This window comes from Pleuronectes platessa, chromosome 15 (genome assembly GCF_947347685.1).
Source record: "Pleuronectes platessa chromosome 15, fPlePla1.1, whole genome shotgun sequence".
NCBI classification, from domain to species: Eukaryota; Metazoa; Chordata; class Actinopteri; order Pleuronectiformes; family Pleuronectidae; genus Pleuronectes; species Pleuronectes platessa.
The window spans coordinates 17,109,141-17,253,319 of NC_070640.1; the positions used below are offsets into that span (position 1 = coordinate 17,109,141).

The 144,179-nt window shown below is 41.3% G+C and overlaps 4 protein-coding genes across 5 annotated transcripts in view; 3 read left to right on the top strand and 1 right to left on the bottom strand.

The window, feature by feature from the left end:
- Window positions 1–23,159: 23,159 nt before the first annotated feature.
- Window positions 23,160–77,816, top strand: gabra3 (gamma-aminobutyric acid type A receptor subunit alpha3). The gene is made up of 10 exons (XM_053441457.1): window positions 23,160–23,245; window positions 41,634–41,755; window positions 45,351–45,418; window positions 58,841–59,061; window positions 62,636–62,718; window positions 63,938–64,090; window positions 68,038–68,190; window positions 70,246–70,451; window positions 77,215–77,253; window positions 77,396–77,816. Exons 1-10 carry the CDS (start codon window positions 23,160–23,162, stop codon window positions 77,714–77,716), a joined length of 1,452 nt encoding a protein of 483 aa, XP_053297432.1. The 3' UTR covers window positions 77,717–77,816.
- Window positions 77,817–98,474: 20,658 nt separating this feature from the next.
- Window positions 98,475–114,230, top strand: LOC128456984 (transmembrane protein 164). Its single transcript, XM_053441443.1, has 6 exons — window positions 98,475–99,323; window positions 103,936–103,985; window positions 106,063–106,129; window positions 107,788–107,866; window positions 111,134–111,234; window positions 112,672–114,230. Exons 1-6 carry the CDS (start codon window positions 98,886–98,888, stop codon window positions 112,876–112,878), a joined length of 942 nt encoding a protein of 313 aa, XP_053297418.1. The 5' UTR covers window positions 98,475–98,885; the 3' UTR covers window positions 112,879–114,230.
- An 8,099-nt stretch (window positions 114,231–122,329) lies between these two features.
- On the bottom strand, window positions 122,330–131,458 carry ammecr1 (AMMECR nuclear protein 1). The gene is made up of 6 exons (XM_053441015.1): window positions 130,533–131,458; window positions 128,416–128,526; window positions 127,133–127,247; window positions 125,223–125,313; window positions 125,015–125,111; window positions 122,330–124,266 (listed from the first exon to the last, which is right to left on the bottom strand). The coding sequence occupies exons 1-6, from the start codon at window positions 131,006–131,008 to the stop codon at window positions 124,152–124,154; spliced, it is 1,005 nt and encodes a 334-aa protein (XP_053296990.1). The 5' UTR covers window positions 131,009–131,458; the 3' UTR covers window positions 122,330–124,151.
- A 6,174-nt stretch (window positions 131,459–137,632) lies between these two features.
- The window catches only part of kif4 (kinesin family member 4), a 14,382-nt gene continuing 7,835 nt past the window's right edge, over window positions 137,633–144,179 (top strand). For both annotated transcript variants that reach the window (XM_053442288.1, XM_053442289.1), the window contains exons 1-13: window positions 137,633–137,858; window positions 139,753–139,898; window positions 139,983–140,097; window positions 140,322–140,512; window positions 140,646–140,735; window positions 140,874–141,040; window positions 142,112–142,206; window positions 142,382–142,501; window positions 142,723–142,898; window positions 143,089–143,150; window positions 143,256–143,388; window positions 143,583–143,641; window positions 143,979–144,084. In XM_053442288.1, coding sequence (XP_053298263.1) covers window positions 139,776–139,898; window positions 139,983–140,097; window positions 140,322–140,512; window positions 140,646–140,735; window positions 140,874–141,040; window positions 142,112–142,206; window positions 142,382–142,501; window positions 142,723–142,898; window positions 143,089–143,150; window positions 143,256–143,388; window positions 143,583–143,641; window positions 143,979–144,084 — 1,437 coding nt within the window. In that variant the 5' untranslated portion in view covers window positions 137,633–137,858; window positions 139,753–139,775. The remainder of the gene's footprint in view (window positions 137,859–139,752; window positions 139,899–139,982; window positions 140,098–140,321; window positions 140,513–140,645; window positions 140,736–140,873; window positions 141,041–142,111; window positions 142,207–142,381; window positions 142,502–142,722; window positions 142,899–143,088; window positions 143,151–143,255; window positions 143,389–143,582; window positions 143,642–143,978; window positions 144,085–144,179) is intronic.

Sequence of the window (144,179 nt, forward strand, 5' to 3'; positions counted from 1 at the left end):
GTGAGAAGCTTGTTTTCGAGATGTCAGTGTGCGCTGGGATCAGCCACACAGCTCAAGTGGAGACGGGACCACGGCATAGAGCGACTGGCTGATGCTGATAATGATAACAGCTGACGGGTGGTAAAGTCACGAGAGCCCTCTGAGTATGTTGGACGACTGCGATCATGTCAGTCATGACCAAGAAGCTCTGAGGGGAAATTGAACAGCTCGGCTCCACACGGGCAAAGATGATGAGAAGCAGGAACAAAGCAGGACAATGAGGAGGCTGCGTTAACACAGTCAGGGGGGAGATGCAGACACACAAACACCTCACTGCTCCCGCACAACCCAACATAATTTGCAGTGAAGCAGTTGAATATTTAAAGGTTCGCGGAGGACTTCTGCATTACTCCGAATCTCTCAACTTATACTCACTGCCTGCAAGAATTTCACTTACCTACTTCATTACCTCATTACTTCCCCATTTATGTGCAGGAGAGGAGTAAGATGTATCACTGGAGCTCCATTCACACAGGAATAATGTTACCTCTAAACACCCACTGATTTATGATCCTTTATGTCACTGGTTTTGAGCCTTTACACATTTTCTGCCAAATCTGTGATTTTAATGAAAAAATCCTCAAGCCGACGACTTGCATTGCTGATGCTGGCAGAGACAGAGGAGTCGTGACTACAATGTTCTCGTGCAAATGTACATCCCCGTCATTTAGGGACTAGAATCTGCTTGCCAAGACTGCATGACACGTTTTCAACGAGAACATTAGGGGCACAGAAAATCATCGACTATTGTTTGATGAACGACCGCCAGAGACTGTGCAACAGTTGCGTGGTAACCAAGTTCGCATTGTTCACGGCAGATAATCGGTCAGATACAATTTGTCGTTTTAAAATATAGTTTAGTATTATGCTTCAGTAGCTGTAGTATGCTTGACAAACAAACACATTTTCAGGGCGAGAATTTATTCGTTCGTGGAACATTGTTGTTGTTTAGTCAGCCTTCGTCCAAATGAATCCATGAACTGTTCCATTATCACGAGAGATTTTCACCTTTGTATCTCACTCTCTGTTTGTGCAATGTAGATATGAAGATAGCAGGAAATCGCCGTTACAGAATCTCATCCTAAAAACGAAAACAAATATCAGATATTTGAATGAAGCTTTTCATATTGCAGCAACTGGAACCCTGGATTTGTGTTGGAATTAATGTCTCTGTATTGTATGGTATATATAAGACAAGTGCAGTGCCCATTTTAAACCTGCCTGTTTTGAATGGGCTGTTTGCTTGGTCTCTGCTGATGGTGGTTGCAGTTTTCTTTCTGAAACTGTTAAAGTGACCTGCAGTAATTCAGTCAAGGCAAGTTAAGACCTGCTTCAGGACTCGGTCCATAGACAGTCAGAGAGGCATTCACACATAGGTGACTAAAGGTCGAACACTGCCAGCTTGATCTCTCTTATTTTCACCCACTCTCCTAAACCACAGGTCTGTCTGTGCTGTGAACTTTAAAGGTGACAGGTTAGTTAAACCTGATAGTAAAAATCTAAAAAGTGCCAGAAGGGTCCAGGAGCCTGGAGCCTCTGGACCGACAATAATGGAGAGGTGGAACGACTGCAGGTCCTCAGAAACCCCCGATGCACATTCAAGACCTGCAATGGTTTTGACGACGGAAGATAAACGCTGTATTTAAAACTGTAAAAACCTTCTTAAATCAGTCCAATCACGCATTAATGTGATGGACTGGCACTGAAAGGGAATTAAAGCATTAAATATTGCACGTTTGATCGAAGCTGGCAGAAGACTAAAAGGTATTTTAAAGTCAGAGACAGCGAGCGGTCAGATTTTTGTGCCTGGTCCAGATTAGTTGAGAAATGTTGCTGGCAAAGACAGTGGGTAATCATTTTGTGAAGAGAGGTTGTGTGGCACAAATTGTAGTTATGTGTGCTAATGTGACGTGTTTCTGGTGTTTGTGATCGCAGAGGCACAGACAGTCAGAGGATTACACCTTCACATGGCTGCTAACCTCCTCTACATGATGCCTGGTGTTGATATGGAGAGAGCTGCGTTCTGGAATTAAAAAAATGAGAGAAAAGCTTTAATTGTCTTAGAAATATTTTTCTAATGGACCTGTGTCACCATTGTCCCGAGGGTGTCACAATCTCCGACACCAATTATTTTTTACTGCCTCGACAAGGAAACTTGTCTCGTGGACTGTATGATATCACCAATCAGTATGAGGGCGCTCAGGAGCACGTATGTTTTTCTGGTTCTGTTGCAGCAGCCTGGTGTTCACGACACAATATTTAATCAAGAAAAACAATGCACATGTGATTCTGCGTTTGCAGCCCGCAATTAATCTTTTCAAAATTCATTTGCAGTCCTGACATATTCCCTACCGAGTGGCCATCTGCTCCCATCACAGTGCGGAATCATAAAAACTAAATAATAAACACCAGCATGGAGAGAGCATTGACCAAATCTGACAATGCACAAACACGTAGGTGGCGCCCCTTGGGTTTTTGCTTTGGCCTGATATGGCTTCCTTTCATCCATTAAAGGGATAGTTCACCGAAAAATGAAAATTCACTCATCATCTACTCACCACTATCCCGATGGAGGGGTGGGTGAAGTGTTTGAGTGCACAAAACACTTCTGGAGTCTCAGAATTAAACTTTGAAGCAGCCCAATCCGATACAACTGAAGTAAAGGGTGGCCGAGAATTCAGAGGTCATAAAACACAGAAACAACATAACATGCCTCCATACTGCTCATGTACTACATGTTGTGCTTTTTCTGTTGTTTAATTACGTCTGAAGTGAAGGTCACCATTGACTAAAATTGGATCAGCTGCAGCCTCTACAAAGTTTACTTCTTAGACTCCAAAAGTGTTTTGTGGACTCTTAAGACTGCACCCACCCCTTCATCGGTATAGTGTTGAGTAGAATGAGAGTGCATCTACATTTTTCGGTGAACTATTCCTTTAAGACATTTGATCTCACTGGGAAAGCAGTGGCCTCAAGATAACACAGCTTTGATCATTTTAACATTCCAGTGTGAAGGGTTTTTCATGGCACCTTGCAGTGACATGGCAGCTGCAGCCATAGACTGTATACAAAGATGGACAACATGTCCCCACTTCCCTCTATGCAGAGATAAAGCCATATCCCGGATATGAACGCTGTCTTCTTGCACCGAAGACGCCATTTGGAGTCAGATACTGCACAGAAACATTCAGGGGATGCAGGGTTGCGAAGCCGTCAAGTCGTCCATCTTTATACACAGTGTCTGGCTGCAACTAACTGAATATCCCTCCACTCATCCTTCTCCTTCCAAGTCGAGTAAAGAATGAAAAATGGCAGTGGTGCAACATGGCAGATTTCCAGTGAAGAGGGCTCACGATTTAGCTGTAAAAAGCTCATTAAAAACAAATGAAAGCACAACAATTCTTAGTGTCAGGTGATTATACACTAATGAAAACATAACTGTGAATATTATATATCTCATTTCAGCAAATACATCTCCCTCAACTCTGCACATCGGATCTTTTAAGCGGACTTTCTCCAGAATAAATTAGCAAACACTCATGAGTCCCAGGTTCTCAGTTGTGAGGATTTACCGCTTTTATTTCTCCTGTATGATAATAAATGGAAAATGATCCGGTCCGTGACTTTTAGCCAGAAAAACAAGCAATTTGAGGATGTCACCTTGGGATTTAGGAAATTATGACGCACATTCTTCAGTATTTTTCTGAAGTATTTAGAACCAACAATTAATCAAGAGAATACCCAGCAGATAAAAACCTTATAAAGGTAATAAAGTAAGAAGGTTATAAAAGTTTGCAGCAGCTCCAGTTGACAATAAAGTCAGATCCTACCTTTTACAGTGGGTTCAGGTTTGAGCCACGTAAAAAGAGACTTCATCACATAGTCTATGCAAAGGACTGTAATATTTATTTTTTAATTCAAAGTATTAATGTACGGAACACAGCAGAGACCATGAGTCTCAGCCTCATCAGCATGCCACACTCTAATATGGTGTAGGTTTGATGACATCTGTGGAATTATTAGTTTTAAATTCATGATGGGATATCACAGTTTAAATGAAAAAGTAAATAGATCATCTAATTATTTAAACGATCAGTTCGTCGGCATTTAGCACAGTAAATCTGTGAGTCAAGTTTATGATGACTGACTAACCTAAATGCCTCAATAAACAGATGAATCCACGGGAATAAAAAATCCAATACCCTGAGATCAGAAATGGCAGCAGGGATGGAAAAATATACAGAGATGATAAAAAAAAAAAAAATAGGTCTTAATTCCGTCGTCAGTGTGCTGGAGGCTCACTCATAAGCTCAGCACAGGAACGGCACGGGCACCGTTCAGCTTTAACCTTGACATGGAAACTGTCTGGAGGCTCCTGTCCTGTATGAGGATTTGGGGCCGGTCGGGCAGGAATCTCCACTTCACAGACAAGCCGTGGCCGGGTCAGTCTATGAGAACATAAACATTAGCAGCTCTTGAAATCGATGATGAAACAGTGAGAGGTGAGAAGATGCCAAAGGAGAGAAGGCGTGATCCACACTCACTGTTTTAAAAGCCTCACTGCAGCATTTTTTCCGGCGGTGCTGTGCTCACACTGTAGCAGTGTAGGCTGTCGTCATTGTAAACTGTTCAAATAAAAATGTCGGGGCTTCTGAAGATAATGTTTTGATGTGAGGCTTATAATAGGGATAATATTTTCAGGGATAGGTTAAAACACAGCACTCCGGTTAGGTGCTATGGGGGTTAAGGAAATGCCTATATAAATTTAAATGATTATTTAAAAGGCAAAATCTGGTCAGAAGTTGGGAAATTTGAGCAATGTGAAATGTCGAAAAGTGTTGAAGTACCCACAACTCAGGTTGGGCAGAGGAGCATTGATTTTTACTTCCACCAAGGAGGTAATCCATGTTTTAGTTTGTCTGTCTGCTAGATGGCAGAATTACTCAAAAACTACTCGATGGATTACCAGGAAACTTGGTGGAAGGATGCGTTATGAGTCGGGAGAGAGGAACCCGTGCATCGCTCTCACTAAAGAGTAAAAGACAAGTTCTCGTGTGAGAGAGAGGAAATTGCATTGCATATCACTTGTGGTGACGCGCACAACTGCAGCTGAAACCGTCTCAAGATCGTAAGTTTCACCTGGCTGGCACCAGGCGGATGTTTATTGATACGTTGTTTCCTGCATCAAAAATACAAACGACACACATGAGCATCAGTTTTTTAAATGCACTAAAAACAACCTGAATAAGACCTTTAGCGCAGCCAAAGGGGCCAACTTCTGAACTCTAATCCAAAGTAATCCTTAATGGGGCTACACTTAAACTCGCTTACAGGCCCAGATGTCTTCTGCACACAAATAGCATTCCCGTCAGAGCAGTATCACTCTGATCTTGTACCTGCTCAAGAGTGCATGTTCAGGATGGTCTTTAAAAGCAAAAACAAAATTGATCTTTGAGTCTGTAACTGAGTATTTTTGAGGTGCACAAATGCACAAAAGTCTATTGAAGTCACAAATAGCAGTCGGACAAGAGGCAGGACGAAAGTACACGTTTGGCAATCAGCAGGGATGGCACCCTGATATCTCTGAGCGGGACAGCCAGACCTTGGTTTTGCCTTGATGCATATCCATGAACATCACAGACACACGAGCGGACGAGTCTGCCGCGCGCTGACACCCACCTTGAACAAGTTTGACTGCATGCCAAGAATGTGAACACACTTATCTGGGAGGACAGGATGACGTGCAGCAGTGGCTGTCCCCCCCTCTCACAGGTTAACATGGCCTTTCCCAGTTCTCCTTCAGACGGACAGAAACTCGATAATGTGATGCGTTTCTGTGACACATAATTCTGTTGTGTAAAGTCTCAACAAATAATTATTACGAGGAGAGTTTTCAACCATATTTCAGGCTAGGATTCGCCCATTGCTTCCTGCGTCGAGTTGGACACTTACCAGCCACTTTCCAAAAAGTGGCAATAACCGCTGTCTATTTCAGGCCAACCTTGGAGCCCATTGGCTACTGTCTAATGACTTATTAGCCTTTTGGGTAAGGCCGGGCAATTAACCCAACATTTTATCAAAACCGACATTTATAGCCTCTAACCGACCCAATTTTGCTCCTGTCGGTTAATTTGGTTAATATCTTCCCAAAAGGGTGAATTCACAAACTGTGTGGTTTCCGCTGTATCACCCTGCTGCATGTCCTCCCTCCTCACTCCCCCGCTGACCTGTACTCACATTACACATTCATAATAAACACCAACACTAATCAGAGTTTATTAGGACACGGAGGCTTCAGGACTTGAAGTTTATTTTGTGTTTGACGAATCACGTGATCAAACACAGGAGAGGAGTTCCTCCTGCAGATTAGGACACAGCGAGTTGTTTTAAATTCATTGTTGGAGAAAAAGAGACCAGTCCCCCCAGTAATGTCTTTACTTTTCTAGTAACCGTGTACTGGCCTCATTAAAATTCACTGGAATACAAAGCTTAATCATGATAAAAGCAAATTCAAATGTGGAGTTATTTTTTCTTCCTCGGTTTTATATATTACTCCTAGTTTCAGTGTAACAAACTTGATTTTACTTGATTTTTATTTTACCAATAAGGCACGCACACACGTACAAACACACACACACACGTACAAACACACACGTACACACACACACACATTAAAGTGAAACGAGTAGGCCCTGATTAGTCTTGTGTATGAGTAACGCTCAGGGTGTTTGAGAAGGAAGTTTGCCAGTTCTCAATAATGGATGAGGAAAGAAAGGCATACAAATTTGTTTAGAAGCTGTTGTTGGAGTTTTGAAGAAAGTGCATGAAAATAAATAGTTTGTACTGTTGGCAATACTGGCCACTATTTTACAGAATGACAGAAAAACTTTTCTTTTACAATCTCACCTGTATTGACTGTATCCACTGAAGCAGGAGTGAGAGTGTGAGTCTTTCCATTGTATTAAAACAGTGCCAACAGTTATTGGACAGGACAAGGGCACTCTCTTTATAATCATCAATACCTTTCAAAGGGCGTTTGCATTTATCAAGTGCCACACAGCTCACAAAGATATGTTTTAAATACTGTACAAAGATGCTATGAGCAGATTAATCCACAATGTGTAAGAATCAATCATTAATAAGTACAAATAGCTGAAATCGCAATTTTTTTTTATAATTTCCATGTAAACACCTATGTCAATTTGGATTATCCAGCTCGTCGAATCTTTTCAGACCAGCAGTGTCTGGCATCTGTTTAGTCTGACAGTGATGGTGTTTTTTCGAGTCGATAAGCATCTTGTCTGAAGACACGGGTGACAGAAATAGATCCACAGTTCCCCGAGCTTGTTTAAAAACTAGTTTGTCACTTATCTTACACATCTATTGTTAAGATTGAAGACAGGCTTGAATGATGTAACACAGCAGTGTCAGTGGTGTGATGATGAGTGTGGTGAGACTGATCTGTGCTCTGCTCACTGTGATGGAACACTGAGTCCTCGGCAGATGCCGGCAGGTGTGGGAGTCAGCGGCTGAATTCAGTTATCACTTCCAGTTATAAACGCCCTTTAGAAAGCCCAGGATTCTACATATTGTAGGCCTGCACGTTATGTTCTTATACCTGTGTTTCTCATTAAATATCTTGCCTGCCATATTCACAGTTTCATAATGAACCAAAAACACTTTAACGCCTTCTTATGATTATAAGGAGCTAAAAGAGATCTTTAAATAGGTGTGAGCAGTGCTATATGCCGTGTGGTTCATAATCCATGCTAAAGCAGATAATCAGACTTCATAGTTTCAATTTAAGCTGTGCAGTGCATCACCCTTCTTTCCCTCACGCTAGAACTCACTCTTTGGTCTGTGTACCTGTCACTTGGACTCGGTTTCAAGTGGGATTGACCTGTGTGCGTTTGTAACTAAATTAGATTAAATTGATTATGTATACATTATCCATATTATATGAAAACCAAGTAGTTAATATCACTGATGAAGTCTAGTTTGTCATAGTCATACCAAAGAATTTAAATTGTGTGAGGCTGCCCAGATTAGAAACCAGAGAAACCCTCATCAGTGTGTGGTTGTGCAGATTGCAGAAGCACTGGAGCTTATTGGCCCCACACTCCAGTCGGGGCTTGAAACAGAGTGGCATGAACGCAGCTTAACTGAATCCTGCTCAGCCCAGCTGCAGTCAGTCACACTTGTTGTAGTTGTGTTCATCACAGTCTCTGCCCAACCAGCAAACTCCACCAGAGTGATACGTTTCTGCACCAGCAGTCAAAGCTGCTTTGATCACCAGAATCACTCTCACCAGTGTGCCAGCCTGTGCAGCAGCAGCAGCAGCAGCAGCAGCAGCCCACACAGAGCACACACAATCACGCTCGTCACAGATACTCTGTCACACTCGCATGACGCAGCCGCGGTCCACGCAGCCGGCTGCACTCTCTGTCCGTCGCGATTGGCCAGAGCTGCAGCCAGGGTCGCGCTCGCCCTTGCTGCGTTCAGCATCGCTGTCGCCAGAGACGTGCTTACCTCAGCCACAATCCGTCATGCTCACTGGAGGGCCGCACAGCCTGAGCAGCTGGCGCGGTACGCTGCATGAGACCAAGCAGCCATAGTTGGAGTCACACTTGCCAGAGGCGCCCTCACAGCTGCCATCATTCACACTAAGTGGGATCTTACTGGCCCCACAAAGAGCCCCAGTAAACATCTCATCCACAAAGACTCACAGCAGGACCCAAAGCTGATCACAGGCGTGTTCAAAGTCACACTCACCTCATCCCAGTGGAAGGAAAGTGATTATTATCGAGGCCCGAGGAAAAGATATCTGAGGACAGTGGGGGATAATGGAAAAGCTATGAATTTATTTACGTGCATGTACTGACATTCCCAGATAAAAATTTGAATATATCTTCTGTCATCTGCGTGGTGTAATGAGAGGGTAATGAAATTTGATGTGCGTCTCTGGATTTGTGGGATCCACATTTGCAGTGTAAGGTCTTCTGCTCAGTACCTGCTCTTGAGATAAGATTAGATTTTTCCTGCAAGCTTAATGTATTTCAGGCAAGACCACCACCATCGCCTGTGGCCAGCACACTGACATATCTGGCTGAGTGTTGATAAGTTAAAATGTGAATTACCTGTTTGAAATTCAGTCGAATGATTTGTTTGATATACAGACATCTATAATAACATCTATGACACTGAAATACCCGCATCTTACGCTGATTCCCTATATTTCAATGAATTTCAATCAATTTTATTCCAACTTCCAAATAGATCACATTTTTGGCATGTATTAACACACTGAAAACATGCTGTGTTTTTCACCCTTACACTGTTTACATATTTACAGTGTTTCAGTCGAGTGTTTTTCACTTTCCATGGCATCTGTGACACATTCAGATTTTTGTTTTGCCAACATCTGTCTGGATCATGCTTGGAGCTAGCGCTTCACCACAGCCTGCAGATTCAAGATTTATACCCAGAAATAAAAAAAAGGCTGTTGCTGCCGTCATCATAAAAATTGACATCACATCCATTTGGTTGTAATACACATCCTTCAATCTTTACAGTATTGGCCTGAATGAAAAAAAACAAACAAGAAAACATATTCAACCCAATTTCTGGCTAAGTGCTAAAGACAATCCTATAGAGCTTCAAGGTGAACCGCAGCGTAGATGTTTGATTTATGGTTTAAATTATTCTGCAGGGCCAGTCTAGTGCATGTGCTGAACTCTGCTGCTCTATGTATGGTTATTACCAGAGAGTGGAACCTTGCATTCCAATTACACTTGGGCTATATAGCTGTCATTTATGTTAGTAATGACCAAAGCTTCTCCTGCCACTGAATTACCAGGCTGCCTGTGAATACTTTGAATGTTAGTGTGATCGATAGCTTCTGATCAAGCCACTTCAGGTTCTAAAGTTGGATGGATTCAGTGACGTTGTGTAAAGGTATAAGAATACATAAAGCCGGGTGTAACGTGTAAACAAACTGCGCTGTGCTTTTTCTAAATTGATTTTCTCATGTACGTACCAATCTTTATCAACATTTACCTTGAGCTACACACCAATATGTGAATGACCAATGACCCACAGCAATTTCCATCTGATTGTGTAGATTGTACTGTACAGTAGCTTAACTCTACAGATAGCCTTGGTTCTGCTGGAGTAGCCAGCAAGAGATAACGCTACACTTAGAAAAAAATGCAACCGATGCATTCCACCTTCACCCATTGGCCCTCTTGTCAAAGAATGAAATTGGTCGTGTTTATCACAGTCCTGCGAGGCCCACAGACAACAGCTTTTTTTCCAAACAGCTTTATTATAGATGGTAATTGGGCTGTGAAGAGGATTTCAACAAACCCTGAAACAACTTGCTAACCCAACCTTTTAGTTAAGAATTGATACCTTAACAATATCAATAAAATCCATGTAACTAGATACCTTGTGTACTGCACTGGTTGGCTGTCCACAATATGTTGAACTTGCTGAAAATTCTCAATGGAGTTTGGTTTGAGTGGAAAAAGTTAAGGGATGACTTCATGACAATTCACCCCGAAGGGATTTGAATGTCTGTACTAAATGTCATGGGAATCCATCTCATAGCTGCTCACTCAAAATTGCAAATGTCAACCCCATGGTGGCACTGTGGGAAATGTTAGGAGATCACTGAAATCATTGGGGTTTATCATCTGGGGCACATGAATGTCTATTTGGAGATATCACACTGGATAAGTAAAAACTATGACTTGCTCGGGCTCTGGAGCCAACCGTCACAGGCTTCATCTTTTGTCTGAGCTAAATTTAAAGGCAAACCGGGCCAATTTTTTATGGGACATTTCAGCCTGGACCAAAGTGGCAGAGTGACTCGACATTGCTCTCCATTAGTTCACGCTGCGAGCACGGATAAATTGCCGCACAATCAGGAGCGACAGCGAATGAATGCCGGCAGAGCAGCTGACATGTTCATGCACAGATCATCTTTGTTCCAATAGTGATACGAGGTGATGTGGGAAGAGTTTGATTGATGGCAATGACATGGAAGTCCCATCGGAGGATAAACAGCCCATCTCATGTTCTGGCAGCGGTGCGTCTTTACTCGGAAGAGACACCACAGGACCCGGCAGACATGATGAAGTCAGACGGCTGTTTGCACTGTGCGCCCTCTTTATGTTGCTTTCGCCGTTTCTCTGGTGACTTTGGAGGATTAGCAGCCAGTCTTGTGAATGGACTGCGGAATTGAAATATTTATGCTGTTACATTTTTCAGACTCACTCTATGACCTAGATATGGCTTTGATTTGAGACAGGGTGGACTAGGTTAAAGGATCCCCAATTAAATGGTGTTGGAGATATATTCAATTTTTGTCATTTGTGGCACAAATATTTTCTTTACAATTTCCATTTCTAAACGCTACTTTTTACCATTTTGGATCAACCAGGCAGTTTGATACCCTTCAGACTTAAAGCCGCTACTGAAGCACAACTATGGAGACCTCTTGTGCTTGAGATGTCTGAGTTTATCAGTATATCAAATAAACATTATAATAAACCATTACAAGATGGAGATCGCAGAGAAGATTGGGGATTCAGTCGGAAAAAGGTATTTAGTCATAATGAATGTATTTTCCTTCAATAGATGACTTTAATGGTTGATACTTAGTCTGAGTACATTATTTGTTGATAGCATTTTACTTCTTATTTTAGGATCTGGGTATTACGTTTCCAATCAGTAAGCTTATCTCATGACATTAATTTGTTTTCTGCTCTGACCCATCTGGTGAACACAGGAGGACACACAGAGCAGTGGGCAGCCATACACGGCGCCCCGGGGAGCAGGTGTTAGGGGAGTAAGGTGCCTTGCTCAGGGGCACTTAGACAGTGGGGTGGGGTAGGCACTTTGACAGTGGGGAACAGATCCAGGTGTTGTCCTTCCAGGTATGTTTTTTGTTGTCACTCCGTGGAGTCGAGCCAGAGACCACCGTCGGATTTTCTGCCACTAGTCCACCACCTCTCCAGACCTATACAGCTTTTTGTTTTTGTTTTTTACGAATAAGACTTTAGTCTGAATTTCCTATCAATCACAGTGGCTCTAACATCCACACTCAAACTCAAAAATGAGATATTTTACTTGGCCAGCAGACCCCCACTGGTCTAAAGCAGCCCACCAAGCAAAAACTGAACAATCGCACACTGGTGAGACCAAACGATTCTGAAAATGAATTAGGTGACCAGTCAGCAGGTTAATGAAGAAACAATTATTGCCACCGCAAACAAGTGGAACCTGCTGTTAGCCATGAATAATACAGGAACCCTCAGGGTCAATTAGCGCAGGGCCTCATCAATTCCAACGTGATTTCACAGGTTTCCAGCAGCCTGATTTTGACAAAGGCTGGCGGAACAATGTCATTTTGAACAGGGGGTCCACTGTGGCCCAGCTCCAGGAGGCTTTCAACCTCATTGTTCATTTTCACCTGCGAGTTCAATCTGCCTGTGGGTACTGTGTCATCTCGTGCAGTGCACCCGCTCTCCCTTCCAAATGCATATCTCAGTACTCCATCTCAATTCCTTCCCACTGCCATTTATCCACTGCTTTGTTATTGCTTGCCGTATCTATTAGATGCATTTTCGTGACACCCTCATTTGTATTCCCATCGCATCCTTGCAGCAGTAGGTTACCACGTTGCCCCGCGATATAATTCCCTGCGCCGAAACCAGGATGAGTCAACGTCACTGCGAACTAATTGGCTAAATATGTGACTAGGCAGAGGAAAGGAGAGGAGAGTCATTTTTAAGAGTGTGACAATGTTCTGCTCGGGTTATTTTGCCTTAAAGCTTCTGTATAATGCAGGAGTCACTGTCTTATTAAGTGTAATCCGACTCCAATATCCCTATTCGTACTTTTATCTAAGATACTAGTCTTGTTTCCTTTGCTTAAATCCTGCCTGATAATTAACTGTAAATGGGAAACTCAAATGCTTGCAGGCAGCTGCAGGAGCGTTAGCAGCCGCCACAGATGTTGCCACGCAGCCAACTCCTGCTGAAATATAACAGTTTTTTTTCCGCAAGTGGATCAGTTCAACATTTTGCATGGATGAGAGGAAGAAAAGACAAATGTGGCAGATGTGAACTTTTTACTCTTACAGCTGCAGGTAACATTTACTCACTGCAGAGTGTGCAAACCTAACATCCCAAGCAAGACATGCATTCCCCCCTTTTTTTCTCTGTTACGTGGAAACATGCCTGTGCTGCAGTTTGTGTGTTTTCACAGCACAGGTCTCCACCTTAAAGGAATTGCACCATGAACACTGGGCAAGTGTATCTTTCTTCTCTCCTTTCCTTCTCTCTGTAAGCCAGCTTGGTTACCCCCGCTAATGGGCAAAGACTTTGTTCCAGCTGTAATCATAATCCATTGAGGAGATGCAGAACTTGTCACAGTCTGAACGGAGATATTAATTTCCACTCCATGTGGGACCCAGCTCTGCCGGCCATGTAATGCTATCAGCTTTGAAGGAATCTTGTCTGGTTAAGCCTCATTCAAATGTGTGTCTGACATTCAGTTTCTTGCTAAGAAGTGCTGCCTGGGAGGAAATGTCTTTTCAGAATAAAATCCTGGCAGTATCTTTGGGTTACTTTTGATGCAAATTACTAATCAACAAAATTAAATATACTAATAATTGCAAAAATGTCCATATGTGGCTTTTATATCTTGATAGCCATTCCTCTCGTCGGCTTCGCACTTGGCATGTGTATTGCTAAGGGTCCAAGGACGTGCAATATTGAATTGTGTGTAATTTTGACATACAATACTTTGGATATCGATAAACTATGAATAAACAGGTGAACAGCTCTTTGTGCTGCAGTGGTGGTGCAGCTTCAGGATTCTGTGGACTGAGTTCTACAGTCGGTCTGTACTCTACTGTGGTTCAGTCACTTTTACAGTTTCAGAAAGAAAGCTGCAACCAGCTACACCACAGACCAATCAAACAGTCTATGCAGGCATATTTAGAATGGGTACTGCATTAGAGGCCTCTAAAGAAAAGTTTACCCATTATTCTAACTAAATAAAAAATCTGAAAATCAAAATTTAAACTCCAAGGAATGAAATGCTCCATTTACATTATCAGTCCCAGTGCATGTACAATGCCAAAAGATTGATGATTTTACGCCGATTCACATGTGAGGCACTTGCACCTTTAACTTTACAATAGGCTCTTAAACTGTTAACAGGATTTGTTTTTCTTACAGTTATTGCTCACATGTGGCAGATTTACTTTGCTGCCATTAAGTGGAATGCTGCTACATGAGAGAAGAACATAAAGATGTACCAACTTGGCCATTGAGAGAATGCTAAAGGATAAACAGTGCAAGGTCCGCAGTCAGCAGTGTTGGTTGGGTTTCAAACGGTGGAACAGGACCTGAGGTGATACGCGTGCACAGGTGGTGAGTGCTAGAGAAGGTATTGCTCTTCACCAAGAATCCCTGATGAACTCTGACGGATTTTGCCCACGAGGCAGGAGCCCTGTCCCAGGTTTTAGCCGCTTTCCAGTGTTTTTTTTTATTTCGGAGCTGTTGTGTGCACATGAGCAGCTGTTTGGTCTTCTCTGTGTCTGCTTGTAGAAGTCACACTGATTTACATTATCACTCTGATAAGATCTCTTCCTCCCAGTAGCGAAATGGGTTTTATTGCTGGCAAAATCTCCCCATTAAGTTCATAATTATGTCGGATTCTAGTCTGGAAATGAAGCTTAGGTATTTTCTCAGCTCCACCCTTCAAATTAGAATTATTTTAAGAAAAAGAACTGATTAGAACCTGTGAATTATTTATGTGAAATATTGCGTGACTAATGGTTTGCGCTCTATAGAATATGGACTGTCTTTAATCATCAGGATTATTGTGTGAACACTGTTCATCTGGCTCTGCTGGTATCAGTGACTGAGAACGCACTCCAGTCGTTTCTGTATTGTATACTTTGCAGATTTGATAAATGGTTATCAAATATTGTAGATTCAGCAGTATCTATAGAGAATAACCCAGCTGTGTGCAAACATGCTCAACTGGGTAAACGTACAGATCTTATTCATTTGGAGCTTGACAAGCGTGTGGTGTTGACGGCTTGTAGCGATATTGAATCGAGGTGTTTAACAAATCTTTTTCAGTCAGACACAAAAGGAACTGGGTTATGCTCCCCCAGTTTTACATGGGAAAAATGAATGAACCAGAATGTCCCTCAGTGGAGCACATGCCTTCGCCATGGTCCGACAGTCCTCTGATTTCAATCAAGCTGCACCTCATAGAAATCAGTTCCTAAAATAACATCCATGAATTGTCCTATAGGAAAAATCTGAAAATGGTCTTGCAGTGTTAAAGAAAGGGGTACAATAAAAACTGCTTCTGTTCCCTAAATGTTTCAGTTTTTTCAATTGGTATTCATTCATATTTCCCTATCTTGCAATATTATAGTAAGGGGAAAATAATTCCTGGATCTGCCTCCTCATCAGGACCCTAAACGACATCCCTCTACCAGGTTCTGTGCCAATCCGCTCTGTTGGTTCCGTGCCTCAAATCAAATCAAACCAACCAACCAACGAGGAAACGGACAGGGGTGAAAACATAACCTCATTACTGGAGGTAAAAATAGGTGAAATAGATCACTGGGGACTTTGCGCTTCGGCAGTGACATATCACGATGATAGTGGAACCAAGTTGACATGTGGATGTGTTTGAACATCCCAGGACCTGCAGGAGTTTGCTCTTCTCTGCCGTCTCTGTCACTGTTCCATCCCTCGTCTCCATTCTGCTGCTGCCCAGCCATGATGAGAGGTTAAGCCCCCGCACGTCTCGTCTTGTCAAGTATCAAGTCGTCGTCGCCGTCACCCACAAGTACACTTGGAGCACATTTTTGTGTTTGAGTTTCATTTTACTTTTTGAAATGAAAAGGGTTTGAGCTCCTTGCTCACATCAAAATATAACAGTTTGCAGCGCTGTGACAGCGTTTTGCTTTCAACCACTTTGGCCTCCTTTCGGAAACCACATTTCTGTTGTTGCCGCTCTACTGTTATGTAAATTTACACACGCACACAAACACACACACACACACACACACACACAGTAAGAAAAGTCCAAATCTGTCACTGTATAAAACTCCATCTGGTCTGTTTTTTTATTAATTTCGTTATGCTAAACAGCTCCTGTGCGTCGACAAGTTTAGCACAGCTTTTCACCCCCGAATGTGCAGCCAGTGGAGACTGAGCCTCAAAGTAGCCCAGATCTCGGCCAAAACAGCCAGTGGGGTTCGACTGCCAAGTTTAGGTCTTATAAAAACATTTATCAAGTCACTTCACCTTAAATTCAGAGGAGATCAAATATGTTTAGCTTTGATTAAACTGGACCATCAGGGCCACTTGGGCCTTTTCAGTCTAGTTTTATAGTTATTTCCAGTTCTTTGTTTGTATATACTCACTCAGAACATTAATTAGCTAAGCCTTGGCACAGCAAGAGGAAATTTACAGCGTGAGATTTATCTCTCCTCTGCCCTAAAAACAGCAACAGCTTATTGTCATGTAGTGCCGAGTTCATAATGGATCCTCGGTACTTTCATTACATGTCTGAGAGGAACAAACCGAAATCTTGACAAATTATCCATGCACTAATACAACCGTGATGGGCCCCAGTGGAAACAGTTTTGCCCGGCAGCCCGGTCGGATTGATTATCTGGTAGTGATACAGCGCATAATGATCATAACAGCGCACATGCCCATAGTCACAGAACAGAGGGAAAGTGTGTCCTCCCTCATTACTGGTCCACCTGTGGTCCCTGTGCAGAGCGTCATGGATGACTGCGCTTCCCAACCTGTTTGGACAGACACACATATCAGCTCACGTTGATTACCTCGGCCAAAGAGGTTATGTTTTCACCCCTGTCCGTTTGCTTGCCGGAAGCCAGGACTGCAGAAACTTCTGGACGGATTAACACGAAACTTGGTGGAAGAATTCAGGATCGAAATCAGGGGGCAGATCCATTTTTTAATGATGAGAAAGGCTCATTTATCAAACTGATTTCTATGAGTGTGTGAAACTTGGTGCAGCTTGATGGAATTTAAGGGGATTACTGAGCCGCGGCGGAGATGTGTGCTCTACTTTGTGCCGCTCAGATGTTACACTACTAATTATGTCAAACTGGATCAGTCAAAGTGATTGATACACTTGGCCAATCATGGCTAAGTTTGGATACTATTTTTTAGGAGTTTGAGAAGCTTGAGATTGTAAGTACCTGCAGCCATGTATCCATACAGTAAGTTCAATATTAAAGCTGTTTATTTTAGGAAGGCTAAGCTTTTATTCTTTTATCCAACTTTTTCAAACTTATTTTTTTAGTTCGTCTGTTTCAAATCTTTACTTTTAGCTACATTATTTCAATTGTTAAATCATTTGCTTTATTTTGAGCAATTCAATCATGTATCCATTACTTTTAACTATCTCATCATCTAGTTCATAGCTTATAGTCTATATCATTAATACTAAAGCCAACCAAAATGTATTTTATTCATTACCCATTGTTAACTCTTTCAGCTGTTTATCTATAACTGATTTGAATCCCCAGGTTGGGAGCGACTGATCTCCAGTCACTTTTCAACTGAACTCCACTCTATTTGTGATGCATATTTAAGACTCAGTGTCAGTAAGGCAACATAAAACTTGTTTGAATAGAAATTACTGAACAAATATATACTGGATACAATAATGTGTTTTACACCAATATTTCAAATGAAACGTGAGATAATTTTGAAATCCTGTTTATGCATTTAGTTGAACAATGAACTGCAAAGATCACTGGTCGACGCACAGAGCATGACCGTCACATCAAACAATAGTGACAGGATTTAGGTCTATTTTTAGTTAACAGCCACTTGGATTACATGGCTATAGAGCTGTGTCCTAAATTCAGCAATTACTCCAGTCGACAGTGTTTATTGGCTGATGAGGTCCCTTGCTTGACATTCTGGGGTGCACATTAAACGCAGGAGTGGGATTCGTGTTTGTTCCACCAAGCTGTATGATATTACAGTTTGAGATTGTATCTGCTGTCTCCAGGAGGGAACTGCCAACGTCTTGTTTAAACACATTGTTCAGGAGCATAGTTGTCCCGTCAGATTACTCAGCTAATTTGAATCAAAGGTATTTGAAGCCTTTTAATTCTGTCAAGCGATAGCATTACTCATCGCATATGCGGTTTTTTCCCCCACAGACAAAAAAACAACTGACAGTAGAGCGGAAAACAAATGTTGGAAGAGCAAGAAACGGAGAGCTCTTTAGGTCTACTGTCACCTTAGGCAAGCTATTTTTAATTTGCCAACAAAAGCGCATCTATTTCTATTTGTCATTCATTCTAGTTCCGTGTTTGAAGCACAATGAGCCCCGGGGACTGCTGAGCCCCTGGTTTGTATGACAGGTACTGGTGAGTCGGGCCCAGAATTGTAGACAGCGGCCGGCAGCCAGTAATTGAATGCCTGTTTGTCTTATTTTTAGGCAAAGAATTTGTCGGCAATTTTAAATGTGCTTTCCTGATAATTCTTCACTCTGGCCCTAATTGGTGCTTGTGTTGAAGAAACAAGAACGGAACAGAACAGAGATGATGTAGATGAAGTTTATAGACTGAGTAATGAGAATAATTAGATCTTTACTTTCTTCTCTTTAGTCCTTTGAAACTAAACTGTTTGTGTTTACTGAGCACATCATTACACCAGTTTGTGCTGTGTCTCTTTAATGAGAACTCATCCTCCCTTTCAACTACAACAAAGTTCTATAACTAGCAGTGGTGAAACAACTCGGTTTTAACCTGAGCGCAAAAAATAATCAAAGTATTTTGAAAGATCTGCTAATACTGGACATTCAGCGTCTTAAAACTGACACAATAATGATCCCCATCTAAGTGGAAATTGCTAATATCAGAGACAATCTATTCGGAAATTAGTAAGGCAATTTGCAGACAGACACTATAATAAGAGGAAATGATACCTCCATCTCCCGAGGGCATCCTGCAGTTTGTAATAGGGAACATAAAGTCTTCAGATAATGAATAACAATTCAGAATTAATGCCAGCCAGTTTACAAAATGCAGAGAAAGAATTATAGTTGCCAACACTGATGCCTAATATGACACAGGGTTCCCACTACACTCATTTTGCAATAGCACGCCTGCCGACTGCTAAATTATTGCCACAGTTGCTTCAGGATTAGGGCAGACACACATTATAGGCCCGGTATCTTCGTTCTGCGTCGTATTACCCTGCGGCCTGTTCTCCCTCCACACTCCCCCGCTGACCTGCTCTCACTTAACACATTAACAATAAACACCAACACTAATCAGAAGTTATTAGGACCCGTATATTACTTGTACTGTTTACTTTTGGTTCGGTTTAATTTGATTCGCTCCACAGTTTATGAGACACTTATTTACACACGAGTCAAGGACTCAGGACGTCAGGGTTAAAGTGACCATTGCAATCTGGATTCATGATGAGACCCCATCGATTACTAAGTAAATAAATGTGATTGTCACAGCGTTTGTGAAGCGAGGATCAGCTCTATGTATGAATGATTAGAAAAGAGCAGAGGAGCAGAATCTCTTGTTGACCAGCACAGAGTAATGCGCCTCAAGGCAGTGGCGCAGCCAATGGGGGCCAGGTGGAGCCCCCCTGATAGAGTGAAGGCTATAATCAGAGTTATTGCCTTTAAGGCTGGCCCTGAAATCCTGGAAGAAACACTGAAATGTGCAAAAACAAAAACAAGCTGTTAGAACTGCTCTTTGTTTCTGTTTCCCAGCTTTTATTGAGCCTTGCAAGATTGGTTCAATTTAACACAGTCTGGAACTTGGCCTGCCCTTGAGCATGAGACATCTGGTCGTAGGGAGATTTTGCTCTAAATGTGGCCACTTTTTGAGAGGGAGTTGGGTGAATGCATGTAGAGCAACTTGGGTATTCTCGATTGCTGGTTGACATATCCAGGTCAGGTTACCTAGCTGGAAAATGTTTGCTTGTGGGACCATCAATAGTTCTGTTCTATGTTACAAAACCAACCCACAGTAGTTATTGTCAGTCAAAGACAGTAGACGGATGGATGGATCTTTTATTTATGGCGAGAAGGACTCAAGTCAAAGGTCAACAGAGATAACTGTAAACATACGTGCGTCAATAACATCTTGGGGCTCTTGGGTTTGCGATGCTAAATGACAATACATATTGACTCATGTCATGTACCCTGTTAGTGTTAGTGTACATATTAAGTGAAGTCATTGCCTCTTGATCTCAACATGGAGGCTAGCTGCAGAATAGATCATAAACTGTAAACTTTTGGCACATTTCATTTCACTGGGAGGAAGTGGTCAACATAGTTAAGCCATTTTGGCATTGCAGCTTTTTTTGGTTACATCTGATGCCTACGCAGAAAGCAAGGCTTTTACCGATGATCACGTTATTCATTGAAACTAAGTTTTTACCTTTTGTTGCTCCCCACAAGAATCTAAAATGCAAATCGCAAGAAACTCTGCAGCCCTGGGTATTCACACGTAACAAATAATGGTCTGCTAAGTCAGAAGTCTTTGGCTCGCACTACCCGCTGCCGGGATCAAGACTTATGTTCTTCATTTAACTCGGTGTTGAGCTACAATCAATATTAAGAGGGCTTTTGCACAGTGTTTTCATATCGGAGCCTTCACTCCTGTGCCGTACGTGAATGGTCACAGGCTGGGGCGCTATTACTGCAGCTTTTATATTCCAACATTAGGCTGAAGTGCATCTTTATGTCCGTTCATTTGTTTACTCCTCGTGCGATGATCTGCGTTCTGCAGGAACACTGGGAGCACACTGTTTCGCCCAAGGAGAGTGTTTGATCTCGTCTGTGTATGGCGCAGCAAACCAGGGTGAGACTCACAAAAGCACAATGAAAGCCTTTCAAGTGCGACACAGCTGCTACACACGTGTGTATGCTTGAGTGGCCACGTAAGTGCCGTCCCTCAGTCCTTTGCAGATATTTGGCTTCCTCTCCCTCATCTTGCTGTGTTTTCTTTATTTTCTTTACTCTTCTTTTTTTCAGGCAGCATTCAATAGCAAACGTGCCAATTTCTGCGTGCATGTATTTTTGATGAGAGGTCATTTATGCTTTCTGTAAACTGCCAGACTGCAACCTCCTCATAATAATTATCAATAATTACAGTGTCAGAAATATGCAACATCCAGAGAGTGACAATATAGAGGAGGGGATCTACATGTGAACAGCTGCATAATGTTTGTTTCAGAGCGTTATTTTTATTCACTTGGTTTTGGTTTGGGGATATTTAGATGGGTTGTTTAATATTTAATGTATTCAGTTTGTGTAGCACTACGGACATTGCTTATCCTCATGCCTGTTAGGGTAATAGTTGTAGGTATAGATAAGTTTACGGGCTGATATGAAAAAAACATGATTATGAGGCTGGCTGGGCTTCACAGTATTTAAAAAAACAACAACAACGAACCCGTCTAGAACTGCCTTGAAACAAACTACTGAAAACAGGAAATCAGTGAAGGGTTTCTGATGTAACCACAAATCTTAATAAAAAACATTGATTTCATCACCAAATAACACATCGGAGATAAAATAAGGAACTGCATTGCATTTACCAAATATTCCACCCACTCATATTTCTGACAAAAACGAAAACAGGCCTGATTTCAAAAATTTTGATTTGACAAAAGCAGATATAGAAGAATCATTAAAGAATCCTCATTAATCAGTATATTAGAAGTCAGAAGTGAGACAGCAGCACTGTGGGGACTCACTAAGGCTTAATTCCCGTCCAACACATTCTTAATGAAACTGATTATGAATCCGGTCAGATGTCTTGCTTAATGTCGGAATAGTTGTTTGACTCTCGCAAAATAAAACAATATATATGAGTTTTGAAACCAGACCTTTTAACCAGACTGGTTTAGGATCAGCAGCTGGAGACTCAGAGAAACACAGAGCACCGGGAAAAACATTATAAGCAAAGCTAATTACTGTCAGAAAATGATGCAGGTCGACTGCTCAGTGAGACAACAGCTGTGTTTGGGGCTGCTCTATCCATGAGCTCTGGTTTTCCATATGAGGTGATATGGGTTTATGCGCAAATGGATACATATGAATGAAGCTCTGAGTGCCTCTAGTTACTGTGGAGGTGCTGATGATGGAGTATATGTTCCAGCATCGTGACTGAATTAACTATATGTAAGTCATAATATTTAGAGATACCTGCATCAGAAATGCCCATGCTAACAGATGTAAAGGAAGGGTCAGGCATCAGCAATCTCATAAAACACTATTTATTGTTTTATACTGTTACAGTATGGTTTAACACTGTAAAGATATTTTATCTTTATAAACTGTGGCAGCACTTTAACAGCTTCTTAAAGAAACCTATAGTTGTGTATTGGTAGATTCATATATTTTTGTTGTTTTTCAGTTATAACCGTGAGACTATTTAATAAAAGTTATATTATATTTGTTTTTCAAAGGGTTTAACCTGAACCAGAACAATAAATGATAGCAGTCATGACTGCATACAGGGTTAGCTGCATAAAGATATTAAATTACATTATATAATTGTCTTGGTATTGCATCAGTACTCTGATACGCAAAGTCCAGGGATCTGAATCGATATCTAACGTCTCTAATAAAAACAGAAGCAATCAACATGTAACTAACAATAGTCATGTATAAGATAAGTAATCAATAATTATTATGCTTCTAACTACTTGTGTGATTGTGATGAGAACGATAAAACCTCTATGCACATCCAAGTCTTGCCTGTGGCAAAAAACGAATAGGACCTTCATAAAACAACTCTTCTCTTTTTATGAGAACCACATTTAATTTGACAGATAGATCTAAACCAAAGAAACAATCAAAGACACGAACCAGACAAAGCAGGGTTGAATTTGAAATGAACAATTAGAAATAAAGTATCTTCAATGTGTCGGTCATTTGACGTCCATCACCTCGTTGATTATCTGTCACTATAAACATATCGAGATCAATGGAGTTAAGCCACTGACTAGCTATTGCTCTTATTTCCACAGGAGTCTTCTGTTTATACGGATATGGCTGCTGCACTTTGGAAGATCAAATCTCTGGACCTGGGCTTGTGGATCTGTCTCCTGCTCCTCAACCTCCTTCCTCACGCCAGGTACCGCCACACACTGCGTCTCTCCACCTCTGCTGGAGGTTTACCACCTTCCCTCCCATTTCATTCCCTCATCCCCGCCTCTGCTGTTGATGTTCTCTTGATGTGTTTTGTATTATACACCTTCATTAATCAGGCTCACTGCTGCGGCAGACACAGCGATCAAACCATTAGAAGCGAAAGTTCATCTATATTGCAAGGAGAGGAAAAGCACGACTTGTTTTTGTTATTGCACAGTGAGAAGGTCCCAGCTGTGACTGTCAGTCTGTCGAAAGGAATAACCACACCTCGAAAATATGGTTTTGGTTAATACAATAAAATAAAATGAACTGCAGGATTGCAAGGAAAATCTTTATCATTGACCTGAGAAGTAAAGAACATTCTTTGTGTTTTCTCCTACGATCTCAAGGACTTCCTGGACAGCACTGTGGCTTTCACATTTTTCAGATATTTTGGACAGGGATTAAAATAGAGCCCATGTCACCTTGTCCTACATAAGGTCTGGAAAAAAACAGCATCACGGCAAAATAAAGTGAACATATCCACCCATCTTATCTGCACCAGTTTCAATTTCACTGACTGGTGAATTCATTTGCATTGTGCAGCACACCACAGCTGCGATTCTCCATTCACAGCAGTTTTAACTCCTGGGTCCTGTGCACATTCTTTTCAGTCGATGTGTTAAAATCAGCAAAAAGAAGAAGCTCCAGCTCGTACAAGTCGTTCGAACCACACCGCTCGTGAGTTCAGATGAAGAGATCGCGCAGGTTGCCGTGTTAGCATTGTTGATAAGGTAAGGTGTTGTGGCAGGGAGATGCAGCGGCGTGAAAAATCACTTTAGGATTTTTGCACGCAATAGGAAAGGCTCCCTGCACCAGGTAGAAAGCAGACCAGGGAAGGAAATCGGAACGGTATGACAGGGATTAGCCCAGTTTGCTTTGTCATGGTGCCACTTGGCTCTCTGTGCTTATTAGGAGCACACCGCGCTTGTAATTACATATATTAAATAGGAATGTGGAGCCAGGGGAAGGTGCAGGCCAAACCTGGCAAGAGCTTATGAAAATATTTTTTTGTGATGTTAAGTTTGTGCCTTACTCTTTGTTCTTTTTCACTAATGACCATAGAAGTTCAACTGAACCATTGAGCTGCTGTTTGACAGCTTCATCCACATAAATATATCTAGAATATCATCGGTGTGGGGTTGGTTTTTGTTGTTTGGGATCAAATTAGTTCCATGGAAAGGAAATCGTAATGCTACAGTGGCCCATGCAAAAAGTCAGTACAGACATCATGTCCCAGTTTGGTGACTTGACTGAGCATTGACCTTAAACTCTTGCAGCCACATCCCCCAAAGTTTTGTGGGAAATGTTCCCAGAAGAGTAGAGCCTATTTACGTAGTTTTTGGAATGAGTTTCAAAGGCTTACGTGTCCACATTAAGTGACAGGAGAGTAGAAGAGGTTCAAAAGGGAAATATTGTGATCAGGCATCAACATTTGTATCATATCTTAACACACAAACACACACAATTCATGGTTTATTGATCGAATGCAACTTATATTCTCCAAGCAGAGAAAACAAATTCCCTTTGTGCATTCTTGAGGCATCAGATTCACAAGGCAAGACATGTGCTTGGGGAGAGGAGGGCGCAGTGACCTTGACGTTTGACCACCACATTCTCATCAGTTCATCCTTGAGTCCAAGGGAAAATTTGTACAACATTTGAAGTATTCTTGATATGTCATGTTAACAAGAATGGGATTGACTGACCACGCCAAAATAAAAGGTGCCAGTTTGCCATAATAGCAACAAAGATATGATAAAATTCTGTCGTCAAGCTGACTCACTGTAGACTCTGATTTAGATAAAGTCAGCGTAGAGGCCATACTTCTATAATCTACAGATAATATGTAACCACAGGAAATATAAAACATGCCTATTCAACATGGACGACATCATGAGTGGCAAACCCCACTGCCCAAACTCTTACTGCTACCTTGTCAAATAAAACAAAGTTATTTAATATATTCAGTGTTGTAACGTGACCTTGGTTTGATTATTCAACATGACGCCATAAAGAAGATTAACGATTGAATTATTGGCATCAGCGCTCTGGCTGTTAATGAAAGAAAAAATGGAAAATCAATAGATGTGATGAGAGCAGCAGTTAATAATAGAAATGTATGAAGTCTTGACACATCCAGGAACGAGAAACTGTCACCGCGCTCTTTTCAGCGGCGCTCGATTCATTATGCATGGGCCTAACACATCAAGTGACAAGGATTTTCGCAAACGTTAATCTTTCTGCTTAAACATGATGTTGTGCACATATGCAATTCTTGCACAGCAGGCTTTACTTAGCACTTTGTACTCAGTTGAACTTGTGCTCCTGTAAATCAGGCTTGACTTGGGTTTGTTTGAGGAAAACATTTGTGTTTGCTGCGCCAGAATAAATTCAAAAAACAAAGATGAAATTTGCATCCGAAGGTGACAGGCCATCACAAAATGAAGGTTGCTGAAGTTTAGAAATAAGAACGTTAGCATGCACAAGCTCCCAGAACATCGAAATATCAGCGGTGCCGCTTCTCTCTGAGACCTGCTCCCTCCCTGATGCCGGCGGATGCTATCAGCAACCTCTAAATCGGCTTTACTCCAGCTGAGGAAGGAGACTTTCCTAATGGATTCAGGTGTAACAGACAAATCCTCTATATAAGGGTCTGTCATTCTGCACGTCACCAAATTTTCTCATTCCCCGCACACTGGGAGACGAGGCACGATTAAGCTATTATTCGCAAGAATCCATGTATTACATGTAAATGAGGAGAAAGTATTTATCTTCACCTAGTGAACGTCTTTCATTCCGTCAGCTCGCCTTCCTCCCAGCCCCCACTACTCCGATCGCCACTTAGCTAGCTCGGACAGTCAGGCCATCTTGTTGTCTATTGTGTTTGTAATCTTTTGCCAGGCTGCCGGCTGACGTGGCACATAATCAATAGCTATAAGCATGAGAGTGCTATATGTTCACTTTGCCAATGGATTGGCTCTGAAGTTGCCCAGCCTCTACTCGCCTTCTCGCCCCGTCTCGCATGAATTATTCACAGCGTGGCAGAGAGGGGCATCACTTTGAGATGTGACCCGGTCAACAGATAACATTCCGTTTCTGTTGCGTTGTCAAGGTTAATGTGTCACAGGTCCTGACAAGGGTAATGTATTCATGGCTGAACCACTTTGCTGATTGAATGAGCAAGCAAATTGTTTCCTCTTGGAATGGAGAGAAAGGAAAGTCAAAGGTCCACTGGGCGTGACGAATGTTTAATTATCAGTCAATATATGCCTTCTGCTTTTAATTACTGACAACGAAACAGCAGTTGTCTGATATGCTTTAAATGAAAATTGTTTGAAATGAAGTGGCCAGTCAGGTGTCTTACTCACCAGGTTAACTGTTGAGAGTTACAGTGCAGCAAAACCATCATCTATCTACCAATTCCCGAAATCTATCTGTTTGTGGTTCACATATCCAAAGAACCACTCATCAGCTTCACACTTGACAAGGGTATGGTCAAGTGTCAAGGCCCAAGGCAGTGCACTATCAAATCCAATTGGTAGAATTAGAATGAAAAGCTCTTCTTTGCAGCTTCAGGGTTCTGTGGGCTGAGTCCTGTCTTTACTTACCGCGGCTCAATTACTGCAGGTCACATTTAGTTTGAGAAAGAGAGCTGTAATCAGCATCAGGCAAACAGCCCCTTCCAAACAGGCAGGTATAGAACAGGCGCTGAACCAGTATCTGCAATTGGGCAAATAATCTGTTGAACCTGTCTGGTTCCCTGTATCTCTATTATAACTCATGGCTGACTTCTTAATCCTTTTCATTGATCTGTTTTCCAATTATAGTATAACAAAAGTTTTTGTCAAATTCTGTATATATTGACTAGTATGTCTGATAAGAACCCAGCCCACAGCGGGATTCCATAAAGAAAGTGCAGACTATATGTCAACAACTGGGGAGATCCAGCGTCCATCCACCAACTGAGATTCTTTAAACATTTCATCGATCTGTGCTCTAATTAGTTTTGAATTTCAGTCAATTTCCTATTGATATAGAAAGGCTGTGGCCAATGATCTTCAAAGTTACCATTAGTGGACATCCCCAGCAGGCGTGAATCAGACTGAAACTGGAATGGATTTCCCAGGAGGTGTCCACACAGCTGCAAACTGAACGCAGACCACTCAGCTCTGGAAATTCTCCAATACTAAGTTGATGTCTCCTAGAACGAACCCTCACTCCATGAAACGATTAAATCAAAGTGTGTTTTCTGTTGTTTTAAGATAGCTCAAGTTGTATCTCCGTGTTTTTTTTGTTGGTTATTTCTTGTTTTTCCTCCGGGAAACGGCTCTGATTCACTTCGCATTGAGCATTGTCTCTGAAACACAATCGTTTCAGTACATCCCATATTCTTTGCCACCAGCAACATCCACCCCCGACTCCCTCTCTGGAGAAGAATCCGAGTCTGAAGCAAAGCTGTGGATAAACACGCCGCTCAATACAGATTAAAATCCCTAAACCTACAGTAGCTGCGCCTTTGAATGTGTTGCACAAACTGACTCAGAGTCTTGTAAACAGGGTTTTTCCAGAGAAAATTTGAAAGTACAATGACACAAGAGAAATGAATGTACTTTTCTTTCTGATTTACAGCAACATTTGGCCTCTAAATTGTTATTTCATTAAGTGACACGGATAAAACTATCAGGGAAGTATAAAACAACAGTTGCAGAGAAGATAAAGTCACTAAAGATGTCCAGTAATAAGGTATTCAATATCACACAAACCAGCTGTATTGCATATTTTAACAAAAAAAAAAATGTGTCAGACTTCTTTGGCAGTTTATCAAACAGCATTTTGGGGGCAACAGACAATTTAATCATTCCTACAGGGAAGCTGGTTACGATTCTCCAGCCTGTGCTTTCAGATACCAAGTGTTTGGCAGAGTCGAGATAGTCGCTTCTTTTTGAGGAAACTAAATCACAGCTCAGCAGCTGTTGATCTACTGACTGAATATCCACTTATTATATCGATGCTGCTAGAATGGTAATGACGGTAAGTGATGAGTAATTACCCTTTGATGACTCCATTAGTTCTTGTTGTTGTGCTGCTCGTCCTCCCCACTTACAACTCACCAATGTTTGGTTTGGGGCTCAAGTATTAATGCAGCTTGTGCTCACAGCAGTTCAAGAGGGAAACATGGGAACTCAGTGTGGAATGAGATGAAAGCACACTGAACAGGAGGCTAAAGTAGGCCTGATGAAGTAGTATTGAGACCCAGACAGAATTCACCAGTTTGCTCGAAGTACGAGCGAACACAAGTCTAAAGCGACACGTCAGTAGTTGTTAGGAGTTTCAAGCCATTGGTAAAAGTCCAGATTGTTTGCTCTGGAATAATCTAAATGAGTCTCAACAGTCAGATGGTGTCACAGACTGACATTGCACCCAGCATTCTGTCTTTGGTCTAGACAAAGGTGTTTTTGACAGCTGGTCGGATTTAAAAAATAAAATCCAACCATCTGCCAAAAAAACATTTGTGCTTTTTGTTATAAAACATTAAAAAAAAAACTAGAATAGCACTTAGTAGAGCGTGTACCTCTGCCAAGGCCCAACAGTCCCTTTACAATTCAATCAAGCTGCAGCAAATTTCACACACTAATAGATACAAGTTCCCTAAATGTTCCTGACTTTCTGTTTTTTTATGAACCATGACTTTCCCCCTAGGAAAACTCAGAAAATGGTCTCGCAATGTTAAAGAAACTAATGCTTTCTTCCCTGACCCATTACGCATCCTTCCACCAAGTGTAATGGAAAACCAATCTGTTGTTTTTGTGTTATCTACAACGAACCAATCAATAAGCAAACGGACAGGAGTGAAAACATATCCTCCTTCATGGAGATAACCAGAGAACAAGAAGGGTTGTTTAACTTCAAAATCACTTTGTCAGTTGTTGAAGAAAATTACTTGTGTGTTAAACATGAGCAAACAGTATTAATTAAAACATACACCGCGATATATTTGAAATCTAATTAAATGTTCTTAAAAAATAATATTTCCATTCTTCAGGGCATAAGAAGAGTCTAGACCCTCAAGGTATTTATTTGTTGTCCCGGTAACATGAAAAATGACTGCACTATATCCCACAAAATAAAAAACAATTAACGCGTCCGAATTGGTAGTATAAACCTTATCTTCATCCAACTAGCTTTTCTTTCAAGGGACGCGTGGGGACATGAAAGAAAGTCAATTATGCTTTAACTTTCCAAACATAAACTCTAGACAGTTTTGTTGCCTTGTCAGGTTAACCAGTGGCAGTAACCTTTATTGACGTCGTATTACCATAATGGTGCTAACAGGAGCAGGGAAACGTTTATTATGAGCGTTTGTGAAGGTTGGTAGTTTCAACTCGTCGACCAAGGACAAAAGATTGTGCAACAGACATGAATTATGGGAGCTTGAGTCCTTCTTGTCCCGGCTCTGGCCGTCGTCCAATAATTAGCTATGTGCGATGACTTCTAGTCTAGTATTGATTACTTTTAAAATGACTTACACATTTATAAGTTGTCAAGCTATAGAGTTTTATCTGCATACAGGTGCAGGGTATGTACTTAGGTCATTTGTGTTGATATACACTTAACTCTAAAGTATTGATTGTGATATTGAAGCTGTCCGATAGGAAGTCATTTATCTTTCTAATAAAGAAGAATGCAAATGAGTGGCTAATAGATGCCAACAGTGCTGCTGGTAGACGACACTGTGATAGCAGCCGATTCCTTCACAGTTTATGTTCGCTCTGTTGCTGTACCACCTCCTCACAAGGGGAGGTGTGATGTTCGCCACCACGTTGTCATATAGAGATTACATTCTAGCCCTTAAGCTTCTGACGGCATCACAGGTGTGTGGGATCGCTAATATGCCAATTTATCCTGGTTTACAGTCCACTGGGCCCATTAACGAATCCCCTTGCCTCATTAATCCAGCTCTGCTACCTGCAACTTTGACATGAAGAATGTTTCCTTCCATTAATGCCTGTAAAGAGAGCAGAAACTCTGGAAGTATTTATACATGGCCGAGATAGAAAAGTTAATGTGTAGTGATAAAAGCAAAATAGAACAAGTGCAGAAGAAACAGACTTAATCATGTCCTTTCGAACTTCTGCGACAAAACATTATGGCCAATAACAACATCGAATGTGTGTGGAGGTGGCAGGTTTCCACTCTGATGTATCCAACCCCCAATATTTGTGTAACTCAGATTGATCGGAAAATAGATCTGGCTGCATTTTCTTTTCTTTCCCACATTTCTGGAAAAGAGGATTGTAAACTGATGATGTTGTCATTGTTTCTCTCGCGTCCGAAACATCTTCAAAGTCATAGTTTTTCTGTCAAAAGGACTGGAGTTCACCATCATGCAAACATGAATGTTTATACCATGATGTCTGCAGGTTTCAGCTTTAACAATCCAATTATTTGGAAAATAGTTTAACCACTAATTTCATTAAATTCAAAAGATAATTTCTCGACACATTTGCCAAAATGTCAGCTCCTTTTGAGAGGATTCACTGCTGTTCTTTGTGCCATGTGAAAGTAAACTCCAAGGCAAATTTAGATGTTTCGGGATTACGAGCTTTCAGTATTTGTAGATATTTTACAGACCAGATAATTAATTGGTTATTTGATATATCTTTATTGACATCCATATTTCACCCCACATTTGTGTGGTGTTTTGTTACATGTTGTAATGCTCATACTTTCAGTTTCTTCGGTGGTGAGGCTGCAGCTGTGTGGCTCTGCGACTCGAAGGTCATCTGAATGTCCTGAATGTCGCAGTGTGGTTGTGCCGCACAGCCCACTGTGACTGACATAGGTTGCTGCACACGTGCGGCCACTGCAGTTGTAACGACACCTTACAATGAATGATGAAACATTACAAGGACATCAGTAAATGTCCCAGTGAAACACTGAACATTTCTGTTTTGTTACACTGAGGACAGCCCCTTTATTCTAAATCATGACAGCATACCTGTAATATGTACGAGTAGAATTAGTACCATACACCAACAAAACAAAGGAAAGAGAAATGAAAGTGAAAGGAGCAGATCAGTCACAGACGAGGAGAGAGCACATGTGCTAGCGGGATGGAAACTGATGAACGGGATAACACCGCTTGTCAAGGATGCGATTAATGAGAAACAGGAGCTTGAGTATTTTTAGCTTTTGTGCCACCGAGGACCAAACACTGACATACGCTGCCCGGACAGATGGGGATACATATGTTAGCTGTAGGACCTGCAATGCACTGCTGTATGTGCCCTTTACCTGTGGCTTCCGCATCACTAAATCAGGAATATATAGGCTCTATAAAGAAGATACACACCAGCGCTCACTGGTCTGCAATTACATGGAGTGTTGAGCGGCCTGTAACGACTGGAGTTATGTGTCAACATGTTACAATAAACTGATTCATTGGATTCTGTTTGTCCCTCCTCCTCCAGATGAAATAACTCTGTATTCCTGGAACTTTTTATCTGATATTGCATTATTTTTTTTAAGGGGGGGGGGGGGGGTTGCCTCAAGATCATCAGCTCTTGATTTGTTTTTAAACTGCTTTTCCTGAGGCTTTATAGGAAATGATTTGCCATTTGAACTCGTCTGTTAGTCCTGCCATCTGCTGGAAAAAATAACCACATTTTGAAAGAGTCAGCTTTTAAAGTTATAAACAATCTATTCACTGCTGCTGATGCTGGAGATTGTGTTTCTGTAATTCCTCCCAGTGCTGTATGCGACGCTGTGGCTTTATTCTCGAAAGTAGGTGGGTGTCACAACCGTTCAAATATTGATCTTTATTTAAGATGATTTCCTGTTGCTGTAACGAGGGCGTTGTTCAATCGAGCATATTTCATTTGTGGCATTCAAAGCAACACACCTACTTTATGACTTGTAGATGTCTTTATTACACCTTTATTTTTTTTCACTGTTACATTTGTATTAAACAGATGTGTAAAATATAAAATTTACAATTTAAGAGCCAATTTAAATGCTGACCCTGAAATTATTTGTTTTAATGTAATGCCAGGGAAACTGGACATAGCAAACGTAGCTGTCACTATGTTCTGTGATAGAAATTTTACTCATTAGGGCAATGATTGATATTGATGTTTTCGAAAGATAACAAATGTTGCCTGAGAAGTCAGGGTTGCACTCATGACTGTTATGTGACATCCTCACTGACGAGGTCACCAAACAAAGACTTAACAGAACAGAGGATTTGTGTTTGTAAACTACTCAAGGGATCTTGAGAAACAGATGCTACATTCCAAAGGTCTGGGAAAGATTAGGTGACAGGATATTGGTCACCTATTGTTTAACATGAAAGAGGTTGATCGATAACATTTATCTCCTCTCTAGGAGGGGCTTGGAGATGTATAAAGTGTTGCTTTTCCTGTATGTCATTGCTCATTGTATGAAATCCATTCCATGGTCTTGTACATTGATGCCCATCTGCAGATGTAGAATAAACTTCCAGAAAGACATTGTAATGACTTGTGCTTGACTATTGAGAAATTCCCATGACAGTTCTGAAGCAGTTTTTCATTTTGTGTGAACCTAAACCTATCGGAGGACAGATAAGGATCCTGTGTGCGGCCTGAATAGACACTGGAGAGACAGTTCTCTGCCCTCCCTGGGACCTTGGTTGTCATGGCAGTGGATTAAAGCTAGTTAAAGATCAAGGACAACAAGGCGGAGGAAAATTCTTAAAAATCCAAGATCAAGTCAGGCAGAGGCTTTTGCAGCGATGGATTGGGGAGTTTAGACTGTGTGGGAGCAGTAGACAGGACGTGTGTGCGCTGAATGCAAAGAGGAGACGAGGAGACGATGGACCAGACCTGTTCGACTAAAGACAGGAACAAATGATTCCGTACAGTTAAAAACGATTCTGCATTTGAGTAGATTTATCTCACTAATCTCATCGTACAGACACACACTGTAAACACACTTTTCTGTAACCAATATAAACTTCTGAGCAGAGATGACACTGCTGCAAACAATTATTGAGTCATCTTCCACAAAGACAGCCTCCTTTTTCTGAACACCATCAACTGCTGGGTATAGAACAGAAGTATTGGGCTGTTTGTTGGTGTTACCAGCTGGAAATTAACATGTTTTCCAATTGACTTTTACTGTCCTCCCTTTGTTTCACTGTCTGAACAGACTGTGCTTGTTAAACACATGTTTCCAACGCTTTGCTTTCCAATGGTGATCAATGGGCCAAGGAGTCCCTCAAATTGGCTTCCACCCCTTGCTTTAAATGGAAGTGTTAAACAGATGCTGGGGAGAAAGTGCTGGCCGTCTTTGTCATTACCGTTGAACTTCTGTTGAAAAACCTTTTCCTTGAGTTGAAACAGTTTTACTGTCCTCTGCACTGAGCAAGACTCTTTGGAAATCTCTCGGCAATATATGAGATTTATTTCAAGTCAACACAGAGGGTAAAAGTCAGCGCTCTGAAGAGAGCTTCCCTCTGGACACGGGGGCTAACTTGGCATACAGTGCAAACACACATTACAAAGTGTGTCCAGAGGACGTGTTACAGGCATTTTCTGAAAATGTCCCCAAGGTTCCTGCCTAACAAATTGTTCCACGCACAGCCAACTGGGAAAAAGGCCTCCGGGGGCGACCCAAAACAAGCAACCCAGCTGGTATGAGGACCTGGGGGCCCCACATGAGAAGCTGGGGGAAGTTTTTAGGAGAAATGCATTGATCATTGAGTGGGCAGTGTAGGTCAACAGCTCTACAGTGGATGTGGAGTGAAAATGGTATCGATGGGAGATTTAATAAAACCAGGAGTCTAAAAGCAACGTATAAATGCACGGCCGGACCTGATTGTAGATATACAAAAACAATGGCTAGAAAATATAACTCTGGACCAAAACTCCTGTAACTAAGCACATGATCCCAAAACGGAGACAGGGGAGCAGAGGAGACTAAGTACATAAGGGAGGTAGGGATACTCCATATGGCAGGGCAGACAATAACAACAACAACAGGAACATATAAACTAGACAAACTAATAACTAAAAAACAGGTCTATGGACTGCATGTGTCCAAAAATAAATCAAAAGTCCACAAAGTCCTTATAAATCCTTAAAAAAAGAACAGAATGTGATACAAAAGTCATTGTGCATGAGTTCCTAGGTTCCGAAGTATTTTGAGATATTGTAGCCGTGGTCAAATACTCACAGGAAAATGTATGGAAACACCAGAAACATTAGGATCCAACTCTGGGACCATGAATATCTGCATGCTAATCCATTCAGTAGTTGCAGAGAAATTCCATTCCGGAGAAAATTATGGATCGACCAATCCCTACAGCTTCACTGCTAGCATGGCTGAGAAATACATTTTTGCATTATGACAGTTTGCTGCAGTAAAGATACGTTCAAAACCTATTCATGAAAAAAAAATGTAAGTTCCCCTTCTACAAATTCTTTCAAAATTTAAATATATACCATTCTAGGGCTGCCCTTTAAATGCTGAAACCAAAGTGGATAAAAGAAGTAACATGACAAATGTTGTCCTCGATGAACGACCGCAGATACAGCAGTTCTCCCTGGAGTCAGCCTCAGCCACTGTATGTCAGCTGATAATACATTCCACCCTTCAGCTTCTCTTGTACATATTATCTGCTCAAAACAGGCAAGTGAAAGAAAGGCAGCAACCCGAGACAAACCCTATATTTCAAGCAAACAAGGCCTCCATTGGTAACAGACAATATGCTGCATAATGTGCTGCTGCATAACATTATTAGTTTATTGTTGGTAGACATGAGGCAATGTGAGTGGGAGGATCTGGCAGGGAAGATTAGTTATGTTGTGAAGGTTAACTCATGCATGAATTCAAGTTTGGAATTTACTATTTATTACATTATCAAGAATGTGCTAATTAGACGTCCTCCTCCCCCGTGCCTTTTCCGCACATTGAAGGATTTAGTTGACAGGAGGATGGAATTAAATATTGGTTGCCACATACCATACACAATAAATAAAACAGTGCCTCCATAACTGCAGCGAGGAAATAAATTCACCCGCTTCCAATATATCCTTTCCACAAGGCTCACTAATCCCCTCCATTCGATTTCGGTCGCCTCCAGCACTCAGCAACAAGATAATTCAGTGAGTGCGTCGGGGCACTTTAAGCAGTGGAAGGATATCAGGATTGGTATCAGTCTTCCGTGGCACGCCCGTCACTCCATAGGGGGCGACGCACTCTCGGAGAGAGGGATGGTGTCGTTGGATGAAGATGTTGAGGCATATTTCCTGAGGTGCTCACTCTGAATGCAGGATGCATGAGCAGCAACAACAGCTGCTGCCAATTTTTTATAGATGAAAACCGGTTGGTATGACAGTGACAGAGGCAGAGACAAAGAGGCTGTTAGTTTTAATCCTCTTCCACAATATCCACCTTTCTCTGTCATTGACATCGAAGGACTTCACCCATGTAGCGCAGCACTCCTATAACGTTATCATACTAAAGATGGACGGAGTGGAAGTAGAGATGTTGTTTGTTTTTATCTTGAGCGTTCATGTTACAAAGTAGTCCACCAGGACTGGGTGCTTGCATGTATTCTACTGTTCAAAGCAGCACTTTGCCAGATGTCTTGTGGGTCCAACCCTGCGTTTTCGTGCCAGAGCGCTCCAAACTGCCACATCTGCAGGGACGCTGGACTGCCCTCATTCAAATTCATGAGCTGGCTGATGATTTCCCATCATCATCAGTTTCGACTTCATGATGTACTAGTCGATGCGACTTAAAAGTCCAGCCAAGAAACTCTTCGCAAACATTTTTACAATCTGACCTTTCTGACTCCTCCATCTATCAAAGGAAACTGCCTGAGGCCATTAGCATGCACTCACAAAGCCAGATCCCTCGCTGTCCTTTGTCTCGTTCCAACATTCTCCTTTTAATGGGAAGACATCAGATTAAGGAAGTAAAAACGCCTCATGGGACCTTTTCATTGGAGAACACTGGCCAAGCATTCAGGTATTACGCGTTCAGGTTTTCTTCTGGCCTCTCCTGCACCTCCTCTGAGCTCCAGTCTTTGGTAGATAATGAAATACACGCCATGCCACGTGCGCAAAGCCTACTTACAAAAATAGTTTCACATTCTTTCAAATATTCAACATCCAGCAGCTGTAGGATGAAATAACTAACTCAAATCAGTCACCGAGCGAAACGTCGGCAAACAACCCACACGCTTGAACTGCGACTTGGACAATTACTCCTCCGTCACTCCGTCAGCATCTTCTGCTCGTACTGCCACACCAGCAGCTCTCATTACTGCTCACTTCCCTCCAGGGTTCACCCCCACTCGCTCCACGACTCCTGTCTGGCAGCGGGCACCCGTGTGCCCTGAGAGACCACTGCTACATCTCTTCCCTGGCCAAAGGCTGTAATCCCTCACCTGTCAGGCTGGTTCAGCGCACTAACCTTGGATCAGCGCCAGACCACTCGCTCGGCTTTCGCCCGTTCCACTAACTCAGCGAGTTCGGCCCACACGCGCTTTCTCCCACCACAGGATACAGGGCCACCTGTGACCGTGAATAAACACCATCACAGTCTAAATCGTTTCATGTAAACCCGAGTTAAACAGTTCAACGATAAACGGGCACTTTGTTACTGTCAACGTGCAGGACGTTATGTTCGGAGCTTTTTATAAAGAGTCTGTGTTGCAGGTTGAAGTTAGAAAAAATAGGGTTCATCCTACCAGGTTTATCTGTGATGCCGATGAGATGAACAACTCAATATGTGTTCCACATACAGACAGACAGACATTTGTGGAATCAGTTGGTCGATGTAAACTACGGTGCATTAGCAAATGGTACACATTTGCATATCGGAACATTATATTTTTTGTTTCTTCTCCCCATTTGAGCTTCGAGGGAGGAAAAAGAAAAAGCATCTATGCTTAATTTCAGCCAAGGGACCACTGCAAATTCTATGCCTATACGAAATGGGACTAAGCAATAATTATGGACATGATTTCTACGGAGCATTGCCAATTAAGAAACTTTTTTTTTACGGGGTTACATTTTAATGCAGTCTGTCTCTTCTGAGAGAGACTGCACTACAATGAAAGTTCAAAGCCTGTTTGCAGACACAGTATAAAGTTGTTTAATTGTCTGTGTGCTCCAAGATATATAATCCCTGACTCAATATGTCTCTATGTTCTATCTAATTAAATCTCAGCACTGTTGGAGCGCTTAATGTGCCCCTGCTTTATACTGCGATGGATAACCCTACTAACATAGTACATTTCAAATGTAATGATAATGGCTCAATATGAACTCATCAACATACATGCTGCATGGAAATAAATCATACAACCGTATTTTTATCTAAAGACTTTCAGTGTGTTCAGCTGAATGATGAATAACTGATTTAATAGCATTTAACATGCCAACAAAAAATCATTGTAGCTTTTCGTTCCAGTCCAACCAGCCTCAGGTGAACATTGTGCAGCGCTCACTGCTCCATTAAGTCTCTGTTGGATGCAGCAGTGGTTTTCTTGTCACAAATAGTGAAGCATGACTTCTGAATCTTGCTACTTTTGGAAAATGTCACACTTGTCAGTTTCCGTTACCGCGCGCTCTTGCTGCAAATGGGGTTGTGTTGTCGCAAATCGAACACGGCCGCTGTGCAGCCACCGTAAATGACGATCGCAACGTTTGACTGCAAATGTCGGCCGATGCAACATAACTGCCGGCTACTCACTTGAAAATGATATCTTAATTTCTTGTATATGCCGACTGTTTTTCACGACATGGAAATTACGACACCATCTTCTCCAACGACGTGTCCTTCTCCCCCTGCCGCCATTTTCACATGCTTGGAAACGTGTCAGTGGTCCCTCCCCTTCCCCCACAAATCCAGAATGGTGACGTTTTGACAGTATAGAGTGCACCATCCAAGTGCATGTCATCATACTTGTCAGTGTCAACACACTTGTGCACTCAAAAGGGCAATTGTGGTAATGGAGGTACAACAATTTAGAAACAGCACCTAAGGAGCTTTTTTTCCAGCTGACATTTTGTCTCGTCATATCAGCAAAAATAGCAGCCGTAATTAATGACATTGTTGATTAACCTTCATTTACAGTAATTGTCTTGGTGAAGTCACAGTGATCCGCCATGCACCATAACACGACCTCGGCTGGAAATTAGTTACACCACCGCCTAAATGTCAGCTGTAAAAATAGTCGGTGGTTGTCAGTTGTCTCGTCTGAACAGGTGCACCAAAACTATTACGTCACTTATCAGTTTGTTTCAAGTGAACAAAAAAGAATAACTTCCGATGAATTTTGGGGCCTTCACACATTCTCATGGTCGAACATTAGTATTAAAATAAGTCACAGTGACTATGATTTAATCAGAAACTATGGCATTCATTAGAAATTAACATTGTTTATATGCTAAATCTATGACCAGTATAAATAGTCTATACAGGCAGGTTGCCAAAATTAGCATCTATCCATCTATCAATCCATCCATCTTCCTACTTATTCCAGAAATGTCTCACCAAGAGCTGTTCACCTTATTGGCTTCACACTCTGCATGTGTATTATAAAGGGCTGAATGAAGTATACTGCTTTGTAGCAGCAGCTGCTGAGACTCATCAATGAAAGTGATGCAGTTGATTACGACAACAGAGCATTAATGACAACAGCAACAATAAGGGATTCTTCAGTTCTGGGTTCTGCTTATTGGGTCACGCTGCACCGAGCTTTGGATAAACAGTTGAGCAGCTCTTTGTGCAGAAGGGATGGTCGAGCTTCAGGGTCCTACAGCAGATCTTTACTGGCTCTTACTTGCTGCAGGTCACATCTACAGTTTCAGAAAGAAAACCGCAACCAGCATGACCAAAGTGCAAACCAAACTGTATGCTTATGTTTAATAATATATTCAGTGTCTCAATATCCCTGTATTGAGACACTGAATATATTATTAAACAAGACTAATCAAATAAAATAAAGCGGCTGGAATGATTATGTAACCTGTATCTTTCTAAAAATCATATACCAAAGGAAATCTCCCATCGCTTAGTCCTCATCGGTGAATCTAAACAGCTGGCTGATCTTGGAAGCGGATTGTGTGTGTGTGTGTGTGTGTGTGTGTGTGTGTGTGTGTGTGTGTGTGTGTGTGTGTGTGTGTGTGTGTGTGTGTGTGTGTGTGTGTGTGTGTGTGTCTGCATGACAGATTACGAGTGCTTTGGTGAAACACGCAGATGGGACACACCACACGAGTACTTTGTTTTGGATATTTTAGTGAGGAGAACGGTTTCTTAGGGACCAAAGGTTTCTCATTAAATTTGGAATATCCACTGGGGCAAGCAGAGAAGCCTTTTTGTTTGATATATGATTCATGGTAAGCGAGATATTACCTTTCGCAGTCAAACTAGTCCCAGCCATCTCCCAAAGCTTTTTGTATTCCGTGTTTTTGTGTGTCTGAGCCGCCTCGGACATGCACGCCTGTCGCTTTTTGATAAGGGGCCTGATTGATGAGCCAGGAATGTGTATTGCATTCAAATATTCAGCATATTCTCACCCATTTTTTGGTTCACCCTAATTATACAGTGAGGTGCCCAGTTGACAACCAGAATATATCAAACTGTGACCCATTCAATAAGGTTAAAAGGCTCAGGCTCAGTGGACTGCACAGTGGAGATAGTGAGCTTTCAGTGTCGGGCATCATCTGGCTAATAATTAGAATGTTCCTCTTAGCATTGTTATCCACAAGGTTTCATCCTGGTTTGTTTTTCATCACTCGTCACCTTAGTAACAGGCAAGAGCAATTTAACAGGACAGCAAACATTCGCCTGAACTGATCTGCATTTTTAATGATTGTGATTTTCCTGTGGCTTCTTCACAATAAATGTTTTTCACCTGATGGATGCGTCATACTTTATATTTTATAATGTAGATTATAGATGTGTAGTTTATTGTCTTCATTTTCCAAGAAATCCTGTTTTTTTTCTCTCTTTCCTTTGGGTAGGCGGGGTTCAGAAATCATTATGCATTTTACCGTAAACAAAGTGAGCCATTTAGGAGGTGATCTGTGGAACATGAGGGAGCCCTGATCCCTAATTGTTATTTATTTATAGCTCACACATAATAGCCACTTAGCGAGAATGGAATCATTTGCCCAAACGTCTCAAAATTAGGATGTGCATATTTTGCATGCATTGAAAGTGACCTTTACCTAATGAATGTTTTAATGAAAGGGGTCGTGGCTCCGATGGAGTCTTTATGTTGAGTTGAAATTAAAGGAGCGATTAAGCCACAGAAAGCCATTCTAGCAAAGCAATATATTATAGTTTAAAGAAAATGTAAGTTTCCCTTTAAGCCCTCAATTTCTTTAAGCCCTGTCCCCCTACCAGTGTAATGCCGTGCATATGAGAGTGCATGCACATGGAGTGGTTGTTGATGGGGGTTACTCGGATATTGCAGGTCACTCCTCATGGGGATTCTAGTTTAATCAAAGACGGTGCTGATTAACTCATCAGTGCTCCTCCTACAGTGTAGTGGCCTTTTCATCCCCCCTACAATATTGTTCTGCAGGGAATTGTGGGCCAAGTAAATTAATAACCAGTGGCGGATAGCATGTGATTTATCCTCTCGCAAAATGCTGCCGAGTGTTTAATATTTTGGTATAATTCATAAGCAGTTTTCTTTCTTTCTTTCTTTGTTGTTTTTTGGGGTTAAAATATTCTGATTCCAGCCTGTTAAGACAAATATAACAACGCAAACACAACCAGACAGTTATTATACAAATATTGACTAAACCCCAAAGGTGATCAGTGATATCAGATTTTCCCTGTGAGAGCAATATTAAACAGGCAGGAGAAATCCGACCGAATTTCTCCTGCGTCAAAACATCAAAAAAGAATCATATTAAATATGATATGTACTTTACTTAGATTATATTCAAAAGAACTTGTCATTTAGTTATTTAAATAGAAGTCCTGCCTTGGATCACGTTTAATATTTAGAACAAAGGGTTCTCACAACATGTATTTTTACTGAAAGCTGGTATACAGTGTGCAATGTTTTAATTCATGAATTATTGATGTATCCATCTGTGCGATGGAGTGTCACAACACATAAAGCCCATAAAACTGTGTATTAACTGTGAGAATATAGATTGCGTTAAGCACCAAACACCAGGCTTTCACACCACTGTACACTGAAGGCATGTTGATCTCAGTGCTTCACTAATGGAGCAATGTATCAAGGCTTTTATTACACAGAGTGTGTTTTCATGCTTTTGAATCCATCTTCCTCTCTGCATTTCTTCCTCCAGGGCAGTAGTTGGACACAGAGAGCCGCTGCCTGATGATAGCAAAGACAATATCACCATATTCACCCGGATCCTAGACAGGCTACTGGATGGATACGACAACAGGCTACGTCCTGGGCTGGGAGGTAAGCAACCGTATACGTTCGATAAATCAGAGAGTTCTGCAGAGAGGAAGGTTTCAGGCTGCTTCACTGAGCCTCTGTTTTACGACGCAGATAACAGGGGTAAAAATGCACATCCTCCTTTCTCTTTTTAGAGAAATTGTTGTGATTATGTTTGAAGTCAGTTTACATATTTTATTTTTTAGTGGTGACATAAGCAAAAGCAAATATTTCGTTCAGATGCAAGTTTGTTTAATATTGATTTTCTTCAGGTTTTTATTCACCACGCTGATCATTACACATATAAATTAGTGATAATTTATTCAAAAAGCTGCTTTGGTAAAACAGACTTGTTTATGTAAAAGATGATTCATTAGATCAGTGTGTGACTTACACTTCCTAAAGATGCCATAATGCCCAATGTCCATTGCAAATAAACATCCACAGATCCACTTGGAAGCCACTGAAAATGTGTGCCTAGTCATCGCTCTACTTGGCTAAAAGAGGGGGGCTGGAATCCCAATTCATGCTTCTGTATTAACGCTACACCGTAGTCTACGTCGAGGCAACACAGACCGCAAGAGCTGTGATTGGTCCGCTCAGTAGTATCGCATGTCTGGCAGACTGACCGCCATTTTTTAATTGAGTTCTTTTGAAAAAAATTGCTCTTAACATCTATCAGCTCCAACTCCAACAATAATCCGCTTGGTTACACTCGCCATTGTTCTGAAGTAAACAAGAGACACCAGAGAATTTGTAAATCAACGGACCAGAAACTGGAAGACATGCAACGCTAGCAAAGGAACTCTACTGCCACTAGCGTTTCGGCGGTGTAACTGCAGCGCGGCTCACAGACATTGGCGCACAACTATGCATGCCCTGTGAGTCCCGGCGTAGCTTCAACACAGAAGCATGAATTGGGCTTTAGTTGTATTAAAACATTGCTACATATACTTCCAGTTTATGTCTGTCCCCCCCCCCCCCCCCCCCCCCCCACAGCATTACGGGAACTGCTATATGAAAACATTTTGATTATCTTAATATACAAACAGGGACAAGTAAACAAGACTATGAATACAATTTACAGTGTTAATCTGTGAATATTATATATAATGCAAAACTTGGTGATTTTTTTATTTGCCAAAGAATAATATAAAAACCCAGATCGACTGAAAGGTTTGAGAAGAAGTTTTACAGCACACCCATTGACATTCATTTTTTTGCACATTGCTGTAATGTAGTGTTAGTCTAGCTGTTAAATTTGTTTCTTTCTACTATTAGATTATTGAACATCATGGATCCAAAACACCACCCACTCATTTTCCCATTGCAGATGTATCTACGTTGAGAGTCATGGTAACAATCTAGCACTGACGTCAGGTTTTCATTTTGTGCATCACTGTAATAGAAATCTGCCTTCCCCTGGGTGAAGCCTTTGTTCAATCATGCCCAAATGGCAAATAAGCACATATGTCAGTGCAAATCCCTCTAATTGGTGCTTTTTCTATCTAAATATTTGCCCTCGGAGGACGAGGAACCTAACAGCAATCCCACATGCTCCAGCAGGCGTTGCCATTTCTAAGCCAGCCAGCTGGAATGGTCACTTCTGCTCTAATGCTCGCTGCTGAAGACAAGAGCGTGGCTACCGGGGCTTCGGCGCCACCAGGCTGTATGACCTGGACTCTGTGGCAGTGCCCAGCGAGAAGAACCAGGCACAAGATGTTAATGTCATATTGTGCCTCTGCTCACGTCTCAAGGGCAATGGGATGGCGAGGCTCGCACCAGTCATGGCTCACAGTCATGGAGATCAGTGAAAGCAAACAGGCTATTCCTGGAATAACAGCACTGAGGATCATATTGTGTTGCAGATAAATTAATCAAATTTATCGGCATTACACGACGTTGGAGTGACTTTGCAGATTATATTTCCGCCTAGCCGATTCAAAGACCTTGATTTAGAGTTTAAACCAATTGGGGCCCTTCTCAGTGTAGCCAGCATGCTCATTCAAAGTCAAGGTCATCTGTCTGCAGACGGAAAAGAGAACCAGTCCTGTCCTGTTGGCCGCCCCCACGCCCCACCAGTGGCTCCATCTCAGACCAGACAGAGGCTGGAGAGCACCATTTAATTTCATTTTCCGAGGCATCTATTAGCTCTGCCCTGTGCTCTGGTGCCTTGTTGTAAACAGCAACAGGGCAACTCATTCAGTTCCCCCCCCCGCAAAGGCCTGCCACACAAACTGCTGACTCGGTTTTGTGATAATCACGTATTTGCGAGCGCTATCTGTGTCGCAGGGATGATTAATGTGGAAGCGGATCTCCTCTCTCAGGGGGGCCCTTAGCCAGAGGATTGGAGACTTCACCTGTGGGTGGTCGTCGAGATCGGGGACACTGTTAGAGCCATGGATCCATTCACTTTTGGAGAAAGGCCTCATCACTCTCTAGTTGTTACACCACTGGGAGCAGCGATTTGTCTCGCCGATAGCTCAAAAGGCTGCTTTACACATTTGCCCCAGAGGAGCTGATTCAGCCCACGCTGAGGAGGGCAAAATTTGATCTGTCACGACTTTCATATCATGCCCTGCTTAATGTTTTATTAAAGTCATTTCAGTCATTCCACATCTCTGAATTAATGTCTCATTTAAAAAGTCTTGAGCAGCCTCCTGCATAATATTTATTATATTTGATCATTGTTGGCGCATCAAGAATCATCTTTAAGCCATTGTGACACAACAGAAGCACTTAATGGGCTTATAAATGTTAAGTGCAATGACATATGTAATTATAATTACAAGAAATATACAGAAAAGCCTCATAACAGTCATGCCAGATTCATACTACAATAGACTGCATCATGTTTAATGTGATTATAATGTGTGCATAGAATGGTCCATTATTTAAAAGAGAAAAGAAACAGACACAGACACAGATACACACACACACACACACAAACCAACTATAAAGGCTGAGCTGCTTCATTTTATTCCCGAGCCAGTCGTCCCTTAGGGACTGTTAAATGTTTTTGGGGCAGGCTAACTAAAATTATTTTGGGTCAAAAGGGACGTCTCCTCCACAGATACAGACTCAGGCTTGGCTCAAAGCCGATTTTATGTAGGCATGTAGTGGACGAAAATAGCTCCAGCCAAACAAATGGTAGTTTCATTGAACAAAAGACTTCATACAGAATCTAAAGGCAATATTTATGCCTCTGAAATGAGGTTGAAAACAGCGCTCTGGGGGTCAGACAGTTGGGAATGCTGTCCAACAATGCTCAAGTCTACATTGCAGGGAAATCCCAATGCTGTTAGTCTGCTGTTACTCCCTTAAACCCTCAATCTGTGGGAAAACAACGCGATAGTTTAGAAAAAATGATGCACAAAGACCTTAAGATTTCAGGTGCTGATCCGTCCTGAGGGAAACAAATCACTTTAATCCTCACTTTTCCCCCAGTTTGAAGAGATCCTCTCACCCTTGATTACGACTGAAGCAGCTTAGTTTAATGCCAGCCGGCAAACGTCTCCTTCATGTACCCAAACGATCAGCTTTACAAAGACTGCAGCAAAGCTTTTCGTGTGCAGGCGACACTGTGATGGGTTCTGTTCCTTGTTGTCTCTTTCCTCAGAGAGTGTGACTGAAGTGAGGACAAATATCTACGTGACGAGTTTCGGGCCGGTGTCAGACACAGACATGGTGAGTTATTTTTCTCCTCTCAGCGCCTCTGCTGTAATCAGCACCGTGAGTCATCAAATCTAAGCAGGTTATTAGGCTTTATTCTGCTCTACTTAAGTTCGACAAAAGCACTTTTGTCGTTTTGGATTCGGCAACCTCGAGAGATTTCCCCGGCAGAATAATAGAATTTCATTTCAGTCAGGATTTCACACACTGGGAGTTAACAACCATCGCTTCTGAGTTGGAGGATTTATTTAGATATTCAGGCATCAACAGATACATTTGTATGAGATGACTCTAAGAGGAGAACATATAAAGTTACAGCATATATCAGGAATAGATATTTATGTGTAGATGGTTATGAAAACACAAAATATGTATATCTCAGGTGAAATAAAAACTTGTTTTCAAAACAAACACTTCCATCAGGCAGGAAAAGGCTGAATTGTGTAGCAGACAACCAACCTCATGTTTTTCCATGTTTTCTCTGTGGCCACAGTGTGACAGACGACAGCTATTTCAGACCAACGTTCCCACTGTACACTGCTCTCTGCATGTGGTGTTCTAACTGTCCGGTCGATGTTTCTCCTACACATTTCCTGCATGACAAATTTGTGGGTTTTGTATTTTATTTTTTACACAGTTTTCTGGCTACTGGCCCATTTTTCTTTACCACATGCCCTTCAGCTGGAAAACCAAGTCGACTATTGATGGAGAACTAAAGATGAGAAGGTGTGAAAATGTCATCACAAATAACGATACATCCTGAGGATCTACCTGAAGTACTATATATATTAGAATATTATTAACTTGTGATATGATTCTATTGCAGCTGATGGGCATGACCATTTCATTTGTTAAGTCACTACTCAGCTGGTGTCAAAAAATCTACGGTTTGAAGACCTTTAAAAGCAGAAAAGACAGTATTTAAAACACTAGTCTCTTACAAAAGCCAAAAACCATTTAAGGAAATTACATTTCAAATCAAGGAGACATATTGTAAATGGCTTTATTGGAGAAATCCTATCACAGGCGCTGGATGACTCCTTTTAACAGCAGATGCTGGGGATGGTTTGCAGTTAGTCTTGGGACCTTATGCAGCATTTGACAGACTTGATCGTGCAGCTCTAATTGACCGCCGTGAGCACTGGGTGGTTTTCTGCGGCTCGGTTCGGAGCTCGCTCGTCAGCCTGTATGACATAGGAAGATTAGTGCTTGTTGAAGAGCTGAGTTGAGTTTTTGTGGTCTCACCAGGGGGGTTTTCACATCAACGTCTCTGGAGCAGCTTACTCTAAGACTGCCAGACTCAAACTTTGCATAAGTTGGCAAGTGAGGATCTCTAGAGATCGGATGGACATCTGTAAAGACCAAAACAGTAGATCATAAAAGAACTCCCTTTTTCCGGTGATGCCGTATTGTAACAGCGATATGAAGCCGATTGCTGGAGCCATTTGTTCTAGAGATGTTCCAATGCAGATATCGGAAATGACCCCAGTATAGTTTTTTTTTAAATGCTGGGGTGATCGTTTGCAAGTGACCAAATAAATGTACCAATCCTGTACCTAATCTTAAAAGCATATTAGTTTCACCCGGATAAAACTGTTATTTCCTTTTCCCGGAAATCCCTTCTTCTTCGCTGCTCCGAAATAGCAGTTGCGTTGTTTTTAGAGCAATATGATATGGTTTTTCAGCCATTGGCTGAATAACTTACCATTGCACATTAAATACACTGAACTGAGAGATTCAGGTCTTTTCACATATTTTTACCAATACCTATAAAAAACATATTTTCTTAAATTGTCTCATCTTGAAAGAGATCCCCCTTTTTCATCTTTCCGTGCTGCATAACAGACGTTGCCCCACACTCAAAAAGAAAAATCCTGGGTTTGGACTCGACTACTGCCTTGTTGAGACCACCCCTGCCGTTGCAAAGATACACTGTGCTGACCACAGTATGCTGAGCTGGCTTTGTGGGAGACTGTTCACGCTTTTACTTTACCACAATAGACAGTGCTTTATCTTTTTCGGCAGATATCACCTTTGGGGTCTCTCAGGGCTCAATTCGAGCCCCAATCTTTTATGCTCTTCACATGCTCCACTTGGCAACATCATGAATCAGTGGCCAACAGCACAGAGGACAGTCCGTAGCGAATGTGACGGCTGCACGGGCCACAGAAACCCACTTGTGGTATTGTTTTGTAAACAGGGCCACAGCTAGTGTGGACACAGCGTTAGTGTTTTCTGTGTTCTGTCAAAGGCAAAATAGTGGTTACACACTCGAGCTAAGACCTTCATCTCGTAATCAATGTATGAATTGTGGGTGCCAAGGTTTTATCAGTTCCCAGATGTGAACACATAGCATCAACATATTGATTTCTTTTTCATTTTTTCATTGCAGTTTTAGATTTGATATCAGGATTATGCTGATCATTACCCAGGCGAGGCTCCTTCTGGCCTGGGGCTACGCTGCATTTCTTTTTCTATCTGCAGTGTACGTGTGCTTCTGTAAATTTAAGGCTTCTGTAAGTCTTCTGTTAGTACATGCAAAGATTACCCATTGGTTTTTAATTCGTAGGACACTAGAGCAGTGACCGTTCTAGCCTTGCTTGTTTGCTTGGCTTGCTTTAATGCTCCGGAGCCTACTTAAAAATGAGTCATTGTCAAGATGATGTGACGCCAATTTTGACCCGCGGTTTGACCCAGATGCCGACCACTGCTGTAAAGTTTATCTGAGGACGTAGAAGAAGACATGGTCAACTCGATCCGAAGACTGACTGCTAGCACACAGCCCCGCCCCCACAGGGAACAAATACAGATGTGCCCAGTGCGAAGTCGATAGGATGGACGGTTGGTCAGATATGTGTTCAGGACAGAGACATTTGAGGCGTTAGTAGATACATGCGAATATATGTAGTGTGAATAACAAACCGTTTTACTTTGTCTTACTTGTCAATTCCTTTTGTCAGTATCTGTTTACAACTCTATCTACATGGTTGTTGGCACAGCACAGAGTTCTCACCAGATGTCCACAAATGTGCGCACTTTGTGTACTATAAAATTGGGGAAGATGTATTCATGTAATTCGGATGAACAATTATGGAGATGCACGACTCATTTCCCGTACACCGCAGTGAGTTGCTCAGTTGCAGAGCTGTTTTTTGGGACTGCAGGTCGACGCTAGGAGCTTTGGGGCCCTTCAAGCGGAGGAGGAAATGAGGGGACAAGACCAACAGTGATACAGTATAATGACAGAATGTTGATATTACGCCACATCGGGGGCTTGACCCCTGGACTTGAACAATGAACGGTCTGAATTCCACAAATTTGTGCCCATTTCCAAAAGGGAGGTCAGGGAGTAGCTGGGAGGGTGGCTCAGTTTTATTTTTGAGTTGAGTAAATAAAAAAGGCTGTTGCACTCGGCAGGCAGAGAGCTGGACCAGGTTTTATAGAATGGATAGTTGTGTGATGTACTGAGGGGCGAGGGGTTTCCATGACTTTTTAAAAGCGTATTTGTGCTTTGAAGACAGTCTACAGGGCTGGTGCTCAGAGCCGATGAAGGCAAATCTGCAGTAGGTCAGGGTCGTGCGATCGTGTTTTGTGGTTCACGGGTTTCCAGGCTAGTGGGTTCAGAATGAGTCTGGAGTGTTATTCGAATGTCTAGCAGGACAGCCGCGGTGTATAGAGCATTGCAGTAAACAGATCTGGGAAACATAGGAATGGACTAGTTTTCTAGGTCAGTTAAAAGAAAAGGAAATAACTAATCCTGGAGGTGTTTCAGAGGTGGAGGGAAGCTTTTCATGATATTTCCTTGATGTGTTCACCAAAGAAAAGTCCTGTTTTGGAGACAATTCACCAGAGTTTAGCAGATTAATTTGGGGCATTTATGGAATCATTAAAATAAAGAGAGGTAAATCAGCTGTATCCTGCCAAGGACATAACAAAAACTATGTTAACTTTGTCTAAACCTTGTTATCATGTTGTTACTGTGTCATTATTTTTGTCACAGCTAGTTGTTTTCGTCTAGATTCCTTTAATGACCTCATTAACGCTTTAATAAGCTTTAACTTGATGGTGCTCCATCTCAAACTAAAATACCACCTATAAATACCCCTGCTTTGGATGCAATGCAGAAAACTGAGCCCTAGATCCCCCCTGCTGGTTCAATATCTGTGGGCTCACTCGCTCACGCAGGCAGAAACAGAAAACCTATCAAATGAGAAAATGAAAGTATGTGAAGTCAGAAACATATTTTCCTTGTAGATTCTTGAAATTAATTACCTTGAAGCTGCAAAAAGACATTGAGAAATGTATTTAAGGCTTATGTTTTACATATTTAAGGATGAGACAAGATACCTTTACCTTGGTGATCAGCATAACTGTAACGTATGAGATAGAGGAGGCACAGTGATTCCAAAGGCTGAGATCATTTTCAGATTTTTGGATTGGTTCTAGATTGTTCTCTCTGATAACTGATCTTTATATCTGATGTGTGTGGTTTAGTTGTGTTCCTGAAACAAGATTTAGGCTACAACTAGACAGACACTGCAATTTTTGAAAATGTGTTAGATTTCAATCCACATTCGTGATTCGTGATGATGTTCTCACATTGTAGAGTCCAATTGTTCAGCCATGCCCTTCACTCAGACCAGCCTAGCTTCTATGGTTTTTGTCTATAGGACACATTGTGTTCTGGTTTCACCATTTACTGAGTTTTTTCAATGTGCACAAGCACAGTGTGTCAATTTGGCAAGAAGCTGGCAATGGCAGACCACCATTTCTGACATGATAGCTCCTGGTTCACCCCTGTGCACTACAAAACAAAGCTGGAATTTGGTCTGACTAAAACATGAGTCATGCATCTCAGAAATTGAGTCAAAAAAGCCTCAAGCTGCAGTGGTTCTGTGTGAAAGCCAACATCCACGTGCAAACTCGATCATAGAGACAATGCGAGCAACCTGATATCGACCATTTTGGTTTTTATTGGTAACTAGAAAAAAAAAATTAGGCAGAGGCTCCATTTTTCAATACTTTTTGTTGACTACAATGTTTTCTGAGTGGGACATCAACTTGCCATATTTCATGGCAGTCCAACCAGTCATTACTGGGACTTTATAACTGCAAATGTCATACTCAAGAAGTAAAGTGAGGACAAGGCAGGGAAACACAACGATCAGTAAGATACACTCTCTGGGCACCAGGAAAGTACCAAATCATCTTGTGGTTGCACAGACACTGGATAAGTGAACATGTTCTCTTGTTGGTGGCACTAGACACAAAATTACCAGTTATTAGGAGCCTCCTCTGGGACAATGAATGGTTGCACCAAACATGGCAATCACTTCAATTCAGTTTCAGTTTAAGTGTGGAGCAAAGTGCTGACTGACTGGCATTGCCATTTCTAAAGTCATTTTACAAGCCCGGCTGAAATGGGGAGCAATAAAATGCTTGAAGAAACTGTTACAAATGAAATCTTTCTAGACAGAGCACACTCTATTCCCCAGGCAGCTCATAGTTTATGTTGCGTACAGCCAGTGGTCCAATTACCCATCTCTGCAGCATCAAGTGTCCCAGAAATGACCGCTTCTCACTCAGCCTGAGGGTCAGTTGTTCAGCCTTCACTCAGACCCCAATACGCCACATCTGCCGTTAGTGCACCACTATAACAACGGGAGGGAAGCTAACTGTATAATTGGAGTGAAACTGGAATATTAGGCCAATAACAAAGCTAACCCTCTTCCGAGTTGTGTCTGACCGAGGCAGATTCCTGCAGTGAGTCACACCGAGATGCAGAATGTGGGTTGCTATCTTGATGCTGATCTCTGGTAAGTACAGGTGGGTGTGTATCTCTACCTCAAACCTCCCTCTTCTCACATTGTCACGTTGATTGTTCTTAGTCTTTTGTTTCCATTTGCCTCCCTCCCTGTCAGAGAGTCTATGTTGTACCCTCTCTCACATGTGTGCGGCATCATGGCACATCTACCTGTCTCCAGGTTTGACAGGTCTGTTCTGAGGAACTGGAAGCGGTTTAGGCTGTCACTGGTACTGTGCCGAAGTTTGCTTTGACAATTTCAGTGACAGCTTGATATCAGCAAGGGATGCACGATCTCTGGGGATAAACATTTCTGGAATATTTGAGATATTCAGCACACAGCCGTTTGCCTAAAATTCAAGTCCAAATTTAAAAAATGCCGGAGCGGTTCAAGGTCTTCTGGAAATAACAGATGGAGGTTTATGCTGCTAAAATTTAAAGGTGAACTCCTGGATTCTGCATCAATCACATTGTCCTCGTTCAAAGACATGCAAACCCAATTAAGCCCCTTTTCATGAGAACACACTGAATTTTAAATAAGTATTAGAATTCCAGCACAAAAAAAACCTGCAATCTTAAAATAGGGCTTAACTGTTTCCTCCCACCATACAGGTCATGATGTTCCCCACTGTTACAATATGATTCATATGCTGGTCAGGAGGAACTTGAAAACTGAGCACATACAGTCTTATGACACCATAGTTTTTGTGAAAATGCCAGCCACAGGTAAAAGGACCTTTAAAGACTTTAGTACCCTGCAATCATTGATGAATCAAGCATGTTGTTTTTCAGCAATAAGAGTAAGCTATTGTATTACACCTAGATTTACATGTTCATTTTCTGAGCATTGAGAAAAAATGACCCCACTGCAGTCACACCCAAGATGACATTGTCAATTCAGGTCATGTCTTCAGGATTCTTTGCCTTATGCTGTGCTATTGGAAAAAAAGCCTCTTGAAATATCTGAGTCCAGGGTTTGTTTTGACCACTCAACTGAACTTTTCTGCTTCTTTTTCTTAGACCATCACCAAATTGTTCTCGCATAGGTGGTAAAAAAAGAGGTTAGTAGTTGTTGAGTCTGTTGTGTCAAACGCTATACAGGATAATTAGCTAAATATGTTTATTTAGTTTGTCTTATTTTTGAATTTATGACTTATTTTTAATTGCACAAAATTCAAATGTTCTCTTAATGACCATTCTCCAGAACATTAATGTAAAGACTTATTTGTGACGCACACAAAAGAAATCACCTCTCCACAACTTTGGTGTATAACAAGAACACAGCATTTGGTGGAAATATGGATTGCGTACCCTCGTGACAACGCCTGTATAGGAACTCAACATTTTCAGAGTCCTGTCTTGGATCTTTGACGCTCTCTGTCTCTATCATTCACGCTGAGCTCTGCCAACCAGTCAGCCAGTCTGAGTTTACACATGTGTCCGATGACAGTGTTTGTGTATGTGTCTGAGTGTCAGCGAGAGAGAAGTGAGCAGCGGAGTCACTTTGTGTGTGTGTGTGTGTGTGTGTGTGTGTGTGTGTGTGTGTGTGTGTGTGTGTGTGTTTAAGCATTGTTAAATTTCCCTCAAGTTCCCGGACTATCAAACAGAATCTACACGTTTTCTTTGAAGTAATCAACAGCTGACAGTGATCAATTTGGCCCCGGAAAAAACGTGATCACTACAAGCAGTTTCCACTGAAATAGCATGTTGTCAGGAGGCACTCTCCTGGTGCCCTTGAAGGTGTGTGTTGATTTGAGATGATGCCACAGATTTGGCAAATTACTGTGATCAGGTTCCCTTTTGGCATTCAGATCAAATCTGAAATATTATTAAACAGGCATTTTTGTCTTTCACAACAAATTGTCTTGTTGGTTACTTTTGTTCTTGTCACGTGATCATCAACTTTATACTGTGTACATGAAGATTCTGCTACAACCACACTTGCCACTGCACATAAATGAAGCCAATTTTGTGCTTGTCATTTAGAGCCAGAGTCTGGACAGCGGTGATTTATGGTATCAAATAACTGGAACAATAAAACCAAACTACTGGAAAAAATAAACCCTTGAACATACATCAGTGTGATAAAAACTACCTAAAATTACAAAAACTGTCATGTATTTGGCAGGTACTTTGGCTCTTTGGTTTAGTTTGGTCCATGTCCCATCTGTTAAGATTAAGGAGGTGGGGTTAAAGTCCCACACTGCGGCCAGCTATCTGGCTTCCCTTTTGAAGAGCTGTCATGTCGTGCATCTTTACAGACTAAGTATTGATGATTCATATTTTTTCTGCAAAGATTTTATTTGATGAATGCGCCACCACTAATACACATACATGAAAGACGGTGTGGGCAGCTATGTGCCTGTAACACCGGTAACAAACTACTGCGGCAAGCCTATTATACATTTAAACACAACTATTACAGAATGTCTCTGTCATTTCCCTCTTGAATGTGAAACCACTTGAGTTTTTGTTTTGGGGAAAAGTTCAGCATAGCTCAATATTGCACTGCTTTTGTTATTGCATAAACACATTCACTGCGACACATTCTTAATTTGTTTGCTACCATTTAATTCCAGGGCTGATTACATCTGTGGAACAAAATGTTAGTGTCTGAAGTGGAACACAATTAACTGCAAAAGCCTGTTTATGCCTCGGAGCTGCAGAGGCCGGAAAACACCGAAGATAATTGGAGTTGGTGTGGGATTCACAGCTCATTGAAAGTCCCGCACAGGTTACACCTCCAGCTGGGGAAGGTGGATGGCACACAAGATGCGAAGCGAGGAAGAATAATTGACAACAGGAGAGCAAGAACGGACCAGTAATTAAGACATTAATCAAATCTCGGAGGAATCCTTCCAATGCCCAGAGTGTGAAGTTCGCCGGAGCCAGGTCAAATTGATACGCTGGCGCCAGGAAGTGGTCTGTCTCATTACCATGCCGGCTAATCGCAATGCTATCTCTGGTTGCTGTCAAAAAACAGTCTTCGTGACATATATCAAATGTATTTTTTTTTCTCTCAATCAATTGGGGAAAGAGCCCGCTCACACAGTGTAATATTTCGTCAGGGCAGGGGCACTAAATCAAACCTGTCAAACCAGTCAGCTAATGTAGATAAACAAAAATGCGTATGTCAACAACATTGGAGAACAAGTTTCTCTCAGGGAAATATCAATTTCCGGAAATTAGCCACTTGTTTGGGTCCCTGCCGCTGCAGAGATATCCAGTTGTTCTTTATGTAACATATTACATTAAGGAACATTTAATTGGTTGCGAGATTACCCAGATAAAGAGTCAAATCTGCATAGATGACCAGATCTGTTACGTAAAACCAAATTATAACTAAAATGTGATGGACTAACTAAATGTTTAGGATTTAATGAACTCATTAATTTAAGATAAAAGGCTGCATCCATATTTTATCAGCTATTAGACACACCCTTCCTGCCATTATCATAGAAGCAGACGTTGTCATTTTTTAACGTCAAGGCTCATTTACCCAAGTCTACTGTACATCCTACCTCAACTGCCCATTTATCAGACGCTCTGTTTCCTCATTTCCTTCACACCATTCTCTCAGCGCTGCAGCCCTGCTGTTAGCTGGTTCCCTGCAATGCTCTTTGTGTTCCTGACTTGCCTCTTCTCCCGCTCGTTTTGTATCCCCCACTCTTATCGGTTTCCTTTTCAGCAAAGCTATGCTTCCTTATTTACTGTGTTCAGTACTTAACCCCTGACTTGAACATGTTGTAGACCCATTTAGTTATATGGCATAAAAGACCGGGACTGTAAAACATATCCGTACAAACAAATAACTACTGGCGCTGCATCAAAAGAATGACCAGGTTAATGAGAATCCTAAACTGTGCAAGAATATTGTACTAATTAGTTGTCTGTTTTTCAGCTATTTTTCCACAACATCTAATTGGACTCTATTAGATTTAACCTGATTTGACCGATTTAAACCTCTCCATCTGCGATGCAGTGGAGGCCGACATACATGAAAGCCTAGTGTTTGCACTTTGAAGTTTACAGTGTGTGTGTAGGCCTGCTGCGAGTGGGTCGGCAGAGAGCAAAAGAGACAGCACCATCAAAATCATGAAAAGTCATTGTTTCAGAGCGTCTGGCAGCCAAGTGCTTGAAGTGTTCTATACCTTTGTTGGTCTTTTGTCATATGTTTCCATCTCTGTGTTTCCTGCTTCTCGCTGTAGTCAATGGATGCAAAAAAACGAAATAACCTTAAAGGAGAAGATTGATTTTAGATTTGAAAGGGCTACAGTCAGTTTAGGATCAACCCAATTTTTAAATAAGCCCATCTGTGAAGGACCTGTATTGCAAAATGATTAATCCATCGATAGAATATGAATAGATGAAAGTTTGATGTATAAACAAATCCTTCTTCATGAAATAGATATCTGCCTCTTAAGCCTCTAAACGCTGCACGATGTTCAACAGCTATGTGTGTTAACTCTGGCAGGTAGCTTACGGAAGGTTTATCAGAGCTTTGTAGCCGTACAAGCTGCAGAGTCAGGGGATAATTCTCAGTGGGGCTGACCCCTTTCGCAACACACACTTTCTTTTGATCAGTTGTTAATCTAAAATCATTGATTTCGGCCGCTTGAAAGTCATTTATCAAGCAGGGAAAAGCGAAACATTTGCTTGTCCTGGCTTTTCAACCACGGATCGGCTGCTTAACTCAGTTTTATATCACTGTCACCAGCCAGGCTTTGCTTTGAGACTGTTGTCTGGACACAACAAGGTGTTGGAAAACCAGAATGGCAAACAGTAGACCGTGTACCTCCGCCATTGCCCAACAGTCTCAGAATGAAACCGCACTGAAAATTCCGTAGATCCAGATGTTTATTTGGATCTGCACCAAATTGCACAAACTCATGAATGTCACAAACTTGCCGGATATACTAACATCAAGGTCTATGAAATATTATCTGAGAAATCCACCCTGATTTGGATCCACACCAAAGTTATAAAAGTTCTTGGTCGAGTCCTTTTTTGCATAATCCTGCTAAAAATTGAACCAACAACAATCAGATAGGGGTGAATACAAAACCTCCTTAGCAGACATAATGATGAACTGGGGCTCTGGAAACTAACGATGGTCATTCTTCCCTTTTTTAAAGTTATGTTTACATCATTGGTTAATTCTAGGAACATAAATATAAATAGTTAATTAATGGATTCTGGTTAAATATAAATGTTGTACAGTTGTAGAGTTGTTGAAACTTTATTTATAAGTGCCTCGGTGACCCAGTACTCGCAGACACATAAAACTTATCTGCAATGTCCCACTTTCACTCCATCCAGGGACAGCTATGGCATGTCATCCCCCTTTTTCTCTCTCCCCTCCATCCTCTGCTTTCCAATAAAGGCACGCTGCCAAAAACATATAGCATATAGGCATATAAAGGGGATCTGTTTGTGTATTCATAAATCTGTTTGTAACCCTGCCAACCAGGTGCCATAAATGTGTTTTAAAATGTCATTTAAAATTACAGTTGCTTGCTATACAGTAAATCCATCCGTGATCCTCGCGGCCATAAAAGGAAATCTGAAATCTAGTTTTGGGCCGAAGTTCCACTCTGTCAAGGAGAAATCAATCACTCTGTCCCTGGAGGAACACGAGCTGGCATTGGATGTGATTGTGCCATTTTGCCTGACATGGAAATCGACAATGCCTCTTCCACATCCCTGTCTTTCAATTCAAATTAATTCCCAGTGTTTACAGGGGATTTCTGTTCAGAAGGAAAACAAATGATTGCACGGCCCAGCTGGGCCCAGCACACTGTTGTCTCTGTATTCATCACTGGATGTTTTACACTGAATGGGATGTGATTTGGCCACTCACACAGAAAAGAACTGGAGGGAGATAAAGTGCCTAACATGAGAATAACTGTGGCGATGGGGATTTACATGGCCTTTCTGTGCCAGGAGGGAACCAACTTTCTTGGAGTGCTGCCTGAAAGTTCAGGAACAAGACACAGAGGACACTGAACAATAGATCACAATATAGCGCGTGTGTCTGATAAACTAAATATGATAAAATAATCGTTGAAGTAGCTTTGTTTCTTAAATTATTTGGACCTTGGCAGAGAGAGCGGCGTGTTTATCACACCTTTATGTGTGTGAGACTCTCCGTGGGCTTTATGAAGAGCACTGCGGTGAAGGCAGATGCGGCGCGATCATTTGATGGTCCTGTCAGTGTGCACTCCATCAGGAGGTCAATCACATCAATTAACAGGAGCCCAGCATGTGCAGTTTAGAGGAGCACTGTTGATTTGTGCTGAGTGGGAGCCATGCACCTCTCCTGCTGAGGGTGATGGCCTCCTGTTGTTAAAGCAGCTGAGAAATAACTGGATCCATTTTTCCCCCCCCTCTTGGAACCAGTTACAGTCGACCGGCGAGCAACCGCAGCTCGTGAGCTCGTCCGCGGTGCGAGCGGGACGCACAAAGACAATCAGAGGGAAAACACATATGCTGTGTTTTTATTGATCACTGATAATGTGTACTGTTGCGGGAGATACAGAGAGCTTCCATCCATCCGACTCTGTTCAGGCAGCTGCACTCAGTCGGCATCGCTGCTGTACCAGGCAGACCAGGGAAAGGCTGTTGCTAGGACACCGACTCCTACTGAAAGAGGAATGTGAAACAAATTCCTTTTGACTGGCTTCTTCCTGCATTCGTTTTTATTAACTTTTTCATGTGTCGATGACAATACAGAAAGACTTTGCTTTGCTGCGTATTAATTTAGCATGAAACAGATGTATTGCAAAGATTTTGCACCGGAGCTCATTTGTGTCGTTTGAACAGTTGGAACATCGAAAGGAACACCATGTTAACAGAGGAGTAATCACATGACACAAGAGTACATGACTTTAAAAGACACAACGTTCTCTCCAGATGATTGTACGGGTAGCGGTGTGCTTGCATGTAATTTCATGTTAGAACGGTTAGCGGTTGACAGACTGTAAAGGATCGCACACGTGTGTATCTTGTATGTTAAATGGTGACAGTTTCACAATTGCCACAAATCGTGCATGTTTTCTGGTCACTCGTTTACTTTGTGAATATCAAAGATGAGGAGTTGGAGTTTCCTTAGTTTGGATTTCGATTATATTTGGTTTGTACAAGAATATTGTACAAAGTTTGTCAGTTTAGGATCAACCCAATTTTAAAATAAGCCTATCTGTGAAGGAGCTGTATTGCGAAATGATTAGTCCATCGATAGAATATGAATAGATGGTTTAATAATTTGTGGCCCATGGACCAAAATGATCGAAAAAATGCCAATCTGTCAATGAAGACAGTATGTTGTATATGCTGGGTATTTATTTAACTGTCCATAGCACTTGCAGCCTATAAGAGTTTTACAAAGAGTTATGTATTCAATGAACTCGTCACTACTAAAATGTTGACTTATTGAAACATGATTGGTCAATTTCAAAAAGTGTTCCTGTGTCCATGAGGTTTCATTACCATAATTCATTAAAACTATGCTTTAGTGTCTGCTGTGGAAATCCTCAAGACTTAAATGGATTTATCACCTCCACGCAACCAGTACTAGATCCCATCTCACCAAACTGTCATGTTGCCAAATAATCCCTGGGCCTCTCTTCCCTCAGGAGTACACCATCGATGTCTTCTTCCGTCAGAGTTGGCGGGACGAGAGGCTTAAGTTCGATGGGCCCATGCAGGTGTTACCCCTCAACAACCTCCTGGCCAGTAAGATCTGGACTCCTGATACCTTCTTTCACAATGGAAAGAAATCTGTGGCCCACAACATGACGACTCCCAACAAACTGCTACGACTGGTTGACAACGGCACGCTTCTCTACACGATGAGGTGAGCCTTCATTCACACTGGCAGCAGGGCCACTTCCCTGTTGAAGAGGTTACGTGACAAGACTAAGACTCTATGGCTCTGCATGCATCTCAATGAGGCTGTACTCAAGGTGCTTTCACACCACATAACAGATTTAAAAGGTGCCATGAACCGCGGACAACACTTAGTCAAACAATTTGGTCTTGGCTCAGCTAAAACAGAATTTGCTGTATGAAAACATGTTAAATGATAGTATGAACCAAGTGCAGGAAGTTAAGACAATATTAAACAAAATGAGAAGAGAAAGAAGCTGAACCTCTCGGCGGATTGCTTATGTCAATGTTGAGGACGTTCATTTTGCTGGTAGAAACACAATAATGATTCTACAGTAGCAACAACATTAACAAACCAGTTCAAATGGAAAGAATTTAATACAAGGAGTAAATTGACAACACACCGATGTCTAATGCACACCTGTCTACAAACCAATCAATGTCAAGTATAGGTGATGATGACAGGATGTGGACCTGGGTTTGGGCGTTGGTCACAGACGTGCTGTCAGCTAAATGAAAAAATGCAAAAACATCATGCCATCATGAAGTTTACAGTCGGTGTAATGTGTAACTCCCCTCACTGGTGACTGAAGGCACCGATGATCCAGTCCAGTACGACACCACAGTAAAACTGCTCTGCTAAAAACAGCTGCTCGCTGACACATTAACATAAAATACTTTGCTTGTAAAGACCTAGTTTTCTGCTGAGCTGAACATAACAGCTTGAGCAAGCAGCAAACTGAAGTAAGAGACAGAACCAGCACCAGATGTAACATTCTAATGAAAGCAGATCCAGGATTGATCAACTTAGAAAAGAAAAACTTTACCGGCAAAGGCAATTAATAAATGAACTTCTGAACTGAAACAAACTAAATGATTCAAATCGGAAAAAAAGGGGTTTGTGATGTTTACCTCTGATATGAATGTCACTGAGGTATTGGACAAATTGCAATTTTTAACTGATGATGGTGCCATGTGGAAAGGTGAAGGGATCACCCAACTTATTACAATTCATCCTGAGCAGAGCATGAATATCAATTTCATAACAATTCATCTCGCAGGTTGTTTAGACCTTTCACTTGAACAGCTCATATGTCAACCTCGAAGCCTCGGTGCCGGAGGGATTAAAACTGCAGCAGCTCCTTGATTCATTTCCTCGGTCCGAGTGTCAGACTGAGCCGCCAGTCTGGGCCACATGTGTTTCACAGACAAGCTCAGAAAATAATAATCATTTGATCAAAGAGTTGCCGCTGTGTCTCTGTCGTGCCTAAAGTGGACTCTAAATAGCTGCCGAGACAGTCAGAGCCGGCGAATGCTATTATCTACATGACTGGAGCAAAAATAATTCATTGGTTTCAACTCATCTAATCAGTGCATCTGTCAGTCAGTCGGCGTTCCCTGTGAGCTTTGCTTTGCGTCAGGAAATGGAAGAAAAGAAATGTTACGGTCATCCAAATGGTCAGTATTGATTTCCGAGGGTGAAAGTGAAATAGGGAGAGTTTCACATCGTGGCTCCACATGAGTGGATTGGATGTGGTGGTGCAGTCCTGCCAAGGCCAAGGATGACATTTGCGCACTAATGGAGTATCGCAAGGACAGATGTGTTTGCGTCACCAAGTAAATGTCTGGTGAGATGATAAAGAGATTGTGTGAGGACACAGAGTAAGATAAACCACCGTCAGACATTTTGGAACCAGCTCATTGGTCTTTATTTATCCAGTGTGAGGCAACATTATTATTATTATTTTTTTTTTTTTATGATTTCAAGCTACCATACCCATTTCTGGAGTCACTATCTTTTGTGTTGCACTGACACTGTGGTTTATTCATGGCGTTAAATGCTGCAAATGATTAATTTAGACTGTTGCTTTTTTCAAATGTATCCTACAAAATATATGTATTGTTAAAGCAGGTCTGCAGAGAAGAGATTGATAACGTGGGCTTTACTCTGCACACTTCACATGTATCAGGCTTTAGAATGGGATAGAAATCCATTTGTTTTAATAGGATGTCTAGAGTGGAGTACATCACCACAGTACCCTGTGTTGACCGGCTCTTCTTAATAAACAGCTGCTTAAATCCATTTAATCAGCACGTCGACAGCATCTGCACTGACGGATGCAGTGAGGGCCTCCGCTCTGCAGGATTGCATCATTATCTTTGGATTGAGGGAGATGGTATTGTCTGCCGGTGCTGCTGCTACTGCTGCTGCTGTCCTGTGCCGGAATGAATGAGAGAGAATATCAATTTGTGAATAATGTAAAATACTCAAAGAAGACCGTGGTGTATATTTTTAGGTCAAACTTTTAGCAAGAATGTATTTGTTTACAACCACTCAGCCAAATTTGACAAAATCCATTTCATAGTGTTGAAGGAGATTTTTAAAGAAAAAGTAGGATCCATCGTGATATGTGTTGACACAGTATTATCATTCCACATATTTCCCTGTGGTTGTGAACGCCTCTGACTTAGTCCATCTCCTGCTGTGTTCTTCTTATGTGAAAGACATTTCCAGATATGAGAAATTGCTATATTAGCATATTTTTTTCTCTTAATATTTTTAGTCATAACGCAGACAGTCTGCTTAGTCATCTTTGATCCAAACAACTCTCTTAGTGCTGTCTGATCCACACGTGGCACAGTTTAGGGACGAGATGAATTGGGTCTATTAGATGTCAGTTTAAGTGTTGTATGATATGCAGCGGTGCGTTGCTCACGTGTGATTTATTTTGTAACATGTTAATTTGCGTAGTTGCTGAGACACTTATCGGTAATGAGGCAGCACCGGAGAGCAGTCAAGGGGGGGGGGGGGGGAAGCAATGGGCTCACAGGGTTGTTGCAACACGAGGAGCTAATGAGAAACTGTACACTGGTCTGTGATGTTGATAGTTTTAATATTACAGCATGAAATAGCGTTCACAATGATAAGACAAGTTAAATCTACTCATTAAATCACTTTATCCAGTAAGTTTATAAAATTTAGATTCCTCATAAAGCAACTCCATTTACCTACTTTAATATCCGGCTCTACTCCCAGTTGCTCAAATAACGCAGCTCTGGATTGATGCCTGGTCTATAAATGTTTTAACTGAGTTACAATAACCCTGTTTGTGGTCCATTCATAAGCGACCCAGTCCACCGTAGGGTGTTTTTATGGGCTGCGGTTTTGTTTGAACTTAGCAAATTTAATCCTCACGTTGATTAAATATGTATGAGTGGCATAATATGCCGAATTTCTCTGTTTACTTAGAGTGCATTTTGCGGCTCGGCTATGGGACCAAATAATATAAACTCCAGTGCTCTCTTGACATTGTGTGTTTGAGTGCAGCCCTCCAGTTTTTTTGTATGTTTTTTTCAAACAAACTGTACATACCTTGGCTTTTAAATGACTGAAGTGGGCATTGTGTCATGTATGCATCCCACATTTAGATTTTGCTAGTGTCAGTTTCTTGGCACATGATGAAATACAGTCGTATCACCTCTGATAATGCTGACACCGCGGCATCACCACTGAAATATTGATTCTCCCCTTGTCCCCTCAGGTTGACCATTCATGCCGAGTGCCCCATGCACCTGGAGGATTTCCCGATGGATGCACACGCCTGTCCTCTGAAGTTTGGAAGTTGTAAGTCCGTCCACATTGCTGCAGGACCAGGGCGGGGGGGGGCATCTTTTCTGTTCAGGAAAAGCTTCCAACCGCACTCACTGAGGAATATGAGAGAAGGGGATAGCTGTCATCCCGAGAAGTGGTTCTTGTAGCAACGCAGCAAAATTAGTCAACCGTCAGCTTAGAGCGAGCGCTCCCTCGATAAAAACAAGGGTATGGATTTATCACACTAAAATATGTTCAGGCTTTTCAGTACAGATTTATATTTCTAGCATAAGGACTCACTGCAGCCAAAGTGTATGAGCGGTGCTATATACTGTATTTTTTAAAGGGATTGTTCACCTAGATATGAAAAAGTCTTCATTATCTCCTCACCCCTGTGCCGATGGAGGCGGGGGATAATAGTTTGAGTCCACTAAACACTTTTGGAGTATCAGGGGTAAACAGTGTTAGAGCAGAATCCAATACAATTGAAATAACTAGTGGTCGCTTCTTTAGTTGTAATTAAACAGACAAAACACAACTTGCCTCCATACTGCTGGTGTGGTGTCATCTATGTGTCCGCAAGCCCCGACATTCATATTCCACTCGAAACGGCCTCATTGAACCGTTTTATTTATATAATTAAGAAGCTTCTTGAACTTCAGTTTGTTCAGTACATCTTGGTTCTCAAAAAGGCTCTACAAGCATGCTAGCAACTTTAGGACAGTGGCTGATGCTTCCCTCCTCTGATTGGCCACTTTGAACACTCCAGTCCTGCGAGACTAGACAAATGCCATAGTGCTGCCTTTATGCAAACTGTCCGGCGTCCATGTTGTGCTGAAGAACACGAAGCGCTGTTCAAATGACAAAAAATTATGCAAAATAAACACAACACAACATTAAGAGTTTTCTGTTGCACAACGTAATAAAGGTTAGAGCATAATATGAAACAATGTGTTTTTCCATGTCGTTACACAAAATGTATTGTTATATCCTATAGTCCAATCACAAAGTATTGGACTCTGTGTTATATAAGTCTTAGTCTATATAATATAATTGACTGAGACTATAGATCACCAAACAATCACTCTCACTACTGTATAGACCAGAAGATTTTCTGAAGATGACTGTTCTACGGCAACATTTTTAACCCCAGCAATTGTTGATGTGTTCTACAATGTGGACAGAAAAGATAAAGTTGCCTCCCATGTTCATCCCTTATCCATGTAACCATCTGTTTATTTTTTTTGCTCAGACGCTTACACGAACAATGAGGTGATCTACCTTTGGACTCAGGGAGACGAGAGGTCTGTTTCTGTGGCCGAGGACGGCTCAAGGTTGAACCAGTATGACCTGCTGGGACACGTTATTGGCAAAGAGACCATCAGCTCCAGCACAGGTAGAAGAGGTGACCCCCTTCAGCTCAAACAGTAGTACACAGCTTTTTCCTGAAATTCAACCTGATGTTGTGCGTTTGGACAAACAAAACACCACACTGAGCTTTTATGGCTGCAGTGTACGGGTGTATTCATGGCAGTTTGACAGCTGTAGTGGACACACCAAATTATAATATGATGGGGGGGGGGGTTAGTGAACAAAGTTAGTGCATCATCACTTCTCCTTTACTTTCTGTTCACATAAAGACCTCACTCTTTATTGGCACTCTTCTGTCTGTGTTCATAAAGTTAAAATCTGCACTTTTCTTCACTTTCTGCCATTTTACATTAAACTTGCATTATCTGGCTCCATCCGGAAAAATGATGACTGTTATCAGTTTTCTGGGAAAACTATTCAGCATATTTACAGACGTACTAGAGGCGTGCCAGAGGTGAAAGCCTTATTTCCATTCTGTTGTGGGCAAACAGCCCAGAGTCGACTTCATGAGCACAGAGATAAAGGACAAATATCCTTCCCCGTACTTTTGATTGCATATTCATTTGATTCTTCTCATCAACGTTGTGGAGGAACCATTTAATCTGACAAACACAGTCACATCACTTTTTATCCATTTCCCCACTGATAGACTTAAAGCTTATGGCGGCGTGAAGTACCAAGGTAACTGCTGGGTAGCAACTTAAAATAGTATAAACAAAAAAATTCACTGCAATAGTCCTGCAACATAAAATAGAGAAATATGTATTATTAATATAAAATATTTTGATGATACATATTAGTAGTGATCATTTACAAGAAAATGTAGGTAGCCAGTAGCCTGGATGCCAGACGAACTTAGCCCCGCCCACAACAATTTGGTCGGGCAGTTCGGTCTGGAGTCGCTCCATTGGGAAAAAATTATGGCCGGACCGGGCCAATCAGATTGTCAGGGCGGGCTTTATACGATGATTGACAGATGATCAACGGTAACGTAATCAACCACGTCATCACAGTGCCCTCGGGTTGAATTCGTTTTCAACAAACATGCCTGCCGCTGGCGAGCTGAGATGTGTAGATGCTGCCATTGAGTCTGTTTTAGAAGACATCGACAGCGCATTCATTTTGAAAGAGGAACACAGAACGTTGAGGCGACGCCAGAGCACCGCGCTAATCCCTATCGCCCCGGCGCTTGGCTGTTCACAACGGACACTGAAGCGACGCTGAACCGCCGGGCAGCGCTAATAATATCACCCGTTGATCCAGTAGATCGCTGCACGCCTTGTGCCAGTCACACCGGAGGCTGAAGCACCACGCTGCGCCAAGGCTGCCTCGCGGTGCTTCAGCCTCCGGTGTGACTGGCACAAAGTTTTAACATGGGAGTGGATGGGAGCCAGCTGTTATTTAAGGCTTGGCGCTGCGCTGAAGCGTCCGGTGTGAACCCGGGTTAGTAAATAACTCACAATGCGTTGCTTAGCATACGTCACATACTACGTTGCTCTGATTGGTTGTAGGTCTATCCAATTGAGCGAAGAGGAATTTTACTTCCTGGTCAGTTGAAACACGCCCCATAATTTTTTCCCAATGGAGCGACTCCAGACCGAACTGCCCGACCAAAATGTTGTGGGCGGGGCTAAGTTCGTCTGGCATCCAGGCTAGGTAGCCAGGGTATTTTGATAGAAATCTATCGGGGGAATAACATCAATAAAACATGTCCAATATCCATTTAGATAACAGGATTTAGGTAACACGGATAAAGTGCTGAAATACTGATTACAGCACAGCTGAAGATAAAAGGTTGCTGCAACGGGGCAGCAGGTAATTACTGAACGAGTGCGTCGCTTACAACACAGCAACACCGACTTTCATTTTGAAAGATTTACCCTCTGTTGTGAAGCCGTTTGCTCGTGTGGCGCTCGGGAGCAGAGAGTCACGGATCTGTCTGACTGTGTTCTGAGACTAAAAGCTTTGTTGGATGACACAGTGCCTGTTTTCCAAGGAGGCAGAAAGCTGTTGAAATAAAAGAACTCATGTAACTCCATGGGGAAAACTTTCCTCGAGCACATCTTGTGTGCTGGTTTGAACTTGCGTCTGGCAAATTCTGAGGGAATTTTTGAAGGAACAAGATCATCCGAAGTCTGACTAATAGATCCAATGGAGTCGACCTGACCACTTTCATAAACAAGTTCAGCTTGAGGATGTCAGATTTTTATTTAAACTTAATGGAGAGCAGGGAAGCCGAGGGACTGGCTGGATTTGAGAGAGTTCAGCTCTGGTTAGAATCTGCTCATAAAAAAAAAAAAAAAAACACCTCAGGGAGTGAAAGGCAGTTTTTCTCATATCTTTGCAACACAGATTACAGACATGGCAACGAGAGCTGGTGCTTAGGGGGGACTGTGATTGTGTCCATTCACTGCCATCACCGACAACATCTGAGCAGAGGGAAATGTTTTATATCGAGAGGCTAGTGTGACGCAGGCGGAGGGTTCTTTAACAACAGCAGCAAAGAAATCCATAGGAAATGTGAGTGTGGGGTTTAAAAAGAACACTCCACTGAAAATCTATATTTTGAAAGTTAGGGTCTGACGTTGGCTTGAAGGGTGGCTCTGAAAAGGTTGTATAGCTGTTCCACATGGAAAGTGTTTTTAAAAGCTTTTTTTGACATCCCTCACTCGGACATGTCACCAACAGCTAGGATCCAGTTAATCAAATATTTCCCTGCGAAAGCACTCGACTCACCAGATCCCCTGCACCACAAATCTATTTTTTCCTCCCAACCACTTAGGTCCCAGATCATTACATGGTATCTGTAAGGACTGCTTTAGGATCCTGGTGTCAGTGACTATGTTAACATGGACACATGTTCTGACTATTGACTCTCCTCTACAACAATTATTTCAATAGTGGTGTTTACATGAGCTGGTCATAGATTATTTAATGTATATTACCATTTACTTGCTACAGTCTGATTATGACTCAGCTCATAATTACAGACACTACATCATATGTCGGCTGTTACCGCAACCCTCCTGAAATATACCACCTCCCCCCCCCTCCATGGATGGATGCGCCCTTCGAGCCATTATCTACACCACTTATCCTTCTGAGGGTCACACAGTTTTCCTCCTGTATAATCCTCATGCAGCCTGGTTGAAAACTATTTGTGTCCGGTAGCTTTCTGCCATCAATCAGCCTGGTGTCTGGCTGCTGTCCTTTCAGCTCCCCGGGAGCTGCTGACAGACAAAGATGAGGACAAAGATGCTGAGCACTGGTCAGAGTCGGTGTAGATTAAAGAATCCAATGCCTCAGTTTCGGTTAATGTTGATTCCCAGCAATGCTGCTCCTCTGGCAGCTGGAGTCAGGCCAGCAAACTTTTCAGGGCCCCCTTTGTAGCTAAACAAAGAACTCATTCTGTGGTCATTTGTATTGCCGGCCATGGGGATATTTAGTGATATTACATTTTGAAAGGATCAATCTTGTTGAAACAGTATTTACATATATTATTTTCTATACCTCCAGTGTCCTTTTCTGTTAACTTTTGAATTTCAGCTCAAGGTTTCCTCTCGTTTGTTGTGTAGTGCCGTGTGTGAGGAATAGAGAGGATATGCCCTTTTGACATCTTCACTTCATTTTTTACCATGAGAGATTCATTTACTCAATTTGGCCACCCTTTCCAATTCTTCTCTTATGCTTTTCCAAGTCGTCCTAGATGAAATTGAAGTGAAATGGAAGGAATATATGTCTCTTTTATACAAATTGCCGATCAAAACAACCTTGGAATTATTCTTTTCTCCGACATTTTCTGTTTCCATGTGGTCAAATGGCTCATCTTAAGGACCTAGACCTATGAGCTAGACTTTGATGATGCAAACGCACACATTAATGGTTTTGAATGTTTCAGCTTGTAATGTCCCAGCTGTGCACGGCTGAATCAATAATCATGACCCTGTGTGTTTCTCTCCATGTTTCTTTCCTCCCCCTCAGGAGAATATGTAGTGATGACAACATATTTCCATTTGAAAAGGAAAATTGGCTATTTTGTGATTCAGACCTACCTGCCGTGCATCATGACTGTCATACTGTCTCAGGTCTCGTTCTGGTTGAACAGAGAGTCGGTTCCTGCTCGCACTGTGTTTGGTGAGTGCCTTCTTGTGTCTTTAATCCAATTTATAAAAAATGCACTAAATGATTAATTGAACATGTGAGATCAGTTGTTGGAGCTTTAACAGAAGAACATGCGCAGAGTTGATGATGATTCAGCATCATGCCAAACAAGTGGAGAGTTTCCCATGGAAAAATTCTAAATAACATGAAAACCTATCGGCATTTTGCACATGGGTATGAATGAGTAATGGGGGTTCTTTTCCCCAGAGCTTCTATCCCAGTATTGATTTGTTTCTACTTCTGTAACTACAACAACACTAATTAATCAGCGAAAAGTTGGAAAGGCTGGAACTGGAAAAATGCGGCAGGTGATCTACAAGGTGCTGCATCTGTCAAAGAGGATGTTTGGCTACTTTGTCAACTACAGAGCAGCCAGTCCGGTTTCAAGTGTTATTACTTACCGAGCCCGAGGTGATTTAGATAGAGCCGGGCACGTCGGATAATCCCACTGAAGTACCAGTGGACTAAGAAGGGTCAGATTGCATTTTCTATTGGTGGAACATACTAAATCAATTAATTTGAATGGAAATGGCACAAGATCTAATCGCCACTTTTACAGACAGGGTTTTTGAAGAAGATCTTATATTTTGCAAATAATATGCCGAAGGGTTTTAGTAAAAAAAAAAAATTATAATAAGCTGCACAAAACGCATTTGATTTTATTTGACATTTCCCCCTTGTTTCATATGTGCCACTTCACTGTGTTATCCTCCCTATGTACCGTGAATAATAACAGAATGTGCTGCATAATCTATGAAAGAGCCCCTGACCTGTGTTTGTTGAATAATTTGCATTTTGATTTGGAAATGAGGCCCACAAATGTATGCATGTACACACACACACACACACACACACACACACACACACACACACACACACAATCAGAGTGACAGACGTTTAATAAGATGCAAAGCAAGGAATTGTTTAGGAAATACAAATTTAAGTTACAAAAGCTTATTTCCATGCATTTACAATAATAATATTCCTTCAGTTCTCCACAAATAGACCCGCAAGAACATTTCTCCCCCAGCAGTCGTCTCAGAAATCATTTCAGTCCCGAGTAATTCTATTTGTAGAGAACAATTTCCTTCACACGGGGAGAGGAGCTGTAATCAGTGTCATTTTCTCAGTGGAATGATTGAAACATCTACTGGGAAGGACAAAGTTCCCTCAAGTGCCCACATCTCATATTTTCTCTTCTCATTATATCGCAGCATAAAACTGAAACTTAGCATCTCTTTGTTCCTCCAAAACTAAAGTCATTCATCAATTCTGTTTCCTGGTTCATTTTAAGTTGTATTTTGAAGGGTTATCTGGTTTAAGAGCCTGATACATTTGCTCTACATCTGGATTTTATGTGAGCATCTTCCCTGATATTACCCCATATCGTAAGAGAAACGAAACTCTTGCATCCCGTTTGAATATTGGAATGTCGTCAAATTATGCAAATAAATAACCGTAATGATCATATTTAGAATAATGATAATGTTTGTCCTTTGAGTAAATAGCTACACAGTATACAGTTAGTATACTGTATACCATGTCAGACCGGTTTAAACAAAAGTAAAGTCAAGCGTACAACCTGGAACATTCATTATCATGCTTCATTGTATTGAGAAGCTACTTCCTGCTCGAACCTACAAGACCGACCCAGCACACTCACACTGTTTATGCACCACTAACCTTTGTTAGTGTGGCTCCACTGTCTGATTTCTCACAGCTGATGATTATGTAAAGTTGAGTCTCTGCAATGCAGTGGACCATTCTGTTAGGCTCATAACTTTTTACTCTTTAAAGCCCAGTAGAGTAATTTACATGATTGAGCTAAATTGGATAATTTAAGCTTGTCTTGACCTCCTGTTACATGGCCTGAGTGGACACAGTTTAAAAGCTGTACGAAAAAGTTTCTAAAATCTCTAAAAGTTTAGATCCTTTTGTAAACTTGAACCCAAAGTTGTGAGAAAATGAACTTTCCTTTAAGTGTTACCCAAAAGAACCTGTTTGCTAATGTTGTTGTTTCATCCTCAGGGGTCACCACTGTCCTAACCATGACCACCCTGAGCATCAGTGCTAGAAACTCCCTCCCTAAGGTGGCCTATGCCACTGCCATGGACTGGTTCATGGCCGTGTGCTATGCCTTTGTCTTCTCTGCCTTGATTGAGTTTGCCACAGTCAACTACTTCACCAAGCGCAGCTGGGCATGGGATGGGAAAAAAGAGGGCATGGAAATAAGGGTGAGTGATTCTTAATCAACATGTTTCATATTTTTAAAAAAAAATGAATTTATGGACATGACTTGCCTGCACTTATCATTCATCAGTGTGCACTAGCTTTAAAAAGCATCCAAAAACACTAAAAGGTTTTCAGGAAGGAGTTTCTCTCCCCATTTATTTTCTTGCTTATTAAATTGTAGAATAATTTTCTTCATCGTTTGCTTTGATAAACATGTTAAAAATGCTCAGAGTTTCTTAGAGAGTCCTCATTTTACACTGAAGGAGTGACGAGGGCAAATTGCACTTTGGGAACATTGATAGAAAATTCCTCCCTTAACACAGCCTGGAGTACTCCATAAAGACTATAAAGAGAGCTTTTATTTATTCATTAAGAGCCAAATGGAACAGGGACAGTGGGGCGGAACAGTGAGAGCAAAAAAAAAAAAAGCAGAGGTAAACTCCCAGAGATGCTGGCCCTGATTTATGATGGCAGCATATGTTCAAGTCTCATCCTTAAGTCAGCGTAAACTCATTCTCCCCAGAAAAAATGGCAGCCGTCTGCAAATTAGAGGCTTGCAGATTAAAAACTGAGCATTCGTCTTTTAAAATCAATCACCCGAAGCTGACGCTTTTATTTGGAGCATGAAATCTGATCGTGCACAGTTAACAGGTTTTTTTTCTTTGGTCCGAGCTGATGTCGCCATTGTTTATGAAGTTATAAGATGGTGAGTGAACTAAAAGCAAGGTAGGAAAAGCAGAAGAATAAATTGTGCACACAGTAGTTTTATTAGGAGGAGGCAGGGGTCCGAAACAAGACGCGTTTCTATGAAGTTGTGGTGAAGTCATAAATATAAAGTGATCAGTGTCTCACGATAGACACAGTTCTTAAATTTACAATGATTCCTTTGATGTTTTATGGCTGATCACATCCAGTGAAATAGATTGGAAGCGTGAGACGGTATCAGAGCACAAAGAGGCTACAAAGAAAAATAAAGCACTTGGTCCTGCGCTGAACTTATGAAATACCCATATGTGTCTTGATTAATTGATTAGTTTTGCTGCACCATACACTTCAAAGGCGTATATTTGTTTCTGTAATGAACGGAACAAATGCATTGTCCATATGGATTCAATGAATGACACAATTAGGCGATGACAGTCTTTCGGGTTTTAATTGACATTGAATATAAATGTTTATATTTACATCTGCTAAATCTTACTGAGTGGTTTGTGCTGATGCCAAGTGTCAATTGTCAACAGTTTTAAATAAAAAATGTAATTTACAGCAGAATTCGCACAACTTCACGTGGTTGTTTATTCAAAGGCACATGTACATCACCGTGAGAAAGGAAGCTGGCAAACACCATGATTTATTGCATCAATAGCCATCGCTTTATATGAAATTATGCTTTTCTACAAGTCTAATTTTAGCGAAGTAAGGAGGCAAAGACTGGCAGAGGAAACTGTTGTTGCTGCTCGCACATAACACCTCTGTCACGGGCGCCACATGAAGAAAATGGCACAGCCACAAACCTATTTTCTGCTATTTATGTACAAACTGTTTGACACAATCAGTGCAGCCTTTATTCAGTTTTTTGTTTATATACTTTGACATTTGGTCCTCTGAGTGATGGGCAGGAATGTATATTGCTGCCATGGAACTTTTCAGTTGGTGGGGATAATTTGCAGCGATACACTGCAGCAGAGTGTAGAGTTACTTTATTTATTTTTCTTCCTCCTTTTGATGCCTCCTCTTAATGGCAACAGCCTGAGCTGCCTTCTCAGGGGCTGTGCTGAGCATGCAGTTGTCATGATAGATAAAAAAGAATGGGGTCACAGAGGGAGACATGGCACTCCCACAACACTTTCCCCGCCAGAATGAGCTACTGGAAAGCAAAGGTATCTCACTACACTTCCTTTTTTTCCATTTTTAATGTATTTGGAATAAAGGGTGTAAAAAAATCTATAGGAGGAGAAGCTAAGAGAAAATAGTGTTTTTAAGCTCAGTTTGAAAAATACAAGCTCTTCATCTGAGGCAAGGCCACTACTCTTAGTTCCATACCCGAATAAAAGACCTCACTGCCCCCCAGGGTTTTTTATTTCCAGGTTTGAAGAAGGCTATAGTTAATGTGCACCAACTTACTTTGCAGGATTCTGGGGGGTCTTAGCCTTTTTCTTTTGCTTAACATTCTTTTTGACAAGCGCTCTACCTAATTAGCGCTCTGTCACCAGCTAAAGGTGTGCTTATTACAGAAATGAGCCGGTGGGGAGTTTGGTTGAAATAAAAGCCTGCTCATTCTGGGGCTCTCCATGACACACGATTGGACACTACTGTGTTAAATGTATTCAATGGTTTCATCAGCATAGTATGGAGCAGTGGCTCATTGTGCGGTGGGCTTCACCACTGGAGCCAGGGAATCATCACGGTTTCACATTTACGCCTCATAATCTTGTATTTCCAGACCTGCTGCATATAGATGACTACATCTACAGATGTTTTAACGAAACGGGTATGTTAGACAATGGTGGAGACGCAGCCTGTCAGCATCGTTCCTAGTCACAATTGGTAGAGCAGAGCTTGACACTGTTACTCATTTAAGAGCTGCAGGAACAAACGGGGAAGCTGCTGCAGCTTGTTTGCTAGCGTAAGTTAACTTTTCTCTTTTCGGAGGTTGGTGCGCTCAGGTGGAAAAACAAATTTAGCTGCCTTTCCTCGAGGCATCTTGTTACTAAACTTCTATAATGAAAATTTCTCATGCCATTGTTTGAGTTAGAGGGATCGTTATGCACAATTATTTGCCAGAGTTTTCTCTACCCTTGTAATAAAGCAAGATGAAGTGGTTCTATCACACTTACCATGCTGAACTATGCTTTTATTAACCCCATTGTCACCAGACACAGGCTTTTATCGCTCCACCAGAGTCCTGCACTGGTAAAGTTTAGCAAACTTGCACCCGCAAGGCTCCATAAGCCGACCTGTTACAGGAAAGGTTTCTGTGAACCGTCAGTGGTGACGTGTCTAGCTTGTGGCTATCAAAAGCTAATATGTTTTGGCCCTTTTTACGAGCAGCAAAGCCCCTGAGAACAAGTTCCCCACTGTCCACTGTTGTCTTAATGTGATGCATTTGATGGAAGTGAGGGGGTGAAAGGTGGCTTTATAAGCTTATACTATAGAATAAATCCTTACGACGACTAGGATTCATAGGAGCCTAATTAAATGTTATAATGCTCCAGAAAAGAAACATACATAATTCTCTCCTTCAGCCCACCAGTGTTTAGTTCATTTTTACGAAACAAAACGATAAACATAAAACGGAGTGAAAGGGAAGCAGAAGTGTTTCATAGAAACTGTGTTTGCCTTGATTTTGGATTACAAAGCAAGTTGGATTTAGACTTTGACACGAGCTGCAGGGATGACATAAAGCTCAGGCCGCCTCCAAGTGTCATATTTACAAAAAAATGGCTTCGCAAGTACCAATAAAAGACACAACAGGGACTCTACATCTCCATAAAAAAACGCGTCTGCATGCCCACACACCCACATGCTCACATACTTGAGGCTATTAAATATGCCAACACCTCATCTCCAACCTTAAACCCGGCACAGACTGTCACAAGGTTCAGTTCTATGCACACATGCCCACGCTGAACTCCAAACAGCAGGACACAGCGAGGCACAATTACCCCCGGGGTACTTAATCACACTCGTAAGGAAATTCTGATGCATCAATTTGCAGAAGTAACAAAGACAAGGTCAATAGATGCATTGTGTTCCGGGGTGATTTGTGCCTGCAGCCAGCCAAATGACTTTGAATAGTGCACAAGAGTCTTTGGCCGGAAGTGAATTATGTGCTTTGTCACATCAGGTTGATAAGAACATGCAAACAGCCTGATGCCACGTGTGGTTTCTCTCATAATTAGACCATATAAATTACTGCAGAGGACGGCGCAGTCAGACAACAACAGAAAATGACTTTGCTCTTGGGTCAGGTTAACGGGCAGAGAACATCCCCGGCGCCAGGGACTCGCGGCGCGTTTAGGGGTCTGCGCTTTAAAGTCGTAAGACACATTACAGCAGTCAATGGCTTCTCCTGCTGATGTAAACAATCACTGTGATGGAGGAGTCTCATGGCGGTGCTAGATGTGGAGGAGTCGATAACATGGGAAAGTATGTGGTTATCCATGGGCCATCAGTGCGACTCTCTCTCACCCTATGCTAATTGATTGAGATAGACCCCTTCAGGCTGCGGCTCGCCATGTCTCCGCTTTAATGCAATCAGCTGCCTCCGAGCGTTTCTCTCTCTCCACGAGACTCGCTGCTCTTTTGCACTGATCACATTCAACATGTTTCCACCTCAATTCTGCTGCCTCCATCACCCTCAGACAGAAGGTCTGAAATTCAATAGTGTCTTAATAAGCTCATTATTTTGACCTACTCTGGATATTTTTCCACTGCTTGTCACATTTGACGTGAACAAGTGGTCTCCCTGTGCGATTTATGCACACTGCTTATGATGGGCCATCTTCCTATCACTGGGTGCGTGTGCAGGGCGTGGCGGCTGCATTGCTGATCTGCTGCCTCTCGTGGGTATATGTTGGGTTGGGGGGGGCGTTTCTGCTGCGTGAGGTTCCTGGTATAATTACTGCATTTCCTTGAATAAAAGTAGATCCATGTACTCAACCCTGTCCGGACTCTATGAAGCTGTGTAGCTTCCAGTCCTGTAATAACAATCAAAACTTCTTCTTTTTTTTAAATGAATGGATTCAGTCACGGTAGAGTGGTTTTACCTTGAAACAGGTACAGGAATATTTATGTTAGCGACATATTCCACAAATTTGCAAAGATTTGCACACGGTACGCTGAGAAAACAGACGAGACGTCGACTCTCTGGAAGAACAGTGCGGCTGCTCTAAACTGATAACGTGGCGAAATGAAAAAAGAAGTGCATGCGCTGCTCACGCACCCAGCTTGGCCCCGGGGATGAAAAAGTATATCACAATCTTCGTAACACGATCATGATTCACAATCTGAATTACAGTACTCCTTCCAAATGTGGAAATATACTGCAGACACAGAGTATATTTCAAAGCGGCTGACGGACTCACTTGGATCTATTCGCACCATTTTGACACAATATTGCATTAAAGTCAGTATTGTCATGTGCATTAGTGTCTGGAGTCTGACGTTGCCCCACACCTTTAAATGGCACCATATCCTTAATCTAGATAGAATGTAATGGCTCAGTCACCTCTCATTGCTCTTATCGCATTTTGGCGGCTGCTCCAATGCATCAGTCAGTGTTAACTCTGGGCCTCATGAGATGCAGATGAGATACCGACCTGGGAGAAACACTCTCAGCGTGTTACTCTGGATTGGTCCCTTGTGAGGAGGTTGTTGCATTCGAGGTGACTGATCATTACATTACTAATTTTACAGATAACTTTGCTTGAAAATATATCTGACTGCCATGCTATTAGCTCACGTTGAATCACTTTTCAAGACTTGGGGTGTAATTTGGCCGGTGAGCAAAGCCACCTAGTCGTCAATCATTCTGTTGGTTTATGAACGTGATGTAGATCTGTGTTATTTGGTTAGATCAAGTTTGTACAGTGATATAATCTGTTTGTTTCACTTCAAACATAGATCAAAGTCTTCATTATCAACCACAATATAAACCAATCAGATATGCACCCTCACACTGGTCTACCAGTCTTGCCTTGCTGCATGTATGGCCACATCCCTGTCTTCCATTTGTGAGTGTGTGCGAACATTGTAGGATGAAGAGCAGGCAAAGCCGTTGCTGATAAGCCGTGCGCCCAAAGACAGGGAGGCATTTTGGAGGAGGGGAAGAGGGCACATTAGTTATGCTAATTAAAAAGATGGAGTGAAGGGAAAAGGAAGGAAAATTAAATGAGGATGAAAAAGCAGAACAAAAATGAAATCCCGGCTCACGGCAAAAGCCAAACAGGGGAGCAGTGAAAGTGAAACTCTTGTCGGAGGACACGTTCGACTTCAGCTGCGCCGCAGATCTTAAAGTGGCCGCTGTGGGGATGAACTGGGAGGAAAATTAGCCCAGTGTCCCAGACTCACGTAGGGTCTGCCGCGCAGGGAACTCTGCCCGGTGATTAATCTCTGTGCCCTACTTGTTCCCTCACATTCACCGTGTGCACGGCCCTGTCCGCTCTTAGGCTGACAGCATCCTCTGGTGATGTAAGTTTAGTTTTTCTGAGCGCTCCAATTTAGCAAATAAATCTCAGTCTCCCTGTGTGATTTCAATATAAAAGACAGTAATGATTTCTCTGTAGTAGCAGGGAAGAAAGCCGCTGCTCCAGCCAGCTTTGTCATCACACAGCCTTTGTCGTGTTTGTTTTGTCGCAAGCTGTTTGCCTGAAGAGTCCTGGCTGCTCCCATTGACACAGTCTGTCAGACATGTTTTCAGGCACTGTTATTTTGCTTTGTTTCTAATCCTGCTCTGTGCTGCTACTGCTAGCAGTATCAGACGCCAGTCCAGCCTGGTTCTGCAATGATACAAAATGCAATTGTCCCCATTTCCACGCACTTGATTCAACCAAACTGATAATTTTGTCATGACATTTTTAATCATGACCATTTTTTTCTGCAATCCACGTTTGTATGGTGCAGATTTGAATTGACAATATTAATAGTGTAAAATGGTGTAAAGGAAAAAAGTAGTACTAGCTAGATAGTGATGAATAGAGTATGTAAGATTGGTAATTTTAATATAATTGGTAAACTTTTTTTCTTTTCTACTTTTCTTTTCAGGAACCGTTTCAGGCTAACATGGCCAGGATTAACGATATGGTTAGGCTTTTGTTTTGTTCTTGTGTGTGTCGTGTCTCGTGGTGTTGCTTCTATTTCCTCTTTATGAGTTCAAATGGAAGTATTGTTAAGTCTGGTGCTTCGCCCCTGACGACCTTTACTTTATTGCCTTCTTCCTTTTCAGAGAAGAGAATCTGCGACCTTGTCCAAAAAGACAAACAACACCTTCAACATTGTCGGAACCACATACGCCATCAACGTTGCTAAAGACCAAGGTTTGACGACCATTTCCAAGAGTGCCACTGCAGCGGCGGCCAAACACCAGTATATGCATAAAATGGAGGACCCCTACACGGAGGCCAAGAAGTCCTACAACCGTGTCAGCAAAGTGGACAAGATATCACGCATCATTTTCCCAGTTCTGTTCTTCATCTTCAATTTAGGCTACTGGGCCACATACGTCAACAGAAAGCCTGCTATCATGGAGGCAAACAACCAAAACTGAATTTGACCGAATGCTAGGCCTGATCTGGTTTGGTTCACAGTGTAGATGGGTTGCAGAAGGCCAAATCCATTACATCTTATTGTGTGTTTCTGAGTGTGTGTGTGTGTGTGTGTGTGTGTATGAGTGTGCGCGTGGGTTTGGTGTGTTTGTCTTTTCTTAAGAGTTTGATATTTTGCACGTCTGTATAGATGGAAGGCAAATTTGAACATACAATAGATTCACATCTAGTACCGGACGTTGGAGGGAGCACATCCTCACATCGGATTGTGTTTGTTTAGCTTTTCTTTTCGCCCCCCCACACTTAGCTCTGGCCCTGTTCCCTTTTGTGACTAACCAAATCGTTCCTTTGCTGTATCTTGATTGCTAGCTGTTTTGTAGAAGTAGTCAAATTGTAATTTCACTATGTCAAAACATAGTGAAAATACTTTGCTTGTGATAAGTTAGAGCAAGCATGCGTTGAAGTTTTCATTGTAGCTCATTACCACTGATAAGGTTTTGACAGATCCATTAAGTCAGAAACATGCATGCACGCACGCACACATACGCAGAGTGATGCATCAGAATTTGTTGGTCGTTTTACTGTGCTCTGTTAGCCGGGGCAGGCTGTATAGTTCCATAGGAGCATCATTAATAATCGTCCGTGTCTGGCCTTCAGTTTGCGCTGAATCTCAACAGACCCAATGCAGTATCATCTGGAATTGCTTTCGCGTCCCATGGGGCTGCCTGTACATTTTCTAGTCCAGTGGCTCTTATTGTTTTAACTGGCTGACTGTGTTCAATGACAGAGAAGCTATGTGCCTTGGTGAATACACACATCATAGAGAAAAGGCTTCGACACACTCACACTTGCATACACAGCACACATATGCACAAAAGGCCTGTGTGTATATTACATGTAAACATACACGGGTGTCCACAGGCTCTGTGCACTGTTGTATGTGGCTATGCCCCCCCACGGCCCATGGGCTTGGGCACCGAGTGTAAAATTGCTCATTAGTGTGGAAGGGTAACAGACCTCTGCCTGTGAAAAGACGAAGCAAAGAGATTAGAAGGATCCAGCGTAGTCCAGAACAATTATCATGTGCATTTATGTTTTGGCTCCCGGTGTGGCGTCTCAATGAGCCGAGCAGTCATAACAGACTACCACCATTACCTCAGACTGAAGTCGAATTCTGGATAGCAGATTATTAAAACCCTTTCCACGGAAATGCAAATAACACTAGATGTTTTATGCATCAAACATAGCAGACACTCTCTTTCTTTAAGTATACTGTGGGCAGGAACCCTGCTGCCTTGATCTCTGTTATTTCGCTGCATCACTCTCTGTAGCTGTTTGGCTCCATTATGATTTTTTTCTGCATTTCTGCCTCATCATAAGAAAGAGTTTGATTCAAGTTGTACTTCTGCCCTTTTATACTTGATTGTGTAAAAGTATATTGGTGTTGATTCGCTTGTCTACAAACAGTATATGCTGTTCTGGTTTTGTGTTTTGTAGTAGACAACAAAGGCCAACAGGTCACAGTCACTCTGTATTTCTGAACACATTTTGGAGATATTCTATCACCACTGGAGACTATCACACTGCAAAATGCAATGAAGTCAATGACAAGAAAAAGGTTACTGGTATCTCCAACAATAAAATGATAAACTAGATTTAATGTTTGTGATCACAACGAAGAGCAAACCAGCCGAACTGATTCTTTGTCAACAAGATGGACATTTTATTCGTCTCCAGATGTGGCCGCTGTCTCCAAATTGTGTTTTCCATTTGTTGAGTGACATTTGTATTTTTGCTTTGTGTTGGAATTTGGTATGCATCTATACAAATGTTTTTGCTGGATGCACTCTCCCGAATTGAGGACTCTTTGACAGCCACTGCACCCTAGACCCAGCTGCAGTGGATCTCCTCAAGCTGTATCCTCAGTGGTATAAGCTTAGGAGAATGACTGAACCATGTGTTGACCTGTCTGGAGATGTATTAATACCACAAACCATGTAACAATGTATCAGTCATTGGTTAGTGCATGACAATCTGTACATGTGTGTGTCTGCAACCTCTGATAACAGCACCCGTCACACTGAAATAGGGCATAGTATCTATGTTTCTGCAGCTTCTCACTCTTCAACTCCAATTATTTGTGAGTATTGATGTAATGCTAATGATACAGATGTTCTGAAGGTGATTTAAACCCTCATCTGGTAGTGCATTGATTTTAGCTCACATTCTACACACACACACACACACCCACACAACTATATTCTTCATCTATCTCTGTAAAAAACAAAAATACAAGATGAATGAAAAGGGAAGTCAGTTTGCGTATGGAGATCCATCACCATACAAATTTGGTCCTACCCGGGTAAACTACTTCAGATCTGTTCAAACTAAGGTTTAATGTGAAAGTGAAAGTCAGCATTCTTTTTTGTTGTTCATTAGTATAGCACTTATTCATTTATTTCATCATGATTAAAATGCAGTTGGTGGTATCAGTCTCACCCACTCTAAAAAGCATCCCACGTGCATGAGGACCATAGAGACCTCACAGTACATGTTGTTTATTTCATTCATCCACTGACTCTCTCCTGGAAAACCATATTCATATTCAACATAGAATTGCACATAGTAGAGCACATACCTCGCCCAAGGCCCAACAGCCTCCCTAAATTCAACTAAATAGCTGACACTCATAAATATCAGTTCCTTAAATGTGCCTGATTATTTATAATAAGGTCCATGAATTATTCCCTTGACAAATGGTGAAAAATGTGGATTAAACGCCTCTCGTAATGTTAGAGAAATTGAAACTAATTAACGGATCTGGATAAAACTTGAATGGCTTCTTCCCTGGCCCATACCACATCCTTCCACCAAGTTTTGTGGAAATCAGTATAGTTGTTTTTGTGTAATCCGATTACAATCCAACTCTAACCAGTTGACAAGATCAGTATGAAGTGGTTCCGAAGATGCATTCACAAAGGAGTTTCATCTGAGTTCAAACTGTCCAGTAGTGAGAGTGTAGCAGACGTGATCAATTCAATTTGATCCTGCACGCATTTGTAAAGTTAGGGATTTTCAAATGTCAAATTAGTCGTATTAATAAGGAAACTGTTACCCCATAAAAGTTATTGGAACTATATGAAAAAGTGTTTCTTCAGTATCTCGCTTTCTGAAATGGTTTACAAGGAGATTCATTTAGATTTTGGTGTTTACTCCATTTTTGATGTGACAATTGAATGAGTTTATAATGTATTTGTTCACGTCACTATGTTCATATTTATTTCTGTATGTCTGGTTATCTTTTTCATGATAGCTCCAAGAGGTGTTAAACAAATTTCATTGAGAACAATATGCTAAATGATTTACAGAGAAGAAAGAAAAATAAAGTTAAGACACACAACCACACAACCACAACCTCTGCAGCTGAACTACTATTTGAAAAAAGAAATTTAAACTAGATAGTTTTTTATTTGTATGCATGCATACTGAACTTTTAAAATATTCTGACATCTTCATTCCTGAGGGGTTTGGATGAACAGAACTCTACTGTATTGTTGCCATTCTGTTTGGTTGTGATTGTATTATTCATGTGATAAGTATTTTCCACACAGGGCCAGAGTGAACTTCAGCAGAAACATGTCATCCTATAAGATATATATTAAGAGTATATTACTATATGAATACATTTATGCTATTCAGTAAAGTATTAAATATTATATGTTTTATACAACATAACCGCTACAGAATTGATGCAAATCTCTCAATGGTAGACTGCCGTAGACAAATAGATTAAGGTAACAAATTATTAAACTAAGTGGCAACAAACTGAAAAGTGTTACCAGGTTGTGAATTTGTAGATATTGTGAAATCAATTCAGATTGTTTTTTGTGAATATTGATATGTCACGTCATTTATTTTTACATCTGATAAGTACTGCAGTCTTACTTTGAGCTCTGTGACACTACGTGTTATGGTGGTTATAAGACGTACACTAGAGATAATATTCATAAAGCTACATATAAGATCAGTACCCTGTGTGCACTTTTCAAACCTTACTGTGAATTAGCAGCTGTCTGCAAACAGAGTTGTAGACGCCGTGTTTCGCTCTACTGCAATTTCACTGCATGTCCCGACGCATTGAGATCCAAAAGACCTTCTACACAAAGGCAGCTCCAGCAGATGAGTGGACTGTCTTTGGTGGGAGGTCGTTCTCTATATGCTCATTGACTGGACTCTGTATGTTGCCCTGTCTCGTTCATGTGCTTACTGTATGAGATGTAGCAAATGGAAATGGGGATTAAAAAGGACGTTGCATTTTATCTTTGAGTGATAAAGATCCTTCTTGGTCACGATCCAGCCACAAAGGTGTAAAGATTCATGAGATGTTCCTTTAGAGGCTCATTTGAAAAGTGGTTTTGTCTGTTTCTTTGTGTCACTGACTTTGATTACATCAACACAAATATCCCAATATATAAGAAGCTGCCACGTATGTTGCATTTTCTGCTGCTCTCCGATCAGCCACACGCAAAAACCGATCTCCACAATAAACCGATGAACTCACATCCCTGTTCCTGGATAAATGGGGCGTCGCCTCTTTTGCAACAATAAAGTTAAAACCCAGCGTTACGCCACAATCTGCGGGAAAGAACCTCTCTCCCGCACGTGTGTCATCTCGTCTCTGTCGCTCTGTTTAAATAGGTGTCTCATAAACTCCAGAGCAAACAAAACTACCGCAAAGCAAACCCCATGAACCACTGACCAGGCGGCAGGACGTTGCATGATAGGATAGAATTTTGGCATCAACTTTGTAGGGAAGAATCGGTTCTCATGACATCCCCAGTTGTTGGGAGGAAACCCAACGTGGAACAAAACAGATTCAGATCTCAGCACAGCCGCCTGGAATCTGCTGTGATGTATCTGAGAGGTATATGCAACTCACAATATCTATCGCGAAATGTTACACACAAAACAGAGAAACTAGCCAAAGTGCAACACATGGCTTACACATTCATTTTCATAGGCTCACTATTTATAGGGTATACCCGATTGCTGTGCCTCAGAATTGCAGTTAATTAATATTGATGGAGCCAAGCTGATTTGAGCAAATCAGTTTCTTCCCAAAGGTATCTCAGGGGTCCGGATTTCAGAAATTGAGTTTCCCTGTGACAGCACCTGATGGATACACACATATAGAAAAAGCATTTGCAGAGCCTAACATGTACACATATACTAAAGCCGCTGTGGTGCAGCAGTTCAAATTCACAAAACTTTACTGTCTAAACCTGAGATTGAATTGAAATAGACAAAAATGTATCAAATAATGATAAATGTCTGTAGAGAGCAATGACCAAAGCACAGGGCTTTTCAATTTGGACATTACTGAGTATTTGTATTTAACTTTGCAGTGGTCTAAAGACGTTGAAGGTTAGTGTAGCTGCCTGGCTCTGGTCCAATGCAGACTGCCCTGTAGCTGCATTCCACTGAACCAGGAATGCTAATGTTTCAGGCAAAAACACTTAATTTCTCTCAGCATGAAAATGAGCTTTGTAAAGCCCCCTACATGCACATATTAGGTTGTTTGCTTGCTTGTGCTTCCTATGATAAATGAAACAATACGCTTTGCATGTAGAGGCTAATCCTCACAACAATTTGTAGGACCATGTAATGTTTTGTGTTTGTGAGCTGCACCACAGTTGTGTTTATTATCTAGTCACAAAAATAATAAAGATAAAATTAGTGGAGGTGAAGGCATTTTTGTTCCAGGGCAATCGCTCTATTTAATGTAAATAGGCAAAATAGTACAAAATTTTGTATAGAATATAAAATTTGACAAGTCTTCCACACAAATAATCATGCAGGTAGAAAATGGTAATTCACAGTTCATAACATGACCGGCAAAAACATACGCATTATTAGAATGGCACTCAGTCGAGTGCATAACTCTACCAAGGCCCAGAGGGCCCTTATGAAACGACATTTGAATTTACTCGATCCAGATGTTTATTTGGATCTGCACCAACGTACACACACACACTCAGGATCTATCAATCATTCTTGGAGAAATAAATGAAAATGTTGAAAATCGTTTAAGAAAGTGATTTAAAAAAGATGCAAACAAACCTGGAAGAAACAAATGGTACGTGTTCTGTATTTCTAGTGTGTTGATGAACACTCAGAGCACTTCACACTACGTTTTGACCATTCACCCAGTCACACACATACATTCATAGAGTGCATCTATGTGCAGCCCTTTCTCTATCACACACCCAAACACTGCCCACACAGCCGTCAGGGGCAATTTGGGGTTCAGTATCTTGCCCAAGGACATTTTGGACGAGGACACTTTGGACAAGGACACTTTGGACGAGGACACTTTTGACAAGGACACTTTGAAAGAGGGAGGGACCCTTTGAAGAACCTTCAGGACAGCGGACGGCCCACTCTACTCCTGAGCCTCATCTGAGATAAAATCTCCAATAATTAAATGAACGTGTGTTTTGACATAGAAAGCAATCTGACGTCACAGAAGAGATGTTTTCATGTGAACAAAAGGCCCATTTCAGTTCATATAAGTCAACTATGCATTAGACAAGTGTAGGTTTGAACAAATAGTACAAACTGAGAGCTCAGATATTATGTGCAAACCCGTGGACCCAATAAAAACATGCAAATAGCCCTAATGTGCTTCTTTCTGTGAGATAGTCAGTATTGTGATGAAAGGAAGTTAAGGGGTTGGCCATCTGAGAGACGTGAAAACAACACGCACCAAAGAAAGAAGTCAAGGTCTAATCTCCACTGACTTATGAGGGTGTTGCAGAGCAATCCTCTCAGACATAACAGATGTTTCCCCTTCTGCCCACCACTCTTTACTGATGTTTATTTGTGGGGTTACTGACAAAGTGTCTCCGTCCTTTTTGCCTTGCTGTTCCTTACAGTGAATAAAGAGAAACACTTCCCTGCGTCTGTTGACTTTAGTAAATGCACTCCTGATTTAAGTTAATGAAAAAACATCAGAGAGGAGACTGAGGCTGCAGTAATAGCCTGGTTCACCAAAGGCTATTTGGGAGAGTCTTCGATCTCACCGACACACGGTGCTGCACAGGGGACGACACCTTCACACCGCAGCCAGCTGGCGGAGGCACTTGTGATGTGGCTCAAAGTTGCAGCAACTTTTTCAGACAACCAACTCACATGAAACCGAATTATTTGAACGCTGAATGCACCTAATTACATTTTTGTGTAAGCCCTGGCCTCGTTAGGCTCGAACCAAATTCAGCACGGCCCAGACTGAGACAGTAATGAACCCCGCCACAGCAGAATCCCATTAGACGACCCAACGCCAAATGATCTAGAATCCATTAAGAGGAAGATGACACCAGCTGCCGTGTGGCCAGTGCCTAACAAAACGCGTCCAAACGGTGCAGGGAATAAACTGTCTAAACCCAGCCTTCAAGTGGATATGCATCAATAAACATGTCAGCCACTGTATAAAACACACTGTTAACCAAAGCACATAAAACTGAGGCGAATAATCTCTGCTCGTGTTATAATGTGCTAATTAATGAGTTTTATGTTGCCAGTAAGTGTATCAGAGTGGAGCAGTAACATACACTACACACTGTATAACACTTAATAACCATGTAAAGGCAGCTGTCACTTTAACTGTGTTAATGTCAATGGGGAGAATGTGAATGTGACAGCCGGGCATTTCCCATGAAGCCAATCTTGCAGGAAACTACTTGGGGATGAACTCCGTAACAGACGACATGACAACAGACGTACACACAATTTGAAAGAACATGGGGACCTGCTTGGCACAGTGCAATATATCTTTCCATCCACAGCAATTCTGACCTACCTGGCTTCATCAGCGGGTGTAGTACAGTATATCACTCTGTTCACTTGTTCATGCTACTTGGCCTTATCTCCGAGATAACTCTATTGCGAGAACATTTCCAAAAGTCAATATAGCAATTGAGAAATCCGTCTGGCAGCTTTTTAGTTTTAGTTTTTGTTTGCTTGTTGTTAGGTTTTGTTCAAGTAAAATTTCTGTCAACACTTTGTTGTTTACCTGAACATGGCAGCACACACATGCAGGAATTCAACAGACTTAGTGAACCAAAAGCTAAATCCTCCAAAACAGCCACAAAAAAACTAAACGGCTCACAACATCTTGGATTTGTACTGCATGGTTTGGCAACAAGCTGCTGCACTTAGCTTTAGGTTCCATTATTCACCGACCCACAGCCTGAGATCTTCAGATAAAGCCCTGTTGGATATCTGTCTGTCGAGACGCACCACCAAAGGTGACGTGGCCTTGCTGTCAGGGCCTGAGAAACTTGAAATGTCGTTAATCTTGAATGTTTTTAGATATTTATTTATGTATATTTATATAAATTAATATATATCATTATGTACATTTTTCTGTTGCCATTATTTTGTCATTCTGTAACTCTCTTTTCTCAGTGTGTAGCGTGCTCTAGCTCTTCTGGACAGTGGGTAGCAAACGGGCTACAACTTCTCTTTGTGCACAGCTCCTTATTCTTCTTCATTTGATGCACATTAACATAGCAACCGCACACGGTTCCCAACTTAACTCTCGGGGTTCACAGTCACAGTGACTCGCTTCTTTGCCCGTAGCTCGAGACTCACTCCCTCTGTCAGATCCATACCTGTCCCCCTCTAAAGAAAGGCAGGTGGGAACTAATAACTCCATGGCATCATTATTATTATTACTCCTACAACATCTGAGTCATGTTGGACTCCGAAAATGTGTTTTCATAACTCACCATGTTAAGTCATTTTTATGCAGCTGTATCCCAAAATCCACAAAGGCAAAAGCTCGAAAAAACCCTTGCACAATTAAAAACAATGCGATTACAGCACACGTGTTAAATGACCATATTAGAGCGCGCAGATGGTAAGAAAGTGAGCACATGTGGCACGAGGAGCAAGTAACCAGCAGCAATATTTACACAAACTGAACACAGCACATGTTTGATTAATATAAAATCCTATTCTCCCCCCTGGCTTGTTGACATGAAGCTGTAGAGTCACGATTATCAATAGCGGACATGAGCCTCCAGGGTGAGGCCGAACATGAGACCGAGCTGAACCGGCATGAAGCTCTCCCAACAGCGGCCGTCCTGAAGATACAGTCCAGGGCAGGTGAGCTCACTGCTTATAGCTTAAGCCAAGTAAAGTCCAACGTTTCTAATATGAATCAATAAGATGGCACTGCAGTTACAGGCCGTTAAACAAATGGCCATGTTCACTTGTTGCAGCAGGAAAATCAACAGTTGAGTTTGACCCTGTTGCTTTTAGTTGCGTTGGTTCCTGAGCGGGTTGCCAGGTTTGCTTGACAAAACCAGCCAATGGCCAATCAAGGAACAGCCATTACCAGAACTCATAATATGACACCGCCATTAAAGTCCCAAAGCATCAATATTGTTGCCAAATATGTTGTACAAAGACAGCATAAAAAGCATTTATGTTTATTGGGCCAACATTAAAAGCAGTTAATCCTCAACCTAGGTCCTTTAATCGTCTTGTTTAATTAGACACTATATATTATATATAAAATATAGCCCTGGGAACATGGTGTGTGACGGCTGCTGCACCTTAAAGGGGATGTTTTCAGTTTGATTTACCATTAAAACAACAGACAATTACATTGCTTTAGCCCACTTTATTAAGTGAGGTAAAAAAAATTGTTAATAACTTTCCTGTCAGTGTCTTTTAGTCAGTAGTAGTCAGTAGTCAGTATGTTAAGCTCTGTTTATTTGACTTATGTTTAAGCTCAAGAGCGTTTTTTTCTTTTTAGTAAATGTCTCACGTAAATTTTTTACCCATCATGTATTTTATAAATACTTTGTGTGAATGAAATGTTCATTTTTCCACTAATCCCTGCTCTCTTAGTTAGAATGTTATTTACTCTTAGCGCTTTTATTCATCTCATTTCAACTGATGCACCCCATCATGTTGATTCACAACCTTTTTATGATAGAGGCTACTCACAATGTAAGCATATTACCCTGGTCCTTCACATGGTGTTAGTTTTTGCTCCATCTTCCCCATTTCCTCCTCGACCCTGCTTGGACAACATGGATTTACTGTTTATATTCACATGCATTTACTGTACTTAATGCAATACCTTATTTCAACTGAAGCGACATGCCTATAATTGATACATATGTAAGTTATATGTTTAGTTTGTAAATGTATTTACTCTTAGCGCTTTTATTCATCTCATTTCAGCTGATGCACCCCATCATGTTGATTCACAACCTTTTAATGATAGAGGCTACTCACAATGTAAGCACATGACATCAAAATCTGTCAGTGGTTGTGAATGAACAACAATTTAATATGAATGTGAATGAGATAATTAATTGCAATTACTCGCTGGTAAGACATGATACCCAGTTACATTTCTGAATGCAGAACGTTGTGATATTGCTACTTTTACTAAATAATTTCAATTTGTCTATCACTAATATTGAATTTATACGTATAGACAAATCTTAAATAACATTCCAAACTTTCTCTCAAGGTTAAACTTATATACTCAAGATTTTCCAAAAAATAACAGTTACCCTATTATCATGGTTGTATCTCCAGGGATATCATATTTGGTGTAAAATCCATTCAAACTAAATCAACTGTGCAATAAAAGCATGTATGTACTGGAAGTCATTACTGTCAATACGCTACAGGATTTAAATAAGCACTCTGTATTTAAATTTGAGTGACACTGACCAAAATCTTCCACTGTGGCAGACTTTCTTCCGCTTACTGTTGACATGTGAACTGAAAACAACTTGTTTATGAAAGTAGTAGGTGACTCTGTTCATGAGAAGATATAGAGTTCTTTATGGATTATGAGCTTAGACCAGCAACTCTCAAACATACAATAACAGAGAGTGTCCATGGAGCAGATTAGACTGTTTTAAAGGTGCTTTAGAAATGCAAGTTCTGGCTGATAACAGAGACTATATATATATCACTTGGACTGACATTATATATCACTTGGACTGTCATTTAAAGTTTCAGTCATGTTGCAACATCTTTAATGTCCTGAAAGTCTCATGTTCATGCCCACTGATGTCTCTGACAACCACATGTAGGGCATTATTATTATATTTAATCGCGCACCATGCAGTGATCGAGTGCACGGCCTTGACATATTCAAGTCTTGGCTTCTTTCCGCCCCACTCAGCTTCAACCATTCAGGTGATTTTTTTTTTTTTATACTAATTGTTCTACCAGAGTACAGATGTAATCCCATTTGCACATGAATCCCTTCAATAATTCAGTCTTCAATGGTGAGTCCAGCCACGACTGGAAGCATAATGCCCAGCTTGATTTGACATTATTCACTCAGCCACTTGTCATTTGGACAAGTGAAATAACCTTTTCCTCGTCCAAGAGCACATTTATCCCCAGAGGAGAAACGTGTCTGTGTCTGCGTCACACTCTCTTCCCATTGATAGATCCTATAGAAAATGTAGCACACATCAGAATTACTTTTAATTTTGACCCATCGTAATAAAGTAATAATCCAAGACTTTTTGACCTCCTCTCCTCAGTTCCATACAGTAACAATGATGCAACGTCCTTAAATTACAGAATAATTATAGTGTGCGTCACTCTCTAAACTCCTGTGTTAGTTATTGTGTCCTTTTCCATAGACCTCAAATCCAAGTGCTCTCAGAATATGCTCTACTACACAACTTGGTGTGAACCTGGACTATCTATCATTTGTTCTCTTTGTTTCCTCTTCCCTCCAGGGCTCCTCTGCTTTGATGACACCTTGTAATATTAGCACTCGCGTTGTTTACTGAACCTCAGCTCAGCGTCACAGTGTTTCACTGGAGGAGATGCCACTCGTCCCCAGTGCTCGCTGCTTTTCAGCAATTCGTTCAGGTACCGGACCCTTCCCGGCAGACAATGTGCCTGAGGGGCTCGTTCGGAGCAGGGCTTTGTTGCTTTGTTGTGAATTATATTGCTTATATTGTGAAGAACACTTGAGCTGCGTCCATTGACGTCTGCTCCCAGCTGCTCCAGATGTGATGGATGATTTGTATTAACTGGAAAGTAGGAAGTGTTCTTTTGAAAACTACAGGAGTGGAATCATGTCACTGTAAAACCTCATTTATTGGTCCAGTATTATTAAGTAACCAGTTATATTTAAAAGTGAAAGACTTGTGATGAGATGACACCAGCCACGACATCGTCAATTCTGCAGTATTGACATGAATCACTGCTGGTCTGTAGTTATACATCCACCAAGGAGGTGATGTTTTCATTGGCATGATTATGCAAAACTTATTGAACTGATATTATTGACACTGAGTTGAAAAGGTGGCTTATGGATTGAGGAACAACAAGTTTACATAGGCATCTGGACTCACTCCACTTCTGAAGACACCATCACCTCGATAACTAAGAATCTTCACAGGGATCCAGGAATTTTTTTCAACTTTAACATTTAACTTTAACATTGAGAGAAAGACAAATAATACAAATAATAGATATTTCAGTGGGAAAACCAATCATATGTAGAGTGCTAGTATCTATGAACAGATGAAATTGTAAGCAGACTGTTGAAAATGTATTTGTACGAGGTAAATTTATCTGATCTCAATATGTGATATGGTGATTAAGTGGCCAACCTCTCAACAGGCAAAATTATACAGAATCTCATGAAATCCAAAACAGCAAATTATGTAATACAAAATCAAAAATAAGAGATCATGATTAAAATAATACAGCATCATTTGAAATAAGTGGCAAAAGAAAATGGTGTAAGAAACATTACATTTGGTAAAAGTAAGTTTTGAGCCTGAATTCAACAGGTAAACTATTCAGTAGAGATCTGTGCACTCTCTGGGTCCCCCTCTAGTTTTACCTAATGTGGATGGGAACGACTGAAGCAGGGATTCAGTGATCCATGACTCTCACAACTTGGGCTGGGGGCGTATTTACCAATCGTCCTTCTTCTGACAAACGTCTTCAGACCAGACCGATTTTCGACCTCACCCTTCATTTTGATCTACAAAACAATGACCATTTCTGGGACGCTGTCATAGTGACATTCAATCTTTCGACAGACAGACAAAGATAAACCCCTCTTGTATAGTTCCTGCTACAGGAGCAGGGCTTTTTGTTTCATGTCCTTTCCATATCTGGTTTCATTGTAAACTGTTCTGCAATAACCAAATAATCCCTAGGTTTATAAAAGATCTCGTTTTTTTGATGACGCTCCTCTCTCAGTTGATAGCGTTTGATGGTTTTGTCATTTTATCTGCACGGGAAGAGATCGCCTTGTAATCTGTGTTGATTTCTGAAGCATACAAGAGCAGAGCGACTGGTCCACACATTACAATGAGGCCATTAATCTGCCTTTCAGGCCTGACGCAGCATTGTGCCGCCGCTGGGACGAGGGAAGGCCCTGTGGCTTCGGTTTAGAAATAAATATGTTATGACCTGAAGGAAACTTTACTTGGAGAAAAGTTTACTTGCACATTCTTTTACCTTCAGGGCACGGGGAGATGCCGGATAGACACAGATCTGTGCTTGAACAAGACAAACGTTACACAGACATCGATTTAACAGCTGTCCATTTTTGTATTCTCACAGCTACAGAGGGCTGCTTCAAAATAAATAAATTCTCCGTTTGTGAAATGGCGAAAAGACCCAATAAGACTGGGAGAAAAGGAGTTCTACTGAAGCCTCTGCAGTCGTTTCAGCAGATCCATCAGTATGGAATAATATGGAACTGATTAGGTATCTGCCTCGACTCAGCCTGACTGTATCTCCGGGAGTCTAATTTTAAACTCTACCCATGATCCTCGGCTTGGGCTTTGCATCGATTAGCGCGGTAGAATTGACTGTGTTGGCATGTTTTGTTGTAGCACACTCGACAGTCGTGGTACATTAGATTAGCCGTGGAGTGGAAAGCCTCGGATGCCCCGCAGTCAGAATGTCCTCACGGAGCGAACAACTCAACAGCTGTACTTGTCCATGGGAAGATAACATGGCAGGAGCAGCAGAAACAGAGAGGCGGAGGAGAGGTTTTCATAAAGGCGACAAGAGAAAATGAAATACAGCATATTGTAGGTAATAAGAAAATGCACTGCTCCTGAATGTTAATATTCCCTGCTACTTGTGTGTCTTCTTGGAACGGCTGGAGGATTCGATTGCAACGAGATGAGTTACATTAACATATAATTCATAAATACAGCTTTCTTCCTTTTCCTGCACGCTGGAGACTTATTGTTCTTTGCTGGTGACTGCTTGGACTGTTGCTTCCCCCAGCTCCGATTGAGACACAGATTGGAGAGCGGTTCAGCGAGCTGTGCACAAATCTCACCCCTGATGGTGCCAACCTCTTCAGTTTGGGTTTGCGTCGTCTGTGCGCCTAAAGTCAGTCCACGTCACATCTCCTGAGATGATACTCCTGACATCCTCACCCAGTCAGCTCCCTTCCTCCAAGCCCCCCTCACCCGACCTCCCCCAGGAGATGCATGGCTGAGCAGGCTTATTCTCCTCTTGGGGTGTTCCCCATGCATGACTGATGTTTAGATTAATATTCTTGACTGATTCCTGTTCCGTTGTGTGTAGATGAGCACGGCCTATCAGAGCACAGCCGCCCCCTCAGGAGTCCATTGATTTTCACACTACTGACAAACCTGGAACTCCCGGACCCACAAAACACTTGTTGTCCATTTGCACGCCGTCTCCTCGGGCCCAGCTGTCCACATCTGCTTTCATGGTGTCACTCTTTCTGTCTTTCACCTGCATGCCGAGTTTCCTTTACAAAGTGAGCATGCTGCCTGAGATCTATGTCAACCAGATCCTCTTAGGGATTGATAATACAACTGATCTCCCTGCTGCCATCCCACAATAAAAGGATTGTCATGGTATTTAACACATAAAGTATATTACTAAACAGGCCAGAATCACAGAAAGGGGCTGTAATAAGAACCTTAATTAGAGGAAACAAAATGAAGATTAATAAAAGAGGTATCTTCTTTTAAATGTCAGACAAAAGCGTATTTTTTTTTAATTTTATTTTCTTCAGTCTTTGGTCTTATTATTTTATTTATTTATTTTCATTATTATTCCTTCTATATTTTCACCACTGGGTTAATGTTGTGAAGCACTTTGTACTTTGTGTTTTAAAGTGCTCTATAAAGAAAGTTATCATCAAGAAAGCTATTATATGTGGTTTGGCAGTTGCACAATTTGATTTGGGCTCCAAAAACTCTTTTGCATTTGCAATGTGAGAATGAATAAAATACTGTCTGCAGCCTTTCATGTGAGTGCACATCAAACAGCTAAGGAGCTATAGTCCCTTAAACAATGGCTCTAAGAAGGTTAGGATTTGCAGTGAAGCAGTGCTTGTTTAAATATGCCTCATAAAGTCTCATTTGGAATAAAGGCTCAAATCCAAACAGTGAGGGGAAAATGGTAATATCGCCCCCTGGTGTTACTTAAAACCTTATGAAATATGGTCAAATCTGTGCTGCAGTGTGATTCACATCGAAAATGAAAAATTCCTCCTAATGAAGTTAGTGATATGAATTATATGCGCTAGGTTTTATCTCTGGCATAATTTTACAGTGTGCTGAACAGCAAACCACATGACAAACAGCACTGACAGGTGTGATATGGGATTTCATGCTTCGCTCACTGTCTGTGTCTGTTTGTGTCGGACATGATCCATTTTTTATTTGAACAAGCGGTTGATTTGCCTGTGACAATACTTGGCTCGTGATTTTTGCAGCATTTAGAGATAAAGAGGCAAATCAGCTTTGAATTCGAATGTTTCAGGTCAACTCAGAGCTTAAATAGAGTTCTGTGTGAGTTCAACTTTTTTTTAGGGGCAATGTATCTTTTTTGTGGACATAAAAAAACCAATAGAAATATTTTCACAGCATCAGAGGAACACAGTTATGATAAGAGACATTTGTATGAGGGGGATGCTGGGAGGATTCTGTGATCAATAATGCAGAATAAATCTAATAAAACCCAAAGGCAAAGAAATAACGAATATCATTTGCATTATATAGCAAGATCAAGCAAATTCCAAGTGTTTCCATCATACAAGTACTGTGACATTTCATTTTGCAGAGACTAAATCATCAACATTATTTATTCGTCACATGTGAAAACGGTTGAAAATTACAGCTTTTTCCCGGAGAGAGCTCTTGAGCAGAAATATTGCATTCATATTTCTCCATAGACCGTCATCTTCTGCTTTCAGTTTCTCCTGACAAACTAGGCTTGAGTTTATACAAGCAAACTTTAAGTTCATTAAGGAGCTTGAGAAATATTTAGCATCTATAAGTGAGGCTGTGCTGCAGTTTTTCCTCCACATCCAGCTGTTCCTGCTCAATCTTCCACTAATTGGCCTCTTTCCACCAGACCTTAAGGGTCTTGATTTCACTAAGTTGCTCCAATCTTTTTTCCTGGAGGAATTCAGCAACTCAAGCAAGGCGGCCAACTCCTTTTTTTTTTAACTAAGGATCACATGCTGCGAGGCCATTTAACCTTGTTTCTGCTCCTCTCCTCGTGCAGTGGGGGGGCCCGGGCTCTGTAGCCGACACTGGCTCTTAACCGCCGTCAGTTTTCCCTTATGAGAGTTCAAGAACATGCTGTATTAAAATGTTTCTTAAAAGAATGCTGAAAATGGGATCATCCTTATTTTAACAGGCAACAGCCAGTGGAAAGAGTCTGCTGGTGAGACGTATTTATTTTTGTCAGCGGTGTCCTTACTCCTGACTGAAGGCCTGATTCGCCTCAGGAACCTTTTTGGAGACGTCCAGGTTGATTCTCTTTAATGTTCTTTTCAAGACGAAAATATGAACCAAAGATAACGTGACTTTTGAGTTGTATAGCTCTCACAGGATGAATCTTGTTTTAATTAGAAACTAGAGGTACAAAAACCTTGAAAAGACAGGACTCCATATCAGTGGTTGTCAGGTGGGGGTCTGTGGCACACTGCCTGGGGTGCATGAAAAGTTTTCAGATTTATCCAATAAAATGATAATGATATGTGATTATTCTGTGTTGACATGGTAAAGATATTTCTAATACATGTCAAATATGTTCCTAAGATAATTATCTTGTGTTGTTCTCTTCCATTACCAAGTAGAGGTCTCAAACAGATGTAAATGAGGGGAGTCCCCACAATATTTTCTGTGGAAGTTGATCCTTCACTTAAGAACAAATTGAGAACATCAACTGTGTATAAAGCTAAAAGGATTTTTATCTACATAGGAATGAAATGAAATAACAGGTTTGTGTTGAAATCCTCAGGATAGTTGGATCAGTGTCAGCACAACCCGTCATTTTTGTACTTTGTTTTTATTCATTTTTGACTCACCTATTTTCTTCCTAATGAGTCGTCTCTGAGCATTTATCAGACATTATATAATATATCATTTACAATATGCCATATTTTCATATAAAGCAAATTATTGTTGTCGGAAAGGAGAAAACTAAAAAAAGACAGAATGGCCCTTTACTCCACAACAGGAAAAGGAGGAGCGAGGGAGATGATAAGTTGGACACACCTGTGAGCCAGAGGGAAAATCAAACAAAGGAGTGGAAGCATGTGAAGTGCGAGAAACTGTAGGAAGGAGATCACAAAAAAGATAAACTGGTTTCTGGAAAGTTGATCCAAGAACCGGCTGGATCTACTTCACAGTGGTCCTGGACCCTGAGGCAAAGAAGCTGATCCCTGGAGCCTGAAGTGGGTTTTAAAAACCCATCTAACCTGTTCGGATTGGAACGTGATCCCCTCTCTCCTGGATGAACCATACAAGCTAAGTCTCCCTATTGAAACTCTCCTGGCTTCACCGGATCCATTTGCCTCTAGAAAATTCACCCCTCATCTTCCCTGTACCTGGAGATTTAAGGACCACAGAATAAAACACATTTCCCTCACTTTCGTTGGACCCTAACTCCCCTCTCCATCAACCACACACACACACAGACACACACACACACTAATCAAACTATTAACTTAATGGAATATCATAACACACTCCCCACACACACATAATCTCACTTTATCTGAACTCAGACTAAACTCACCATGAACTCTTAATAGACAATTCCTTCATATGTTTATCATTAGAAGGTTAATTTATTATTTGGAAATTAATTTGTTTGCTATTGATTACTGAATATTTTTGTGAATATGAGTTTGTCTGTTTATGAATCACACCTTTTGATTTGTTAATTTGAATAATTCAATGAAATATATTGAATAATATAATTTATTGTTTGATTTCTTTTTCTTTGATGCCTTTTGTAGTTAAGTAAATAAGCTATCCAATTTTTGAAAGTTGAAGGAGCCTTGTCTGGCGCCCAACTATTTTATCTTTTAAATTTAGAAAACCTTTGCTACAACACCACCAGTACAACCCAACCTGAAAGCCATCTTCTCCCTTACTGTGCATAGTAAAGCACTTTTGGCCACAATTACAACAATTCGCCACAGAGTCATTTGCACTCAGATTGCTGGATCTGCTTTCAAACAGGTGCCGCACCACACTCAGTGCTACCCACACCTCTACGCTAATGGAATCATGTCAGCGTGTGGTTATCTGAAAAACTGAGCATTGGCCGACCAAAGTAGGCATTGCGGGAAACGCATTAGATGCATCCACTTCTCCTCTTTTGTCCTCCCTCGAGAGCCCATGTCAGTCCATTCCCTGCGCCCTTGTTTAATCCACTCCATCTCCCCCTCGCATGTTTGTAAAAACAAATTTGCCATACTGAAGTGCTTCCCAAACCAATCGGTGAAGAGAGCTTACGTCAATACCCCCTGCTATCGTGGAAACATGGTGCCATTTGAGCGTGGAGGAAACAGGCTGACAAATGAGTTCTCTGTGGACGCTGGTGTTGGCAAGTTGGTATTTTGTATTTCACTTCAATCGGACTTTTCTCCCTTCTCCTTACACACAATGGAGCGATTTCTAAGGGAACATTTGGGTCCCATCTTCGTCCAAATCGTACAGCCTTCCTATTGCTGTGACATTGATAATTTGTGTCCATAGTTTGGAAGACACGTGTGATGCATTAACCTACAGTTACTTGTTGTGTTACATATTTTCAAGAATAGTTGAAAAAAACGCGTAGGGGTGAACATCGTTATGCCTGTTTTCTTGCCACAGGAATAAAGATGTTCCACAATTCATACTTCTTTTATTGGCTAATCAAAAAGTGTAAAGAAAAAATACAGCATATGACTAAAAAAAGCAACTACCACAAGCAATCTCCACAGTTGTCTATTGCTTTCATATTTACCTTTGCATTACAATAAAACTGTCAATGTTTATATTGATGGTGCACTATGGAAATCAAGTGTTCTCTCATTTAGGACTATTGACTTACATAGAAAATACTGAGTGTTTACAGCCAATGTTTTATGGCTGTACTAGTTTTACCAGGTTGGTTATACCAGTCATGCCATCAACATATATTATTTACCATGATTTAAGGGGAACAGCTCAAAGACTTTACGGTCCCCTTTAAAGTCTCAATTCCATGAACCCCTTAAAACTTTGATGTGCAGATAACAACATTGCAGTGTGCCCTTGGGCAGACGCAAACTATTGTCAGTAAGAGATCAATAACAGGTTTAAAGCATTTTATGTACATTCAGTTGTAGTTGCCACAATAAAACCTGTTTGTTTTCTATGAGAGTTTACAGTTGATTCCTGTGTGAGGATATATTCTGGTTTTACAGTCTGCACTAGGTCTTGAATTCATACCGACAATATTGAATAATACATATTTCCCTTAAGTGCAACTTGCCTACATCTGTGATTCATAAACTTTATTAACAATGTGGGAGGGTGGGTGAACACGGGATGAAAATCATTTTACAGAACTCCTCCCGAGAGAGCTTGGTTCCAAGAATCCCATCTGTGAATCATTTTCATGTGGCGCATTGAACCGAGTGACTGACTTTACTTTATATATCTCACCCTGTGGAGAAGGAAACCTATTATCCCAACTATTAAGGTGTAGTGTTTAAATGACTCCAACGTGGGGTGAAATTAAAGTGATACACATGCGTCATGCGTCTCAATGGCGGTGTAGAATACATCCACAATGCCTGTTTCTTCAATACAACGGTGCTTTACAGGTTTTCAGTGAACGTACCATTTTCAATCGTCACTTGTTGAGAGCAGAGTCCTCTGTGGTGAATTTCAGGATGTGGGGAGAAAGCCCGGAGATTTGACTTGCAGGCCGTGTATAACTTGTGTTGGGTGAAATATTGCCGAAAGTTTTACCTAAAAAGTGCATTTCATTCGTAAAGACTTTATTAGAATATCACTTGCTTAATGTATTCATGTGTGTAAACAGAAACGTTTTATATTGTATATTTTGAAACCAATATCCAATTTTTAATCTGAGCAAAACCTTCAATCACATTCATGTGTTTACTTCTAGTAGTTATTAATGCAATTCCCCCAGTTATCAAATAATAATAATCATCTTTATTTATATTGAAATAATTAAAACAGGGTTACAAAACACAAATAAGACAGAATAAAATGAGGTAAGAAACAGTAAAAGGATGAAAAGAAACTGAACTCACGTAAAATCTGATAAGTTAGAATTTGTGTTGGGTAAATATTTAGAGAATAAACTGACTTTTCCAGAGCCTCGGGGCAGGTTTTTCAAACAATCTTCCCCCTTAAATTGTGCTGAGCCTGCCAGGCCAAACTCAGGGTAACAGTTAGCATAAATCCAGTCCACGAAGGTAGACTTGGTAAGCTAGGCTAGGCTAAGCTAAGCTAGCTTCCTCTCCGGTGTCGGCACCGACACTAACACACCTAACCCCCCCGCAAGCCCCGTGTTAACCTGATATGAGTGAGGACACGCAGCCGCTGTGGAACCGTGCTTCACAACATGCCGGGGCCTGTGTGCGTGTCCAGAGAGGCTAGCCGGCAGCAGCTACGAGGGAGTCTTGACTACAGCTGCTGCTAGCTGAAGTTCCACTGCACGTCTGTGGATGAAGTGCTGTTAGCTAGCTACACACACACAGACACACACACACACACAGACTCACAGGTCGCGGCGGTGGATACATGTCTACCTCCGAACCACGACACGAGCTACGAAAGAAGGCAAATCTCGCAGTTCATGTTTCGCCAAGAAGTCAGTGTGACGTCGTTCATCCCATCTTGTTCGTATCTTTTCCAACAAGAGAAGAGGAATATGTCCAGGTATAACATTTACAGCCTGCTGGACTGGGTCTACGGCGGCGTAGACCCGAAGTTCGAGGGCAACGGGGGCCCCGAGTGCGCCGCCTTCCTCGCGCCCCAGCAGCGGGTCAGCGAGAGCCTGGTGATGGTCCTCATCTCCCTGCTAGAGATCGGCGTGGCGCTGAGGAAGATCAACCTGACCAGGGAGCTCCGGGCGGTGGGGAAGGAGTGCACCCGGGCGAAAGAGGACAGTCTGGGGAAGAACCTGTTGCTGGTCGCTCTCTGCATGACTTTTGGGGTGGAGGTCGGGTTCAAATTCGCCACCAAGACTGTGATCTATCTGCTGAACCCATGCCACGTCGTGACCATGGTCCAGGTGAGGATCCCACTGCAGGGTTTGTGTGTTTGAGTTGTTACCATGAGATTTACACATAATCCATTCACTCCAACTTTCCCAAACACACTGACAGAGTTGACTGATGTTCATGATCTACAATACGATGTCCCACATGATGTCGATGACACTGTTTTAATCAGTGTGATCTCATCCGGTGTTACCTGAAGGGCTCTTTCCTTGAGTTGCACAGCAACAGGCTTTTCACATGAACCCCACACAACAGGACACTGTAGTCCAAAAGTTTTCAAAGTTTTTTTTTAATGTCCTCTTCACCTACTCAGACAAGGGTCCACATTAAAACCTGGCTTTAATAACAGTGTGATTATTTAAAAAAAAATGTATGACTGGAAGAGGAAGTGTTAAAGCCACAGAGGAGAAGTTGAATTTACAACTGCACAGAACTTAATGATTCACCTGTAGAAAATGCAAATGGATATTTATAGTTTTGTTGTCTTGACTTTAATTTGGTCTCGCCCCAAGCGGCACCAAATTTCTCATTGTCCCATGTGCGCTGCTGCTGTAAGAAGGAAACATGCCTGAGTGTTTGACACCCTCTCTTTGTCTCGTCCTTCACGGTGCACGTTTGAACATGCCACGGTTACAGGTCACTGCCGACTGCGCTTTAAGAAGTCGGATCGTACTCATGAAATATGGGGAACGCGTAATATTGGTGTTATTATTTCATTCTACGCCGACGTGGTGTGATAGCCAAGGGACATTGATGAATTACTGGCTGTGATGAAGAATTTGAATGATGGCAGAAAAATGTCCCCAATATATGTTTACCAAGGTTTAGATAATCCGCCGCAGGTAATTCCTTGTGAATGTGATCAGATCAGTATGGGCTGTGGTAGAGTATTTCTCTCTCTCTCCATCTCTCTTCTGTAACTGGTTATCAGGATGGTGTTGTTTCCATCGACAGGGTGGCACAGCAGGGATTCTTTCCAGGTCTTTACTCATCACAGGGAACCAGGCCAGGCACTTGCTGGAGCTTGTCTGTGTGAGATGTCTCATAAAGGGGTGGAGCAGAAAGTGTTTAATCCATTCTAGATCTGTTGAAGTGATGTGTACTGTGTACGCTTGGTGGCGCACCTCAAGGATCCCTTCCACGAGTTGACCGGAATAAGGATTAATACACGTATTTAATAGTTAACAGCTCAATAGAGGTGATGTTTACGAGGATGTGTCAGTTTGTTTGTTTTAAATCGGTTTCTTTCGACTGGTAAGTTCAGACTCCACTCACCAAGTCCTCATCAGATCTGGTGGATCTGCAGTAGGAGGGTGTGGCCCATTTTTGATCTGTTTCAAATGTGAGGGAAAAAAACACAGATTAAGGATTTGGACAATGCACACATGTAATTAAGCCTGGGAATCAAATAGGCAAAATAACCACACTCAAATATACACACCTACATATACCCATGACCACCCATGCACACCCACACTTACTGGTATATAAATCCACCCATACATTCTATATGGAAATACTCATGTGCAAAGCTTATAATGGGCAACCCCCTTTCCCTCTGGAAAGCCCAATATACTATGTGATTTAATGAGAGCCTGGGTCATAATAATAATCATATATTATGTTATTTTAAGTGGGACATGTTTATTGGTTGAATAAAGTATGTATGTTGGCCCCTGTAAAGAGTTATCCATGGTGCTTGTTGAGATGTGCAGAATTAGGTTAAGTTACTACAGTCCTTGAATAATCTGCATCGACTTCACCAGTGAGCTGTTAAAAGGAATAAAGGCACTTGGATGTGTTGCTATGCTGCTGCAGGTTATAGTCTATATTATAATTCTATTTTGGATTGAAGATCAATCAGTGCTATTGCTAAATCATTCTATACCACTGATGTGTACGCCTCAGATTAAAACTGTCCCATACTGCACATAAACACCAACCTAATTTGGGGAAATCTCATTTTTTGGCTGGAAAGTTAAATAAAAGGTTCTTTACACTGAAAACCCAAAACGGTTTTTTATAGCTGTACCATGAAAGTCTCACAACTGCAAATCTCTCTGTGGTTCTTACACGCAAAGAAACTTAGTGCCAGGAATTAGATGGCATACGAACGATGCTACACTATCATTAAACTCTGCTGTGGATATAATCATAAGCATGATTTGTGGTGTTAACTTGAATAGGTCATTACTGTAGAAATGCTATCCAACATTGTGGCTGTTGAGGGACGAGCGGTCATAGTGTCTTCATACAAGCGTCTCATCCATCAACTGAGCTGGAAGTTTCCTTTTTAATACATGATGGTGGATAAGCTCCTATCAGACACACGCTCACCCTATCAAGTGAACTTTCTGACTCCTAGAGCCCAGCAGGAGTCTATTCTGATTGGTCACACTTATCATTTAAACCTCTCATAGATAGATTTGGTTGGTGGATGTGGATAACTACTAGGGCTGCTCGATTACGGAAAAAAATCATAATCACGATTATTTTGGACAATATCAAAAACACGATTATTTAAATGATTATTAATATGTGCCCTTATTCTGAAGTCTACGCTTTATTTTTGTAATCACAAACGCAGATGACGGCTGCGTGTCTTATTACTCCGTGAAAGCAGGATATCGGTGCCCTGTTATTCAAACCCTTAATGATGGCAACCCTAACACTCTATGACCGGCGCGGAGAAATGCGGGTCCGGTCTGACCGGTCTGAACAGCCAGGCGGGAGCGCGCTTGAGAATAGGGGTGCGCGGCCGCTACATGGTCTGCTGCTGCCCTCCCTGCTTTTCCACTCGCTCTGTTTTTTTCACCGCCGATCACCACACACACACAACTCGCCTCCTTCACTTTACTGCTGCTTGAGAGTGGGAGCCAGTCAGCTCGGCCACTGAATGCTTTGGGGGAAGGACTGAATTGCGCATCGCGTCTCTTTCGGAAAAAATGCCAAATAATCGTTTCAACTCAATTATAGTAGTTTGGAGATCGTTTGACCACATAATCGTAATAACGATTAAATTTCGATTAATCGAGCTGCCCTAATAACTACTGTGACAGGCTGCAGAAATCCTCCTCAGGCATTCCTTCAGCAGGTTGGAATGGAGTATACAGGAGTTTGAAACACTATAACACAGCAGCGGCAAACTTTTAAGTCTTTGTGCTTTGCTTTTTGCCTCCAAATGGAAGCACCACGCTGTTAAAAAGCTGCGTGCAAATATCCTGTGTCTGTGCACCAGACTACATTATCATTACATATGGCCGCATTTATCAGCTGCAGCACTAACACTCAGCAGAACAGATTGTCTGCCGAGTACTTTTCAACAGTTTCCCTTCACATCTTTAGGGATTAGTATGCAGCTACAGCTGTCCTTTTCCCCTTAAATTGCTCTTTAGCTGATGAAAAATATTTTTTGTTCAATTTAGTTATGTTTGTAGTAAACAAGCACAAAATGTGAAGAAAGGTTAAGCTCCAAAAAGTGATAAGTTAATATAAATATCACTTTTGTGTGGTAAACAGTTTGGTTTATCCCAGTTAGATTAGTGTCGTCTGGACTCACTTCTTTTCCCGCAGCCCTCTGTCGTCACCTGTATGTTTATTAAATACTAAATATTTTGATGCAACACTACTCCTGCTCATGTTTCAGTTTCACTTCTCCCCTGCAGGCCCGTGTGAGGGGACAGGAAAGATGTAGGCACTCTGCTTCCTCCTGCTGTACCTCCAGTACGAATTTATATTTCAGTAGTAAAATTAATAGAGAGAAACCACCATTAGAGTTAACAGTGTCTTTTATGCTGCAACAACAGAGTCAAGGCTGGTTTGACCCATGACTATCATTGAGCATTGAGAAAGTCTGGCCTGGAAAAGATTTAGAAGCTAAAGTGGTGGGTCTTGTTTTCGATATGTTGTATTTAGTTTTAAACCCATTTCATTTTGTTTTAGCACATAATAAAATGGAGGTCACATTCTGTTCAAGCACATGGCATATTTAGCAGTGATCGGAGTACAAGCAGGAAATGCCATCCCACAACATTTTACCACGCACTGTAATGTCGATGTAATAAAATGACGATTGGTTTGGTCGTGAATCAAATGAGTCCCATAGAAAACACATTGATTTGAACAAGATGATTCAAAAATGGTCTTGGTGTGAATAATAATCCAAACATTTCTAATCATTCTACTACCTTTATAAAGAGATAATCCGTTTAGCTCACACTCGTGTGTAAATCTGTCATGTGCAAGGAGTTTGCAGTTAAACTGAAACTGATAAACAGGATCTCTTCTTCCTGGTGGAGATCTACTAAAAGAGTCTCGAAATAACAAAGACGCACAAAGACATTTTCAGTTTGTACTAAAATTATGTTTCAATACTCCTGAGTCTCAACTCTGCGTTTTGTTTTTCTTTGGTTCGAGGCACATAGAACTTGACAGTTGCCAGAGGGATGGTCTGCTCAGGGCTCCTGTTCTTATATTATTAATAATTGTTTAAGTCATTCGTACATTTTCATTACTTCCAGCAATGAACACCGGAAGCTCTTGGAGCATTCAAGCTGTTCAACAATCCTTCTGAATTTACTGTGATAATGCAGTTTCAAATTTTTCTCTGTGCTTTCCTCACAGATCTTCCTGCTGGCCTGCCCGCCGGGTAAAACAGCAATGGTTGTATTTAGGTGAGTACATTTACACCATGGCTCATGTCTGGCTTTGGTGTTTGTTATATGCCACCATTTATTTTGGCAATACACATCTGTAGTCATGATAACGTGCTGATTTATAAACGGACTCACAGCTTCTCTCATCTTTGGGTCATCCGCCCTCATTTCAACCTGCAGTAGTAGGTAGTCGTCACGGCTGTAAATTTTGAATGCAATATAAAATGATTGGGCAGACACACCACAATTGAAGATGGATTTTAATTTCATATAAAAACAATTGCCTCATTGATTGCAATTACCTGTGCACTTCTACAGAGTAAATTGGGTTTTCACTGTTTCTTTGTAATGGATTCCCTGAGCTTTATGGTCTCCTCTCCTCAACGACTACTCAGGTCCGGGCAGTTAATTATTCAGGAGAAATGACTTTGTTCTTGCCAGAGGGAACACGGTGTGGAATTTACACAGAAAAAAAACAGCAGGGTCACTTTCTGTTGCCGTAGCCCATGGGAGTCTGAAGCTGTGTCTCACCTGAAATGGCCATAAAGTATCCTGCTAAAAAATAAAACCAGAGTCTGAGAAGTTTTATGAAACACACAACATTAAAGGCTCGGTCACAGGAGTCTCTAGCCTTTCTAAAGGCTACAGTCATCCAACCAGAACTAGGCCTGGATCTTGAAGGTGGCCCGGGTGACCAATGCCCACCCAATTGGTCAACTTTATACTGTGCCATTTGAATCAGATACTTACGTTTAATTTATTCGCCCCGTCCGAATTTCCTGATTTCTGAGAGAACTACAGAGAGGACAACCAAGTCAAGGTCTTCAAGTGTTCACAGTTTGTTCATTTACTAAAACAAACCAGGCTGGTAAACTTGTTTTTAACATAAATTACATCTTTATCATTCAAAATAATCTTCAGTGGTGTGTTTAATAACAGCGTCATCCATTCAGAGCGTCCTTACTGGAAATCATCACCTGCATGTGTGCTGCGCAGGAGGTTTGGTGGAGCTAGTCTGTGCGTGCTACATGTGTAAAAATATAATGATATAATAATAATAATATTATTATTATTATTATTATACCACGGCTAGGTTGAATTTCCTATTGTGACACTATTCCTATCTTTAAAACTTGGAAAAACTCTCAACACTAAGTCCACCGTGCGAAAAGGTGCCCACCCTTAATTTCAAATTCCCCCCCAATCTCAGCAGTCTAGATCCAGGCTTGAACCGAACTAAAAATGTATTATTGATAACAATAAATGGTATCATACGTTGATACATGTGAAGCTCTGGAAAAGTCAATACGATGGTAGAATTATTTGTTTATACTGATTAATATTTGATGGTTAATGCCGGTTTCCTCCCACAGCACAACAGAATCAGTGATTCATGTCTCGGCCCAAGTATTGATCGGGAGAGACAGAACTTCCTCGTACCAAAAAGTGTTAATAAGAACTTCATTTTTTAAACATAGGAGTTGAGCAGGTGAGAAATAGTCGGCCAAGAGTGCTGCTGATCAATAAACGTATAGTGAATGTGAATTTGAATGAAGCAGCGCTGTTTCTCCAGAAGGGTTCAGGAGGCCCTTGAGAGTGACTGCTGAGTTTATTTAATCTGACACTCCGACAACGCTGCTGTTTTCCCAGTGACCTTAGCTGTCACAACAGTTGTTTTGGCTCATTTGACAAAAAGAGCAGTCAGAGGAGTTAAGAGGAAGGTCTGGACTTTGACACATAAACTCCTGGGTTTTTATTGATGGTGCCTCTCTGAATGATCCTTGGTTAAAAGGGGCATTTATCCTCAAGTCGGACGGTCAGAAGTTAACTAAACAAACACCACACCCTCTGTGTGTGTCTGCACTTGTACTTGTATCTTTGTGAGGACCATTTTGAGCATAGCATTTACGTAGTGAGGGCATTTTAGGAAAGTAAGGATATTTTCAAAAGTGCTCTTATCACAATACTACTAGTATGTGTGTAATGCAATGATGCATGCAATGTAGACATGGTGGTTGACCGTTTCCTGGTGGTCTCAGACCGAGGTGGGGTTGGTCAATATCCTTGGTTAATGTTTTCCTCTGTTTGTTTTCAGGCTGCAGGTCCACATGTTGAATGGTGCGCTACTGGCTTTAATGTTCCCTGTTGTCAACACCAGACTAGTAAGTAACCAGCACTGGAAATCTCATTCCCACATTTCCCTCTGCAAGCCTTTGTTCTGTTTCTGAAGTTATTAAGGATGGTTTCTTCTTCATTATCCATAGTTCCCACTTTTCTGACCGCTCAATAAGAGAGCAAGTTCTACCCCCTTAGCTCTGATACGTTTTGGAGACTAACTTGTGACATTTTATCTTCTTCTTGTCAAAAAAGGTGACATTTATATGAATGTGATGTTTAAATAAGTCTTGTCTCTACAAGAGCACGAATCTAAAGAACAAATTCTGACAAAATGTCAAACCCTGTTAGCTTAAAGTATGAGTTTGGTGAATGATGGAAATGTTTTAGTGGAGTTTGGACAGTCTGAATTTTTTTAATCAAATGTATATACATACACCGAAGTAAAGGTAAAGTTTTCTGCCTCAACTGTCATTATCTCCAACATATGAAGTAAAACTTCACATTATTTTATTCTATTGTATTGTATTTTATTGTATTCAAATATACCGGCTGCTATGATGATTTAATTTCCAATTCGGGGATGAATAAAGTAATCTATCTATCTATCTATCATCTATCTATAACGTTTTTTAACATCCATGAACATCATGTCATATGTCTGCTTGCACTTTATCAGTTTTGTGAATGATAAACACAACTGTGAGGACTGAACGCTAATCTGATTTAATGTTAACTGAAAGGCAGCATCCATCAGATTCACATGAATTTTTAGTGTCAGACCATTAAGTGTAATCCCTAATGGTTCACATTTACAGAGAATAATTTAATAATTTTCATTCATTAAAAATACTGATCTCTGACCTGACTGTGCAGACACATGTTAAATTATATATATTTTTATAACACCATTAATGTGTCTGCAGTCATGAAGGTTCTTTTTTTCTTTTTATTAATAAGTGGCTTAACCAGCTAATTTGTCACTAATATAAAAAAATGTAATCTGTATTTCTCAATATATTCCTTAATTGAAAGGAGTTCACACGAGGTGTTCTACTGATCCATAGACACATAGTGCTCTCTGTGATCAGGTAGTCAAACCCTCTCACGACATCTTTGCACTATTAGTAGAATAGGAGGAGTCAAATCAAGCCCGACTTCCTCTCTGCTTGTAAATTCTGGTCTGAAGTCACTCAGGCCGAGTGCAGGAGGTGTGTCTACAGGTTTAGGACTAAGGATGAGGAATGTAAACGTGTCGCTGGATGGTTTGATGAGTCCAAAAGTTATGTGAATGATATTCTATGACCTTAACAATCACCGGATCTCATCCTAATTGAACGCTGCAGGAGATTTAGGATTGGCAAATTAGTTTTCTCCCCCGTCATCATCTTCATCATCAAAAAACCTATTTTGGAAGAATTGTGTAGCTGGAGCGCAGGAAATCTAAGCACAGGCAGAGTAAATTTGTGCGCCATTTGAGAGAGATCATACAAAAATCTGAAAGTGAAATATGGGGGGGGAGCTCTTTGCTGTATCTCGAGAGTTGTTATTATAGAGATGCAGGTCCTTGAACCTCCCACCAACTCTTTTGGGGCCTCCTGAGTCACTGTGTGAAGGTCTTCAAGAAACACAAGCAAATCCAGGTGTAAATGAACGCGTGTAAAAAAACTCTTCATAGAAATGAAATGTTATATTCTCTCCACAGCTTCCGTTTGAGAAGGAGATCTACTACATCCAGCACTCCATGCTGTACCTGGTGCCTATTTATCTGTTCAGGAAAGGAGGTAGGATTACATCCCCTGTTCTATCTCCATTTCATTGACACACATGAAGAAATACCTTTCAAATGCCAAACAAGCAAGCTTATATTACCATGACACCTTTCTCTGTGCACGGTTCCCTTTTGTTGGTCTTTCTGTGTGCGTTCTGACGTGTTGGCTCTTGCAGCTTTTTAATCTTCAAAGCTCTGTTTATTCTAAGCTAACATGTGTTGCTGCTCTGTCTACATGGGCGTCATGCTACTGAAGAGCAAATACAAAGCCTTGGGTTGCTCAACTGTGTCTTCCAAATTTAAAGTTATTAATTTAAATGTGAAGGAGACATTTTTGGTTAAACCGCTTTTTGGTAAAAGTGGGACTAATGTCACTATGGAATTTGTGTATGTATGTATGAGTTATGTATTATGATATAATTTAATTATACAGTAAACCTGTTCACCATGAAGTGACTACAGACACAAATTCAACATAAACTCCCTTCTCTCCTAGCAGTGCCCAAGGTCAGGTTATAGATAAAGGGCCAACTAGCAGTACATTGTAATATCTACGCTCCTAGACTTTCAAATCTAAATCAGGTGCCCAGACAGAGAAGAACCAACTCCAATTCTTATGCGTATAACATCAGTGGCTAGATGTAAAGGTTAGGCATGCATGCTTTCGTGGTTGCGCGGTTGGGATGGTTGACACTAGGTGAGGGAGATAAATTGAGATGCTGTGGGAGACATCTTCAGACTTGTGGGTGACGATTGCTCATGTTACTCTGTTAGTGTTTGTATATTGTTTCACCTTCTGGTCTCCTTGATGCATCAAGTCTACATTAAACCCTTCAGCATAAGACATCAGCTGCTGCCTGAGTTCTCCTTTCACCAGCTTCCAGAAAACTTCCATAAAAACAGACTTTTTTCTTTCTTTTTTTTTTTAAATGTCATTAGTTTTAGATTATTATTAAGTATTGTTAGAAAGAGGTATTGACAAAAATATCTTCAATATACAATCTTCATTATTCACTTCATTAAAAAATGATGTGCTCAATAATTAATTGTAGGCCCTTTTTGTGACAACAGGTTTTCTAAATTATAAACAGTGGTGCAGAATACAGCTATTATCCTGCATACTGCATTTGGATATGAAGTGAACTAAATCCGACTGCTTTATCGTGTCTTGAAGGGCATACACTTGCAATTTCTCCAGGTTCCACAAATGGTAGCAGATGCATGTTGGCTGTTTGTCACTGAGAAACAGCTGTCCAGGTGCCCTCAGAGTCACCAAGTGGCAAAGGCAGGAGGACAGATGTTGCGTCGGGCAGCACCAAGCTTTAAACGTGTTGTAAATGTGGACCAGGACAGAGGTGAAATGATTCAAGGTTTCTACACAGCCCACAACAACAAGGACGGGATAGCTTTGAATAACATGTCACATTTAACAGGGTTTATTGTTGATTTAAGTTTTTAAGAATAGAAGTCAGGTCAATGACAGAGAGAATTATCTAGGGTGTTGCATGTTAACCAGAATTCATCCCATTCTTCATTGGCGTCACAACACTGGACGCTGACCAGTAAGTACACATTTTATATTTCCTCAAGCTGCTGTAACCAATGTCAGCAGTGAGGTAACAGGAAAGCCAGTTCGACCCCACATCCTGTTACTGGTTCACAGTGTTTCTGTCTTTTGATTCGACTTGTATGAGAAGGATGTGAATGGAAACAGTATTTTTCTTCTTTGGTGTTGTAACAGAACACACATCCTGTGCGTTGGCTCTCTTTCAACCGACAAAGAGGAATTCGAGAAAAAAGTCTGTTCAAGCCAGGGATGAGGTGGAAACTCTGGGTTTTGTGTTACTGCAGTTACTTTGAAGCTGAACGGCTCGAGTTGCAGGCAGGTGTTATTCAACAGACCCAGGGTGCCTACTGTTACCTCCCGTCAAATGGGGATGTTGTAATTTCCTCTTTCATACATTTTCACAATGCAACTGTCAAAACAAGGATTTGCATTTACCGGTTCGGCACTCATTTGTTACCCAAATCCCAGGCTGACTAACAGTGTGTCTTTTATTGCGAGCTGTCAGACATCAGTGCAAAGTAACTGAGACAACAATGACCTAATGTCACACATCATGGCTTCATCCCCGAAACGGATCTGTCCTTAGAACACAGTGACTGTCCCGTCATTTCCCTCGCACCGTGCGATGATCACTGTAAAGTTCAACACAACTGGACAAAATGTAGTTTAAAAGTATGTTTTTGAATATAAACTACATATAGTCTTGTGACAACATTTCACTTACAATGATTACATTTAGTGCATGTGAAAAAATAGCCGTTAAAGGCTGCTGACAGGATTTAAATGTTAAATAGATTTCTAAAAATGTCCACTCACTTTCACTGCTAATCACCAGACTCAAAAGGGAGTCAGACCATCTATAAACACACTGTCCCGTCTGTCTGATTCATATTTTCATGATCTGCAAGCTGTACACGTTGTATTAGGGCCAGTTGAAGGAACATCATTTTAGGCTGCATGTCATTTTATAGGTAACATACCTGAAGATCAGCCTGTTACCTGTGTTGTCACAAGGAATGTGAAGCATCTTGTTAAGTTATATACTTAAGTTTAAGTTTCCCAAAAGGAGGTACTTCATCTCTTGGCACATCAGCACCACATTATCAGAAGTATCAGGTCTTTCAAAAGACTGCGCAAGAAACGTGGTCTAATCCAGAAACGGAACCAAACAGATTTGGGGGAAGTTGTGCCTGTTTGGTAATGGTGCCTTTCAGTCTGTTTCTGTTATGACTATTTTCCTCATTAGATTACGACATTATTCTCGGGGCGGCAAAAAGGCCTAATACTCCATTATAATGTTGTCTGGTCTCAGATGAAGAAATACATTTAAATGTTGAATCTAAAAAGCAGCAGGTGTCCTGGCCCGTGCTAAATGAAGTTTATAGATTTGTCCCTCCAGCTCTTTCACTGCTGTTGCACATTAATCTGTCTGGCTCTGCTGGATTAAAATGGAGGCTGTGCTCTTTATTTACCCACTGCCACAGCGAATGGCCGAATCACCTCCATTTTTTTTATTCACCACACACGCACACCCTTACTCTTCAGCCCGGATAGACTCAAGAGTCTGCAAAACTACGTCTGAGCAGCTGATCTGAAAAGTTTCCCATCTTAGGGTTCGTTGACTCAGAGTTCAGGCTCAGATGTTTCTGGAATGTGCTCTCTGGAATTCTCCCCAGATGTTTTACAAACAGATGTGTGTGTTTCTTTCTGCAGGTGTATACAAGCCTGAGCCCCTCGGGGACATGTGGTGGGCAGTCCTCGCCACGGGTCTCCTGTTCCTCTACCACTTCCTCTTTTTGCAGGTTCTTGGCCTGGTAAGATGGAGCCCTCTGCTGGCTATTGCTTGACATTTCATTATGCAAAGTATGCGCCCTCATCTAGTGTCAGTGGTTTCATTTCCATGGAGAATAAAGTTTATTTGAACAGAGAGGTGTGATCAACAGAATTATCTAAACTATACTGATCCAAAGAAAGGGAAATGTGGTGGAGAAATGTATTTATCAGTTTATATATTGGTGTAATAATTATATAAATTCATTCATTAAAAGTAATGAATGAATGTTTAAAAATAAAGATTTGTAATAATGACTGAAAATATGACGGCTTATTGCACAAACCCATCTCACAACAGTGAATTAGAACATGTATGCTAATCTGCACAGTCCAGAAATAAGTAAAGCAAACATACCCATGCAAAGATGTATACATTCATTCTTGCACATGTATATGTAAACGTGTATATATACGTTAATGCAAACAGTCTGCATAAATGCATTCATAGCCTGATTTATACTAGATTTGCTAGTGCTTATATCAATATTTGAGATATTTATCTATTGGCTGACCTAAATACAATATGCTAATAAGATCAATAATTTAAGATCAGCCTTGGTCACTGTCCACATGAACATAAACAGTTTATACACATCACTTCAGGACTGTTTTGGCTTTCTCCTCTGTTCCTGGCAGTGATGCATATTATCCAATGTCCGAGCTAGTTGATCAAATCCAGGTTTCCTATTAGTGCTCTCTTGCTGATTGAAACAACAACATGGCTTCCTTAAAGTGTGCTTTCAGATTAAAGTCCATGTATTGTCACGTCACTAACACGACTCATTTACAATCAGCTTTGCAGTTTCGTTGTAGTATAATAAAGATAGCTTGGCTAGCCAGGTCAGCTCGACTTTACACATAATGTTAAACTGACCTGTACCCATGGTGATAGGACGGGACTCGACTCAGGCTCGACTGATTGTATAAAACATGAAACTGAACTTGTATCAGTCCCAGGTCAGGCCTCTGGTCCTGCAGTGCAAATGGAAGCATGAAGACCTTTACACTGAATCAGATTAATCAAGTTTTTAAGCTTCACAAAGTCAGTTGAGAATGTGTTTCATTGTGTAATGTTGTAATGTGAGTTGTTTCTCCACAGATTTTAAACAATTATAAAATCTTTATGTATATAAGTCTACATTAAACAGCCACTAATGCCAACTTGTGACTGCAAAGTAATGGCTGCAGTCACACATTGAATAATAGAGCTTTTACTGACTGAACCCATTAAGTTGATATTTTTGCAGAGCAGAAATCCAACAGAAATTAATAACACGTATGCAGTGAATTCAACCATGACATTTAGCAAAAACTCATTATCCAAGTGAGTAGCACTTATTACTCTCACTAGAATTAGCATTATATTATATTAAGACGCGTGTTTACTCAATCCGTCTGTCTGTCTGTGACCCCTGCAGGCGACTGAGGTCAACCTGAACAACATGCTGTGCCCGGCTGTGTCCGACCCCTTTTACGGGCCTTGGTACCGGGTTTGGGCGGCGGGCCACCAGACTCTGCTGACCCTCGTTCACGGGAAGGTCCTCACACTCCTGTCGCAGCACACCGGCTCCGTCTGCAGACACCTGCTGGACGCAGTCCGACTGCGCAGCAAGAAAGTCGACTGAATGTTCGCAAAGATGCACACAGACCTAGCCTTTCACTCGAAATGCCTGCTCATCCAGATTTCTCTCTTTTTTAAAGCGACATTTTAATGCATCTTTTTTAGATTTAACCATCTGTTTTACTGAAACACGTGAGCATTTCAGGGCCAGTGAATCAATGTGTCATTCTTTTAGTGTTGTAGTTGGCTTGCATTCATACATACTTGCATGGAGAGACATGATAGGACTGAGGCTGGTAGTTAGCGTTGTTGAGTTTGCCAGAGCTAGCCTTGCTTGGAAGGAAATACCATTTCCAGAGATATGTAAGTGAATTTGTGGATGATTTCCCAAGCTGCCTTTTTCTAACCGCTGTGAGGACAGAGAAATGGGGGTCACCGAAAATGTCACTACTGATCTGCAGCTGTTACACTTTCATTTCTTTACCTCTTTACGCTAGATCTATGTTATGTTAGTAAAGCTGCCATTTTATTTGTCTCATGATTGTAAATGTGAGCCGTCGTAAACGTTATTGCTCGTTCGGTTGGAGGATTTTAGTTCGACACGTATCATCACTTCTCTGTGTTGTCATGACTGAAAAAAAAGACCAAACTTATTTGGTCTCACTTCATCACACACACAGACAGGCAGTGAACGCATCGCTGTTCAATGGCCTCTTCTGTGTTTCTGTTTCCACCCCGCTCTGATCATTCCAGCTGTGGTAATCTGGGGAAATGGGGATGTATTACATGCTGAGACTCCTAGTGATGAATGAGGATTTTTGGATCTACACAGGGATGTTATTACCTCCCACCGAGGAGGTCATGTTGTTTTTTGTCTTTTATTTCCCAATGATGTCGGACCACGTTCAGAGAAGTATAGATCTCAGTGAGTTGAATGAATGTGAGGAGAACTCGAAACCTTTCTGGGCTGGATTCATGCATAATGACACTTGAATACAATTTGTTGCTTAATCTTCCAAAGCATCCTGAATTCACTTCACCATCATATTCGCAACAAATCACGACCTCAGTTTTTTAACAAATTGCATCAAATGATCTTTATGAGATCACTTTGAGTCATATATTGACTATCCATATGAGAGGAAGTATAGGCTGATGATGATTAAAAAATGTCAGTCTGGGTATAACATTTCAATTATGAGGGATGTGTTTATTACTGTAGCATACTATTGTACTTCACTGTAAAGAAGGGATAAGACAAAGTTTTGTATTTTTATCGGTTCAAGTGTATGTTCTGTATTGAGAATAAAAGTGATGTCGACCACTTCTCGTGGAAATGTAGCATCTTTTGGAACCATGTTCAAGGTGGATTTTGTAATGTTGGATAAATGCAGTTTAAAGACTTAAACCTCCTAACTTTTGAAGACTTATTTTTTTTCCACTGGCACAGTGAATACAGCTTTCAAGATGGATTCAAGATTCCCAGTACAACGTATAATAACACTGCATGCAGCTCACAAATATACATATTATTGCTGTTGTTTCCTTAGTAGGAATAAAAGCTATGTAAAGGGAAAAAATCTATTAATACAATTTTAAAAACGGATATTATATAGAATGTTGCACAACATAAATTACACATATTGAATGAGACAATAAATTTGATGTAACCAGACATGGCATTATTGCAAATATTGGAAGAAAATGGCATTTACTGATAACAGATATATAGAACAGTCATGTTAGTGACTTAAAATGGAAGTTACTGAACAGCTTGATGTGTTGGCATTCACACAATCCCTATCTTGCAGAGTTTTTACATCCACTAGCGCCAGCAAAGCTAATCTATTCTTTGATCTATCTATTCAAAAGCATTAAAACAATTTGGTGGTCTGGCATCCTTCACCGATAACATTATTTGGAGCTAGATTCTGCGCTGTACAGCAGAGGATGGAGCCTCCAAGAAAATCGCGAGTCAATCATGTTTCACCTGTTATTATAGCATCAAATTACTAATTCAAACAAAATTACCAGATAAATGAACATTTGGACCTACATAGGTTTGATTAGAACTACCTCAAATGTCACAAACCGTCTTTGAGAGAATGTTCTTAAATCTGTATTCTGACTTTAGTTTGCTCTACGGCAAGGGGAAGGGGGGTTTTATGACCTATACTGCAGAGAGCCACCAGGGGGTGATCAAGCGCTTTGGCTTCATATTTGTGACTCAGCCACGGCATCCGTCTTTATATACAGACTATGGCCTTTACACTAAGCTAGCCAGCTGCTGGCTCCTGCTTCGTAGAGCAAGGAGGGTTGTGTCATCTCACTTCCAATAAGAGAGAGAAAGCAAATATGTGTGTTTCCCAAACTGTCATGCTACTCCTCAAATAGCTGCCCACCTCACCACAACACAAAAATGACACAGATGCCAAGTTGCACGACTCATACAGACTGGTATTTTTGCACAGTATGTTTGGCTTTGTTGTTTTCTCTAAGGCCAGACGGAGTCTACAAGCTCGAAAGAGGAGCACATTGAATGAAGTGTGCGCTGAGTGTTTTCACAGGCCTATAGCACCGCATCTCTTCAGACTGTCAAGAGAGGAGGTCGACCCAAAACACTGCAGCGGCTGCAAAGAGGCCTCAGGGTGATGGTGGATTAAGAATAGAACAATGTTTAAATACGCTGCTCTTCATTTCAAGTGTCTTTGCAGATTCAGACACATACAGAAGAGGGATCACAGGGAAATCTCTGCGTCTCTTTCATTAGATCTGGCTCCATTTTGGCCTCCGCCCAGGAAGGTTATGTTTTCACCCCTACCAATTTGTTTGTGGGTTGGTTGGCATGTTTGTTTACGCAAAAACTGCACAAATGTCCATGAAACTTGGTGGAACAATGCAGTATGTGTCAGGGACAAGCCCATTCTACTTTTTACCTAGGTCTGGTTCTAGGTTCTTTAATGCTGAGAAATAGGGCGTCTTTTGGACATTTCCTCTGATTTCCTAGAGAATAATACTGACAGGTATGAGTGAAGGTATTTTGGTCCAACTTGATTGAATTTAAGGGGACTGCCAGGCTTTGGCGCAGGTTATGTGCTCTCATAGTTATTTCAATGTAAGGCAGAGGCAATAGGAAAACATTCATTCACTTGGTGGGAAATTAAGTTTCCTTGGCTCCAGCACAACCAACATCCAGACTCTTGGTCAGCACAGAAATAATCAGTGCTCAAGGAAATGGAGGTTAGTGACAGCAGGGTAATGGAGCTGACACATTTTGTAAAACAAATGACACAAAATACAAAATAAAGTGAATTGAGATTGAAAATGGACCTGGTGCAATCAGTCTTTACAACACCAGTTCACTCCATGCGTCCACAGGTCGGTATCACTTATTCAGACAGCTGGAGGCCCCAGAGGCAGGAGGTAAAATAAAGTGCTGGTTTGCATTTGATCTCAGGCCAGTGCTGGGTTCATGTGTGGCTGCACGAAGGCGCTTCTGAACCACTCAGCTATCTGTGAGCACTTAGCCCCGAATATCATGTAACAAGCAGCGAGGTATTTTAAGATACACCTGCCCAGACTTCTCCAGACTGGGTGCTGAGTGGTTTTGGTGTGGATACTGACCGAAGGAGCAGTTATGTGAGACTCCTGCTCCTCGTTACAGTCACAGCTCCACGGTCACCATGTGTAATAAGTCAGCTATATTTAGGGGACTGATATTTAGGAATGTGTGCAATTTGGTGCAGATCCAAATAATAATCTGTTTCTAGTGGATTTAAATGTGGTTGCATTGGCCCTGCTCTACCAAGTGCCGTTCTAGTTACATTTACTGTATAGATGTATTTATAAATCTAAATGTGTGTTTAGATCAATAAATCTCGATGCATGTGGAAATGATGGTACTGACAAATCCTTGTGCATATAGAACTATTTGTGAATCTGTATGTACCGTCCCTTCCACGTACATTTAGATTTATAAATAATTCTACACGTACATGGATATGACGGTGCCACCATTTCCACATGCATCGAGATTTATTTATGAATCTTAAAACCGCATTAAAGACAAGACTAGGACGGGCAGATAATACCACTATTAATATTTAACAGAATAATAACCATTTAAGTTGATACAACAGATCCCAGTACAGCAACTTGGCAATAGACGCTACAACTAAGAATCGAAAAAACAGTATTTGACAAATGATTCATAGAAGAAGGATGTTGTGCAAGTTTCCGATGCTTTGGGCAGCACAAACAAATGTTTGATTCACATCTTCTATAGATAGCTGGTGGAAGATACTCTTTATAGAGAAATACTTTATTAGGAATAAGCCCTTGAGACGTATCAACAGTACAAGTACATAAAGTACAAGTACATTCAGACAACATATTTAATACACACATACACAAATCAGTAGAAAAAAAAATACAAGTACAAAACACGACAAATAAATAGATAATGGAAAATCAATAGTTTATCGAATAAAAAAGTCAGTAATGTCACTACTGTCATTGATAGAATTAGACTAGAACAAAGTCATACTTATTAAAAGGTATTATGGGGGACATGCACAGCTGGTCCTATATAATAAGAAAACAGGGCACTTTTGAACAAGTGAATAGATGATATGGATCAAATATTTGCTGGTTGTTGAGAAGCATCTGTCAGAACCTGCTCATCCCTAATACCACTAAGTGACAACATTTGCCAGCCCTTTACATTTGATTCTGTTACAGTCCCATTGGGAACTTGTAATACTGTGCATTGATGTTTCCATTATGAATTGCCATCTAACTGTAATTCCACAAAATCTCTGGATAAGTCACTGGATGGCGGTTTTGACACCATTCTTGGGTCTGAGGTGTTATCTTTGCACGACAGTAAGTAAAGTTAAACTAAGCCATGATATGATTTTCAAATCAAATGAAAACGATCTCATCACAAAATTTGGTTAGTATCGGTCATAGACGATTGTGTCGTATCGCATGATCATCAGCAGTTGTTCGAGTTGTCCTGAAGGGCAACTTGACATGAAGAGCTCCATTGTTCAGTTTAAAGAGGATCTTATAGCTTGATTCTGGCCTGAGCACTGAACAGCATCTTTACTGCAGCCAGAAAATCATCGCCCTGAGCCGCAGCATGATCCCTGCATGATCCAAACTTCATATAGAAATGTGATGCCTGGAGTTATTACACACAAAGCACTGATACATTAATGCACTTCATAAGATGGTGCCAGGAGAACAGGCACAGCTTGCACAGTCAACGGTTGTTGGACGCTGTTTTGTCATTCTCAAGGACGCCTGAAGAGAATCCTTTCAAGTTTGGCACAAATGTTCTCTGAGGCTTGCGGATTAGCTGATTCGTTTTGGGTGGTCAAGGTCAGTGGCCCTCACGAAACATATTTTGGTCTCTTGAACATGAAATATCAGTCTGTTCTCATTGATTTTTTTATTTTATTTTGACCAGTTTTCACTTGGAATCAAAGATAAATTATAGGATTTCAGTGGTCAACGGTCACAGCGACCTCACAAGTCTGGACAGAGAATATTTGTAGACTAACTGCACTGGTTGGCGAAGCAGCATTAAACCACAGGGCGGTGATTCTAGTTCATAATGTGACTCAATAGAACTGTTTATAGAACTCCCTCACAGCTGCCTATTGAGGTTTACACTTTATGAAAAGCATCTATCACTAAATGATACAGTTGTGTACGTGATACAGGAAATTACAATTAGGGATAGATGTTCACCCATATCCAAAGGACAAATTACCGTGGAAAGATAAATGTTACAATAAGTTCAAATTAAAATGAATCTAAATGTGAAATGAATTTCTGATGTTCTCAAAGCTCCCATGAAGCAGCTATACAACTGGCAATAGAAATGTGGATATCAGATTTCGATATTGATGACATAGGGCTGCAAATGGAAAACACACAAATAGAAAAACACATGGTGGAAAGTCAGTTGAAGGCGGATAAGGTGCTACGGGTGGACTTCATTGAACAACTATTACATATTCCACTTGCACTAAAGACTTGATAAAAACAGGAATATTGTCTTCAAATTGAAATGTGTCTCACTGACTGAAAAGATCACATCATGTTTGACGCCTCCTTTAGTCTGAGGCCTTCAGCTTAAGAGGAGATTCTCAGGACTACTTGACGAAAAGTGAGCGCTTTAGCTTCATGGAGAAATCAAGTAAAAGCCAATATCTCTGGTGTGAATGAAATGTGGTTCTTGAAAAAATACACAGATCAGCAGGGAAAATTCTACAGACCATATTGTGGAACGTTTTCATAAAAACTGTGAAAGATAATTAAATTACAGAAAACATGACAGCAGACCACTTCAACTGAGGGGTGTGTAGATTGTATCTATCTGAAAGTCCTTCAAGTCTGGATCTTCCAGGTCTAAAACTTGAACACTTGGGAGATGCTGTATCAGTGTGTTTGTGCTGAAAGAAAATTCCACGACACATGTTCTCTTTTCAGTAGATTTTTTATTTTTTATTGAATAAATGATTTAAAAGGTAATAACAATGTTTAAAACTACTACCTTCACATCCATTGCTTACATACTCAGATAACCCATCTATATATATTCTTTCAACCCTCCCCACTTTTCTTTTGCAATTTTTTTTTTGCTTTATTTTTTTTGCTTAGTTTTTTTTTGTGTGCGTTTGTTTATTTTTATCTTTTTTATTTTTCCATTTGGAGTCAAACTATCTTTAATAAATGCCCGTTTCAAGTCTCGTCACACTAACAGCAAATTCAAGAGGAAGGGTCTAGCTCTACAGGAGGGGATGGATTTGAAGTTCCCAGTTCATAGTTCTCCATCAACATTTTTCAGGTTACTAAAGCAGAGGAGAAAAAAGTTCCCAAAATCGAAAAGGAAAAGAAATAAAAAGTTGGTATGAGGAGTTACACCAGGCAACCCTCCCAGCCCATCAGGCCACTGCAACTGAAGAAAATCATTTTCAGAACATAGAAAACCACTAAAATAATTTTGAAACTAGATCCAAAATAGTCTTTTGAAAAGAAGTAATTCGATGTACAAAAACAGTCAGTCATTTTCGTTTTTTATGTGCGTTTTTTAAAATGTTTTTTTAATAAAAGTCTCAAACACAAGTTTATTGTAGATCTTATTTCATTTGTCATTATCATTATTATTATTGATTCATTTAGACTTTTTTCTTATTTACTTTTTAATTCATCTATCAGTGCGATTTTATACCAGTGCAGCTACTGGGTCCAGAGTAAAGAAAACAGGCTATTTCATCTTTAATGGCATAAAAAATAAGGAAAAATCCATCTTTTATACAAAGTATAACTGCTGGTCTTTAGGGAAAAAATAAACACTTAAAAACCCATAAAGCTAGGAGGCACACCATGGGATTTTCATTTTTGTAAATTAGAGCAATAATAATGATAACAATAATAATAAACAAAATAAGTAACAACTATTGGCAACCAATTTTAACCATCTTTGATGACCGTGCCGTGTACGGTTTCAGAGATGTAAATTCATTGAAAAATTAGGTTGCTTCATAAGTCAAGACAGTTGAGAAATCGCAACAAAAAAAAGAATAAAAAGACATAAAACATTTTGTCAAATGCAGGGGTGTTTTTTGGAAGGACAGGAAGCCAGGCCTGAAGAGCAGCATTTGGGCATGGCCGCTGGCGTCTTTGGTTCAGTCAAACATACGAAGGTAACACGAGCTTGAGCATTCCACGACACATGAGAATGACCACACAGGGAATGCTGAGGCTGAACTCTGACCCCGGTATGGAACCAAAACACGATCTGCTACAACAAACTACGAAACGTCGTTCCATAATGTCTCATGAGGTATCGATGCTTTTTAAAAAACAGTTAAATCAGTACAGAACCAGGACTATGTTCTGCGTGTTCTACGTAAAACATTTACTCTGCGTCGCATCGAGTGAGATGCTCGCCGTCCAACAAGGTTCTCGGCCAACCTCGCCCTTTCAGCAGCTAGAAGGAAAACGAAAGGATGTGCTCTTTAAAAAGCAGCACCCGATCTTCCAGGAGAGGCAACGCACACAATCTATTACCGCCACTGTCTACGGAACGACACACACATCGCACCTCGACAAACTCGGCCGTGAGGTTGGGCCACAGTGTAGGGAGTAAACGGGGGGGGGGGGGGGGGGTGAGGGGTTAACGTGTTGACTTCTTGTCCTTTCAAACCTGCAGGGGTGTTGACTTGCACGGGTTGAAAAAAAAAAACAATGAAAAAAAAAAAAACACCTGTTGAACAGATCTGCATATATCAAGGATAGTAAAGGTAACACATGGAGGATTTTCTCTTGATATACCACTGTAAAACTCGCCATGACGACCGTCAACAGTACATTCAAGAGCCCCGATGACACATTGCTGCTCAGACTTTTCCCTCCTTGCTCTTTGTTTAAGAGAATCCGTTTTTTTCCCCTCACAGGAAGTTGATCCGACACTGCAGTTAATAAAAGCAGATTCTCAGGGCCTTTTCTTAACGGTGACCGTCGTGACTCAATTCCCAGCGATGTGCCAAAGAGAAAATCCTACATGAAGCATCTTTTTAAGTATGATATGATCAATGAGTCCGCATGACCAGTCACGAGCTGTGACCACCCCAATATGAGGTCCGATAGCACCATATTTGTCTTTTAAATCTCTTAATGGTTAATAAGAGTGTCTAAGCCATAGATCAAGCATATCATGGATAAAACCATAGGTCTCATACTCAGACATACATGCAACTGAACACATTGCATGTGTATACAAAGACATATGTAAAAGAGCATGGTCAATTTGGTTTTGCAGCAGAAGAATTACGGTTGTGCTGTATTTGATGGACCAGGAGATGAATGCCTGACTGTTCTTCCCTGAAATGTCTTTGTGTAGTGTATTTAAAATAAACATACATTTGTCTGGAGGCGTGAAACGATGACGGGTAACAACACCAAGCTGTCAGACAGAGAGAGAATGTGTTTCTCTGTGGAGCTTTAAGTGAAATCGAGGACCAGTAGCTAGCTAACATGTGAGCTAACAGGGTAGGCGTACACACGCCCCCATGTGAGTGTATGAGGAAGTATTGACAGCATTCAAATAACATTATCACTTTCCTTCCCTGCAATGTGAAGATGGAGCTGGGACAGAGCCAGAGGCCAGAGTCATCTCCTGGTCCATCACTTGTTATCTCATTAATTTAAGGCAACACAACTCAATACTGGGTCATTTCGGGTTACTGTGGATGGAGTGCCAAAAGCCCTTGACATTTTTGCATAAAAATAAAAATAACCTGTCAGTTAGTAAAGGCTGTTATGCAGAAAGATGTTGGTCAAGTGACAAGAACCTCTCAAAAATTCCAGTTCGCAAAACTAAAAACCAAAACAAGCAGATCGGGCGATGACCCTCAACTGTAACATTCTTTAAAAGTAAATCCAAACTAGCGAAGTGTGTGTGTGTGTGTGTGTGTGTGGATGCCGACTCACGAGTGATATTTGGATGGGAAATGGCTTCTTAAGTCCTTTGTAAAAAGCCCTGGCATTTTTTTTTTTTTTTTATTATTCGTAGACCTCAACTGTAAGACGCCAGGCCCCCTGCAGAGATTCAACTCCGACTAATTCAGCCGTGTTTGCTCCGATCGGCTGCCCAACAGCTGACTAAACACACCACAAATCAAAATATGTCCTGTGCCGTGGACACACAGATCAAAGGGACCCTGCTGAACAGCGGACTAATCGGAGAACAGGTGGTAGTGCGGTTTCAACAAACTAAAACTGGCTGCGTCGTGGCAGCTCCACAAAGACATGCACTACTAAACGACACACACGTTAATTAGCTCACTTCCTTTTGTGCGTCAAGTGTCTTCATAAAAAAAAAAAAAAAAAAAAGACAATTTTTAATATAACGTACTTCACAGACGAGTGACAATGGTTATCTATAGTCTGAAAAGGCAAGACAGTGTTTCCATGACGACACGGGCACTACACACGACACCTGACAAATGACTGAAACCGCTGAGTCGACGTTGTGTCTTTTCGTGATGCGGCCTTGCCTGAGGCTGGTTGGTATACGTTTGCATTCGGAGGTGGAACAGTGACCAGCTTCAGTGGCACAGAATGCAAATGCATCAAGCCAAACAACAGACTACTCTTACAAAGTGTGGAATAAAAAGAGAATATGGCTTTAAGTAGATATAGCATGTCCCTGTTAAAGTGACTCCCTGCCAGTAAACTCAGACACCAACAGACGGTCAATTTTAACTGAAGCATCGTTCATGCGTTGTCTTTTTTATTTTTTTCTTCTTCTTTTAGGGACATGTAATTACACCTGGTCGCCCCTCTCCACTGCCGGGAGAGCAGACCCCACTTGTAGCCCATTTTACATAACAAATCACCAGCAAGGATGTGATTATCCTCAGACAAATGGCTTCCTCCGCGATTACTGTAATTTGAAAAAGAGGGAACGTCGTCGCAAGTTTACAGGTTCCACCACAAAAAACACGACAAACACTCAAGGGGAAAGGTTTCCGAAAGAAAAACGGCGGGGAGTTTTTAAAAATAAAAATTCGAAATTTCGTTCGTTCTCGTGGCAGATCAACGTCCTTATCCACACACCGAGAATACACACAGCTCGCACAACAAACACAACCAGCAATGGCCAGTCAAAGGGCATTACTATTCTACTATTTATACTTTGGAGTACACAGTTCCCAATAAATAGTTCCAACTACAACGCTAAGAGTTTACAAGGCTCCAATAACCTCCGCAGTCAATCATTTTTTTTTTTTGAGAGGAATCAGGACAGAGATGACACAGCCTTTGAGAACTGCAGTTGCCTTGCTACATGGTTATACATGTCAGGATATCAAGAAAGAAAATGGGAGAACTAAAGATTTTTTAGTTAATGTAGACCTGTAGCAAAGCCTAAACAATATAAGTGTTAGACTAATCTACTAAAGAGACTTCCTTCCATCCACAGAATCAAACACCTGATTAGGTTTGCTGAAAAGATTAATAAAAATCTATTAGTTGTTAATTTTCAAACGTATGAGTAAAGGGGGTTATAGTTATAAGGATACATATGCTGCAAAAACTTAACCACAGGCAAAGAAAGAGAGAAAGTGAATTTCTTGCCAGAATCAAATGATGCTTCGTTGCCACCCGTTGCCATGTCAACGTCTGGGAGACGGCCAGCATGGCAACGGAAACTATCATCATAAAATGGTACAGTAGTAGAAATAGCTAGACCAGGAGGGGGCGGGCTCTCCTGGGAAAAGGTCCGCGGAGAGGTCCAATGATTGGTCATGCGGCTCGCTGTCAGGAATAATGGTTGTACGGTGGTAGAGGGTGCCCAATGCCATTCTGGTAGTGATGGTGCTGACGGTGGGCGATGTACTCTGCATAACCCATTGTCAACTTCTCGCTACGGTACCTTGGGACGAGAAGAGATGCATCGGTAAAAGCAAGGCTGGAACACGCACAGCAAGCCAAGCCACAGAGCTGCACCTACTGGGATTCTTTACAATCAGTTTACAAGATCACACTACACCTTTTTTTTTTACCTTTTTTCTACTTGAAAACCTGCCCTACTGATTCAGCATTGCAAATTATCAGTCTCGCTGTGGACAGTTTGAAATATGAGGAAAAGAATTGCTGCAGCAAAACCTGAGAGATTGTTTTTTATCTAATCATAACCCATCTGTGAATGTGTAGAATCTGTAGGTGAGGAACACGATTTTGGGCGAGGAAGCCTTCTAGTTTCAATTTCTAGTTTGAACAATCATAGTTGAGCAGGCTTTGTTGGCCCACAGGTAAACAGTCCGTGTGGAGAGCGAAATACATCAGTTATCTGCTTATTTATATTTATTATTTGGTTATTATTTATTATAGCTGTTGATTTAGATTCACCAAAACATCGCCTGGAACTAAAACACCTACAAAAGTATCAGTTTGTGTTTAGTGCGGATAAAAACTGTGACTGTAAACAAGTGTGCAGATATCTGCCGTCTACACCGGACGCCCCAAAATATTGCCCGTTGCTCTGAGATTGCCCACAATGCAAAGTTGTGTCATAGATTGTGAATTTATCAGCTTTCCTGCAGCTCCCTCTGGAACCCAAACAAAACCCTTTACACAACTTATGCAGGAGATACTCTTTCAAACAACATGTTTAAGCTTACCTGGTTAACTTAATGGTCTTCCTGAAGTCATTTGTGATGGGAGCTTTATAACCTCCCTTTCGTAGTAAGGAATCTATGGTTTGAATGTGGTCCCAACCTTGGTGAAAAAGAACAGTTTTACACAATATCCAGATTTAGTTAGATTTGTACATTTTTATTAAAAGATCACAGACTAGGCTGGATCTCAGGGTCCACAAAAAGATCTCACCTTGCTCCTTCGCAACCTCTGGTAGGTAAGTGGCGGTGCGCTTTGATCCTTTTTCATTGAAAAATTCTATCCTAATACCATGAACGCCCACCTAAACATCAAGTGAGAAACAACAATGAAAGAATACGTTTAATAAGAACAAGCACTTCCGGCAAAATGGAGCACTGCTATATTTTACAACCACATTCAACGTTATTGAAAATTCCCCCCTGATTGGTTAGTGTAAACTGTATACACTATTTGCGTTAATGAATGGTATTGATATTTCAATGTGTAAGCACCAGCAAAGCACCCAATCAAGCTCGATGAACTGTGGTGCACTTAAAGCTACTTGCTAGAGTAGATTATTGATTTATTTGAGAACTATTATTCAGATAAAAAGATAATAAACAAATATTAAGGGTGCTCCGATTGATCGGCTGATATTCCCTCTAATTAGTTTGATCGGCGATCTCTTCAAATGCCGATCTGGTGAGACACAACCGACAGCTGTCACCCATGAGTTGCGACTCTCAACAGAGATGAGAAGGAACCTGTGAATACTTTTGTATTCTAACTTAAGTAGTCAGATGATTACATCCTCCCCCCCTGGAGCTGATGGTGGAAATAGCCAATGAGTGAGGCGTCTTGCTTCTCTTCTCATCTCTGTTGAGAGTTGCACATGCCAGTATCGATTAAACAGTGCAATGGCTGCATCATGGGCTTTGGCGGTGTGAGCCTTCATGTAAATTGGTTGTGAAGTTGTTTATTTTTTCGTGTAAAAAACGTCTGTGTACCTTTCAGGGTGATGTACATTACATTTCCTTTAGCTGATACTTTTATCCTCAGCGACTTCCAATAATTGCATTCAACCATAAGGGTACAGACCCAGAACAGCAAGAATCATTTAAGTACATTAGCTTAAAAAAGCCAAACTTTTTTTTCTTTTTACCAGAGTTAACGATGGTTATTAGACCATCATCTTCTTAACCAAGGTGTAGTCGGAAGAGATGTGTTTTTAGCCTGCGGCGGAAGATGCGCAGACTTTCTGCTGTCCTGATGTCAATGGGGAGCTCGTTCCACCATTTGGGAGCCAGGACAGCAAACAGTCGTGATATTGTTGAGTGGCTAGTTGTCCCTCGCAGTGAGGGAGCAGCAAGCCGATTGGCCGATTGGCCGATGCAGAGCGGAGTGGACGGACTGGGGTGTAAGGTACGTGTACGTGTTTATTTGCATATAGCATAGGGAATCTATCACGAGTGGTCTGTCTGATCGGGTTGTATAACCTCCTCTACTGCTGTCCGCTGTGTGGGACTCCCTGGTGAGAGCCTGTCACAGCCCAGCAGGACAGACGCTGTGCGGTGCAAACAGGACGCACATTTGTCCTTTCTCTGGCATTATTGCAATGTCTTCGTCATCTTTCTGCGATTGAAATGATTTCCCAAACATTCAGAGAGAGTTGAAATGTGTGTCTTGCTCATATGGTTGTTTTCAAATCCCGCACAGCGTGACTCCTGCGGCTGCTGACAGCGCAGGTGAAACGTGACACAGACACAGCTGATATAGGAGTTTATGTGGTGCTGAATTGAGGGGAAAAAGGAACAACTCAATAGTAATAATGGATATTTACTGAAAAAATTCTGAGTAGGATTTAGCCCTGTAGTGTTTATTTGGATAAAGAGCAGGTGAGAGAAAGCCGATCATATCAGCCCCAAAAATCCTGATCGGAACACCCTTAACAATTAATCTTGGTCGTTTACTTGTTGCTGCTGTTGCAAAGAATTTTGGTGCAGACAAATAAATCTTTAAAAAAAAAGTGTTAGAGCTGCCTGAGTATCATTAGGAGAGAGACCAAAGCTGTAAAGCACCACCATCCTCAAAGCAAATATTATTCTGTGTCTGTGCCTGTTTTAGCAAAGCATGTGTCGAACCTCCCAGTCAAGGTAATCACCGACGTCTTCAAAGTTGGTGAGAAGAGACACTGAGCAGAAGAGGCGAGGCAGCTCATCCCTTGTCATAGGGGGGAAGCGGCTGTCTTTAAGGGCACTGCAGACAAGAGAAAAGGCACAATGGAAAACACCATTACAGGAGGAAATTCAGTTAGTAGCTGACTCAATTATGGCGAAAAACCAGTTGGATAAACATGCGCAGGGTTCAAAACTTAGATCCAGTACAATTACCTTTTTTTTTTTTTTTTTTTAAATGAGGGCAAGATTCCACTTTATTTTACAACATGAGATGAAGAATCAGGGAAGACATTTTCTCTAATATAGATGAACACTAGTCGCATCAGTCACTTATAATGTCTGTCCACAGTGCTGCTTGTAGTGTGTGTAATGCGAGTGCAGTTAAGAGCTATGTTTCTGTGTGTTTAAGTGTATTTGACAGGTCAGAGGCATTTGCCCTCAGGTCAAAAGTACTAATGAAGACATTCCACAACATGTATGACTCAACTTTCTACCTTGTTAGCAAGATTACATAAAATATACTTGAAGGGTTACCAAGAAACTTGGTGGAAGGATGTGGTATGGGTCAAGAGAGAACCCCTTACATGTAGGTGACGATCCAGGATTTTATTTCACTTTAACATTGCAAGATTTTAGTGGATTTCTCAGAGAATAATTCATGGATCTTTATGGAAAAAAATTATGTTTGTGGGAGTGATATTTCTGGGTATGAGCCATTTACATTATTAAGAGGAGTGATGTGGGTTACTTGATATTTAAAAGGATCAGTGTGTAGAATTTAGTGACATCTTTTGGTGAAGTTTCATGTTGCAGCTGAATACCCCTCACTTCACCCTCCCCTTCCAAACATCAAAGAGAACCTGTGGTAGACTTCAGCTGTCATAAAAACTAAAATGGTGTTTAAGTTTGTCCAGTATGGGCTACTGTACAAAACATGGCGACCTCTATAGAGAGGACTCGCTCCTGATGCTCATTATAGAGTAAAGAAAACAACCATTTGTCCAATTTGGATGATTTCACATCTTACATCTTTACATTTTATATTCAATTTGGGCCAATAGATGCCTTTCAGCTAAATCTTACACACTCAACCTTTAATAAACAATAAGATTAATGAGAGATGCTGGCTTCACCCCTGTCACTGTGTTGCTTGTTCACTTTAATTTACAACAGTTACTTTATTTATCAACAAAGATACTCTATCACAGCTTTGACAAAGAAAGAATTGATTCCACATTGTTGCTTACCTGGTAAGGGTGTACTCCCTGAGTCCTGAGTGCAGATTCATGGCAGAAAAGGTACCTATACAACCCCGCAACCGCTTGTCTCTGCCTATTTTCCATGTGACAAACAGCGGGCTGAAAAAAAGGACAGAACAGAAACCATGTCCAAGAAGCAGAACTATCATAACATGCACAGCGAATGGACATTTCTTAAGTGTGGAAACCTTTTTGAATGTTTTTAACATAATCATATATTTGAGGCAAAACTGTCAGCATGTGGGCCTCCATTAGAGAAGACTTGCTGTTAATATTACATTGCTACAGGGGTTATTTTCAAAACTGAAATGGGTAAAACAGCACCTCCATGATTTAATAAAATAAAGAGCATGTTAACAAGAGGCTAAGGTCCATTTTCCTTAACTTTAAAACAACTGCTTCAAAATAGTTATCACTAGATGGTCACAGTGTGTAGTTTAATGGCCAAGTTTGCAGAGTGCTGTTTCTGTGTCAAATGTTGTTCTGGGCGTTTCGATAATTCGGTCTGACTATGCCCCCAGGTGAAGCATGTGTCCAGGACACCACCAACCACAAGTATGGGTTTCTCATTGGTGAGCATTAGCCGTCTGCATTCCTCTTCACAATGAGCAGGTTGGGTTTAGAACTTGGTTTCATATGGTGATGGTTTGGCCAAACTCTTACTGGTTAGGTCGTTTAGGCTTAGGGATAATGGAAATGTTGAGTATTATATAATATTATAAATTTGTGTACTTTCTTTGTTTTCTTGTGCAACATTTTGTCATTTGTATTGAAATGTGTGTGCAGAGGAATACAGACGTTGTTTACAATATGCATTTACGCCTTCTCTGATCATATGACCATTGAATGACACATTTAAAACCACAATACACCCATTACTTCAACACGGCCCCTGTCAACAAGTCGCTCCAAACTTCCCAAACTGGCCTGTGTTAAGTCGATGAACTGGAACAGTCCGTTCTGTCTTCTGGGGTAAACAACCCCCAGCCTCAACATGGATGTAAAAACGCCTACAGAGTCACATGCTATCACATTACACCGACTGTACGTCCAGGGGTGAACGGGTTTAGGTGGAGGGCGCCGGAGGGCGGTTACACAAAACATGGATTAATCCTTTGAATTAATAAATGTCAACGTACACATTTAATCCGACGTCCGGTGGATGTCTTAGTTTGTCAAACACAGTATTTGTTTTGTTAATTGAATACTGTCAGTTGGACACAAAACTGCTGGGCAGGAGCCTCCTTCTCTTTATGGGTCGATGCTACACTCGGCTTGTTTTCGCTTTGTTAGAAACCACATTATCCCCCGGTACACAAAAGCAGCTGTAAGGGAAACCTCCAGCCTGCAGTGATGTTAGACTTTCCACACATTTACCATTTCATTAATTAATACAAGCCCATTAGCGCTGCCCTACCACGCTAATGTAGCTCGTAGCTAACAAAGCTAAGCCTATTATGTGGCAATCCCGAGTTCATTGAGGGTAGCTGGAAAGATTAAGGGCACAAATGTTAGCTTTTGATATTTACTGTTTGAAATTTTGGGAAAAATTAATAACGCCAAGCAAAGCTGCTGCTGATAAAGCGATAAAATGATGACATTAATTCGAATAGCTCGTTCCACCCTCTCCCGGCAACTGTTGGTGGTTAGCTGGCTTGAGCTAGGAGCTAACCGCCATAGCTAACGTTAGCTATCTCTGTTCGAGTGGGATAGATACTCGTAAAATGTATATTATGCCAAGTGCCGACTAGATGTTAATAAACTACAGGGTGCGTCAGTCATTGATAGATGATCCAGCTCAATAACTTCCGATCCGATCATTCATTTTAGCGTCCATGCTAAGCTAGTGTGGCTGCGGGCCAGTGTAGACAGTCTCCTCGACAAGGCCCAAATTCCAACTTGAACAAATTCACCTCTGATCATGACTTCTTCGCTTCAAATTCATAGAAAATTAAAGGTTGTTTCGACGTGACAGTCCGTGCCCGTGGAGCCGGAGCGGGATGCGTGTGGGAGGCTGTGAGCGGCGCCGCGGGTGGCGATAGTAGACTGATTCTATCAATGAGCTTTGACATGCAGCAAAACAACAAAAGACAGAGAATACTCACTAGGGATCATTTGTAAACCTGGGTGTTCTCGGAGGTTGGTATCCGTACAGATGGCAATAAAGCACGTCAAAACAGAAGCAGCACATCTCCGCCGAGACCACCATCTTTCTGCCTCCACTTCCCGAGCCGGGTCCCGGGCTGAGATTCGGGGAGAGGCCGGATGAAGAGTAACCGGCCGGGGCTGGGGACAGAGCGTTCGTGCCGCTGCTACCACCACTACTACCGCTGCCACTAACGATACCCCCGGGTCCCCCCAGGCCGTTGGATCTGCTCACGTTCGCCGCCGCTGTAACGGTCGCGGAGGAGCCAATCCCCAGCTCCGAGCCACAATGTCCGGTTCCTGGCACCCCGCTTCCCGCCCCCACCCCGCCAGGACCCCCAGACCCAGGCGATCCCGACAGTTTCTGCTTCTTCACCCCGCAGCACCCGGCCGCCATCTTGGAACAATCTGCACCGACACACCGCTTCCGACCCATAACCGTCACCGCGGGAAGGGTGGGGGGGAACGCCGACCAGACGTACAAATCCCACTGCGCCGATACGTACGACGGACGATCCTCCACTTTCACGCTTTTCTTTTTTGTCGGACGACGAAATGGGCGATGTGGCGAGAAGACTGCAATGTCACCCTAGCGTCGCCTTTAAAGATGCGCGACTTTCGCTACGCAAAATCCATACTTTGCGCTGGATGAGCGTCTTTATTGTTTATTCCTTGAGCAGTCAGCGGGTCCAGCTGACTACGGTGGATCACCGATCTAGTCCGGGCCAAATAGTCAGCCTCTCCTCCCTAACACGACACCATCCGAGGCGAACTCAGCCGGTTCCCCTGGTACACACACACACACACAAGTTCAGGGAGAGCACCGTCCGAACAGGCCGCAGATGACACTAGGCAGGCGGTCCAGATGTAAAGCCGACAGCCGGTGCGCCGAAGCCCCGCAGCAGCGTGGGAGCCGGGAGCTCGAGTACGCAGGACCCATACGCCTCAGCACGAATTGCGCACAGTGTCCGCGTCGCCTCTCGCTGCAGCAGCTCTGTTTTGCTCCTGCCTCACGAACTTCTACTGACACCACAGGCCCAGTATGTAGGAATCCCAGACACCGGGATCACGCAGGGTAAAATGGCATCTGACAATGCGGGGTTGGCATGGCACGATGAACCGCGTCAGCACCGAGCGAGTCATTTCAGCAACGCTAGGCCACAGTTTGCACCTGCATGACGGCGTCTATGTTGTTGGAGCCTGTTATTTAAAAAATAAAAATGTCAATAACATCCCCGCGTCAGATGCAGAGCGGAAAGTTTTCAGCAGGGGTTTGTGTGCTGGTTGTCATCCGTGTGTGAGGAGACAGACAGAGGAGCAGGTCCGGTCCGTGGGAAATCCTCCGGGTTCGGCCGCCCCTCGCTCCGCACCCGTCTCTCAGCTGCTACCATTCAGTGCTGTTCGGGTAAGAAGCCCTGGGATCGCTCTGTGGGCACAGGCATCGGTGTCGTCGGCACGTCGGAACCGGATTCAGAGTCTGCGTTGCGTCCACTTGCCACACATCGTGCGTAGCTGCCGTGGAGGCACGCGCGCCCCTGACGCTCATACGCGTGTATGCGTGCATGAGAAAGTATGGGTATACCCCGAAGTTATGAAAGGCTTTAGGACCAGAATGGCATCCATCTGGGCCTCTTATTTAGATGTGATTCACATAGTTAGGCACTCTGTGAGGATATGCATCCTGGAAGCAAGCATCTCTATAAAAGTTACTCACTCTTAGGTACTACATCTTTAATAGTTCATGTTAGTCATTTGTTATTTGAGAGTTGTGCGGTCAGGGCATCCTGACATATGTCACAACTGTCCCATGACCAATCCTGGCTGTCTGAATTGTTATGCACTCCACACCTTGTCACCACCCCTGCCTCGCGATGAACATCTATTAACATGTACATTCATCAGTATAGAAACGTGAACATTGTCTGAAAGTCACACATGATGAGTTGAAGATGACCCTGTAGACTACTGATTCTGGAAAAAACAGTCTGATATAGTTTCCCTCTATCATCTGGGTGGGGGATGTAGGAGATTTTGAACCCTGGATGCTCAAGACTGAAATTGAAATCCATTTAAATGGTTGTTTCCCTCTCCTTTTTTTCAAAAACACTTTGGCAATAGGAAATCTACAAACTCAATCAGCATGGTCTGCACTTAGTTGAACTTAATTTGAAATAAAGCAGAAGGGAACAAACTGGTTCCTGTCTGCATGGTCTGCACATAAGTGAACTTTATTTGAAGTAAAGCAGAAGGGAACAAACTGGTGAGACTTAAAACAGTGGTATAGGTCATCCTTTCTCCAAGCTTGATCCCTTAGGAGTTCACAGTTTGGGGCCTTTTTTATACATTTGAGTTTAGCTTTACATACCACATTGAAAATATTAAACCCATGCCAATCCCTGGTACTGTTTATCTTTGCAGCCCAACATTGCCTATCTGAGTGAACAATTTCTTATTAATCATAACTTTTTATGTTTTTACACTTTGAAGGTTTGAACCTGTCACGTGATCTGATCAACGACACCTTCATTTTAAAACCTATACAAAGCTTCAAACTTGATTTTGCCAATAGAGTTTACAATGTCCAAAGAATCGGACTTCCCACCTCTCAGAATAAATAATCTCAGAGGAAAATATTCCCTGCCTCTCACGGACATCGGAGAAAAGTATGTTAAAGCTGAGAGTAAACTGGCATGCTAGTATCTGTGCTGTTTGTTTTATTTGTCGTGTTGATCCTCATGACAGAACCAGAGCCAATGAAACAGATGACAATGTCTGCAATATAGCCATGCCAAAAAAAAGTGCCTGTACTTACATTAGACTTGCAAATGTGCCCTCAGTGTCCTCTTGCTTTGCCTTCAGTTACTTTTCCTGTCAAATTCAGATTACAATTTTACATTAAGTTATTTAAGAATGAAGTACTGATTTTATTGTTGATTTCAGATCTTTTTCTGGTGACAAACTAAAGTACATATTAAGCTAAATATGTTGAATCAAAGCAAACCTTTGAGTGTAATCTTAAGCCCTCATTCTCCTGCATACATGACTTCCCTCTACAATACACCAATTAGATCAGCCTAAGCATATGTTTAGCTTTAATGTGGAAGAATAGAAAACATGTCAGCTACTGTCGAGTCAAAAAGTCCCCAAAATATATCAACTTATAGTACATTTAAAACAACTTCACCTAAGTGCTTTTCAAATTAAAAGGTATGAAATATATCAATAAACTGATAATTTACAATTCAATTAAATAAGATAAAAAGCATTTTCAAATTGACAATAGATGGCCAAAGAGAAGATTCGTGTTTATACCAATGATTTGATGCCCGTGCAGAAGAGGGGGCAGAATATGCAGTGCTAAGCTTTTCTACAAGTTAGGGTCGACTATAACAATGCATGCTATTAATGTTTGTCAGCAGAAAAATGTGTAAAATGTCCTGAGTCATAGTTGTGAATGACGTGATGTCACAAAGCTTTATTGTCATATTCATCCCTGTCAAAGGCGTGTATTTCAGTTCTGATGTGTGTGATGTGCAAAAATACTGAAATTCACTCTAATTATATTGAAGATCTTAATCTATATTATTAAGCTTAGATTTGCATTGTATTTAATGGCTTTTTCATATCTGTATATTCCCCTCGTAAATCTTTATAACAGGTACGATTTGACATGAGGATGACACCTCATAATATCATTGCACTACCCTGCACAGTGACAATATAGTTATTGAATTTTCAATCTTAAAGAATGTCTACTTCATTCAAATGTTGTTCTACATAGATTAACTTTATTTTGATCTAATAGTACATATTCAGGGTTAATGTGAAGCACAGAATGTTTTAGCTCACTAGAGCAACATTTACTGTGATGTACATGAGCAGCTGAGCAGAGTGTTTTCTCTTCAAAACACCATTCATGTGACCGCTGGATTTTGGGCATAGGTGATGTCACTGCAATCCATCCAGATTATCTCTTAAAACTACAGCAGGGACGCTGGCAGGGTGAGTTACTGCCTGTCCCGGCTACAGCATAAACTGCTGTTCAAGGTCAGCGTGGCTTTAAGTGAAGTGAAAAGGCTGAGCTGCAGAGTTTTAATCTTCCTATTCAAGAGGAATTCTGACATGCACAATCATCGCCCAGTGAATATGTATATGGAGAGAATGGACTGGTTTGTTCCATTCGTCCCCCGTCTGTTTCTATTCCTGGGACCAGGAACAATCTAGCATGTTGTTAATAAGCTTTGTAGTGGAATTTCCCCACAGCCGCAGGACACGCTGGCTCCGGCGATATCATGTGCAAAAGTCGACCGTTGACAGAGATTTAGCCGTCTTAATTGTAAGTCGTGTCCATGGAAAGTTTACTAAAACCTTGCAGGTTCTTCAAAAAGTCAGAAAACACAGAATAACGTTGTATGTTTGGATTTGCTTTGCTCAGTGACTCAGTGATTACTTCACTCGAACTGAGATTTCTACATATCAAAACAATCACTTACAGTTGGCCAATCTCCTGTTGTTACACAAAATTTCTCACCCTGTTTAAGATAAAGGAAATTTTATCTCTAATTTGTTATTTATGGTTATTATCTTTATGGGTTCAACTACCCAAAAGATGATAAATAATCGATATGATAGGCTGGTTAACACATTAAATACCTCTGGACGTGTACAAAAGATTGTAGGTGGTCAGCAGCATCTTACACAGGGGTGGAGGCTGAGTCACACATCTGTGTCACAGTGGATAAACTCCATCAATGTTTTTGCAGTTCCCAGGGGTCGTAGGGCAGTTAAAGGCCGCAGCTCGCCCAGGACCATATTTATAACCAAGCTAGCAATAAAATCCCCAGATGGATTTGCTAAACAAGATTTGGTTACAGGAAAATATGTGTGCTCAATTGTGCAAGTGAAGGAAATCATGGAAATGATAATGCATCTCATGAATGCAAATGTAATATCAGTGCACCCTCTGACAATACTGCATCATTCTCTTCCCTCTCCGTCTGGACTCAGCTGTTTTCCCCTCTGACTCCCAGTTTAATGACATTTCTCTCCTCCATCAGAGTCACTCCCTATTTTATCGCAGGCTGAAAACTCATCTCATAAAGAAGGATGACATGTCAACCACTCAGCTTCTCCTCTCCCTCTATATGCACTTAAACTGAGGGAAACAAAAATCCCCTCGGAGCTTTTTATTTCTTAAGTGGCACGTCTATCTCCCAGAAATATTGAGTCACCTACTGTTCTGACGGTGACTCTTCTCTCTGCCTCACACCGGTCCTGTGGTTGTTTTGTAGGTTTTGGTGAACTAGTAATCGATGTACTTTCTCATGTTGTCGTCACTGTCAGTAAATGAGGGGATGAAATGTCATTTTTAAGTTTGAACAGTGATTCACCTTCACGCCTCGCGCTGTCATTATTATTAAAGTGTGACAATCTTAGGTTAGAGAGAGCAGCTTTTAAATCACCATAGGGACTTTACTGAGATATATTATGCCTGTAATATCTGTTCATTCAAGAGTTATTTATGCATGAAACAGTAAATGTGCTGTGTTTTATATAGCACTTCTCTAGTTTGAATGACCATTCAACGTGCTTTACAGTAAATTTAGCTGTTTATCCATGCACAGTGAATCTATGTGCAGCACTCACTCCACCACTCATCACTAACACATTGTCAGCACAGTCGTCAGAGGCAATTTTGCGGCACTGTGTCTTGCCCAAGGACACTTCAGCACGAGAAATGGTTAGTGGAAAACCTGTTCTATCTCAGCACATTAGGTCAAGGATTTGAACAAGGAATCAAGTAAAGACTGCTTTGTACAGTGATACAGTTAAATTTAACAAAAACCTAAATTTGTTTCATTGCAAATGTATCCAGAATCTTGAATGCATCACTTGAGTAATATGAAATGAAGTTAAATATTTTTTTTCACTGTGTAGAAGGCACAAGCTCAGGGAAGACGGAGGGAAGACAAGCAGCAAAAAGTTGAATTAACAGCAGTAAAGCATGCTGTATTGCATAGAGCTTCCTTTCATTGCAGAAGTCTAAGACACTAGACACAGGACTATTTTTTGTTGGTTTCTCAATCAGGTCAGTATAAACGTTTTAATAAATAAGTGATAAAATACAGAACATAAATATATAAATACAATCATCACTCTTTACATGTCCACAGTCAGGGATTAAAACATAGACCGTTTGTTTCCAATAAACAAGATGACTACCTTTGTCTCACTAAAGATCCCTAAGATCACATGTTTTATATAATTAACTTATGCGCACAATTCCTTAGCAGAGTATAAAAGATTGATGGCCACATTCATGTGACTTGCACTTATCCATCTCGGAAGCTATAGCAAATTTCTGAAAGCACCATTATATCCCACCTGCATGAAGACCTTTCGGTTTTGCATGAGTATAGCTGCACCACAGATGGGCTGGGAAAAGTGGAGTACAGCAGGCTCTAAAAGTGCTCTTTAAACATCATCTGTACACAGAGAATTTACATGCCAGTATGCTGGCTTGTGCATACAGTATACAGCACTCAACGTCATCACAACATAAATCGTCCCAAATGATGTGACCCAGATGTTTTACTTTGTTGACTCCATTTACAAACTGCATGGTCTCTAGCATAAGAATGACAGGCAGAATAATTCTCTCAGACTTTAAGATAAACGAAAGAAAGATAGAGAGTGATTGCATTAATACCATCTTATAATCATTGACAGAGCAGCTGACTTGCACACACTAGAGTCTTGGCGTATTATTTTCCCCCTCTTTACTTTTAATACATATTGTCTGTTGCTTATTTTTTGCACAATTCTTAATCTATCATTTTTCGAATGTATTGTTTATTGTTCAGATGTTTGTACTATCCTTAGCTCAATAAACGCTGTATGTTATTTTACTAGAGCAAGGGTGAACAGACTTAAATTCCCTTTATGTGCACAAACATAAAGCTCACAGTGCATCCTTTGTCAGAGCTGTACTTTTCTATTCTTCCTGTGGGGGTCAGTAAAGCGTCGCAGCTGCCATAGAACACGCGTAGAAGAAGGCGGCGCGGGGAGGATCCGGGTGTTTGAAAGTGGCGGGCAGTAACAACACTCATCTCACAGACGACGTCGGCCTCAACACTCGGGTCAAGAGCAAAGTTTACAACAAGTCAACACTCAGAGGAAACGTTTCGCAGAGGCGCTCGGATATCCATGTTCTCTTCTATCAACCACAGCCTCCGGGTGCAGGTTCTGTGACACACGTTACGTGCTGTTGGAGGAAACGTGGAAAGGTAACTTTCAAAAAACCAACGTATTGCTAATAAGTGCAGCTAGCTAGTTGGTAAAATGCTGTTATCAGGGTGCTTGGTTCACGGCTTTGTTTCTCCACCAGTGTTGCTGTCAGTTCACTTGAATGCACTTTTAACCAGCGCTAACGACAAAGGCGCTAGCTTGAGTTTCAGTGCGTCACCATTGGAGTAAACGTGAGCTGCAGTTAGCCTACTGGCTCTTGTGTCCTATACTACGGACTGAATGACCGAGTGACATCACAGGGAAATGGAGGAGTTGTCATAAAACTGCTCTTCGCAGGAGGATACCTTAACACACAGCTCGGTGCTGATGTGTCTGCTCGGGCGGTGGCACTGGAAGCTGCGGTGTTATCCTCAGGCCAATCAGCTGCTCCACACACGGTGAAACGTGGACTGACTCTGGGGACAGTTCTGGCAACACCCATATTGATTCTCCCGAGACAGTTATTAGATTCGCCACTGATGAACAGACTCAAAATAATGCAATTCCATAAAACCAGTCCCGTGTTCCAGTCACTTATACCATTTACTTTAACTGGACATGTGGGGACTGCTGCCCACATGTGTTCTTTACAATATAGGACAAGATGGTGAATATCCCTGTGCCACACAGTTCAGTTTGATTAAACACGGTCATAACAGAAGATTATGTATTTTAGTGTATGGTAATAAAGTGTAACTGACATTTCCATTTCAAATGTCTTAATCATAGGTGTAAATAATAATAACTAGAATTTGTATAGAAACGTTATTCAAGGTTTTAGGAATAATGACAAAACAACGGGACTATTCTTTATTTAGTCATTTTGAAGTAAAACGTAACATGACCACAAAGGACAGACAACTCAAAGACAACTGCCGATGGTATGACCATTATTATCATTATACACAGAGAGATCTTTAAGAAGTTTTTTCTTCAACAAAAATTCCATTGTAATGCAAGCCACTACGACAGCTACTGATATATAACAGTACTTCGATGCTGTCTTATCATCACTGTTGAGACGCTTTCTTCAATTTGAATGTTTTCCCTGCTGTTCTCAAATTAGATTAAGATTAAGATGCATTTATTAGTCCCAAACACATGCACAGGCACACTCATGCAGGTAGGGAAATTTAATCTCTGCTTTTGACCCATCTGGTGCAGGACACACAGAGCAGTGAGCGACCATGTACGGCGCTCGGGGAGCAGATGTTGGGGGAGTAAGGTGCCTTGCTCAGGGGCACTAGACAGGGTAGGGAGACTCTTGGATTTTTGGACAGATCAATCCAGGTTCGTCTTTTGTTGTCTCTCCGTGGAGACGAACCAGAGACCTTCTCTGCCCATAGTCCAAGTTTCTGCCACTAGACCACCGCCTCTCCAATATATTATTATAAGTCTCCTCATGAGAAAATTCTTATTTTGAATAACAGGAATCACTGAGTTTCTCCCACTTTGGTCAGTGTCAGCACTTTAGTTTTTAGTGTCTCTTGTTTAAAGGTTGTGTTTAATTGACAAACTCACCTGAGTGTCATGTTTGCATCACCTGAATGCTGTACTGTACTCTCATCTTGCTTTATAAACACGGGGAGGGCCGATATACATGACATTAATGTGTGCCTGGAGTAGTGACGAAAACAAAGAACAGAAAAGTTCAAATCTCAACATGCTGGATTGCGATTCTATTCTCTGCTCTGGATACCATTACTCTACTATATCTTTACACAGAAAATATCTTTGCTTCTTTATTAAGGTTTTTAGTTTTTTTCACAAGTCCCTTTTCCAGTGAAAATATTTAAGGACTTCTGATGACACATCTGGCCACATAATTGGACTGGTGTTACTCACTTCTCTTCTTCATTATAACATCCTCCTCTTCCCTTTTTCTTCTAACAGATTATTTACTGGAATCTTTCATCATGACAAATGAGGAGGCGAAGGTGATCCCAGTGCGGGTTGCTTTGCGATGCCGTCCGTTGGTACAGAAAGAAATCAATGAAGGATGTCAGTGCTGTCTCACTTTTATGCCTGACGAGCCCCAGGTGTGAGCTCAATCATTTCGGAAAATACTTCTTATGTGTTCAACTTTAATGCCTAAAATTAGCTAAATAGATGATTGTTTTCAGGTTATTGTTGGCACAGAGAAGGCGTTCACCTATGATTATGTGTTCGATGCCAATGCTGAGCAAGAAGAAGTCTACAGTACGGCTGTGTCCCCCTTATTGTCTGGGCTTTTCAAAGGTAGCTATGCCTCTCAAAACAGTGATTGACTCTTTCTGTCCAGTTTTACCCTATTACTGGGATATGACCATGCAGGGTCTGCCAAATAAGAAGATTTTTTTATCTTTAGTTTTGCTTAAAGAGATGTAATATCATTATTGGTTGCAAAAAAGTAAAATGTAAAACATCATCCAATGAACTAAGTCAAGTCATTTTGTATCCTCACTAAATTCTCCTTTTTGTAGGCTACCATGCCACGGTTCTTGCTTACGGACAAACGGGATCAGGAAAGACCTTCTCCATGGGAGGAACATACACATCAGCTCAGGAGAATGATTCTTCAGTTGGAGTTATCCCAAGAGTTATCCAGAGAATATTTCAGGAAAGTGAGAAACGGAAAGAATGTGATTTCTCTCTGGCAGTATCTTACCTGGAGGTTGGTGGACATATTGTTTTGTGTTAATATTTTTTTTAAATAACATTTATTGTAGCTGCCATGCAGCAAATGATACTTTACTGCACAATAGTTATATAATTGAATTTGGTGAAGCATTTCCTTTTGATTGTAGATCTATAATGAAGATATATTGGACTTGCTATCTTCATCCAAAGATAAACCTTCCATCAGCATTCGGGAAGATCCCAAAGATGGCATTAAGGTGAGTGACATCACACATTGTCTCTTGTACTGGGAGCTTATAATAAACTGAGAGATAAACCTGAACAAACCATATCCATGTCTATTTCTTTATGTTGGTGTCAGCCTGTGTTTTCATTGACTACGTCTTCTTTAACAGATTGTGGGCTTAACTGAGAGGAAAGTGTCCTCTGCCCAGGAGATGGTGGGCTGTCTGGAGATGGGAAACTCTGCTCGCACTGTGGGCTCAACAGCTATGAATGCTGCTTCTTCACGCTCACATGCCATCTTCACCATAACACTGGAGCAGCGCAGAGGGACAGACAAGTCAGTGGTGTTTTCTCCATTAATCATTTTATCATTGTGATACTTTCTTGTTGGTTTAACATACCTTTAACACCACAAACTTAATTATCTTATATTGTTCAGACCTTTAACTCAGGACTTTGAAGGAACTGCAATTGTGACTTCAATTTTTTTTCTTCAAGTCTTTCCAAGCTTCGCACGCCTGGAGTTGTGCTGTTTAGCCTTTTCTTCCTGGCAAATCCTCTCATGGTCCCATCAGATTAGTGTGAAGTGTCTGTGAGCTGCAATCATTCTGGAGTAGGTTTCTTCAGAGAGCAATAGCTGTATTTGGCTGCATTATACGTGACCAGTCTCCTTGCCTGTGATGCTGAGCAGTACCCCCTGTTGCATGAGGCTGCTGCCACCACCATGCTGCACCATTTGGTTTGTTTTAGCCTAATTCTCTTTAAACAGATTTGACATGAATAGGCCGGATCTGTGAGGGACAAGATTTTGGGGCGGGAAGCCTCTGGTTTCTATTTCTAGACTGACCAATCACATTCTACCTTATTTTTGCTGACCTCAGGTAAATGGTCTTTGTTGAGAGCAATAGAGGCGGAACACATTCACTGAAATGTGTTTGCTATTGGCTTTTTAACTTATTAAACCGAAAATGTTGTCTGGATCTATAACATCAAAGTATCACTTTTGGGGTTTTATGTGGACAAAAGTTTGACTTGTGTGATAAAAGAAACAAGTCAAACTGTAAACAATGTGCAGTGAATGCAGTTTTGCCCCATATATCTGCTGTTTAGACCACAAACCCCAATATATTGGTTGTTGCCCCCAGAGGCTAATTTGTTATCAGTTGAAATCGAATGGGCTCGGTGATGATCAGTGTTCTCAAGACAGAGTTTCATCAGACTAGCAAATCATTGTCTTAAGACGCAGTCATTTTTAAATGTTTGACAATATCCCCACAGGCTGGTTTCTTAGCTGTTGTCAGTGGATTTTTTTGTAAGGATGCCATATGCTACTGCCCCTGAAATTGGACTAGTGTGTGCAGGTTTATATGCGATACGTGCTTTTGAACAAATTTAACTTTTGTTGCAGAGTCGACTCGATGGTTTCAAAGTTGCACCTTGTGGATTTAGCTGGTTCAGAGCGACAAAAGAAAACCAAAGCAGAAGGTGATCGTTTAAAAGAAGGTAAATGAATCTATCAAATTCTCTTAAGATTCAGTTATTTATAAGTTTTCAACTCTCAATTTATGTTTCCCCCAAATTTAGTATATTCTCCTTATGAACTCAATTCCCTTTTGTATTGTGATCGTATCCTTAATAACACTATTTCTGTTTGGTTGCCATTTATTTTCTTCTGTAGGCATCAGCATCAATCGCGGCCTTTTGTCCTTGGGTAACGTGATCAGTGCTTTGGGGGATGAAAGCAAGAAAAACACCTTTGTTCCTTACAGAGACTCCAAACTCACCCGCCTGCTCCAAAGTAGGCATTAGTCATTGGTCCTTATGTTGATGATTCCATTCTCACTTTTAGTAACTGTCTGTTTGAAAGTCTTATTTTTTCTTCCATGTATCTCTTGTGTTGCTTGCTTGTTGTTGAATGCCAGACCAACAACTTTACTAGTTAATGTAAATCACAATAGGCAGGTGTTTACTGCAGCTGTAATGCCACACAATCTTTATTTTCTGTATTTGCTTCATCAGACTCTCTAGGAGGCAATAGCCACACTTTGATGATTGCGTGCATCAGTCCCGCAGACTCAAACATGGAGGAGACCATCAACACCCTGCGATACGCGGACAGAGCTCGCAAAATTAAAAACAAACCAATTGTCAATATTGACCCCAGATCTGCAGAAATGGGCCGTTTGAAACAACAGGTACAGAGACTGGAAAAAAAACCTTTGTGGAGTAAATTCAGCTCAGTAGTTAATGAGCTGGAAATCTTTGTTTATATTAACTATTGTTTAAAAAATAAATCAAAGATTGATACAGCTGAGATTCCATGACACACAATCTACCTTCCTCTCTTTAAAGTTGATGGTTTAAGTGTCTTGATTTACTCTCCAGGTTCAGGAGCTGCAGGTGATGCTCCTGCATGCCCGTGGAGGAGTAGCTCCGGTGCTCTCTGGGTAAGACAAAAACTCCCCAGTTACATAATGTGGGGTAATTACACCAGGGTTACAGTATTACCCAAAACAAAAGGCTGCAACAGTCACACAGTCTGTCTGTTACAGGCCAGAGTCATCGGAGAATGTGACCAAGCTGGTGGAAAGGAACCGCGCTCTGCAGGGCGAGAACAATAAGCTGAGCAGGGAACTGAGTCAGGCAGCTGGACAGACCGCCTTCATGTTTGAAAAGATCATTATGGTGATGAAACTTAAAGTTGACATTCCCTCTTTCAAAACCATAACTGAAAACAGAAAAAACTAATGGCTATTGATATAAAAAAAGTATAATTCATTCACTTAGTTTATCTTTTAGTGTCTCCTTTTATCTGACAGTTAACTCTTCAGTATTGTTCTCCATTATGTTTAACATATTGCATTTGCTCTATTCTATAGACGGAAACAGCAAATGAGGTACTGCAAAGCAAACTTGAACAACTGCGGCACCATGCAGCGTAAGTTCACAAAGGCATGACGCAAGGAGTGATTTAAAGGGTCGGACAGAGAATAAACAAGACATAGAAAACGTTTCTGTGCCAAGCCATTCTTCTTAAAGATTAAGTTTAGCTTCGGATCTTCCGATTTTTTTTCCTTTTTATAATTCAGCTATTTGTTGTTGCATACTTACGATCTCAAAAGCTTTAGCAGTACAACTTGGGTTTTTTTGTACCCGAAAGACTATATGTTCTGTTTTAGCACCTGACAAAGGGTATCAAATGATTAATGAAAAAAGTTTATTGACCAAAGAGTCGATTTCTATTGAGCCTTACTCTTCATTTACGTTTGCTTCAGATGTCAAGTGGATCTTGAGAAATTGTTGGAGACCCTGGATGACCAGGAATTGAAGGAAAATGTTGAGGTGATGAAGAATCTGCAAGAAGTCATCTTAGAGCTCAAGGTACTAAAGTCAATTTATACAATTATTCACCAAAACTCAGCAGGGTCAAGAATAACTGAAATTTTCAGTGGATATCATATTTTACTTTTTATAGA

Bases quoted from the DNA above. Each gene is read 5' to 3' on its own strand.
- ammecr1 (XM_053441015.1), bottom strand. From the start codon at position 131,008: ATGGGTCGGAAGCGGTGTGTCGGTGCAGATTGTTCCAAGATGGCGGCC. The intron at 128,527-130,532 runs GTGAGTATTCTC...CCTTTTTTTCAG, and splicing joins AGGTTTACAAATGATCCCTA to CCCGCTGTTTGTCACATGGA. The intron at 124,267-125,014 runs GTAAGCTTAAAC...TCTCGTCCCAAG, and splicing joins AAGACCATTAAGTTAACCAG to GTACCGTAGCGAGAAGTTGA.
- LOC128456984 (XM_053441443.1), top strand. From the start codon at position 98,886: ATGTTTCGCCAAGAAGTCAGTGTGACGTCGTTCATCCCATCTTGTTCG. The intron at 103,986-106,062 runs GTGAGTACATTT...GTTTGTTTTCAG, and splicing joins ACAGCAATGGTTGTATTTAG to GCTGCAGGTCCACATGTTGA. The intron at 106,130-107,787 runs GTAAGTAACCAG...TTCTCTCCACAG, and splicing joins CTGTTGTCAACACCAGACTA to CTTCCGTTTGAGAAGGAGAT.
- gabra3 (XM_053441457.1), top strand. From the start codon at position 23,160: ATGGCTGCTGCACTTTGGAAGATCAAATCTCTGGACCTGGGCTTGTGG. The intron at 23,246-41,633 runs GTACCGCCACAC...TTCTTCCTCCAG, and splicing joins AACCTCCTTCCTCACGCCAG to GGCAGTAGTTGGACACAGAG. The intron at 41,756-45,350 runs GTAAGCAACCGT...CTCTTTCCTCAG, and splicing joins GCTACGTCCTGGGCTGGGAG to AGAGTGTGACTGAAGTGAGG.